At 43.9% G+C, this 119878-nt stretch overlaps 3 protein-coding genes across 5 annotated transcripts; 1 reads left to right on the top strand and 2 right to left on the bottom strand.

Moving 5' to 3' along the window:
* Positions 1–3805: 3805 nt before the first annotated feature.
* Positions 3806–5728, top strand: LOC143325165 (free fatty acid receptor 2-like). 2 transcript variants are annotated; one of them, XM_076738088.1, is made up of 2 exons: positions 3806–3859; positions 4479–5728. In XM_076738088.1, the coding sequence occupies exon 2, from the start codon at positions 4712–4714 to the stop codon at positions 5726–5728; it is 1017 nt and encodes a 338-aa protein (XP_076594203.1). In that variant the 5' UTR covers positions 3806–3859; positions 4479–4711. The 2 variants fall into 2 exon arrangements, with proteins under 2 accessions (XP_076594203.1, XP_076594205.1); XM_076738090.1 differs by having other exon boundaries at positions 3819–3859; positions 4482–5728.
* A 163-nt stretch (positions 5729–5891) lies between these two features.
* On the bottom strand, positions 5892–13266 carry LOC143325167 (tyrosine-protein phosphatase non-receptor type substrate 1-like). Of its 2 annotated transcripts, XM_076738093.1 has the most exons (5): positions 11318–13266; positions 10046–10477; positions 8329–8415; positions 8199–8240; positions 5892–8013 (listed from the first exon to the last, which is right to left on the bottom strand). In XM_076738093.1, the coding sequence occupies exons 1-4, from the start codon at positions 11646–11648 to the stop codon at positions 8209–8211; spliced, it is 882 nt and encodes a 293-aa protein (XP_076594208.1). In that variant the 5' UTR covers positions 11649–13266; the 3' UTR covers positions 5892–8013; positions 8199–8208. The 2 variants fall into 2 exon arrangements, with proteins under 2 accessions (XP_076594208.1, XP_076594207.1); XM_076738092.1 differs by having other exon boundaries at positions 5892–8240.
* A 423-nt stretch (positions 13267–13689) lies between these two features.
* On the bottom strand, positions 13690–111321 carry iglon5 (IgLON family member 5). Its single transcript, XM_076738091.1, has 8 exons — positions 110500–111321; positions 36276–36354; positions 33100–33332; positions 31228–31347; positions 25395–25526; positions 24988–25108; positions 23628–23779; positions 13690–20810 (listed from the first exon to the last, which is right to left on the bottom strand). Exons 1-8 carry the CDS (start codon positions 110558–110560, stop codon positions 20707–20709), a joined length of 1002 nt encoding a protein of 333 aa, XP_076594206.1. The 5' UTR covers positions 110561–111321; the 3' UTR covers positions 13690–20706.
* Positions 111322–119878: the final 8557 nt, after the last annotated feature.

The raw sequence follows: 119878 nt of genomic DNA, 5'->3' as shown, positions 1-119878 counted from the left end.
AGCCATGTCCTCGCTCTATTTTGTGTGCTCTTTCACAAATATCATCCTGTTGCATCAGCTGTGTCTGACTTCATTCCCTGTGTCCCAAACTCTGAAAAGCACCTCAAGGTTGTGGGTTTGTTGCTGCCATTCGAAACCTGCTTTCACACCACTCAAGCTGTCTGACGCTGCTGGGAAAATCCCCTTTTACAGACATACCTGCAACACCTGCCTGGAACCTCCATCTTTGTTTGTCTCGTTTGCGCATTCATGAGCAAACATAACACATCGGGAGGAATGAATCAGCCATGTTTGTTGCCGCAAGAGCCTCCTGCAGTGCTCTGCTGCTATTACCACTGCTACGACTTCAGGTGCAAGGAAAGATCAGACGGCTTAAAATAAATACTTGGTTTAGGTTGGGGGACCTTCATTGTCATGCTTACAATAATGACAGCTCTGTGAAAAGTTAGTAGATGATTATGGTCATCTGCGGCCTCTGGTGTTTAAGTCTGATATGTTGTTCAGGTCCCCTTACTCCTTTTCTCCTGCCGTAATTACAGCTGCTAGAGGGCTTTGTCAATTCAATATAAACAAATGTTTTTGGGCATTTGCTGATACAAATGCTGTTGTTCTTCTTGGGAGCAGAGTTATAATGAAAAACTGAAACTGAAATGAAAAGCACTGAAAAAAAAAAGTCATACACTGGAACAAAATAAAAAAAAAAAAATGCCATTTAAGATAAACTAAATCTAAGATAAAACAATATTAAATGGTTAAAAAACGAATTAAAATACTGTAAAAACAAACATTAATTAATTGCAGGGTTCTTTAAGCAATAAGGTACCAGGATTCATTTGTCACTTTGCAGCACAAGATTGCACAATGAAATGAAAGGTGGAGCCGTTCATGCCACACACACACACACACCCACACACACACACACACACACACACACACACACACACAAAGAACATGTATGCAAATATTTGAATGAGAAGCATTTAGCAATACATTTTGTATCATATGTTACGACATACTTCTGACACTTTACACCACCTGACCCCAACAAAAACTAAACCTGAAAATCTGAAAATCTGAAACTACACTGGCACACCTGAATGAAATCTAAAAGTCAAAACTAAACTAAAATAAAGTATTATAAGTATTAAAGTATTAAAACCTCTCTTAGGAGTCTCCTATGACTCTTCCACAGGGTTGTACGTATCACTGAGGACAATAAGGGGTTTTAGTTTGTCAGTGTTTACATTAGCAGAAGTTAAGCAGGCAGTATTTTCCCACCAGATTCTTTTCCTGGCTCTGACGCTGTACTTTGACCACAGACTATGTAAAACATGGACGTAGACTGCCCCCCCACAGGTTTCTGAAGAGCCATTGTGAAGCTCAGTGGCAGCTGCTCCAGCCGTCGCCGTCTTGGTGGTGTCTGAATCAACCAAACTAATTCAAAAATGGGCAAAGAGGTGGAGCTGAGGATGCTGAAAGAAGCCTGGTTGCAGAAACCTAGCGGCTAGCCGTCACTGAAAGCGGCCATGCTCCTAAAAATGCATATCTTTGAGTCTAAAAATAATTTAAAGAAGTGAGTGACATAAAAATATTCCCTTGTTGTGACAGAGTACGTTAGAACAAACCATTTGCCCCATTTTCATCATTATTGCCGTATTGCCTATAAATTTAACCAGACTTGTTTATTGTTTAGCCACAGTTCCACCTGTAATGGCAGACACATACTATCCCGGGTTTGTGTGTGTTTTGCAGTATGTTTGGTTCCAGTTAACACACAATCATTTCTGGTTCGAGTAAAACACGGACAAGAATTGTTAAGTTCAGTTACGGTTTACTGGTTCACTTGAGTGTTCCATACATTAATCATTTTCTTTTTTTTCCTGCTTACCATATGTGTTACCAGACTGTAAACATGTTTATTTCTGCTGTAAATTCGAGCATTTTAACATGGAAGTCTATGGGGACTGACTCAGTTTTGGAGCCAGCCTCAAGAGGCCATTTGAGGAAGTGCACTTTTTGGCACTTTGATTGATTAACACCTCCACATCAGGAAATAAAATGCACAGAAAATACAGCTGAACTGTAGACAACCACAGATTTGCTCTGGGTTTCATGTTGGCAGGACTTTAGTATGTAACTACGTGTTCAGTGATCCAACCTTACATCCTTAATAATACACATCCAGTTCAGCCCTATGTAAAAGATTTTACTTTGTCAGTGGAGACAACTTTAATAGACTAATGTGAAAAATAATATTCTGCCTCTGCTATCATTTTAGCAGATAAGGAAAAGTTAAATATGGAATGTGAAAGTGCAAAATGGGACCTTGTCTACATTTCTCTTTTGATTTGCTCCTCTGTGTGTTGCCAAGAGGGTGAATTGTCTCTGGCTAATTACTGAAGCGGGTTGTCCAGCAGTGATGAAATATCTCCGAGCGTTACAGTAAAGTTTGTGCTCAAACCGCCTCTTAGAAAATCCCTGCTGTCACAGTGGAACACACCAGCTTGCTTAATACAATGTGATCGTCCAAAATGTATGCGCGGAATACAAATGTGAGGATTTCAGACGCATGCTTGAAGCTCACACATTTTCTCTTTGGTCGCGTGTCTGGGATGCAGAGGCGTGGAAGAAGCTGAAAGAAGGTTTTTAAATCAGATCAATAGCAGCGGTAAGCAGTGGCTGATATGGTGAAAGGGACAAATATCGAATAAAGTTATGTCAGACGGTAACAAAACATCCAAAAGTCACACACCAGATTCAAGTGTTTAAGGACTAAGCTCAAGTGAAAGAGCCTCAGTGTGATTTACATACATTAAGCAACATCAAAAGGACTTTCTGTACACCTCTGAGTCATTATTACATCAAAAGCTTATTCCTGTCACTTTGTGAAATTAACCACGACCACCTGCACTTTCACCTGTTTCACCTGTGCATGAGAAACTCGACCGGGCTGTCGTGACACGAGGCGTTAACAACAAAGACGCCGCTGACCTCTAACGTCTCCGGGTTTTTCCTGCTGCGGTGGGCTGCAGCAGCACAGGATGATGAGGGACGTCTCATCAGTCATCTCTGAATAAAGCACATGTCATGTTTTTTATTATTGTGCACAGTATATGGCTGTCCAAACAACAGGCCTCTGTTTGGACAGCCATATAAGAGGCCCTGCTGCCCTCACATGTTATGATAGGGAGGGACTGCTTTGACAGAAGGTCATCTGTTTTGTGTCAAACGCCTTTTCTTCGCCTCCCATAATAAAGAGGCGTCCATGTAAATGCGGTGGCTATTGATAACTAAATACGGTTTAATAACCTACAATCAGGCGGGCTTGCTGCCATGCGTGTTGCAAAACAGCCAGTTGTTACCACAGAAACCACGTTTGGGGAGCGTGGGAGATAAATTGCAGCAGTATCGCCTTGCTAATAATTTCTATTATCTGCGCTGGATGTTTAGATTATCATGTAAATAGGGGGACGTGCCGGCGGCAGCAGGTAGGAGCTGAATGTGCTGTTGAAAAGAGGAGACCATAGAAAACAGTTGAGCAATCACCACATGAGGCTGTGCCAAGAAACACGCGGTGGAACAAGGTAAGCCACAACTATTCCTTTTTATTTACAGCTAGGTTCTTTTCAAAGATGTTAAAATAGGAAACTTGTGAACTGACAAAACCACCACCGCAGACATGGAGGAAGTTTTCAAGTTGCTTAAGCTGCTGGCACTTCTTTAGTTTCGTCACATTCCTCTGCAGGGTAGTAAAAAAAAAATCCAAAAAAACTTCCCCCCCGCTTTGTCGGCGCACTATAAGAGTCGCGCTTCTGTCACACTCGTTCACTTTTATGCGATGCAGCTCATTACATACGGGGTAAGGCAAAAAATGATTTCCTCTTTGTGGCTGTGCTTTTACATTCTACCAATTTCCTCCAGTCTATTTTGCATTTCCTTTATAATAAGATGCAGGAATTAGATACAGACATTGTTTTGATGACGGGAGCGTGTTGGGAAGCTGTGCCAGCTAAAGCTTTGAGACAGTCATTTCCCCTGGTGTAGTTAAGTCATTATGTTTATGAGGGTCATCAGTTTCACACATGTCCAGTATTTGTGCACGGACAGAGAACAGAGGCCTGGAGTTAATGATAAAAGCATCACTGTACTACATTTATGACACATAGAAAGCAATAACGCAGTATTAAGATATGTACACAAAACCATGTGCCAGACCAAAACAGTGGCTCCTCTTCAAGAGATAATTCAGCTCCACCATAAAGTCTGAAGTAGGAATATGGAAGGAAATTAAGAGGGAATATAGGAAAGGGGGAATAAGAGTTTATCTTTGGCTTCTTCCTGTCGTCTTTTAGCTTGTAGGCTAAAATTTAATGTATAAAAAGTAAAGCAGTGCACTCTTAAACCAAGTGTCAAATGGACGCTAGGTCGAAATACTGTGCTGCGCAGTGTGGTAATCTCTTTCCATTCTCTCTTATCAGCAGAGCTCAAAGCCCTCGAGGAAACGATGAGCGTTGGTTTATCGGTGGGGACAGGAAAACCACGCCGTCTCACCGGGTTTGTTCCAGGCTGCTGACCCAATAAGAAGCCTTCGTCTCCCGCGGCTCTGGCTGTCTGACAGTGTGCCGCAGTGTATTCATTCCCACCAGACTCAAGGACATAATGTGACACATCTCGATCCCTGACGGAGTGACTGAGTTACACCGAGGCCACCATGCAGGAGTGCCACACTGGGCTGTGTCTGTCTGTCTACATCATCACCTTTGTGCTGGGCTTCCCCGCCAACGTCCTCGCCTTCTACACTTTCTGCAAGAAAGTGAGGCAGAAACCCATGCCGATTGACATCCTGCTCCTCAACCTGACCATCTCTGACCTCCTCTTTCTCCTCTTCCTGCCCTTCAAGATGCATGAAGTGATGAACAACATGCTCTGGGACATGCCCTACCCCCTCTGCCCTCTGTCTGGCTTCATCTTCTACATGACCATCTACAACAGCACCTTCTTCCTCACTGCGGTCAGCGTAGAGCGCTACCTCGGCGTGGCCTATCCCATCCAGCACAGCCTGAAACGGCGGCCTGTGTACGCTGTCGCCGCCAGCGTCTTCTTCTGGATTTTCTCCTTCATCAATCTGAGCATTGTGTTCATTATGCCCTTCATTAACTCTGAGAACTCTCTGAATGCCACCTTAGGCCACAATGCTTCAGCCAGCTCTGCCACTGGAGACAAAAAGGAGGTGTGTTATGAGAATTTCACCCAGGCTCAGCTGAAAGTCCTCCTGCCCGTGCGTCTGGAGCTCTGTGTGGTGCTTTTCTGCATTCCTCTCCTGATTTGCAGTTTCTGCTACATCAACTTCATCAGGATTCTGTCCAAGCTGCAGCACATTGGCCGACGCCGACGCCTGCGGGCCATTGGCATGGCTTTGGGAACGCTGCTGGTGTTCGGTTTCTGCTTTGGCCCCTATAACGTCTCGCACATCGTCGGTTTCATCACATGGAAAAGTCCGGACTGGAGAGACAAGGCCCTGCTCTGCAGCACCTTTAATGCTTGTCTTGACCCTCTGATTTTCTACCTCTCCTCCTCTGCTGTGAGAGGGACTGTGGGTAGTGTGATGAAAGGGGTTAAGAGTCGCCTAAACAGGTGCATGTCCTGTCACATGTTCTGGGCCTTGTGGGGAATTAACAAGACAGCAAAAGATAAGGAACACAAACAAGGGCAGATCAATACTATCTAAGCTGACTGAACGGAAGCTGTGAGCAGCTGCTTTGACTAATTTATTTCTTCATCTCTGGAAGCAGGAAATTAATGAAATGTTTGTGTTTTTACACATGTAGGAAAATGACTTCCTTATACTGTGCTACGTGTCTCTGTTTGACTGATGGACTTCCTATTTGCAAACGAGACAAGATAGGAAAACCTCTGCACGTCTGAGCAGACCTCAGTTTTTATGCGGTGTAACGTGTGAAGACAAAGAGACGTGGTGCTCTGAACTGTCACATGCAAATTAAAAAAGGATTTCATACGATCTCCATTAATGCAGGTGCTCGTATTGTGAATAGCTGTGATGGAGAAAAAATGAATATCCAAGCGACGGCTTCAGCGGTCACCGCGAACCAATAAGATATAAAGGTTTCCCACCAGCTTTGACAGGATACGTCGTATGTTTGTAACAGCATTTGTTGTCACATATTGTGATTAAAAAACAAACTGAACTGTGATGTGTGAGATGTGAAATTATGTTCAAGTGTGTTGAAACTGAGCATACAGTTTGCTTTCATGTCAACATGTAGCTGTGTGTTTTTCACATGCTATGACCACTCTCATGCAGATTTCAGTTTGCACCATTTTTTATTCATTTCATCTCATTAAAAGCATTTACTTACACAAGCTGCACGTGCTACTAATGTAGCCTACACGTATGAATATATGTAATACATGTGGGAAAGCTGTATGACGGGGTTGTAATTATATAAGACAAAAACCAGAAACAATATTCATACACAGATCATATAAACATGTAATTTACGTAATGTGCGATGAATTGAATTGAATGATTGTTTTGTGAGGGTCAGGTAAAAGGTGATTTTGTTTGATAAGATAACAAAAGATAAGACTTTATCGATCGCATGCCGGAGAAATTCACTTCACTCACACAACAGCAAGAATGAAAATAAGAAGGAGGTAAAAAAAAAAGAACAAGCAGAATAATGAGATAATAAAAACATACTCAATAAAATCAGCTATAGAGGCTTTGCACATTATACACAGAAGAGTGTAAAAACATTGTCTTGTGAAGAATGGCTCAATTTCACAGTAGATTTTGAAGTGCACACAAGCAAAATATGAAGTCTCTGTGTGTGTGTGTGTGTGTGTGTGTGTGTGTGTGTGTCCACACATGTGTGAGCATATATGAGGAAGTAAAGAGAATGACGCTGATAAACAAATCCTATATTAATACATTTGCATCATTTATGACTAAAAGGCTGCTTTGTATGAGCAGCGTTCAGGTACAACGTGATTGCGTGTGTTTGTGTGTGTGTGTGTGTGTGAAGGCGGAGAGATAAGGACTAATTTGTTTTTGAGAGAGAGAGAGAGAGAGAGAGAGAGAGAGAGAGAGAGAGAGAGAGAGAGACAAATGTGTTACAAGGATTTGATTGTGATCACCAGATCATGTGAAATTTATACCACATTTCTGTATATATTTAATGGCATTCATAAAAATTGTTTAAAATAAAAATAAGCATTAAGTGTGAGCAATAGCAAGTTTATTGAGCAGATAAAAAGGCGTTTTTTGACATCACTAATCTGGTTATACTGTAGATTCATCATCTTGCTCTAAATTTAATGGTCATTATTACTGGCAGCACTTGGCACCCTCTGCAGTGTGGGCAGGCCTAAATTTAAAATGCACTTCCTCCAACACGTGAATCAAGATCTCAGCCCACACACTGCACACAGTGGCAGAGCTATCACACAGGCGAGCACTGGCATCAACGGTAATCCTGTTTTGTGAGGATTAGGCCTGCGCGGAGGTTGAGATGATCACTGTGTCTGTTTGACAGGTGGATCATGCATGAAGCATTCATTCTGACACACGGACCTGAGTGAATGACTAAGATGTGCGGACTACCAGCCGTCGACACAATGAGCAAATCCAAAAACACGCTAGTCAGCACGCCACAGCGATAAAGAGTTACAGAGATAAACAGCTTTGATGTGCAGAAAGAAATCGGCAATGCATCAATGTTCAGAGGATACGCGATAGGTGAAAGCCAAGCAGAATGTAGAGCAAGAGGTTTAAAAATGGCAGAAACGTAACAGCAAACATGAGAGAGGGAGGTTTACATTTACTCATAATGCAGAATCAACTGTTAAGTCAGAGTGAATTCTCATTTTTCAGCAATGACTGTCTGGATTTATGTGATGTTGTTTGTCAAAGGTTGGTCTTCTGAGCCACACCGAACACCCGGCGGTCCTTTTTTTTTTTTTTGTTTTCTCTCCTATTTCATTTTGTATTTCCTGGAAGACAATAATTGGTTGTTGCGTCAGTGTTGACTTTTTCCTAACAATGTGTGATAGGTTACAAGGATAAGGCAATAAGAAAAACAGCCCTGTGCATGTGTGTGTGTGTGTGTGTGTGTGTGTGTGTGTGTGTGTGTGTACATGATGTGTTTGTCAAAGGCAGAGGAGAATATTGTACTCACATGGCCGACATCATTTTCCCTGCAGGCAGAAATGTTTGACTGCTGCAGAGTGCAAGATCACATAAATTAAATATCCTTTTTTTTTTTTTTTCAACAGCTTCCTCTAATTCAAAGAGGTTTACTCACTCACCTTCCAATAAAAACACGACTGTCATTGCAGAGAGGAAACACATCTTCAGAATATTCAAGTGCACAATCAGCTCGTTAGGGGAGGCATCTGGAAAAAATTAGGCAAACACTGATTAGCACTGACTTATCATGTTATCGAGCACGACGGAATTAAATCAGGAAGGTTGAACTGGCTTTGGTTGATGGACGTCCGCCTCCTCCCTGGGAGGAGAGGTGTTTAAACATTGATTGGGGAAAATCATTAATTTGTTCAAGTATGCAGTATTGCAGGCAATCTGTTGCCTTGGAATGATCGATGTCTGACCCACATTAACAGTCAAGTAGGGCAAACACTGAACAAGAGGCTAGTGGTAAGCGTCCCTGGACTCGGTGACAGTACAGATGGTAATATTTGGAGAGAAGTTTCTTTTAGGCATGCAAGGAGGAACAAAGTTGTTTTAAGTGTCCGGAGTGTTCTTCATGGACAAGGTCAGGTGAATTGGAGTTGGTGCGCTTCCAAAGCTTAGAAAAGAAAATCTGCTGGTTGAATCATCAGTGCAAGAGTTGAGCCACTGCATTAGAAAATATTAGGTTGTTTGATGAGAAGTCAAAAGTACAAGCCTGTGCACATAAAAACTTGCTGCTTTTATCAATATTTTTATGGTAATAATGAGCCAAATGTGAGTATGTGTAATGCGAGCGGGCCTGCTTGTGAAGATGAACCCACACAGAATTATCAAAAACATAGCATGCAGCTGCTTTCAGCTAAAAAAACAACTACCTGTCCATACGGTATAGACTATATTTGACCAGTTTATACACCATCTACTGTGTGTCAGCCATTGTCATTAATATGCAGCGATAATCATTTGCCTTTGTGATTAAAAATTTAATTTAAATAAATTATCCATATATACATAAAGAGTCGCATACATTTCAAGAAGAGCAGCAACGTTAGTGACTACAGGTGAAGAGTCAGATATTTCCCTCGGGCATTGGTGGAGACCATAGCAGAGCTACAAGGAGAACAATTATTGGACTTCTATTTGTCAGGTGACCCAAAACACAACAACAACTCAATGCTAATGCAGCTCCATAACTGCTGGGTGTGTAAATCATGAACTGTTGCTATCAACTTGTAAGGTGGCAGTATGTCAGCGGTGTGTTTACAGCTTGTCTGCACTGCCCCAAAGTAGCCCCAAAAAAATCTGTTTTTGCAGGTTTAGAGAGAACTTCCAAGCAGAGTGAAGCGAAAGGTCACTCTTTGTAGAAACCTGATACAAACTGCATTCAGCGGTTTGAATCAGTGCACTGTCAGATTCTGGGTCAACGTTAGATGAATTCACTGACTGTGTGCAGTGTTTTTTTTTTTGTTTTTTTTTCCAACTTCTCCAAGTTGCACGTGCTGCACATTTATTACAGCAGTGATTTATACCTCTGACAGGCTCCTTCTGCAAAGCAAACAGTGGGTATCATAATATTTAGAGCCATCTGTCATACCAAACTGACTGAAGAAAAAAACATGATTTCTCAGCAGCAAAGTTAAATAATTAAAACTGTCGGGCATAGTATTAAGTCCATTTTTCATGATGAGGAACATTTAGAATATGATTAAAAGCAAACTTCGAAATGGGAATTTTAAAAAATAATTTCACAACCAGTGGCTCAAGTGCCTCCGAGACAAATTTCTATAAAATCATACTGTTTGGAAAAGGAATTGAATGCCGGTGTTTATTTACCCCAAGTGAAGGAGGCAGTCAGAGCTGTGCTCATGGCGGGGTGGTCCTGCACCCCACATGTGAAAGTGATTCCCGTTTGCAGAGACTGTTTAAGCGGGAGTGCGAACACACTGAGGAGATACACGTCCTTGCTGTGGTTGTCCATCACCTGGAAACACTTTGGCTGGCTTGGTGGAATGGAGTTCATCAACCAATCTGAGGACAGCAGGGCTCCGTCAGCTGGGTGTTCGGAGAGGTTAACGTGAGGGTTGATTGCAGGAAGGGTGCAATTGGTGACTGACAGGTGATCGATATCGGCCGCTGTGCCCTGGTAGGCCCAGGTGATGGTTAGCTCGTGGGGGTGGAATCCCCCAGTGAGACAGAGGAGAGCCCACTGACCAGTCTGTGGGTCTCGGGGAATCTGGAGGTAAATTTTGGGAGCAGAAGGTGGTGCTAGCAGTGGAAAAAGAGTCAGAAACAAAGTAAACACATAAGGTGAGACAATTCAGACTGGTAAACTGTGTCATTGCGCAGCAAATAATGATATACAACGTAGAAAATATAAGAGAAACAGTGTTCGTGGTCGTAATATGAATCACAATGAAACGTTTACGGAAGAACAAAGACAAATTAAGAGGAAATGTTAATAAAAAGCATAAGAATACACAAATCAAAGTACGTACGGTGCACAAAAAACAACAAAACTGCATAACTGAAGCATCTTTTTCGAAATTATTTGTCTGAATTATTGTGCAATCAAAAGCAGCAAATAAAAAAAACATTATTTTCAGCAAAATAATTAAAATGGTATAAAGAATCAAATGTGGGAAAAAAAAAAACAGTTAGTTAAAAACGTGTAATATCAGTTGTTATACGACGAAGGCAACTTTGCATCCTGAGAAAATCAAAAGGAAGCTTTTCTTCCGCATGACGGATTTCCACATAATAATTTGGCCATCCCTCCCTGCCTTGTTTTCTGGTGAGTTTCAATTCCCTGGGCAAGATCGATACAAGGCACTGCGCATGGTGCCGGGGTGATTATTTCTAGATCTGTCATGAAACTGTTCAGGCAAAAAGATGAACTCTGAGGGAATTTCACATGACTTGAATTTTTATAGATTGGTCCTGGCCCTTTCTTTTATAGTGATGCATGGTCCACACCGGCGCTTGTATCGAGCTGCCTCACACTAAATGCTGTGGCTCTGGTGCACAAAAGATACAAATGAGACATAATTACAAGCATGGCAGAATCACCCAAGCATGAATTTCTGAAACAAGCAATTTGTTTCTTACCCAAGACCACCAGCTCGGTGCCGTTGCCCAACTCTGGGTCTCTGTGCAGGACGTTCACCTCGCAGTAATACCACCCAGAATCCTCCTGTGCTACCTCAGTGATCACCAGGGACGAGGTTTGATTCTTCTCCTCGAAGTTCTGCCTGGATGACTTTGGGATGAGCTGCTTTTCCGACTTCATTTTGAACCACTGAACCCCATACTTCAGGGATTCAGCTTTGAAATGACAGGACAGGGTTGCCGTTTCACCCCGCATCACATAGAGAGAGGGAGGGTACTGTCTCACCCTCAGTCCCTCTGGGGTCGCTGTCAGGGCTAAAGACAGAGCCATTAATACAATGTGTCATACAAGTAACTTTTAAAAAGTGCCGAGCAGACCTGCGGATCAACTACAAATACTTTAAACGTGTGTTTAGTATGCCCGAGTGACAGCCGGGAGCAAGGTTTGTCAGACAGAGACGATCAGACAGAAAACTCAAACACCCACGAGTACAAAATTGGAAATCAATTTAGTATAATTTTACAATGCAGCAAATATGTATTGAATGGCTCCCGGTGTGATTAACTTCACCACACAACAAATGTTGTTTTTAAAAACTCTGCAAACACTAATTTAGACACACTGCAGTACAAAAGATTTCAAAAGCTTTGAAATATCTGTTTGATTGTAGTTGCTGCTTGTCTGACTAAGTGTGATGGAGTGATTATTAAGTGCGATGATGAAATACTGCAGATAAGATAAGCAAAACACTCAGTCGTGCACAATTGAGGTGCAGATGATAAAGAAGACCAGCAAACACGACAAATTATGGTCCACAAGCAGGTTGCATCTCTTTACCTTCAGCATTAAAAGAAGGAGAAGAAACGACGCTTCGGTGCTATTTAAATCATTTTTTGCATCCCGGAAAGCAAAGATTAACAATGACTTATAGTATAAATATATATAGGAAAATATATTGCTTCGTTCCAAAATGACGTATCAGGTATTTGAAATGGATACTCTCAGAAATGGAGGGGAATACAAGCTTAACAGGACTGACTTGTATTCAGACTGACCTGGTAGTCGGCCAGCAAACAAAAGAAGCAAACCGAGTTGAGGCAGTTTGGCCATGCTGCTGTTGTTCGCCACTCCAAGCTTGAGTGGTGAAATAATTTCTCAGGCACTCTTAAATCTGACGCTCGCTGTGCTTTAAAATGTGACGGTGTCAGCTTCTTTTCTTTGTTGCACTCTATGGTTAGAGGTGATAGTTCATTAATAGGTCACTCTTCAACAGAAACCCGAATCTGAGAGACTGTTGGGGTGAAGAAACTACATATGTCAGTGTCTCAGCAAACAAACAGGCCCTCCGTCTGCACGCTGACAGAAACCACAGTGCAACAGTAAGCAAGTGCTGCTGCCGTCGCTCTACAGGTCGCGCCGAGGCTCTTCAAACCAAGAGCTGATGATTTGGAAGATTTGTACTTCGATTGGAAAAAATTGCATATCACTTAAGAAATGAATCTAATCTAATTGAAAACTACGCTCTGTAAAACACTTTGGTTGCAATGACTTAAAGGGGCATTACGTAATCACTACTTTTAATTAATTAGGGAGCTTTAAAAGCAGCAGATGTGACTCAACTTTAAGTGATGAAGTCAGTTTTGTTTTTTTAACAAAGATTTGTTGCACATACGAGAGCCCAAAATGTCAGACCTTGGCGAAGTGATCATTACGTTACGACAACCTTTTGCTTCTCAGCTTCACATTGTCCCATGAAATGGCCATTCTTCTTCATTTTCTTGTCACAGTATCTGTAAAGGTCAGTGTCAATAGCAGCCTTATGTACTCAAATAAGACATTTAAAGCACCTGCACGGGCTAATGCAAAGTCTGTTGTTATTGAACCCAAAGTCTAACGTGTCTTTTAATTGTCTGATGCTGTTATTCCTCATTTCCTTATTTTGGGGTTCTTGTAGCACGGTTTATTCATATTATTTGATTTATTTATGTTATTTCGCACAAATTGATGTTGCTTTTCCGATCTAGACTTAATTATTCATCCTCCCTGGACAGATTTAAACACATAGAATAAAGTTCTGTTATCACAAAGCAAAATCCATTATCGTTTGTTTCACAGTGAACGACTAAAATTGTGAAGCTGTGTTGAAGCTGAGGATGAGGAGACGCAGATGTTTGTCATTGACAAGAGGAGGTCGACTGGAGCTTCCTGTTGTGCACAAGGACTCTAATTTCTAGTTGAGACACAGCTAAAAATGAATGAAAATGAACCCTAACAGACTAATAAAAAATGGCTAATTTTTTATAGAAAAGCTTGGTAATGACTGCAGATCATCTCTATTCTGAAGTTGTCACCGACTAATAACTCTGATATCATTTGTTGGCAAGTGATCTGATATGAGCCATTTATTCTGACAGCATCTCATCAACCAAACATTTTAATGACAAAAAAAAAAAAAAAAAAAAAACCTCTGAGACAAACCTGCAAACGCAACAAAAGCGACAATGTCTTTACTCAGCAGGAAGCAAAAAGCAAGCTGAAGCGACTCGCCTGATCTCGCCTGCTTTCCAACCACAGGGGCCAACAGAGAGCGAGACAGGCCCCCGGTCCCAGCGACAAACCACACACAGTGACTTCTGTTAAAAACAAAACTGATTTTTATTTTTTTTGTCTCCCTCCACTTGATATGATTTTTAACTCCACTTAATGGATTTTGAAAAAAAAAAAAAAAAGAAAAAGAAAAAGACACACCTCGAAGTGAAAGTCAGAGAAGACAAGTTCAGCAACAAATCAAAAAGAAGTACAATCATCGCTTCACAGCACTGAGCTTCGGTCAGGGTGGGAGACAAATGTGTCGGTCCTTTCTGTTTTTGTTTTTTTTTTCCGTCTCGTGTGTTTACATTGATCAGATCTCAAGAAATCTGAATTGCCTGTAATTCACGTCGGTGTTATGAATGACCCAAACACGCGCCTGCCCTGTGCAGCTCAGGCAACACACACAGATGCACACATACTGTTGGATGCTAGAAGTGAAGCCCCTTGAATGATCACTGTGGAGCTCAAAACATGCTTGCATGTACACACACTCGCATACACACACATGCAAACACACCATTTATATCAGCAGTGGCAGAGTGGGCAAACCTTGGGTGTTGAGGGGAGGGAGGGCAGAATTTTTTGAAGGTTTTCGCCACACAAAAAGAAATGGAGGACAGGGAGAATGACGGAAACTAGTGTGTGTGTGTGTGTGTGTGTGTGTGTGTGTGTGTGTGTGTGTAGAGAGGGGGGAGGGGGGAAGAGAAAGAGAGAAAGAAGAAGACGAGAGAGAGAGATGGGTTCCACATTCGACACTAACCTAAGCCAACTCATTCCCTCAATTATACACGGTGGGTTCTCGTCCGGTAAATTTCGTTATTAGTTTCCAAATGAGACACTTTCCATTACTCCACAGTGACGGTTCCTGCAGCCTGTTCGCTCTTATTGCCCTCTTGAGTCACACAGCACATGACCAGCCCCTATCATGCATCCTGTCATGCATCCCAGCCTCCAGCGCACCATACATGGTAATAAGACACTTGTATCCTACATCGGTGACTTCGCCCCAGCCGTCTCATAACTGCTATATAAATCAGCACAAAAACACCAGTTGGTGCTGTCACTTGTGAAAGAAATCCAAGTTTCTCCTGTCGGTTTTCAACACCACAACCAATATTTACCCCTTGGTTGATTGACAAGGAAAACGCCAGGCGTGGGCTGGTGATTCAGAGAGGCCAAGTAATGGGACTCTTTCTATGTGGAAGATGTGAGGTGGGCGACTTAATGACTAGGGGAGACGTGGTGGGCGAGATGCCTCCATTGTGTTGCCTGGTCCGTTGCTGTTGCTCAACTGGTGAAGTGCAGCACGCTGTTAATTAGCCAGACGCTCCATCTCTTAGAGAGGTGAGTGATTGACAAGACGCCATCTGTGGTCGCAGTGAGGGAGAGGGCGAGGCTGGCGACTCTGTGGCCCAGCGTCTTCGCTGCAAGCTGAGGTTTTAAATATAAACACAAAACCTGAACTGAGTGATATGCATAAGGAATCTATCTAACTACTTTCAGCTAATTGCTAACACGAAACACAGCACTATCTATCTATCTATCTATCTATCTATCTATCTATCTATCTATCTATCTATCTATCTATCTATCTACTGTATCTATCTATCTACAGTAATTCATGAACACTAGTTTGATCTAGACCTACACGTACAGTAACACCTGGCAACTGTCAGGTGACTTTTTAATTAACATTTTATGCTATTTCAAACACCTGAAGCGTGCTCGCGCTCACTGTTATGGAGACTTTCCTCGTCACAATCCTGTCCAGCATGCTATGTACTAATGCACTCATTAGCTGTGGTAATGGGAAAGTATTGGGCCTTAATAGACTTGCAACATTGACTTTGCCCAAGAGAACTGAATGAGCCTGTAGATAGTTGGTAAACAATGGATAATTAGGATAATATATGGGAATTAGGCGTGCTTTGCTGTAAAGGACGTGAGCAGGGGATTTAGAACAATGATAATCATTCATATATAATTGTCACTCTGCGTTGCATATCCTTTTGGTATACTGACTCTATGGCTGCAACATCTGCGTCTCACGCTATTACATTTTAATCTGTTACATATAATTTCATATAATATTGTATTGCACACTCGCACCTTATCTTTGTGTGTTTTACACCCAGACATAAGTCTGTAGGTACACAGTGTCGAGAGCTGCTGACGTTGGCAACTGCAAAATGATGCAGGTTTCATCTCTGTCATTACTAATGAAACATAATCATTACTAATAAAACGTTACAGCAGCCGCCAAATTGTGCATCCAGGGAGCATGTATGGTCAACACTATATTTCGCAGCTAAACAAACAACAAATACCAACCTGGACTGACTTGGAAAGAAAAACAAGTGATTAATTCTTCATTCGCTGGATCTGGGCTGTAGTTCTGAACACATACTTTACTGAGCTGACATTACAGCTTGCCCAAATAGTTTCAGAGAGGGGCTTAAAATCGATGCGCAATTAGGGGTGTCTTGTATCAGGCATGATGAATTATGCTCTCTGTTCTAAGGCTGGTCTATAGACACTTGATCAATTCAGCTTCTGGGGACCTGGTAAGGCAAGCCGGGGAGCAATTGCTCTATTCCAAAGCCATTCAGTCGAATGTATTGATTAACCATTGCATTCTGAATTGAAAGTCTGTCCGGGATCTGTTCTATGTCGGGAGGGTGCTGCAGGAAAGACTACAGCCTGAGCCTGCCACATATAGAGTGAAGAAAGCAGTACATTCAAACCTTCTCTGGGCTAACTGTACACTTGTTTTGCTCTTCTACAGTCGTTCCATTAAAGCACCATAATTATTTTACTCCATCACTGCATCATTTCAGGAGCGGCGTGCAGTATCCGTCCTTACAAACTACAGAGCTTCATTACCTGACTCCTCTCAGCAAAGGCACAGTGCTCCGAAACTGTTAAATGCATTCAACGTGTTTTACAAACCCTAATCCTAAAATCCATATCACAACACTGCACTGATATGTTAACGAGAATTTAAAAAAGTGCATTTACAAGTAAATAAATTCACCTCCTTTTCCTGCTATCACTTGTGTAAAGCCACGAATTAAATCTTACCATAAACAAGAAGAAAACCAACAAAAAGTACAGCTATTAATGTGCAATACTATGCTTTGTACTGTAAACTATGTGCTGGCTTTGTGAGCTCTAAACATGAACTTCATGGCACCTTATTAACAAAGATTCTGTAAACAGATCATCATAACCTTCAGCTGCAGGAGCCAATCAGCACTTTCTCATCAGGGTGCGCCGAATGTAATTAGGGGCCGAGCAAACGTCTTGTTTATATCACTGTAAACTCATTGAACCCCAGTTGGGGTGTTATTTATACACTTGAAGTAGGCCAGACTGTGTTTGTGATCAAGGCTATGTTAATGCTATTCATATTACATAGTGCAACCATAAATAGTGTGTGGTACACCTTCCCCTGGGAGCACCGAAGTTTGGAAATGCAATATGAGCGCCTGTCTGTCTTCTTCCCTAAATGGAGAGTTCAATGTCTGGTTAGTGTCATCCCATCTCCCTCTGGCTCTCAGCTTTTGGATTTGCATTGTCAGGGTATCCTCCCACAGGCCCGTCGGACCGGGTGCTCTCTCAACAGCATCCTCATCTACCCTCCAATTGTGCACCCGGGGGGATCTGCTGCCTCCTTGCCCACTCCCTCTCCAGTCCTCCACTCTCGCACCAGAAGTGTGACTCATTTACATCCATCATGACTCATAAAAACATGTTCTTTTTGCCGTTTGTTTGTACAAATATCCACATTTTGTCAATCACCACTCTGTGATTTCAAGTCATATTGCCTGAGTTCCCCTCCATCTGGACCCTTTTTCCCATAAACCTGAACACAACATACAATGTTTGCTTGTTTTTTTTTTTTTTTCAAAATCCACCCACACACGAACATTGACGTGCTTTTTTTCAAACCCACATCGAGAAACATGACAGTATGTTATTTTTTTGTCCACGTTTTTTCTCTTTTTTTTTTTGATGTTTTCTTCTGTTTTTTTTTTTGTTCTTTTTCTTCATCAAGGACAGATTATGTACATACAGATGTTATATGCCACTGACAAACCCAGTGGGACGCTGACATGTAACAGTGTACAGTATGAGTGAGAAACAGAAAGTAACAGCATGAAAGATGGAGATGCTGCGAGGATGAAAAAGGGATTGAGACAGAGAAAAGAAGCGCTGACCAAATGACCTGCTCTTGTGCTTGAAATGGAATCCGACATTATTTTTGGAGCAACAAGATGCATGCACAAAGAGTGTGTCTGGTCACACAGATAACCCGACTCCACTGCAGAGGGCAAGACTTTTTGAGTACAACATGTAGAGTTTTAGATTAAGGGCCATTTAAACAGAGCTTCACAATCATTTCATAGTACTGTACACAGTAAAAGTACAACAACAGACTTATTTGATATACCTTGTTAATGGAAATTTTTCAGATATTACACCACAGCTTTAACCATATCTGATACCTCTTGCACAGTAGAGTTAGGGGTTATTGCTGGTTTGAAACAAAATCAAACAAAACACATTCAGACACTTGATTCAGTACTGAGTTATTCCCCTTTAAGGTCGCAGTAGTCAGGGTTCAGCTGGAGAAAACTCATCTCTCCGTGCAGGCTCGTTATGGCAAATTTGCATATAGTCGCTGCATGTGAGTGGAGCAGTGTTTCAGCGGAGAAATGAGTGCCACCGTATTGAAATATGGGCTTACCTCCCACTGTTTGTGCTGTGCAGGGGAACTGGATGGATAATTGTGCCATGGGGGTTTTGTAGTGCCCATGCCTGCATGTCACAGGTACACATCGGAGGGAGGACTGGTGCACCAAGGCGAGGCTGTCCTTGAAGAGGATTCCTGTCAGTGGCAGGATTGAGCTTGATTTATGGGGGCCATCACTGGCTGGCAGGAGGGACAGGTGGAGCCCAGGCTCTTTCACTTAGCAAACCACAGGTAATGGCTAATTACATCTTTATCTCCCTGCGGTCTGGCTGAACAAGAACCGACTTACGGCCACGACCAGAGACTGACATGGATCCGAATCATTTATCTAGCTGGTCGGAGAGAGACACACTATGATAAGTGGACAGATATGCTGTAAATGTGTATGTGATGCGGTTAACAGCATGACAAAAAAGAGTTCAATACATAAACTGTTACAAATTATAAATTACATCATCATTCACTGCTTCTGGACTCGGATGAAATAATCCCTCAGACTGTTTCAAATGCGTTTTTAAAAAGCTTGTCATGGCAAAATAGAGCACATCACTTCGAAAACTTTACATCTTTTTTTTTGTCCGTTTTTTTTTTTCCACTGTAGTCGTTCAATGTGTGTGACTTCTCAGAATAAAGTACAAAAATTATTTTTCCCACGCATGGCTCATTACCATCAGATTTTGTTCGTTTTTTTTTTTCTCACATGGAATTACTATTCATAGTTATTCAAATACTTATTAACATCATCATCATCTGTACTATTATTAACACCAAAAAAGTAAAAGCAGGTAACCTTGCAGAGTAAAACAGACACAGTGCAGGGAGGGAGGGGAGGGAGTGAGGGGAGTATGGACTCACGACAGGAACATCTCTAACCGGTACATGCTATCAACAAGCGACAAAGAGGATGGAGCTGCAGCTTCGAAACAGAAGATAATTGTTGTCACTTGACAGTCTCTTGCTGCTTTTGGAAACTGGAGCGTCGTCGAGGCTGATGGGAGGTGTCGTTTGGCGCCAGGTGACTTGAGGTCGCCAGCGTGGCCTCTGTACTGCATATATTTACACTGGGGAGGAAGACGGAGGGAGGAGAGGGGGGTGACACGGAGCAGAGAACACTATAGCGATGCAAAGGGCGACTAGACAGAGCACGTTGAACAGAGGGGCCGGGCGGAGGGGAAGGGGCTAAAAAGGTTTGGGTAGTGAGGGTGTCTACATGCGAAACCTTGGTATAAACCCCCCAGATTACATAAAGGGGTAGTTAAGACCGACGCCATCACCACCCACCCTTTTTTTTTTTTTTATACATTTTGACATCATTCATAGCAGCTTCACTGCTACACAGTTAAAATCAAAAATCCATACGTGTGTGTGTAGGTGTGTGTGTGTGTAGGTGTGTGTGTGTGTGATCAAAGGGTGACACTTCACATGGCCACCAATGGGACAATTTTCAAAAGGTCACATGACCGCCAGTACCACATTATAACTATAATTTCCATAAATATCCACCATAATATTGTGATTTTATGTATCATTTCCATAAGGCAAACACTGTAGGTGAGTCATTAGTCTATGTAGTATATTACATAAATGATCGTCCAGTTGTTAGATTATCTATTTTCTCATTGATCACCGACACAATAATCATTGATATACACTCTCTATCAACATCAGCCGAGTGGTAATAATGAGGGGAAAACAAGGTGAGGAGGGAAGTACCAAGTCAGACGAATCTGCAATCTGGGACATAAAAAGAGAGAGAGAGACAGACTGTGTGTGTGTGAGGAGGAGATAATGACAATGATTTGACCTCCACATTGAATTGAGGGGTGCTGAGGTTTTGGAAGGGGAGTGACGTGGTTGTGTGTTTTATGCAGTGACTCAATGGCTCCTGGATAAATGCATATTCTTTTTGTTCACAGTGATGGGTTCGTAATTAAAGAATTTCATTTCCTTCTTCCTTTCCGTAGAGGGGAAGAGAGACAGGGAGGGGGAGGGCGGGGCTTTCAGGGACGTCCGGGGACAATTCCAGGTGGAGCTCCATCTTTACACCTTCAGGAGAAGAAAAGCGGAGAGGGAGACCCAGAGACATGCGCCGACGCTCATCCCTGCATGTAAAGTGGTCCCTCGCCCCTGTATGGCCCCCGGTCCTGCACAAAAACAGAATGGCCAGAAGAAGAGAGGAGGGAGGGGGGAGATATGAACAATTAAATACATGCAGAAAGCTATGAACACTGCTGGAAGTGAGGGGTCTCTGTTTGTGACAGCTCGCATACATTTCAAAACTTATTACAATTACTTAACCAAATTGATTCTGAAACCTTGGCTTAATCACTGTAAACAAGACGTTGTCTGTGTTTTACAATAGTCATGCAGTGATTTTCTAATTTTGAACTACATTTCTTATATTCCAACAGCTTTGCACTCATTGCACCATCTGAAGCCTCGTTTCCCTTTTATATGATGAAAATGACCCCATTTCAGATCACCGTGTCTTTAAAATGGACTGATATGGAAGGCTGAGACACATGTCACAGTCATTGGTATGTGTTATTTACCTTCCTATTCTGACTCATCAAACCCAGGTGAAACTAACAACATTGGCGAGGGCTCTGTTCCATTTAGATGTGCCATGAAGCCAAGCTAACAAACCCACATGCACCCTGGAACTAGAGAACTTAAATGGGTTCCAATTATTTTGACGAGTCAAAATAAAAACATGTAAGAAAAGTCTGCCGAAGTTCTTCATTCAGTAACATGTTAACATGGTTAAACTCAAAGTTACAAAGCCATGAAATGAGTTATGGACCTTCAGGGCTAAGCCGGTGAGCCTGCATGAACAATGCAAGCACCCAAGAACTGGAACACCTGAAAGTGAGTGGATTTCAATTGAGCAGGTCACTAAAACCAAAATGGCAGACAATGACAAAGGCACTGCGAGGGCACAAAACGTTTCTGTTCTGAGAAAAATGCTGCAGCTTCAGAAACGATGGCAGTTCAAAAACACATGAAAATCCAGAACAAATACAACAATGGAAGTGTTCTGCGAATGAAAAGACAGGCTGCAGAATGCCAACACAAATATATTACAAACGCTGCAAATACAGAAACAATATGAAGTGTAAAACAGACAAACTCTTTTGCTCATTTGCAGGACGTTGTTGTTTCGTTGTTGTATTTGTTTTGGATTTATTTTTTATGAGTTTTTGAATTGGCATCATGTCTGAAGCAGCAGAACATTTCTCCTGAAGGAAATGTTTTGAGCGTGTTTGCCCTCGCTGGCCACCATAGAAAAGAAATGGGACAATATCTCAAAGAAATGTTCTGCAGATTTGTCACACCTGAACTACCACCTTGTGATTTGGTCAAGTGCTGCTGAAAAATATTGTTAAAAAACTTTAGACTGTACAGAGCAGAGCTGTCAGGGTCGCTCTTATTTCTGTATAATGTGTGCGAGCTGCACAAACGACTGTTCTAGCTAACAGTGGAGGCTAAACTGAAATCAATGGAAGTCATGGGTATAGGACACAGTTATGTTATTGCTGTGTAAATGACGACCCCAGGAAGACTAACAACTACTCAGCGGAGGCTAATCGGGATCCATTAATGAAGTTAAACCTGTTTGACAAGTCAAAACGTCCAAGTCTATTAAATTATGTAATTTGGTATGTTAACTTGGTCAATCTCAAGTTTAACAAAGCTGTTAAATGCTGTAGTGATAACCAGAGAACTGTTCTCAAGAAAGCAAAAAAAAAAAAAACGATTATTCAATATACCTTCAAGAGTACTGTATTTGGGGCACAAAATTACACCATGATTTGGAGGACAATTGCAAGAAATCCTTATATGCGCTCTCTTTTCCTCTTTTGTGCTATTAGGCAGTCTAGTAGATTTCCAAAATCTAACCTGGTGCCTTATAATGTGACAGAGTGGAGTGGAAGCTAGCACAGGCTGCCAATGGTCTCAGTAATTACCCTCATTGCTTCAGGGTAATTGCGATAATGTGCCAATTTTGATGTGATAGTGGGTTGTTGATATTAAAATGCTCCATGTAGCACCTTTAAAATGGTGAACAAAGAGGTACAAAAGCAGGGAAACAAAGTCATGGGAGGCAGTGACGGTGAGGGACAGCCTATCAATGGGAATGCCACAAAAGTATCCGATTATGGTCCGATTTTCCGTGCCTGGTCCAGAACAAAAAAGGGTTTGTTGTGTTCTAATGATGGCAGGAGGAGATTAGGAGGGAAAGAGGAGGCAGAAGGACAGATGATGGAGAGATAGGCTGACAGAAGAGGCAGCGGTGTTGGAAAAAGAGAGCAGGAAGATGTATGCGTCTGACGGGGGAGTGAGTCATTGAAGGGAGACTGGCCGAGATAATGGGTAAAGGAATGAAAGAAGAAAGGGGATAGATGAAGGACTCACTTAAGATGGTAATGCCGAATGCACTAAAGGGGAGGAGGGAGGGTGGCGGGAAATGGAAGGGTAGGAAATCGCTCATTGGGGACAGTTAATGTGAATTGGGCTTGGAGTGAAATGACAACTTCTTGCGTAACGGGACGGAGCGGAGCGACAGCCTGTGTGTGTGCATGCAGGAATGTGTACGAACGAGAGATGGAGGGTGAGAGCGTGAACCAGTGAGAGGGAGAGAGAGAGGGACGGTATTATAGGCAAGCAAAGCTTTAATGGGGCGGAGAATAACGAAAATGGGGAGAAGGAGGGAGGAGAGGGCTGAGGAACTGCTGTGCTTTGCGCAGAGCAGAAAACGAGACGGGGCGGAGGGGGAAAACCAGTGTGTTGACGCATACGTGTCGTCTTGTGGAAGTGTGTCACGTCTGTTCGTATCCTTGCCCCCGATTGATAGTCACATGAGATAAACGTGAGCGTGCTTTCGTATTCGTCAAAGCTTGGGTTTGCACACCGTGTCACTGTGTGCATGCACCTGCATCTAGTTCTGTGCGATAACTTACGAAACAGCAGCATGCTGGCGTTGGAAGCCCCCAGACGGTTCGAGGCGAAGCAGGTGTAGTTTCCAAAGTGTTTCTCTGTCACATTGGTGAACAGCAACAGCGAGCGCGTCTTCTCGTTTTTGATCCTCAGGGTGTTGTCACTCTCTACCGGCCTGGGTGGTGGTGGTGGTGGTGGTGGGGGAGGAAAAGCGAAGGAAGGAAGCAGGAAGAAAAAGAGAAAAAGAGTGTGACAGAAAAGGAGAGATAACACAACATAACATCACACCTAGTGACTCATCCCAGCTAAGAGGCTTTTTTTCTCCGTCTCTCCAGAGACGAGCAACATAGTCCCCCTCCACACATCGTTTCTGTCTCACCTTGTACTAATAGTGAAATCTAACAGTCCATAAATAACAGAGACCTCCTGCTGGGGCCCATTATACTCTATTAACAGCTCTATCTGGCTGGCAAAAGCTTGTCTAAGTACTTCTGCGTCTTGCTTTGCCTGATGCCAAATCACCCTCGCTCTTCTATGCTCTCTGGGACCTTTTACAAACTTGGAAGGACAGATTATGTGTAGGTAATAGAGAGCAAATAGGTTTCCAACAAGCTAATATTTCTCCAGAGACGGCAAAAACATACATGATTATCTCAGACCAATGCTGGTGTCAGAGGTTAAGCAAATGGACAGCGGCCAAGACGTCGTCCAAAGTATGCCGGCTGAATCTGAAAGTGGTGTTTATGTGTGAAAGTGAGAAGCTTTGTGAGATCATTTTTTAAAATATATCTGTCCACACCGAAATGCCAAAACAATAATCTCTTTTTCACCCTCTTTTGGTTGGCAAACAACAAATTATCTAAGAGGAGAGGCAGATACAGCTGGTTAAAGCCGGTTAAATCTGTTCTGTTGTCTCCTCTTCTCTGGGATCACCTACTGTATACTGTGTTTTAATGTTTCTGAACTCGCAATATAACTGTTCTCATTACTCAGACAACTGATTGGCATAAAACGGTGATTTGTCTGAGGCTCATAAATGCTACATGTTAACCGGCAGCACTGTTATTCCTGTGCTGCTGCACTGAGACGCTGAACAATAAATGTCACAGTCACAAATCAAAAATGCCGGTTAATGCCGACACCTACAGTATGTGATCGTCTTTACTGGCATTTAAAGTGAGTGTGTTGACTGTGGAAGGTTGTCTTCTTCCCTTCAGCGCTACAGCCGCCAACTGTGTCTGAGCAGGCCCACGTCATTGTTTCAAAAGCTCGGCTTTCCACATCAGCGCTAAAATGCAAGGCCGGTGTTTTTGGATTATTCCTCTCTGCAGAGCATTTTTAAAACTCAGAAAAATGAGCATTGAACCCTCCGAGTGGTCTCACCTGTGGTCGTCTCTGTACCACTCAAAGGCAGCTGGTGGGACCGCCATGGCTTCACAGCGCAAGATGGCTGTCTTGCCCAAATGTGCTGGCATGTTCTTCATATCTGTGATCATGGGGGGATCTGTCGGAGAAAACCAGGGAGGGAAGCATGAACAAACAGAAGGCGGGAATTCAGCAATTAATATACGTCTGCATTCAAGTCAAGTCAGGTCAGCTCGGGGTTGCAAACAAGGTTGAAAAACCCCCGGAGAAGGCAAAATTAAGATGTATGAATTCATACATAATAATGCATCTACAGTATTTACATATACAGTATCATTAATACATCAGTGTGCTAACATGGGAGGTCCAGTGCGAGCTGAATTATCACCTCTGGGCTGTTGTGTGGCGCAGAGAGCGATACTCACAGTTGACCGTGACTTTGACCTTGCGCTGGTCGGGCGGAGCCACTCCGTTGTTGGTGATGCATTCATAGTCCTCGGCCTGCTGCCTCTTAATCTCTGTGATGTCCAGGAACTCCCCCTCACTCACCAACCCATCTATTCATATAAGGGAGAGGTCAAAGGTCACTCTATATATATCGAATGCAAAGAGCTACTGATGTGAGATTCAGCCGCAGGTGGACGCGACACAGCGATGATTTAAGAGCGATGGGGGAGACATGGATGCACATATATAACAAGATGTATATTTAGAGAGTATTCTGGGATACTTCTCAACTGCTGACATATATTTAGCTTATTCTTAATTAAAATTTGCTGCTTGGGCAACAGAAAGCAAAGACATGAAATTAATAAGAATACAAATCCACAAAAAAAGGCGATGTTGAATTATCGACAAGGTCTAATGACATATCTGTAATCACGAAAAACTGACTCTCATTACCCAAACTAAGGGCCTCAAGCTGGTTTATTCAGTAAAATAATGTTTGTATTGATGCAAAGTAAATAAACATGATTTGACAGCAGTGACACCATTACTTTTATAGTGTCAGGGGAAATTGTACGCTTTCCTTCCAAGCTGCGGATACACCAGGGGGTGACGGCTTGTTCACTACATTACGTAGTGAGAAGAATATTTGGCTGTTATTTGATGTTGACAAACTCCCAGGTGCCCCCAAAACCAAATTAGTCTAGTCTCGCGCTTTTCACTGTGTTTCCGCGGGCGACAAACAGCCACGGAATCTCTTCGGAGGGGGGAGTCGAAGGGATGGGCTACAAGTTATTGCTCCTTCATGTGAGGGAATGGATGTCGGGGTTGTTATTGGATCGACGGTGGCAGAGAGAGAAGAAGAAGAAGAATGAGAGTGAGAGTGCACCCTCCTCCTCCTCCCTGCGAGCCTTAGCAGCCAGCTGTCTCACAGCATCCAAAACCATTAGGCCCCTTTTTTTTCCTTCGCCTTTACCCCATTAAAGAAGTCAGACAGTGGAACACGACATAATATATAATCTCACCACTAACAAGGAAATCCAGCTCTTAAATTGCAGCTCACTTTTCCCTTGCAAAGTCCCCCCCCCCCTCCTCCCAAACATACCCACAACCACTATCAATCAGTGGACCTTTACTTCCCCTCGCAAACACGCAAACGGCGCCTGAGCACGTTTGTGAGCAACACCGGCACAAACACACACACACATACAAAAAAGACACTAAACGCCATGATTATTCCTGTCAGAGATTAGCGCGGCGGTTCTAATTGAAGATTATACTGGAGGATTATTAGTGCGGCTACTGAGCTGGAGACGATTATTTGCAGCTGCTGCGACAGAGGCTGAGCAGCGAGCGACAGGCGCGGTGATGGCTGCTTGTGCCACCCGAGCGAGTGTGGGCAGGCGCCGGGTGATGGGGTGGGGTGGGTGCAATACTATTCACTCATTCCATTAGTCTAATAAATATAGCTCTCGTGTGACATCTCTGTCAGGCAGGCAGAGCACCCAACTTTGCCAGAGGGGGGAAGCTGTGAAGGCACGGAGGGGAAAAGGGGGAGAAAAAGATCGACTCAGACAACTAGCGCTGGAGAAATTACACACAAGGCTGTTACAGATGACTTCCAAGAAATAAAAAGGACAAAGAAAATAAAAAATGAGAGCAACTGAGCACTAGAGAGCGCATTACAGATACAGAGAGTGGTAATTTGAGAGCAAGAGACTGAAAGAGATACACAGATATAAAGATAGAGGAAGAAGAGAGAAACAGCAACATAAAGAGGGAAATGGAGATAAGTCATGTTGGGTATTTGATGTGTGGTGGTTCTTTCATGGACTTTTCATCCCCAGGCAGCACCTATGTGTGATGTAATATGACAGTGCAAAGCGGCCTTCTCGCTCTGCCTTTCTTCCCCTCCCTCTTCATCCCTTGAGATCTCTGGACTGGCATCGCACGCCTCTCTCCACTTTGGTGGGAGATCATATCTGACTGGAACCGGCCCCTGGCACTCCTACAATGGCCTGTAAAATACAGCTCCATCAACCACTTATGGCTTTTGAAGGAGCCTGACTCCTGACCACCAGAGATAGTTGGATTGCACCTGAGAGGAGAGGGGGGTGTATGAATAAGAGGAGGAGGGGGATCAGGGGTTCTGGCCTACCCTACGGTGAAACCGCACTCTATTTTCCTGGCAGCACTTTGAGCCAGACTAGATCATCGGGGCACTTGATTTCTCAGCCCCTCTTATCCATTTCCATTACAAAAACTACCATCAAGGCAGATGGGTCTGATGTTGGGTTAAAACAGAAGAATAGACAGGCTGACAGGCTGCAAAACCTGTCATTTGGAAGAGGAAAGGGTTGAAATGTGTGTTAGTTGAGCTAAATGAAGCTACAGTAGAAAAACCAGGAAGGCCACCGTGCCCTGCCCACGCTCCAAGTAGGTTACCCCACAAGCTTTCTTCAGATATATTCCCTTTGTTTCTACAAGACCAATACTGGACTTTGTGGCTGATGTCTACATCAATATGATCAACGAATCATATGACAAAAACAATGAGTGGATCCTTCTAAAGCCTGATATTCCTCTGTGCTACAGACCTCCGTTATTGTCCAAATATTAATACAACACGCACTGGGTGGCATGTTCCTGCAGCACTATTAGTCCTGTTTGAGTAATGTTCGCTAAACACTGCAGGAAATGATTTATCTGCATATTCAGGACCAGTTTGTCAAAATTAATGTCTTCAGTTTGGACACATGGGCTGGTGGATGAGAGCCAAAGGACAGGAAAGCTGTTGGACTGTTGGTATTGTTTTTTCTTGTTTTGAAGGGAACGAAAACCTAGAATATTCTCAGCCTTAATCTTTAAGACATTTTGCTAAAGGAGCCCTTACATTTGTTTATTAAAGAACCGCATGCTGAGCAGGAAATTTCACAGCTGAGGAATAAACTTGTCAGCTCTCTCTGGCAGCACTGTTTCTCCGTCCACCTGTTGGCTGGATCCCTTCAGACTTTCCTGCCTTTTCCAATCATCTGATTTCTACACCCAACCTGCACACCTGCTATTCATTCTCTCATCCAGCCACACCTGTCCCTCATCAACCCCACTCAGTATATACACCCACACACAAGCACTCGTCCTCTGCCAGATTATCCATGCTGTTGTGGTGGTCCAGCTTCTGCGCCTTCCTGCTTAAGTTTTCTATTTTTTTTCTACCTGTCTGCTTTTTGGGTTTGTTTTCCTCTGCCGACTGCTCGCCTGTGTCCAGCCTTTGGCCTCCCTTTTCAATCCTACCTGCTCTGTTGTTGAGTCAAACTTTTGGATCCACACAACACATACCAGCAATGTCACACCTCCCAAATTATTTAACCAATCTCAGGAATCATACACTTCCACACGTATACGTGCTTCTCATCATATTGCTGGCTTCTTAGTGAAAAGCATGTTCCTGCTTCCCCTCCTCCTGAGCACCACAATCATCCATTCATTCATGCTAAGCCTGTGTATTTTAACGGATGGGATGTCAAATGATAAGGCTCTGATGCTCTGCTGTATTTCACTGAATGAGACAGAATGCCTGTATGTCTCTGAGTGGGTCAACTGATGGATGCCAGTGAGAGTGAATGGGTGCGACAGATTGTATCTTTGCTTTGGTGAAGACGAAGGAGGCGGTGTCTGCAGACAGCAGTGCAAAGCAGCATCACTATCTGTGAGTGAGGACTCTTGGAGCTATGAGGACAAGTTGCAAGGGGTCGAAGACTTTTCGCAGCTCTTTGTTTCACCTCCTAAGAGGTGCACCTCCTCCTATCCCACCACCTCCTGACGCACGCACATTTTCCACCCAACCTCCATGTGCACTGTTCTCCTCACCACCCACCCTCCTCCTTGCAGTTTCTCTATGCGGTCTCTGAGTAATGGGGACAGATGGCTGGCAGCTTCTTGCTGTTTCTTTGGGCTCGTCCACTCCCCCTTCCTCCACCGCCCCTGGTCTCCTGCAACTGATGGCTCGGTTGCAGAGACTCCCACGGAATAGCAATGCGGCCCCTATCTCTCTCTCTCTACAAGCTGAGGGGTTATGGGGGGAGAGAGCTAGAGGAGGGAGTGGGAGGCTGTGTGAGATGGTGGGGGCGGTTAGAGAGGGAGGATTACTGCTGACAGAGGAGAAATGCTGTAGGCTTGCAAGTGAGGACAACTGCATGGAGTTTGTGATCTAAGGTTGTATGTGTGTGTTTGCTGCAGGTGTGCATCCGTGCCTGCTTTCCTTCTCTCCTCTCCTGCCTGTCCCTGCCCGAGGTACTGCGCTGTGCGGGTTCACAAACACTAACTGTGCAGAGAAGGACACTGCATGCGCAGCAGGCTAACCCAGGGACATACAAAGGAGAGACAAGGAGGAACAGACCTCTGAGCAAGCCCAAAGCTGTCTGTAAGCACAGCAGCAGAGTATACTGTAGGTTGTGCATTTATTGGCCTAACAGTATAATTACATAATGTTGAGAAGCTGTTCACACTGACCTATTTATTACTGCTGTCTCTGTGCAGCATTTGATCGCTTGCTTTGCTGCTGCTGTAGTCAAGCTACAACACAGCCAGTACTATTGTGTGAAAATGCTTAAACCATGACTTTGGTGACACTGATGCGATGCCAGCCTCACAGAGAGTCTATTATTTGACTTTCAAAACAGTGAAAAGCATATCATAATAATCCTTGATCTGTTAGAAGTCTCAATGAATCTCATTTGCCATATTCAAAACATCAATCTAAGATATGTTGGAACTTTTTGGCACGCACACGCACCCTTGACACACACAACAAACACAATTCTGTGTTCATATGTCACTAAAGAGGTCACAGAGCTCCTGAGGTATGCAAGCAATTCATCCCAATCAATAAAGACAACAACAAAAAGCGGATCACAGTACAGTCCCATCATCCTCCAAAGCACCCTGTCACAGTGAAGATAATACGATAACCTGTCTCCGAAAACAAAGCGGCTTGCACGTCTATTCAGTCCAAACTCACAGGAACAACAAACCTTGTATTAGAACACTGCATAAGTCAAAATAGACAAGCATTTTTGCTTAAATGCCAACAATTACCAGAGTAAAATACACTTAGGAATACTGAGTCATAGCACTGTGGTATATTCAGAGCATAGCAATTTCCTTTATGTGCCAGACAGATTACACAGCACTACCATTACAGTTCTAATAAAACCTAAAACCATACAATCTCCAGAGGCCACGCAATGGTTATTTGCCTGACTTCGGACATTAGTGGTGACAAAAATGGGAACAGATAGGAAATAAATGCTGTGCTGATTGAATCATGTATTTCACTTCATCTATCAAGCTGTGCATCCTGACCACCCTGAACTAGTTCTGATTCCACACACCGGCGGAAGCTAAAAATAGCTGATTTAATGCCAAAAGTGGCTGTTAGCATCAGCTGGCATCGTGATGCTGGTTGACAGGGTGGATGAAGACAGATGCTGATGATTACAGGTGGCGCGCTGGGGATAATTATGTATAATGTGTGGTTATTTGGGACAAAACATTGGGACATGGGGAAAATACGGGACTATGAATTTAAGATGGGGACAGACTAAACAGCTGGGTTTAAGAACGATGACACAGGAATTGGGGATAAAGACGTGGACATGAGCTGAATGCTGATAAGCCTTTAGGATGGACGGGAAAAAAAAAAAGGCAGAACAGGGTTTGGGATGAACGTGAAGACGGCGAGATAAAGGTGAAGCTGTGAACGCGACATCTCCGGATCTGAAGACGAGCAAACAAGAGGGGGTAGCTTACATTTCTGGTCTTTCCAGGTGACGGTGGGCTCAGGTCGACCCACTGCCAGACAGTAGAGGTTTACATTCTCTCCTTCGTTCACCGACACGTTTTTGGAGATGTTGACGATTCTGGCCGGCACTGAAAAACAAGATCATGCTATTAAAATATGACCTCAAAATCCCCTTTCATTTCATAAATTATTGATAAGGTGTGGCCTTACAGACTATTATTAAGGTGTTTAACGTCGGATTCAAATCCCTGCACCTAAGACAGACAGGCAATCAGTTGATTAATGATCTGTGCCTGAGTGCTTACTCAACTGTGCAACAATATGCTTGACCGTCTACTTAAAATGCACTGAATTCTAAATGGCTGCAAATGGGCATTAAAATCTCCTTCTCCTGACATCTAATCTAATTTGATCTTTAAGAAAGGACATTTACAGAGGTGGCAGTCAGAATTTTCACTTCTTGTTTGGAAGTGAAGGACCACCCTTGAATGTCGTTTTTACCCCAAACTCACACAGTGTTAGAGGACTATGCAAGTACTTAGTTTGATAACAAGATGGCCCTTGAATTTAAATGGCCCATTATCATTGTTTTTAATGAACTTGGCCCCAAGATTGCTTTTTTTTGTGAGAACATCTACTGAGGATCCCATTTTTTTCTATCTTGCTAGAGTTGAATACTTGCAGCGATAAAGCACAGATTGGAGCGTCGGTGAGGCTGCTCCTGCTTGACGCACTGACTTGAGGGTGTAATTATTTTGTGTGATATCAAGCTACGGCTGAAATTGCAGGCAACTTGGAATTAGGTATATATGGTCATCTGTGCCAAGCTTTGGACCCTGCAGACAAGAGCGTTTGTTTGGCTGCAGTGCGATGTGAAAACTCTGTTTGTAAGCGGCTAACATTGTCTCTGCCACCTGTGAGCTGAGAGCCAGGCCTTGTGTTTTCGTTCCAGCAGAATGTACTGAATATATCCTGTTAAAAGTTTTCAGTTTCACCCTGCTGGTGGTGAATAACTGCAATCTGCACTGCACACAGTCCAAAATATGCATAAAAATTAACACATGCAGGGGGGGAAAAGGTCTGAGATCCATCCTCTGGGCAGTCCTGCGCCAATTCATCGTGTCACTCAGGATCAGTCAGGCTCTCACTCACTTAGCTACTGACTTGATGACTGAGCCCCAGTCGTGGTCCTGCACTGTCAGTTATTTAGTCAGCCAGCTCGGACAGCCCCCTTGTGTACCTCATCTCCTCCGCACGCATCCTCATCCATCTGATCTGCCTAACTTTCTGTTTATTAAGACAAGTAACCCAACTGGCCACATGGAAATGACAAATGGGCTCGGACTCAGCCTTCTTATTGCGACAGACTTTCTGGTTATCTGTCACCTGCACCTTGCTTTACAAGACACATGTACGCGTGGGCCCACTGAGCGTACAAGACATAATCAAGCAATTACATTTTGATCACCACAAACACCAACCTTAAATGATCAAACATCATAAAAAACATGAACTACTTAGCTGCCAATCAGAAACTTAAGCATCCATTTAAGAATGACTTAACAGAAAAGCAACTTTGGAAAGTAACCACAGAAAATCTTAATCGCTTCCCCTGATGTCAAACCTCAATCACACCTAATAGACAGCACTACATTCGGATGAATGACGAAATGCGTAATTATGCCATTTAGCAGATGTTTTTATCCAAAGCTGCTTAGAGTACCATGGGTGCACACATATTTCTTTTGCATCCGCAGTGGCAATCAAATCTGCAGATTCTGGGTATATTAGGGAAATGAGCCAGCACTTACACTGGATACAGTAAACACCTTAGAGTTATTTAAAGCTGATTCCTACTCTGTCTCAACCCATCTGCTTACCTTGAACAATGAGGTAGACGTGGGCGATGCGGGGCTTGTTATTGGCCTGGAAGGTGCAGGTGTAGGGCCCCTCGTCGGTTACTTGCACCTTGTCGATGTGGATGGAGAAGTCGCTGTTGTTACTGTTGGCCAGCGTCACGCGCTTGTCCAGCGACCACTTGTCTGTCCCAGTGAAAAGGATGTTAGAGCGGTTCAGCCAAGCCTTGTGGGTCACCTCCTCGTCGATCCGACATCTGTGAGAGGACAGGAAGGGATCAACAGGTGAGAGGCCTGTTAGGGTGGGTTATGGTTAGGTTGGGTTAGGTTATGTTTAGGGTGGATGCTAAATACTGCTGAGAGGTGCTTTATCACTGGTGACATATCAGTGGAAAAAACAACTTGCACAAGTATCTTGAAATTTATTTGCCATTGTGCCAAAAAATAGTCCCTTTTTTGGTCTTTTGATCCTGATGGTGAGCACTGTTTTAACACACGTCGGACCAAAGTCTCCCATACATGTTCAGCTGGGTAGAAATACAGTGACTGCAATGGTCATAGCATATGAGTCACATCATTGCAGACTAATCAAACATCTACATCTGTCTGTCTCTACACTGAGTTATTCAGGTTTTCATTTGTCACTGGTGGTGTACTGGCCATCTGGCATACTGGGACAAATCCCGGCGGGCTGCCGCATCGGTGAGCCCGCGGACCATCAAAGTTTTTACTGGCTGTCCGACCTAGCCTCTCCTTACCCCTGTGTGCCATTCATGTTGTGCACGAGAGCGTGCTGCATGTGTGACTGGGCTCACTGGCCAATCACAAACAAGCAACACCCACCCCTCCCTCCCCTTGTCTCAGTACACCGCTGTTTGTCACCTGCTTGTAACACAGTACAAATGATTATGCACCACTCCTATTACGCAGGTGCCACAAAATGGGTCAAATTCTAAAAAATCTCGTCTGAAATCAGTTGTAGAGATGTCAACAGCTTGGGAGCAAAGCATTGAGTGACAGACGGTCATTTAGGATTATTCTCTTCACAGCTTACTTTGTTTTGTGTGTAAGTAAATGAATACAGTCCAAGATGCATACAAATCTAGTCCAGAGGCACGTCAACTGGCTGCTCACCTAAAACTGGCTGTGAACTCATGATTAAAGTTGATGGCAATAAATGGAAAAATATGTGGAAATAGGAGCAGAGAGGGGAAATAAAATAATGTAAAGTTGTTTTCATTAAATCACAGTAAATCAAGATGCGGCATGCCTCAAAAGAGGAGTCATGGCCCCAAGGTGTGACTTCAGTTCTTGGCTTGGCCACTAGATGTCCTTACCCAGCTTCAACTCACCGTGAGGACATGCCTCTGTAGTCCTCATGTTTAATTGATATGGCCCAGATAAATGTCAGTGTTGAGGTAGATCTTAGATCACCTGCCAAGTCAGTGGTAGTGACACCACAATGCATAATACAGTGCAGGTAAGCTTGGAAAGCTTTAACAAATAAGCTACAAGGCACTAGACTGATGCTCAGGTTGACACATGACCTCAGAGCAGAACCAATAACAGCTTAGGACATAAATGAAAAGAAGAAGAAAGCAATTATTTTCCTCAAGATTTGGTTTGTGTCTGCTGGGTTTAAATGAAGAGACAATATAGAAATGAAATCCCACCATAAAATTCATTATCTGTGTACAAACGCTCTATTAATCTATTTTTAAAATTAATCACTTCTGCACTGATGATGTTGCTACAGGACTGCAAGCCCGGAGGAAATGAGCACCATAATAGCATCAAATGTGCCTCTTCTTAATGGCCCGCATCAAAGCTAACACAACAGACTTGTCTCAAGCATAACACAAGTATTTGTGCCACTTGGGCAAAAGTGATTTTACATGAAAAAGGAGTTTATTTATAAAGCTCTTTAGTCTTTTGTTTGTCAGCTATTGGCCGTCGTGTGCAGACTAAACTTACACACACATTTGATTACAAAATATGCCATCACGTCTCTACTGATGAAGCAATAAAGGCAGTTCTGTGCTCTGAAACCCAACCAAGCACTGCAGTTTAAACCTGGAGCCGGGGCCCCGAGGAGTTGTAGCACAAACCTGAGGGGTGGTGGGATGGTTCCGAGCAAAACAGGAAAACGTATTTCTGCCAGAAGAAGGGTTTAATTCAAATAAAGCAAACTCAGAGGGAATAATACTGGTCAAAAACGGTGATGGCACAGTTCTGCTTTAAAAGGTCAAACGTCATAAAGGTTGGAATCTGCTGCTTTAAAGAATCAGCAACATGAAAAAGTTTATGCACCGGTAAGTCATGGGAGCTGGCACCACTGTTTACCGCCAGAAACAAGAGAGACATGCATGTAATGTAACACTACTGCACAGCTTTCCTGATACCACACTGCAAAGATTCAAGGTGACATTGAAAGTGCAGGTTTTTCCCTCTTCAATTTCCAGGTTTACATGTGAAAATACACAAATAAATTCACGAAATCTGACTTGCCCACTACATCAATAGAACAGCTTCAGGCTGTCGTGATGACCTCATAGATCAACAACGTGCTGCTTTGATTTCCAACTTTGACAGAGACTTGTTGATGTTAACAAATATTGACAGAACAGTACTTGGCTTCAGAATAACATATTTGATTTCAGTTGAAGGTCCACTCTTCTTTAAAAGGAAAAAGGGACTAAAAGAGGATTTTGTTCAGAGATCTGGAGAGGTGTAGGCTTAAAGGTGATGAAAATAATGTTGACTTGGGTGTTTTTTTTTTTCTTTTTTTTTTCCCTGCTGAGCTTATACAGCCAAGCCAGACCACATCCACACAAGGGGAAAAAAGCAAGTTGGCGTTTTTTCTGCTTCGTTGGGGAAAGCTATGATTTCTACTTTTATCACTCACAGTTATTTAGTTGGACGCAGAGGAGGTCCACCCACTGAACGGACCTGTGCATCATCATTTTTACATCAAAGTTAGAGGAGAAGGTGACTGCAGAGCGATGGGATGACACAAACCAGATCTGACAGCTATTATAATTCAATGAGGTATAGGATAGCTGCAAAATATGGCACAATGTGGGAAGCGTAATTGAAGTTACGTGACAGAGAATTGGCAATTAAAGCAGCATGGCAGGTGGGGGAAAGACAAACATGTTTTTCATGTAATTAGTAGGTGCAGGTGTAGGTTCAAGAGTTACCTCAAAGTGACGCTTTCTCCTTCCAGCACTGTAATGTTGTCCGGCAGGTGTCCGAATTCTGCTCCGCGCACACTGGACCCTGCCAAGAAAAATGAGAGAAGGGACCAATGAGCGTTCAGTAATGGTACCAGACGCTCCGCTGGTGTTCATCAATCTCAGGTCAGGTGCTCGACGATCGACCACCTCACCAAATAAGGTTGGTCAGGGATGTGCTCTGCGTGCTGCATCCTTATTTCTGAAGGGAAAGTCATAAATATACTAAACAAAAGAGTCACAATGTCTACACTGACCCCCATACTTGAATAATGATTTGGTTTTACCCTGCATTCTGGTGGGGTGCACGTTCATTGAACAGCACTGATAATGAGCCAAGGGAAGAGGATTCACGCGGAGCTGCCGGAGCGTGAAATGAAGGGACAGCAACGGTAACAGAAGGGATGCTCATCCTGCCTACCAATACACACACACACACACACACACTTACGCGTGCGCACACACACACACACACATACTTGGAGAACAGAGGCACATGCTTCCAAAAGCACAAACACACAGATGTACAGACACACATCCTGAGAGCCATTAGTTGAAGAGGAAATACGAACTTGCATCTGTGAGATGTGTTTGAGACACTCAGGTGAGAAAAAAAAAACAAAACTGTTTTTGTGAACTTGCTTGGTCCACAAACAAAGATAACCAAAGACCTTATATGCTGGCAGTGATACTGCCCACTGAGGCAGACCGCTCCCCACTAAGACACCTGGCTCTGTCCATCTAAACCCTTCCAAATCATAGCATGACACCAGATACCTCAGCTTGTGTCCTCCCTCTATCTCTGACAATCTCTTTCTCCCTCTGCCTGCAAGATGACCTCAATATCTCAGCTTGAGCTGCGGTCTAGCCTTCAGGTTTAATAAATGGTGACTTTATGAAACGAAGCCGCTGCAGCGAGGAGCTAAGAAGCACCCCAAGGTTTGTTAAATCGCCGCGAAAAGTCAAAGACATGTTAAGCAAGCCGATTGGGAATCCGCTAAGAGATGAGACCCGAAATGACAGCAGTGCACCTCTTAATGGACAGGAAGTGTGCCAGGAAGTGTGGGTTTTAAATTAAAGGAGAGTCTTTGTGGAGTCATTGTTTGATTACAAAGAATAATGAGAGAGGCTTCAGAATTATAATGAACATCATGGATAGCTAATCAAAAGATTTTCAAACTGCATAGCAGAAAGTCCTGAGAACCGCCAACTACACGAAATAATAATTTATCATCCTTTAAATAAAGACTAATTATACTTTTTCTCTTTTGCGAATATAGAGTGAGGTCTCTATGTGGATATGCCATAAATATATGCTATTTTCCTGCTTATATACTCATATATTAATGTGTGTATTATTGCATTTGTGCACCACTGCATGTGTTGCTCACGGCTGCGTATATAAGCAGTTACAGTGTCTTGCTGTCTGTTGCTCATGGCTGTGAATGTGTACATTTGTTTTCTGACATACCGGTGGAGAACAAGAAAGGAGGACAAACTAATGACGCCTCAAAAGAAAACTGGCCCTGAAAATCTCCCGCTAAAAGCTGTAATCGCATTAATGGGTGTTGCTGCTGCCACTGCTGCTGCGCTATCTAGGCCGGCCAAGGATCCCAGAACTGGCTCCATCTCCCTCTCTCTGAAAGCCTTGGAGGAGGGGCGTAGCACATTAGCCATTGTGTCCAATGTTCAAAAACTGTCACAAGCTTTCGTTTATCTGCAGTTTTTACCCCAGAGTAATGTTGCATAGCATCGCTGTGCTCATGCATCCTGTCTTAGACTCAGACAGTCCTCAGCTCAAGCCCTCAGCTGTTCCCTTTCAAGTGCTCTGTACTCTACACACTAGACTTTATTTAGGTTAATTCAATTCAGTTCCAGGGCTTGGGGCTTGGAGACGGGTGTGACATGCTGTCATAAATACACACTACCCCACATACACAATTACAGGCACACAAGACGTTCCCTATCTCATAATGTAACCACAGGGACACACACGCCACGCGCACATTTTGATTGAATGAATGATGAATGCATATGCTGAACACTCCAAACAACATTGCAAAGGTTACAAACCAGCGGGGAGCTATTCCCATTTCCCTACTCAATTCCCATTTTCACAGCTCGATTGGCACCTCGCATTCTAAAACCTGTATCACCCTGCCTACACTCCCAGGTGCCGCACAACATGATAACCAGGTCAACACATTCAGCCCACACTCCCCCTCACACGCTGACTCACAGGATCAATCACAGACGCAGGTTTACGCACACATACGCAAACACAGTCATCGATGAGCCAAACCAGCAGAGATGAAGGTTTGTTAGACTTCACTGTGACGACAAACACGACAAAGACTCCCTTCAGCTTCCTCGCGGAAAACGCAGATGCGACTTCATGGAGACACACAATGTCGAAATGCACATCTCTGCTTGATTTATGCACATGAACACTGCTTTGTAACTCTTTCTGACCTCTGTTGCTCACTCTGAAGGCTCGGTATCCAGTCATGGTATTGCTTTGACCTTGGTGCGGGTTCCATCAAACCTGATGGAAATCAACAGCTTGTGCAGGACAGGACGGGAAAAGCATCTATACTTGAGACCACCTCAGTCCTGAGACAAAAGGCTTCGGTTCCCTTTATTTCACCTTGCAAGCAAAGCATGGCAAGCAGTCATACTATTTACTTGACAGCTGGACTACTTTGTTTTGGCACCGAGATAATATCAGAAAACTCACGCAGACTCGCAATGTATACAACCCAAACTCTCAGGAATGTTGACCGTCTGTATGCCTCGAACTAGCACCAAGATTTCATGGCAAGTCATGCAAGAGCTGCTGAGATATTTTAGATATTTATTGCCATCCTGGAGCTTTGCTGCTGTTTAATGAGAATCTGTTATTGTTTGACAGCATCATCTGATAATGAGCACGTCATGGATTCAAATTTGATGATGGACATATGTTCAATGACTTAATCTGATACAGCTGTTTTCATACTAGATGAGATTTGAGGCCACAGTTTGGTTTGAGTATTGATATTCTGTTGTGAAAATGGCCAAAGCAATCAAATAACATAAAATACATGCAGGTAAATGGTTAATCTATGGGCTACTACAGTTAAAGGCATATTAAGCGCACATCTGCTGCATCTCATTAATGGGAGAGTGGGAGTGTTGGGTGTAAAATGTAAACATCATCTGCCTGAATGACAGCATGTGTCTCCCACCCTTTGATGTAATCCACATTATTTATCCCTTTCAGGCAATTAATTCAAATGTCGCCAGCCAAACACAACAGACGTGATCAAACAGAACAATAATGAGTCCGGAGCGCAACCAGCAGTGTGCTGTTGCATGGCCAAAGCAGAATCTTCAGCCATCACTTTCAATTTCTGGGCTACTTTCGGTTTTATTGATCCCCATCTCAAATTCTGCTTTTTCTCTGCTCCCCTCCTGGGGCCCAGCATGCAGGCTGAAGAACTGCACCCACCAGGACGACTTGGGAGTCTTGCCCATGGACACTCTAGAAAGGAGGATGCTTGCCAGCAGGGCAGCTTAAACCACGGGCTAGCCATCAGACTCCAAATGCAGAAACACACAAGCAACGCGAATCCCTAATAGAAAGCTTTTGTCTGGCCTGCTTCAGTGCATTACTAAAATGAATTTGTTGATGAGAGAGACAAACCCTGAGTCTATATAAAACACGACTGAGCTGAGCATGAATAGAGAAATGATAAATAATCATGTTGAGCTCTGCTGGTGGTGAACACTGCAGAGGCCCCTGGTGCTGGTGTGGACACGAGCATATTGAATTACCCTGCTCGCTATTGTCTGCAGCAGATACAGTCTGTCCTGGCTACTGGTATCTGTCGACCTTGCTCTGACCTGCTGTTTTGGCATGAAAACGGAACCCCCATCTCCATACCATGCATGCATACACACCCACGCACTTGCATGCTGTCCAAATAACCCCCCCCCCTCCACAGGAGCCTTTGTCTGTGTGCAGCATTGAGCCTCAGGTCAATGACATTTTTAGGAGAATAAAAATTTATGGACATGCCTGCAGGATTACAGACAGGAAGGCACAGGGCTTGTAGACCATCAATTCAGTGAAAGTGTGGGTCTTTTCAGCTGTAATACACCGTGCGAAATCACAAATCTGTTTAGCTCATCTGTGGATAACAATTTATCTATTGCTGGCCCATAGGTAGACATTCATATAAGTCCCTCCACTCGCGGTCCAGTGCTTTTGTCTCTGTGCTCTTGTGCATTGTGTCTTTTGTCTGTAAAAGCGTTGCGAGGCTGCTTGCTCAGTACTCACGAGACATCTATTATGTGATTTGTATTCTCTTGACTTTTACATGCGCCTGTTTGTAATTGCACTTGCTACTGGCAGACACTTGTGACTAGAGCTCTATTGAGCTGTACAACTTTAGCCTGCGTATTCCTTGCAAGGCTGTCTTTGTACTGTTCATCTATTTCACATTGCCCTTGACGATCAAATAAACACAGAGAGGAGGGAAAGCTACTTCTGAAAGCGTGATTGGCGTGAGGACGGATAACAGCAGAGGCTATAATGAAAGCCATAACAATAATCCGTTTTAACGGAGGCTGCCGTGGTTTGGAAATTGAAAGGAGAAGGAGAGAGGCATAGCACAAGGTTGGAAGGGGGAGGGGAAAATAGATAGCCAGGGTTAGGTGAGGTCCCGGAGAGAAGTCATTGAGAAGGAAGAAAAGTTGTTCTGAAATACGTAATTACAGGATGTTGTGCAGGGGCAGCGGTAAAATATCAGCAGTCCTATTTGGTGATTATAACAACAGCACTGGTGTTAATAGCAGGAGTAAAAGAAGGAGCGATGGAGGAGCATCAATATGAAGAGGAGAGAATAGTGTGAGGACATAGTCGGTTATGCTGGGGCAGAGAGCAAAGCAGAGGAAAGACACACCCGCATAATTAACACCGGCGTGCTGCAGCCAATTAAATATTTACAGAGGCACTTCCCTCCGACACCTTGATGATGAAGAGAGGCAGCCGGAGGATTATCAGATGCCGGGTGCCTCAGGCAGGAGACAAGGGGTTGGGGGTGGGGGATTAAACATTAACCGGCACAGATATCCCTTTCTCTTCCTCGTCTGATCCCATTTACTCTGAACGGCCCAAATCCGACCTCGTGTCCACCTCGCTGAAGCCCCATCTTCCTGCCCTCCTCCCCCTTCCCCTCTTCTCCTTCCCTCCACTACTCATTCAGCCCTTCTACTTCCTATCGATGAAATCCCCGACTCCTCCCGACCTCCTCCCACCCTCAGCACCACCTGTCAGGGACAGAGCAACAGGAGAGCAGGGTGAGAGATTGGACAAGGAGCGAGAAACCACCTGGACGCCTCACTCGTACAGCACAACAAGATGGATACGCAGGTCGCCTGCTTCTCACAATTGCTGGTGAAGCAAAATGGATGTCAGCGGGATTCCACTTGACAGGAAATCTAAGAAATGTCACAGAAGTCACGGTGGATGAATTGTTTTGAGTCTGTCTGGTAATGTCGTTTTCCCCCTCTCTCAGACCAGAGATGTTTTTTTCCTGTTGAGGAATGTGCTGGAATCACTGAAATGAGTGTTTACATGACGGCGACTCATATCGACATTAGCTGCTCTGGTGAGCTTGTTCGGAGGCATCAAGAGGATTGGTTGGATCGGTTGTAGCTGCTCGTCATTCAAGGTCATATATTTAGCTGGTCTTACCCCTTATTCCAACTATTCTGACACACATATAACTGCTAACACGGCTTGATCTCAGAGGCACGCCAAAACCATCAACATTTACAGAAAAGCAGGGCATCACCCTCGGGTGTCTACCAGAGATGTGACATCTGCCCCCTTTTATTGTACACATGCTGCATCCACAGTTCTGCCTCTGGTCGCTCTGCCCATCCCTCCCTCCCCTCCAGCATCTCTTCCTCTCCCTCCCTCCTTCCCACCCTCCCACTCACTAATCCCTCTTCACACATCAATCAATAGAGCACTGCAGAGTGCACAGAGCCATACAGTACTCAATGCAGCAGTTGTACAACTTCAATGGGCAGCCACAGACCTTTACCATTGAATCGAGAGCGGGAGAAAAGCCGAGCGTGCTAAAACCAGGGACGAGCCCCACTCTGCTTTCTTTTACCCCCCATTTTCCTTGGACCAGCGCCTAAACCCCTTAGCACTGTTGAAATCAATACAGTAGTTAAACTGTTACTTCCTCTCCCAGTGAGTACACACACACGCCCGCCTTACACAAGGCCCTGTAGACTCCCCTAAATACACCCTGTGCACTGGTAATTTGACAGACTTGTGGGCAAGTGCTGTCACTGCTTTAAAAGTGAAGCTTTAAATACTGATTCACCCCAAGTAGCTCTATGCCCTCACAATAACACACTTCATAAGCAACAAAGAGGAAGAGAATATGTCATCTACCAGCAGTATGGTGCCTTCGCTGGCACTGAGCAAATCAGAGTTGTGAATCTACATTTTAGTATTTTATTACAGTAAAAGCTTATAGTAAAGGTACAAAAAATGGATAAGCTGAAATATTAACAAAGTATTAGTGAAAAAACAAGATCCTGAGTGCTGCTCTTACTCAGCATCACAATTTATTGATCATACTCACGCTTCGGTCCCGCTGGAGCTCCTGATGAACAAATGTTAATATGATCAATAAAGTGTGATGATGAGCCAGAGCAGTGTGCAGGGGATGTTCTTTTCTCAAGACTGAGGTGACACTTTGCAACACACCTGCACACACACCTGAGATAGCTGGATGTGCAGATATTTCCTCTGAGGAAACTGGACATTATGCTAAAAATCTGCATCATATCAAAGGCCCGCCGTAAGTTTTCTTGAAAACAAAAATGTTTACATGCAAAATGATGTTTACACGCAGTGTAATGTGTTGTGTGTATCCTTGAGGTCTAACAAACTCACTGATTTAATTTCCTTCCTCAGAGAACATTTGCAAAGACTTATTTATGTTTTGAAGTCTGAATTGTTTACGTGTGTCTGCATGCTAGCAGACTTCTCCTTCCCCGACTTCATCTCCTGCATTCCTGTGTTGCTTGCTGCCTTAGTCACTGGCTGTTGAATAGTGTGTGAATGTGCATTGGGTCCATGTGTGCATATAGAAAACCACAAGATAAACACAACAGGGACCTGCTCTTCAAAACACTTCTCCATATTGTCAGCAGTGGTGGAAAACCTCCATAGGGTACCATATCTTTGTTATCGATATATATAATAATATATGGCAAATGCAAGATCCTGCAAATAAAATGAAAAGTTACAGCATTTGTAATGGACGGATGCTGGACAACATCATTTGTCAGCACCTTTAAAAGCTGTTACAAATCACTGTTATACAAATGGAGCAGTTCTCTCATCTGACAGCTCTGCAAACAAAATCACTGGGAGCAAACAGGGAGCAACATCTCCAACAACATCACCTGACTTCCTCCTTTGCGCCTGATGGACAACAGTCATCATTTCTACGGCCACTAGAGGGCAGTGTTACTGGAACGGAAGTTTGTTTTTGGCATTTATTGAGATAATGCTGTCATTGTTCATGGGAGGACTCTCACAAAATCACACTTTAATGTTAAATACAATTAACTGTGTTCCAGTGTTTTGCATTACATCAGACTCATATGTAAAAACACTTAATGAGGATTTGCTTGGCATCATTGATTTGGACGACTCAGTTTTGTAAAATGTTATACAATATGATCATATCACTAAGAGGTCATTCAACTTGAAGTCTGTAAATCATGATATTGAATTCTTACACATCCTTATACGTTAATGTCTAAATAAGTAAGTAATACAGCTGTGTAATAAAGCCGTGAATATGTTCAGTGTTCCATATTTTTACATTTGCCTGTCAGATGCTGTGAGACTGAATATTTCCAGCCATGCGGTTAAGCTTTCAGCACAGTGGTGAAGCTTACCCTATAGTTTACACTTGAGCCTCTAAGAGGCTACAATAAAAACAGCAATTACCAGGCGATAGTGACAGGAGACAAAGGAGTGTAATAGCATGGGAGCAGTTATTTTCGATAGGACCATTGGCTGTAAAGTGGAGTCAAAAAGAATGAGGCGTCAAAAAGTCAGAGTGTTGGGCAGTATGTGTGTGAAATGGACGACCAGGCAATACGAGCTGCCAATGGTCATTTATGACACACTTGAAAAGCAGGATTAATGAGAAAAACAGAGTTTGACGAGGGCTTGAGAATTACTTGCAGCGTTGTTAATCTGAACATTAACTTATTCCGAAAGAGCTGAAATCATGCAACTTCCATTCAGCGAATTCCAAACAAAATCTCGAGTCGATGTGCAGCTGAATAAAAGATCTTATTCTCCTTTTGTTTCAATTTTTTTTTCGCATGCATAAGCCTTAACGGCACCATCACTGACTTAGCTTATTAATCCCCCCCCCCATTCATTTCATACTGATAATGACATGTTTCTGTGGAGAAATGCAAAACATGTAATATACTCAAACAGAGTAATAAGACCAGTTAATTGTGATGACTGAATGGAGGGCAATTAGCCGCTGTCTGAAGCCGCCATAGTAATGAGCAATCTAAAATAAGTCATTCTTTGTCTGTGCCTTTTGTAAACAGCAAAACAAGGGGGAACAACATTTTGGCTACAGGCGAACAGCAGCATTTTCACATCAACACACTCAATCTAAATGAATGCACAAATAAATGAGAGGACTGCTGGAATGTGTTGCTTTCAAGTGCACCTGGGTTACATCTAAGCGTGCGAGTGTCAACAAATTCACGCGTGTTTATTTCCTGGAGTGTGTGTTCGAGTGAACATTATTAAAAGAGTCTGATGGACTGGCCCACATGCATGTGTGTTTGTTTACATGCGAGCTGGTTGTTGTAAAGAAACCACTAGGCTGCTTGTCCGGGGGTCTTGCTACTCGCACCACAGGGGGTGGTAAGAGAGTAAGGATGAAAGGAGGAGATCCAGGCAGGGAGGGAAAAGAATCGCAGGCAGGAGGAGGAGGGAGAAGGTGAGGGCCAGAGCCCAGGAGTAAGGTGCTGTCAGGATAATTCACGGCACCAGTACTTGCTGCGAAGAACAAAACAGAACTACCTGAGGGAACAGAAACCAGCTAACACCTGCTTAGGAGGGAGCTCCTGAGGGATGGAATGGGAGGAGGAGGGGGAAAAAAAGGAGTGAGGCATGGTGCAGTGCACTAAGATGCTGGCAAGTACAGAAATGAAGTAAGCATCTGAGTGTGTGTGAGTGTGTGCGTGTGTGTGTGCGTGCGTGCGCGAGACAGAATGAATGTGCACATGTGTATTCGCAAGCTTGTGTAAATCCGTTTGCTACGTGCGTGTTTGTGTGTGTGTTTGTGGGTGTTAAGTGTGTTTTCGTGCACGTGTTTGCATACTTCCGTCTGTTTGTGTGCAGTTGGATTCTGCCTGGCTGTGCCCACAGCCATCCTTACAGCTGTGGATGGGGTTCATTTGCATTCTGAATCGCAGCAGCTCTTGCCATTGTTGCTCCACTGCTGTGACTCGGCATCGCTAGCTCCTGCACACATAGCCGCCGTGCCAGTTGTGTTTGGCTACAGCTGTGCCGGAGAGCTCGTGGCAGACATTCAAACCGCCACCACAAGCTCGGGCCCTGGCCTGTAAGTTGGAGAAGGTTTGGTTGACGTCACTTTCTTTTGTGAGCTACCTGCTTCTCCAGGCTAGGTTGTACTGCCCTTCAACAAATCCTGGAGCCCCGTTCTCTTTTCTCTCCGCATCCCTGTATCTCACCAGATGGAAGCCGGATGACATCCCGGGTAGTTTTGGCGCCACCGGCGTGTTGCCGCTGCTCAATTGCAATAAAGCCCCTACCAATTCCCTCGGCAGCCTGATAGTCTTGCTCACATGCTCCCTGGTTGCTCTCTTCAGTTTTTGGAGCAAAGATTAAGTTAAAAATATACCCGTCTTTGGACACGAGTCTCCATTCTTTTCCATCCTCCTGCCCCTTCTTTCAGCCTGGGTGATGACATGCTTTTGGTATTTCTTTGGAGAGGCCGGTGCATTAGAAAAGAGCAATCGATAGAGAGCCTATTTAATCTTTGCAGCTGAGCAGAGCTGAGAGGAGTCTCGTGTATGACACACTGAAAAAAATACAGAGATTCAAGAAAAGAGAGATGAGAAGAGAGGTGAAGGTGAATTAATGTGTCATAGTCTGTTTGAGGAGGAAACAAGCATGCAACCAGTTACTTGAGGCAAAGCTAAACTGTGCGTTTATGTCAGCCCTAGTGGGCTGAGCCACTGATGAATCTGCTGGCTCATGCTATAGATGAAGCTGTTTTACCAACGCTGGAGGCTATCTTAGAATATGAGGAAATCAGGGGCGTAACTAAAGCTGTGACAGAAGTAATATATAATTAAATACAATGCCACTGGCTAATTTTCCTTTCATTTATCTCTACACATCCGTTTCTTGTGTGTTTTCTTATTATGTTTTCTTGCATTTTCTTGTGTAACTCCGACTGTGGAGGTTATTAATCTTTCAGTGCACTGTTACGAACATAAACAAATTCCTAAGTCACCATAAGTTATTAGAGGGCCGTCTCCTTGGAGCTGTTTGAATTGGATTAATGCTCCTTCATGTGGAGCACTGAAAATGATCTCTGGCTCCCCTCTCCCTCATGTGTGCATGAACTGCAAAAACAATTTTACTACCGTGCCACAAGCACACACAAGCATGCGAAGACTGCAGACATCCCTTATACATATGAATACACCCACCTCTAAATAGAATAGCAGGTATAACATACACATATACACACGTATTCTCACTTGGTCTGTCACCGGTCATAACCGTGGATAAGCACAGCAAAAAAAAAAAAAAACCCTGCAGAATAATTTATTTTTCAAATTTCGTACACTGCATGCAATACACTGCGGAACAAAGGGTCATCAAAACGTAGCCTCTTTCTGAGACATTTATTGAAATATTAATAATAAAACATGCACAGGATGTACTACAAATGTCAAAGACTGAGTAAAAATGTGTGTGTGGGGCAATGAATCTTGCTCAAGTGAAAGCTTATTCCAAGCTGAAAGAAATATTTTATCCCAAAATACTACAGAACTAAAACTTTATGCAGTGGAAATAGAAGTATCCTCCTGTTAAGCTGCATGCTAATGTAGCAAAACCGTTTTTTATAGTCTCAGTTTAGCCTAAAACACACTAAAGACTATCAGACAGCTTCTTTAATTTATGTGTCAATCATTTTTACTATTCAGCAAGTGAACAAGTGAATGTGTCACAGCGAGATCGCTTTTTAACACATCCTTTCTAACCTCTTTAAAAGCTGTCTCATTATCTTTGCTCGCTCCGTACTGCATCTGCACCGACTCCATCTGCAAATGACCCGACAAAACATTATCCAGATGTTTATTCCCTACATTTGCACAACAGTCTGGAGTAAAGGATTAAAATCAACCCCCTGAGATGTAAGTTAACCTCCAGCAAGTCGTGATTGTGCCTGACTCAGTACATTCAGAGCCTGATTGAGAGAAAACTTTTCGAGCAAAGACAAAGATGATGGCGATGATTAGTTGAATAGTTTCAAGGAAAAATCCACCCTCGGATTCTTTTACACTGTTATATAACTTATCATCAATCCGTGAGGTTCAGTATGTTCCAGGAGTTATCTTGTGGCGCTGACTTCTTTTTTGGTGTACCCACTTTGCCGCAATCTGCCTCATCTGCTTTTATTAGAGCTGGCGGCTCCGAGAACTGCGCTGTTAGAGCAAGACAATGAGATGTCGGATTGAGAAAATATTACTTGTGTCCTTGAAACAGAACAGTTCTTAACCCCGCTTTGCATTTTGTTCTGTTGAGGCTACCGTCAGCTGACAAACATTGGTACCTTCGTCTAGTCAACGCTGCATTTTCGCCACAAAAAATATTGCAGTGAAACCAAAATGATTTTCGAGGCCCTGCTTACCAACTTGCGTGATGTCACATCGCCTACATTAGGCTCATTATCCGAGCGAGTGAAAAAAACAGCAAGATAAGAAAAGAAGCTGATGGGAAAACGAAATGAAAAAAGGGAGAAGAGTCAAAGCAGTGGCTTGTTCCTGACCTCACACCTCCAGTTTAATGCTTTACCTCCTGCAGCAGTTCTCCTCTGTACTTTTATCAGGCAGACTTTTTCTCAGTTTAAGCCCTTAATGCACTGAGCTGGACACATTGTCAGAAAAGAAATTAATTTGGATGTTTTTTTCTACTCTGTTTTCTCCTTATTCCCTCTATGTAGGTCTCTATAATTATTCGGTTGGTTCTTTTACTCTTTGTGTGCGTGACTGTCAATCTCTACGCTGTTTGCTATAGAGTACACAGCTCATGTTTGGAACCGCTGCCTGTAGTATTCCTGTAATATTTATCATATAATATTTCTATGATCGTTCAGTAGCGTCTGTGCTGCAAATACACCCCCAGACGCATGGGAGTCTGGGTAATCCTAACCCTCCCATTGGGCCATCCCCCTGTTAAAAATCAACAAATCTCCATGTCAGTGTTACCCAAGATAGCTTTACATTTGCCAAACGCATCAGTCCTCATACTAAAAGTCTTTTCTCCTGTTACGTTAAAAGTGAAACCACACTGTTTGGAAATATGAAGAAGTGAGTAAGCTAAGCAGCCAAAGAGGCTTTTGTCTGATTCATTTTTACTTATCCTACTTATTTTGCTCAGACTCTTTCTGCACTGTGGTACAAAAACATTGCTTTGAGCATGTTGCTTAGCCTCAGTCTTTTAGCTTGGTATCATAGATATGTTCATCAAGTGAATAGTTAAGACTTCTTTAAACAGATTTTGTATTATATCAGTTCATTGAGCTATTATATGTTTCATTTGATTGACTGGTTGATTTATAAGGACAATACACATCAATCAACATTTCTATAAATGTGCTATTGTAAGCCAGCTGGCTAATTTACAGCTGCAGTCCTCTGGCCAGATGTCTTGAAACCAGTGAGGCGAAGGGTAGAATTTACAGTTAGCCGAATTAGCTAGCTAGCTCCACCTGCGCTTGATTTCCGATTTCGACCCACAGAATCAACGACCGCTGGGTAGCAATGAAGAGCCGGCTTTTGTCTACATCTGTCTGAAATGAAGGGCCAGCTCCTTCCTCCCAAATACTTCACTGCTCATCCTCCCTTCCCCAATCTACCCTGCGTCCTTTTTTCTCTCCTTTTGCCACCTTCTTTCATCACCCTTTCCCCCTCTCCTCTCCACACCTCGCCACTTTCTTATCTTCTCACCTCCCAGCTCATCTCCTCTCCCCTGCAACGCCACAGCTGATCTTCTCCACCTTCTAATTCGGCAGCTTATCTGAGCATACAAGTTCCACAAAGCTGTATGATCCCTGTCACCTTGCAGCCCTCGTGGGAATCATGAGTCAGTGCTGCAGATAGATGACAGTGTAAGAGCTGGTTGGGGGGGATGAAGGAAGGCGGGAGGTTGAGGAGGTGACAGAGGGAGAGGTGGAGCGGGAGGAAGTGCCGTCAGGGAATGTTGAGAAAGTGAGAGAGGAGGAGAGAAGGAAATGCAATGAAGTGCAGAAAAGAGGGCAAAGATAATAGAAATCTGAGGGGTCACTAATGCAATAATGGCTGTAAGAGGGAAGCGAAAGATATCCTGTTAGATGGGCAGGATAAATCCATCTACCCATTGAGTTTTTGGGTTCAGGACCTTTGCTGCGTTTAATCTGCTCTCCTACGCTTCCTGTCACCTATCAGTGCAGATTATGTCAAATAAAGCAGAAATGCTGTGAAGTAATTTAAAACAGAAGCCAGAAACAAACCAGAGCTAGGTAATAGATATAATTTTTTTTATTTTTTTTTTAAGGATAAAGTGAGGAAAGAGAGTGAGAGACAGCTCCCCAGATAAAGACAGCGACAGACAGATTGTCGTAGAGATTTAGTACAGATGTGTCACACAAATCCTGATCTTTAGTCAGACTCTGACAGGCACAAAGAACATCTTGCTGCCACACAGAGGCCCCCCCGTTAGTCCTCCTCCTCCTCCTCTTCCTCATCATCTCCCCTCTCTCTGTGCTTGTCTCTCTGTGTAGTCACTTCCCCTCTGCCTCCTTTCTCCATTTGCTCCACTCTGTTCCTTCCCGTTTTTCTCTTTTGCTCTGCATCATCTCTCCCTTTTCTCGTTTTCTCAGCCTTCTTGACTCAATTTTCACGCTCTCGGCCCGTCTCTTTCCTGCTGCTCTTTCTCTCTGGTTACTACTCTTCTGCATGCTTTTGAGAGAGATGTTTCATTAAAAAGCTTCAAAAGTCAGCGTCTGCTGCTCAGTCTACTCCGGCCCTCTCGGTCCTCGCTCTTCCCTCCCTGACTCTTTCTCTCCCTGTGTGTCTCTCTCCTGGTGGAATCTTGCTCCTCATCTCCCTTGCCTCTCTTCCACTAATGAATTTTGGGCACTTTGCAGCCACAGATGGTGCAGCAGGCAGCCGCTGGTGGCTTAACAAAGAGAGGGAGAAAGGAAGACAGAGTGCTGCAGTGATAGACCGTCTGCCATCACCTCTTTTAAAAGGAGCGTACAGTAGAAACCCTCATCTAAACCTCACTCCCTCACATGTTGCACGGAGACACTGACACACACACACACACACACACACACACACACACACACACACACTTCAGCCATTGAACACATCTGCTTTCTTTAATGTATTTCCCCATGTTGCTCTTTTCTCCACCACTCTGTCACCACCCATTCTCTTCTTTTTCCCTTTTTTTCCCTCTGTGGCTCTGGTTAATTGCAAATGCTTGTTTCTTTCTGGCAAGCTCGAAACCTTGCCTTCAGGCAAGGAAAACAGCATCGAAGTTGTGTTTTTTCTCCCCATCTTTTCAGCCAGCACCACACCCTTATCTATTTTTCCAACTCTCACACCTTGCATGATTCAATGCTTAATTAATTCTGCCCTTGGTATCTTGGAGAGCCTCAAAAGGCATCTAAGAGTGGGTGTAGACACCACTAATGGAGGTGTGCATAAGGTGGCAGAGGAGGAAATATTTAGAACAATTGTTTATTCAGTAAAAAAATATCCAAGGTTTTGTAGAATTCATTTTTATTACTGTGGTTTTGTCTCTGGTTTAATCTCCATCATCCATGATATTATTGTGCATGTACTGTACTGCAACAACTGGGAACATGTAACTAAGTTAAAAGGGGCAGGACATGGAGGTCTAGCAGACAGGTTAGCCAGAGGCTGTCAGTGTACGGGTCGGACCACTCCAAGGGGTCACAGGATTAACCTGGGGATTTACATGATGATTTACTGGATAAAAGAGGGAACAAAACATATTTTGGATGGACAAAATTACGTAATTGTTTGTGTTTCGTGTTTAAAAACTGAATGATTTCACCTTTTCAGGGCACTAAAAATTCATACAGATACATTAAACAGACTGAGAAGGAAAAATCTTTGATGTTCACTCATGTCATGCTACCAGGGTCTGCAAGTAGACATGGCTAAAAGGGATGAGAGCTGCCAATCTTACCACATTATTTGGAGGTAAAAGTATGTTATTATTTCTGATAGGAAAAAGGGCCAAAGCTGCAAGAGTGATTACTAATAAACCAAAACAATGCTAAATGACACAGTCCCCGCTGCCTGCTGCTGTTCTGAGCTCAGGTGAAATCACCAGGTGAGCATGTTTGGTTACCTTTGCACAGCCGTCAGCTCTAACATCATACTGTCAACACAGACGATACTGTAAATACAGGGACATCAGAGAGAGGACTCCGCATACTCGAGTGTAACTTGTGTGGTCGCCCATATATGGTTAGCACATCCTGAGGTAACACTGAATGATTTATGAATTCTGGGAGATTTAACAAGCTCAAATGGTACTGCTCTACATTATTCTATGCTAACCTCTATAGGGAGCTATGCATAGTACCATTGGGCGTATGGGCAAATTGTGCTAACTCAAGGGCGCCCCAGCCGTGGTGCCTTTGAGAGATGTACCATTATACATTTAAGGCCAAGCAATCCCAAACCGCCCCAAACCTTTCCTCTCCCCGTTTCCCCCCCCCTTTCTCATGTCTGTATCCCCTCTGCAAACAAACTGCCTCGTCATCATCATCATCATCTCCCTTGACAATGGCTGCTTTCAGTGCCCCAGGTGAAAGCTGTTCTCCCATGCAGAGGTCAGGAGTTCAAGTCCTCTGTCTACTCCCAAACTTTTTGGGAACGTGGGCAACATCACCTTGCTGTGTTTTTGTACTCTTGACATTTTAGACAAAGTACCTGTGATGAAAAAGGGAGGGGGAAAATGCTGGGCTCAGGGGTTTTCTGGATGTTCAGAGAAACAACACAGACTATTGATGTTGACTTGAAGTTATATCTGTTCTCTCTGGTGTTACACGATTTTCTGTGTGGCTGTTGCACTCCATTTAAAATCACACCTTTTCTGGAGGTGTAATGGCTGGGTTTCATGCTGAAACATGAACACAAAACCGTATATAATAATGGATTTAATTTATTTTATTACCAACAGTCTGGCATGTTTTTGCACACCTTTCAGGAAAACAGAGCATTTATTGTGCTGCTCCTTTTAATCACCATTTCAAAGAAAGCAAGCAGTGGGCGACATGGACACAATCTTCTATCAAATTATATGTCATTTCATATCATGATGGTGATACATCATGTGAAAGGAGAAGGAGATGAAGGAGATAAGAGACAGAAGACAATAAAATAAGAGCAAGGAGTGTATAACCAACAAAATCAAAGCATGAAAGAGTAGCTCAAAGAAAACAAATGGGCTTTAAAATGGTTTTAGTAGTGCACTGATTTGACTTCTGAGATTTACAAGACAAATGTGTCTTTTTGACTAATCTTGTCAATTAAATGACAAAGGAATAATTTCTAATTTAACTTAATTCTAATCTAACAAGACTATTTTCATTATTGATCAATCTGTCACTTTCAATCAAAAGAATAATAATTTAGTCTGTAAAATGTCAGAAAATAGATGAAACTCACAATTTTCTAAGCCCAAGGTCTTCAAGATGCTTGTTTTGTCCAACCAACATTCACTTTAAAGTAATTTTCAGACAAAGAAGAGCAGCAAATCCTCCCATTGGAAAAGTTGAAAGCAGAGATTTTCCTGATAAATGAGCTCAACGATTAATCAATTATCCAAGTTGCAACTGCACCAAAGGCAGTGGTGCTCACTCATTTGCAACATTGCTCCAAATGGAGAACAAACACTGACATTAAAGATATAACTACCTCTATTAAAAAATGGTTTCTAACCAGTTGACCAGCCTCTATCACCCCAGGATATCTATGTTCAACCCTTAACTAAAGTCTTCTTTATCCAATCATGAAAGCAGATATTTTTTCTTTTGTTCTCGTGCTCATATTAAAGCATCATACTCCTCACTCGCTCATACAGTCCTTGTCCTTTCGTCAATCCCTCTCCCAGAGGAATAAACAAACCACAAGACAAGTTTTCTCCAACTTTTTTTTTTTTTCAATTCATCTCATTGCTCTTCCCTTCTCTGTCTCTCCCTCTGTCGTTTTCTCATTCTCCATCATTCCCTGAGGTAGGCGGCGGTGCGGGGGAAACTGACAGCCATCATTGCATCGTTTGTCGGCACGGCTGCTAATCTGCATGGCGTTAATAATTGATTGAAGCCTGCAACTACAGATCTATGATGGACTCTCTCCCCTCCGTCTCTCTCTCTCTCATTCGTTCCATCTTTTCTCCTCCATCTCTAAATATACTCCCACCTCGCTTCCCCCATGCTATCAAAATGCATTTTTCTAGCATTTTTCTTCATTCTCTCTCTTGATGAATCTACTGAACCATCCTAATTCCTTTCTCACACTCTCAGTCTCTCTCATACATACGCAAACACACTCTGTGCCCTCTTCTCCCTCACTGTGAAACCTTTACATCTCTGTTTCAGCTTTTCATCCACCTGTTCAGTTTTTCGGATGAGCCTTTTCAGGTTGCTCAGCTGTCTCTGCCGTGTGAGGTGGCTTTACGTATCCCTTCTCCAACAAACAACGACTGAACAATGCTGTGTCAATGCCTCGCCACCTGTCCGACCGTAGGCGGCACCACATTAGACACATACGGGGACGCACACACGTGCACACACATGCACACACACCCACACGTGCACACACATGCACACCCACGCACACACTCATTTTTTACTTGACAACATAATCCTGCCATGCTGCTGTCTGTGATTTATGAGACCCAGTTAAAAGGATGTGAGGGTTCTCTCTTCCCTTCACCTCTCTCTCTCTTTTTCGCTTTCTTTATATCTGCAAGAGGTGTGTGTGTGTGTGTGTGTGTGTGTGTGTGTGTGTATGTGTTGTGAAGGAGGGGGTGCATCTATATGAGGTACGGGGCAAATCAAGTCATTTCGGTCCTCCTGTGATTTCTAACCACAAGCTCTTGCACCAGAGCACTGCAGTGCTCATCACTCACCTGCCCAGTATGCGTATGTGCAGACATACACAAAAGCATGTAGTCAGAAAAAACATGCACTTGCACCTACACACAGAGAGATGTAATAATACACACACACACACACACACACACACACACACACACACACACACACACTTACACACACACACACTCACACTCACACAAAAACACGCTATCACTCCAGGCTGGCCTGCCCGTTCTTCTATACAAAGGTTGCCACTTACAGATGTAAGTCTGGATTACCAGCCAGGCAAAGTGGCCAACTGGCCTGGAGTCTAGAAGACCTCAACGGCCCTGAAGACCTCCAGTTCACTGTGAGGCAGTTATTTTGTGTATAACCTGCGTTTAAATTTAATTGTGAATATGCACAATTGAAGTAAAACGGCCATAAGGGAGCTCCTACATTTTAGTCCTTTATTATTTTTAAGTCCACTAAATTAATTTTAAAACTTTAATTACTATGTAGTTTGCAGATTCAGATCTATAATACAATGTATAATCAACAAATAAATTATGATGCATTATTAAAGGTTAAGATAAGATATTGATCCCCAGGGAAATCTGCAAATTGTCCAGCAGTATATAAAAGAATTAAATGACCTCAAAGTGTAGCAGTGTAGCAACTCAGTAGTTAGAAGAATAGGAAACAATGCATCAATCTGAAATGGGCCATCCTGAATAATTAGAGTTTCTACTTTTATTTGAAGTACAAGATCTGAGTAGTTCTTCCGCCACTGCTTGTAAACACGAATAAATTTGTATGTTTTTGTACTACACTCAGGTACTTAAAGGCAATGGGATGCATATTAAATGGGAGGACATATTGGGGGCTCAATAGCACATGTGTCCCCCGGGGCCCCTTGCAGGTTAATGTAACCCTGGTTTAGCTTTTTGCGATGCCATACACATACATGTTCATTCCTGTTGCAGTATTTCAGAACTGCACAATCAATCTCATCTTTCCGTATAGATGCAGTCAACACACACAGGTTTGCTGCACTCACACACATCTCTACCCTGCAGACACATAAATTCATAACGTCTTAAGGCAGCCATCCATAGCAACGTAAACACATTTAGAGGAATCCATAAGCAGCACAAGACACAGCAATGTGTGTGTGTGAGTGTATCTGTGTCTGTGTGTGTGTGCTGGGAGTGTTATGTGGATGGGGGCTTGGCTGGGGCCGTGGTTTTGGCAAAAGCCAATCTGCCCAGACTGTTAGTCACGACGCTGTGACACCCCCGGCTCCCAGGCACTGCACGGGTCATTAAGGAGCAGCAGCACAGCCGGAGGATGACCACACACACACGCAGACACACACACACACCCACACACACACACACAGGCACACAAAGGCACACTGACACATAAGCACAAAAACACAAAATGTCGTGTTTGTGTGGCAACAGGGTGGTTAAAGGGGACTGAAAGATAGATGTAGCTCACAGGACACACATACATGCAAACACAAACATGCTAATACCACTACCTTCCACGGGGGGAGCTAGCGTGGCATGAGCCAGCCGAGTGGGAATCATCTATTCAATTACTTAATTAAATCCAGAGCCCCCAAGGGCCCGGCAGACTCAGGAGGAGGCTAATTGAGAGGATGGGATCCTTGCCGCAACCCCAGTTCTGCTCTGTATCCTGACCCTTGTCACTGCATGTTACTGAGGCCAAGCATGTGGAGAGAGCCCAAGATATGATCTCCAGGCAGGACAGAGTCAGAGAGAGGGGTCAGAGCTGGATGAATCAATGAGATAAGTGGATTAGAGTTGATTCTGCTTCCATGGACTTTACTTTGATCCTGAGGTGGGTTAGCAACAAGATAGATAATCGTAAATAGTTGGTGTGGCAATAGATCTCCATTTAGACCCCCAGAGAGGGGTTGTTTACCATTGCGAGGGGAAAAAACATTTTTATGATCCCCCTTTTAGACGTTAATTGTACTGATCTATAGGTGTAATAAAAGAAGCTGAGAAATAATCGGTGTCCCAGGGAGTGTTGAGTGGTTTCTCGGCCACCAAAGTGAGATGCTCCCCACCCGGAGGGAAAAGTTGTTTCTGTTAAGAGCAATGAAGGAGGAGGGAAAAAAGTTAAATGGCTTTTAATTAAATTTTAATCAAGAGATAATTTTCGCTTCAGTTAGGAGCCAGTTAGGAGGAAGGGATAGAGCTGAGTAGAAGGTGAAAGGAGGAGCGCCATGGCCATGATGGATTGGCTGTTTAAACCCTGCGGAGAGCCCATCACTGGCATCTTGTTAAAATTTAATCGATCAGTGGAGTCTCAATGAAGCTGCCAGATCTTAAAAAAGATGAAGCCGCTATAAAGGTGAAATTCTTCAACTGGGCCTGTCCCTGCTCATCTCAGCGTGGTGTCTAAGAAGAAGAAAGTCTCAAGGGGGAAACCTGCTGTCAATATTGTTGCTTTAACATCAGGTCAAAGTGAGCCAGATCTTTGTATATCTTCTTGGACTCCGAAAATGAATACAATTAGTGTTGTAGTCCCCTGTAACACAGACGTTATTGTTGGTAATGCTACCAGCCTCTTTACAGCCAACACCTATGCTTGGCCACCAAAGATGACCCGACCTTTAAGCAAAGCCTGGTGCTCAATACAACTTTATTACATTATTGACTGGACTGGCTTCGCAGAGCTGGTGCTGCACAGTAGACATTTCATTCTGAATGTCAGACTGCTGATGTCATAGTTACCCAGGAAGCTGGACCCATCTTCACAAAACCATAGACCCATGTAATCATCTAAACCCCTCAACTCCCCCTCGCTTTGCTCCACTCTCTGCTCTTTATGAGATGCTTGGTGGGATGGGCAGCCTGCATTCTGGCCCCAAGCCTGACCACAACATTGCATTCTCCTCAGTGATGCACTGCAATATATGAAAACACCACCAGTAATCACATTATGATATTCACGCCGCATCTGTGTGACTTATAGAGGAGCGGTGACTAGCTGCGAGCTGGATGTTGCATTGGATTACATTTCAGCTGAGTGTTTCTGGCCATTACAGCTGGCTATTACTATTATCACTTTCCTTGCTAGGCAGGTCGGAGCACAGCGGCACATGAAGTGAAAATGTCATGGGGGTTTTACTGGGTAGAGGTTTGGAAGGGGAATGTGGTAAGAGGCTCTGGTGCAGAGGGCAGAGTGTGTTTCTGACATGGTGTGTGACGAGGGGCATCGCGCCGACCCCTGCTCATGAATAAGACATGGGCTGAGAGGGCTGCCGGGGCGCCCGCTGTCCATTTGCCATTTGCACGCTTGGCCAAAGCCATGGAGGATGACTGGTGAGGGAGTGCTGTATGGAGTCGCTTTAGGAATACAGCATGGAGATACAGGGTACACAGAGGAGAATGCTGCATGCAGCTGTGCCATTTGTGGATTGAGGTTTTGAGGTCTACTACACTACCATAATTAATGACTGGCTTGCCTGATTACATGGGCATGAACAGCATGTCAATTTGATTGTGTTTTTAAGGGAAAGCATGTGGGATTTTGATTTGTACAACTCTGGGTCTCCACATCACTCTTCTCCTGTATTGGCATCTTATAGGAAAACAATGGAAACGCTTCCTATTTCTGCTCAGTGTGTGTCAAGCATATGACACCAGTCTCAGAGAGACAATAAAAGTAGAGAAATAGCTGCAGGGGAAGATTTAGTAATGCAGTGCAGTACATCTTCAGTGCTTACTTTGGATACAGATATTTGCCTTTATCATTTCCGAAGTTGGCCTTGAGCTCACAAATTGATGTCCTTTAACGATTTCCAATAACAACCACATCCATCTCATGGTCACAGCATTTGCAAGTTTAATATAAGGGAAGACTGCTGAAAATTGCAGGGAAAATCTGAATGTTGAGGTAGCTTTCCGAATTAAATAGAAACCAAATCATTATCGTTATTTTGTTCCTTTAACTCAAGCTGGAAAACAAGAAATGGTTAACGACTTTCATCCGAAATGCATCCGACCCATCCCCCCATGGGAGGTCAAGCTAACATCGATCCACCACCATCCTCCCTGTCTTTCTTCTTTCTCGCTTTTTCTTCTCCTTTTCCACCCGACCAAGGCAGATGGGAATCAATAGAAAATCAAGGAAACCGCTGGAAAATAAGTTGGTCGTGAAATGTTCCAGACTGAACTTTTACTTCAAAAGCAACTTCTGAAACAGGGGGAGAGACAGAGACACCAGTTGCAAGAACTTTGAAGCCTGGGCCTTGTGGATGTGAAGCAGCAAATTGAGGTGAAGAGTCAGAGGGAGGATGCTGGCTGCTCAGATAGAGGATAAGAGGTCAAAAACACCAGAGATGAATGGGACAAATAAGTGTTCTGCTGTTAACACAAGCTGACACCTGTACAGAGAGGCTAAGCCTTGTTCAACATGGCTGCTTTTGACTACACTCCGGACAAAGGCTTGTCAAATGGGTCTGAAGCTTGTCAGCTGGCTGTTTGGACAGGAGTATAATAACTCCAAACACAGCACTTGTTATGCTTCTTCTATCTTTTTCTTGGAGCTCTGATTGGAGTTGGTGCAATCCTCCTGTAGAACAGCGTGAAACCTGCCTGCTCTCCTCAAGGCTTGCTCAAATGTAAACAACTCTAACTGGCTGACACAGCCTTTAACCTCCAAGCCCATGGGTCTCCTCAAGCTTTTAATATACCTTTCAATTGAAAAATGTGTATTTCAGGAGGCAGCAGGATAGTGCACAGGAGCTGTTAACCACTGACCTTGTGGCTCACAGTGCCTGTTAGCAGAGTGGCATGTCTAAACCAACTACACTAGGCCAAACAAATTAGGCAATAAACAAGGCAAAGGACTGGAGGCACCCAGCTGAACGCTCCAGCCACAACAGCTTCAGTTGGGCATTCAATTTTCCATTGCTACCACGCCCACACCGTGGTGGAGATGCTCGAAAAACAGCTGGGTCCCCATACTAAAATATCTCTTATGTAATGAAGTGCTGAAATGGAGGGGAAGACTATTTGTAGGAAAGCTCAGGATTGATTGGGTCTGTCTAGACAAACCTGTGGAAAAGAGCTACCACAGTCTACAAATCAAACAGCCCGCAGTTCACCAAACCTCCCAGCTTTTTAACCCATACGTACAAAGAAGAAAAATAAGTTCGGCTCAGTCTGCAAACAGCTGAGCTGAAAAAATGCAACTTAAGTCTTATCACGAATGTGGGAAATATTGCTCTTGTGTAGTACAACATTAAGAAGACATGACTAAATGACAGAGATACCCATTAGCAAGCGGTAGGCATTCATTATGTAACACGTATTTAATGAGATCACACTACATGGCTGATGCACACTCAGGGAAGAGGATTCAGAGTAGTAGAAAATGGGTGTTCATATCAGAGAGCCTTTAATTAGAGCTGAGTGTAAAACATCTATAGGACGAGGAACCTTGCTCATCAGGGACTTGGGTTAGACAGGCTCGGGAATGGAGGAAAGAAATGAAAAACATCAGCAAACAACTTGGCGGGAAACAGAAACTCAGGTGATTATTGCCAACAAGTTGGAGAAGGGTAAACAGTTGTTGGAGGATTGATGGAGTAGGTGTAGGTGTAAGACAATAAAGGGTACTAGCCCTGTAGGGGGGAGAACTTTGGTACAATGGGTAATTACAGGTGATAAAAGCATACTTGTCGTCCCATTTGTGTGGAATGTAATGGAAGAAGGACGTGGACGTGAATAGATTGAGGCGCTGAGGCACTCAGGTGGGGTGTCGGGACAGGTGGCAGGGTTGGTTGGTAATTGGTTGGCAGGCAGCGACGCTGAGCCGATTTCTGCGCTCTGTGGCAGTTTGGCGCATGTGCGAGTGTGTCGGTGTGCTGCAAAGGAGAGAGAGAATTGATCATCAGATTTGTTCATTCCTGTGGAAAGGCTGGAGGCAGGACAGGGTACCAGGGGTCAGAAGAATTGGGCTTGTCTAAGTCCAATCAAGGGAGAACAAAGGTAAACAAGGGAGACATGGAGCTGGAGAGAGAGAAAAAGTGTAAGAGGGAGTGTGAGGATGAAACATAGGGAGGGAAACAAGCCAAAGGAACATAGAGGGAAAGCAAAACACTGACTCATGGGAGGATTAGGAGCCGAATGCAGTGGAGGAAAAATAAGAAAAACTCATTTACACAAGCCGGTCAGAGGCATCTTCAAAGTTTTGGAGTCGATCACAGAATTTCAAGTTAGTCAGCCAGATTCCAGCTAACTCACTCCAAATACTGGTCCACCGAGAGCAAGACATCTCTTTCCATTCAGAGGGCTCAGACAACGGGGGCGCCTGACGCTGTTGCAAAAATTGTATGTCCAAGTACAATTCAGTCCAATCTTTCCTGTCCGAATGATAACTCTAAATAGTGCAGGACTGCTTTGATATTTTTTCACGGGAAAGGCAGGAAGGTTGTCGAGATTTCCTTCCCTCTCCCAGAAGGGCTGAGGAATTGTAGTGCTGTAGCAGAGCTTACTGTGTGATGAAGATTGAAGTGTAAGTTCATGATGAAAAAGCATTCCTCCCTCCTAACCCTGGCCACATGTCTCAGCAGTCCTTGCTCAATCTGCAATGCTTACATAAACTGTCTGTGAGAAGCACTATCAAGTATCCCGAATGCCTACCTTTGTTGCAAGCACAATGTTTGAGTTCAACCTTCATAAAAATCGTCACTTCACGCCTACACACTCTCCACTTCCCCTTGCGAGCTGAATGATAAGTGTGCAAGCCTGTAAGCCCATCGGGATCAAGTGGGAGGGAAATTCTGTGAATGAAAAGTCTTTTAACATATGTGTGTGTCTTGCTTTAATACAAAAACTGCATTTTTGAAAGTCATGTGTCTGCTATGGGATTGCACTTGGATACGTCAATCACAGCCATCTTGACGTGTGGGCTGAAAGAGAGCCGGAGAAAGAACGACACCACAATAGAAGTAAGGGTAAGATGACAATGGGCGGGAAAAGGAACAAAAAGACAGGAAGGTGAAAGAAAAAGACACTGTGAACGTAAGGCAAAGCAACCAAGAGCAATGAAATCATAGACATGGAAAAGCTTAGATGTTTGTCGCAGTCACATTGCAAATCTCCTCAGAGAGGAAGTGAGGTGAAGGGAGAGGAGTGGATGGGGATGAAGAGAGGCATTAATATTGCACTAAGTCAAGCAAGACTTAGGTGTGAGAATGGCCTCCAGTTTGTTCGCCAGTACTACTGCCAAGCTATCAGCCTGTCCCCTTCGGGCATATTCTCCACAACACAAACAGACACTCATATTCAGGGGAAGAAAAAAAAAACTTTTCTTGCGGCAGATAATCAAGCTGCAGTTGCATGGTGCTGCATTTGTAATATGTTTTTCCATGCTTAGGGTTATAATTCCAGACTGAAGGATTCTCAAGCACTTACACAGCCTTGGTCACTCCACTGTCAAGATTATAGGTGAGACATCAATAAATCTTCCATGAGACCAGCTCAAAAGCGGGCAGAATAATTCTATAAACCCAGAGGCAAGAGGGAAAAGGACTTGTTGAGGAATTTCAATGGGACCAAAGGACAGAAAACAGACACACTGGAAGAAACGAGCAACAAGCCGTCTGTATCCAAGCACCCTTGACCTACATGTCAGGCCTTGAGGCTGAGCCACAAAGCCTTCACCCCATTTGCATGGCAATAAATTTTGGCAGCAGATGCTCTGATGTCAATCAGGCCCCCTTGATGAATTTAAACAAACTGGTTAAGCTGAATGAGGGGCGCCAGCCAGCAATCCAGCTAAGCAGACAGCACAAGAGAGATGGAATTTAAGGCTTGAAGGAAAGGAAGAGAGAATAATTGGCCACTGTTGAGGCTGTACATTGAACTCACAGGCATCTCCATTCCCAGAACTTCCCCCTCAAGAGGGTGGCTGCAGGCTACACCCCTCCCCCCATCCATGACCACCAAGCCAGCCTTACAACCATCCCCCTGCCCGCCCCCCAGAGGCCGCTCATACTTCCTGTAAGTTTCCACTTTTCAGTGCCAGAAACTGGAGCCTGTTGCCATAGAAACAGCCTTGTATAGGAGGGGGGGGGGGGGGGATCTCTGCCGCATTGCTCGACTTGGATGAGTGTTTTGTATGTGTGCGTGAGTGTGTCCATGTGTGTGTTTGTCTGACAGAGACCTTATGAATGAGTGAGTAATCAGGCACTTGCTGAGAAAGGATGCTGTATGTTCTTGTTTGTGTGTGTGTGAGAGAGACAGCTCTCAGAAGGGAAGAGAAACAGTTTGCGCTTTTTAATTATGTTTCAATGTACACTCTAAAGTCAAACCTTGACTGTCCATCATCCTTCTTTGCATGCGCTGTATGTCTGCATGGTCATGCGCATTTATGGACATGCAAATGTGTGCCACTGGTACAATTTCCGGCCCATTAATGTATATCATTAATGTAAACGAGACAGGATGTTTGATTGGTGACATCACTTACATTTGCTGCATGCATGGCAGTCACATTATGCAGTCCGTTTAAAGCCTCTCAGCCAATCCCAAAATTGCTGTGGTGGAACTGAATCTGTTCAATTTTCTTCTGGATTACAAAGACCTTAACAGCCTTTACTGTTGGCAAGCCCCTTCCCCCCACTTCTCTGGCTCAGCCCCTCTGGTGACTGAGGTGACATATTGTATTAGACCATCAGAGGAAGGTTATGGAGTCTTGGTCTGCGCCCCCCATTCTCATTCAGGCCCAGCCTCGGCCTCCCTCGCCTCTCTAGCCGCTCAGGAGCCTGGCAGCCCCCGTCCTCTATTGATCCCACAATCTCATCAAGCACGTTTCCTTGAAGATGCAATTTCCATCACATCAACACACAGGGCTGGAGCACTTTGTTCTAGCCGCGCCCGCCGTGTCATTGATCTAGTTCATCGCTTGCTCGCCGGCTCCCCGTCCCCTCCTCCCCGTTCCGCCATCATTGCACTGCTGCCAGCGTCACCTCCAGCTGCCAGCCGCCACCCCACATACAAACAGACACTCTCCACCCTGAGATGCCCCCCGACACACACCTCTTCACCCTCCCTCCACCTTAGCGAACGTCCACACGCTGTTCACTTTCCATCGCTGCCCATGCTTTTGACTGAATGGGGCTCAGAGGAGCGGTGAACCATAGAGCACCCGCAGGCACGCACACACAATGCTTATAAATACACACAAAATGCACATGCAAACACACACAGAGGTGCACACACAAGCGCAGGCATATGCCCCCCATCAAAGCTGTGGCAGCAAAGGCCATGAGGGACTCAATGGAGAGGTTGATGGGTATCCTCATTCTGGAAAAAAAAAGCACACTCAATCAAACCTTTGCACACAGAAACACACACATACACACACACACACACACACACACACACACACACACACACACACACACACACATACAGCGACTCTTGCCTACTGTGTACTTATACCGTACATTAGACAGAACCACCAGCATAAGCATTCTATGTATATTTGCCTTATACTTCACCCTTATTCACTCTTTGTTTCATCCACACACTCTTTACTACACCCACACAAATCTGTGCACAAAAATATCCGCACATATACACAAACACACACCTCATCTGCTGGGCTTCAGCGGTGAGGTCACGGCGGCCTAAATCTACACCTCGGGGCCTCCGAGACCTCATCCAATTCCTGCCTCCTCCTACTTCTCCCATTTCTCCTCCTCCCCCCTCTCGCTTCTCTGTAATCCGCTTCTATTTTTCTTTATGTAATCTTGTCGCAAAAGCGTTTCAGATATGACTAACACATCCTCCCGTCCATTCCCCTTTCCCTTTCTTCCACTCCTTTCTCGCCTTCTTTCTTTAATTACCGAGGCAATCATATTTACCAATTCCCTCCACTTGTTTATCCCTCCCCGCAACTGTTTGAATATTGAAATTGCAATATTTATTTGTCTTCTCTACTTACATTCTTGGAGAAAAGGGAAAATGTAAGACTGAATCGTGGGGGATTTTAATTGAGTGGGTCAATGGCTTTGGGATGAATTATTAAATAAGCACCAACATCACTGACATGCAGGCGGTGGCACTAGCAAAACTGTGATTAAAAACACCACATGCTTGTTCTGCCTCCTCACTCTGCTCCTCGCCTTCACTCCCACCCACTTCTTCTCACCTCATCCCCCATATTGGATGTCAAAACTGTCTGTCACGCTTCTTTTTAGCAGGCAGACAAGACACAGACTTTGCTGCAAGTGGCCTTTGCGGCACTAATGTCAGTGTTTATTTTCCGGTGCCCACAATTATACTCCTTGACATTTGATGACAGTGTCACCTTGAGTGATGCCGTGAAATCAGGGTGGGACAAACATGAAAGCAGGTGAGAACTCAAATGCTGAATATTTTTAGGTACGCAGAAGACATTTGGCCACATTGCATGTCTTCCTGATTTACCTGCTGGCATTGGATGCCTCCTAACTGATGGCGCAAAACTCTGAACTAGACAACAGTGATCTAGCTTTTCTAACGCTCACATATCTGCAGCTCTTATCGGCTCTGACAGTGTTTTTCCTGCAGAAAAAAGTACAACGGGATCAATTATCACATCTCTGTTTATACACAGAAGGAATGGCAGTACAGTGAGAAATACCTGCTGTGGTTTGGAAGACTGTGTGCGGCGGTGACAGAATTAACAGGAAGATGGTCCATTTAAAGGGTAAATAAGATGACTGTTGCTTTGATGAACTGGAGTCACGGAGCAACAAGCTGTGTGAGAATCATCTGCCATGACGCATGTGGACCCAGACCATCTTCAAAGACTGTCACTGTTGACACATTCAGCAATCAGCACAGATCCCCTCTGGAAGCCGGCCGTCATTACCCCCCGTAGGGCGTAATGACATTTCTGAGCGTAATTAATCGCGTGTCAACCACCACTTTCCTTGTCGGACGTGAATCATGTGAAACATACCTAAAAAAGACCATTTCAAAAAAGACACCTTGTGACTGCTTTTCCCAGCTTGTGTCCCATTTACATCCAATTACCTGGTGGTGAAAATGACACACACAAGTGGGCTTTGTTTCCAGGAATTCATTGACCTTGTTTCTCCTTGCTTATGGAACAGAAATTAGAAAGCCTCCACTGTCTGACCAATCCCTCCAAGTGTCTGGTTGCTGTGCTCCTCTTGGTTTTAATCAGTAAAAGGATGGGACTTGCTGGCCTGTCTGAGGTAATCAACATCAGGGGCCATAAAGCGATGCTAATTGAATGGTCTCCTCATTGTAATGCACAGGGGGTATCTCTCCTCACTCCTTTCTCTCCCAATCCTCCTCTTTCGAATCCGACTATCCCATCCCTTTTTCCTCTTGTATGCCTCTCATACAAGTCCCTTGGAGACCATCTATTGGCGCTGGCTTTTCCCACCGACAGCTCTAAGAAAACAGGCCTTGTTTGAAGTGGATGGAGGCGCTGCTGAGAGAGTTTAGCCCCGGTTTGGTTCCAAATTTAAGGGGGCGGGGGGCTCAGGAGAGGGGAGGAATAGGAGGAAATGGTTTAAACATTCTGAGGAGATCAACACAGAAAGTGAGGTGAACACGCACGTCAGTCGGTGTGTCAGATGTACAGTGTGTGTGTGTGTTTGTTTTCCATGTGGTGGACGAAAGAGACACAGCTTACACCAGAGTTTGTATTGAATTTCACTTTTATTTGAAAGATTTATGAGAATGTCGATTGCAGAAGTTGGTCATGTGAGAAATTCCACTTTGGCTTTGCTGGAACTACTAAAACTATTGACTATTTTAAGTGTTCTTCCTGTGCAACGGCCCCTCACTCAGACCCACACTGTGAATTCCCATAGAAACAAGCCAGGACCGTGACCAAGCACATTGGCTAGAACAAAAGGCCACTGATTTTATATCCAGCTTTGCAGATGAAAGGAATTAGGGTTACATCACGTACCAGGGTATGATGGCACATCAGTGACTCACATCGAAGCAAATGTTGTGGGAGGATATGTTTTTTGTTCCAGACATCCTTCGACAAATTCATGTGGTTGCATAACAAGTCCGCTTAACCTGAACAAATGGCGTTGCTCACACTTAGATCACTGCCTCATCCCCATATGGAGGCAATCCCCCATTGAGGCTCCTTTCTCCAGGCTGCCATGGCAGAGGGATGTCACATGGGAAGGCATGCATGCCACTTCCAGAACCAGAGGCGGTGTTCTCCAGCGACGACTCCACAAAGCTGAACCATCGACACAGCACCTCCGGCGACAGAGCGGAAACCACACAGCAGAGACTGCCTGTGTGTGTGTGTATGTCGCAGAGCGGCTCAGCAGGCGGACCATAGCATGCTGCCGACAATTGATTTTCTTTAGTGTGTGCCCATTTTCACCTGGAAATGCAAGAGAACTGTAATCATCCCCACGCTCCCCATCTTCCTCCTCGACAACCCCTCCCTCATCTTCCCCCACTCATCACCACCCACCCTCCCACCCCCCAGGCAGCTGCTGCTCAGGCTGCCATCTGGAGAGAGGCTGACCACCGCTTATCAGCCCCTGGCTCATCACACAGCTGGCACAGTGGCACAGAGAGAGAGAGAGAGAGAGAGTGGGTACAGAGACAGAGCTGAAAGAGAGGAGGAGTTAATGAAAGAGGGAACGATGGTGACAGAGATGTGGAGAGACAAAGGATGGAGAGAGGAAGATAAAGAGCAACAGATGAAGACAACAAAAAACATAAAAACAGCACTAGAAGACAGAGGAGTGGTTAGACAACATGACTGCCAAATCAGTAGATAAGCAAAGAGAGTGCAAGCCAAATGATAATGAGGGGAAATTGGAGGTGAAAGTGTGGGAAAGGGTAAAAAATAGAATAAAAGAGAATCAGACAGAGGAATCTCATGGGTTTGGGGTGGGCACTTGGAGCTGAACCAATGTGCCTGTCCTTTATGCCTCATAAATTGTCTTTCAGGGCATCATTGTAGGGGCTATTGATCTGAAAAAGACAAACACACCCCCTCAGGTCTGGAGAGACTGCCGCTTGTTGCCTCCATTGATGATGTTGCTGTTCACTCACTCTTTCATTGTGATCCATTCGCCTCTCGACCAGAGAAGAGCGATCTTTGCACACAACCTCCTCTGTTGGCCCCTTAGCATCCTGGCCTACGCCCCCAGAAGTGCAAGAAGGGTGGGAGGCTCCAGGAGAAGCCTCATGGGTCTTCTCTCCTCCCCTACCTGTAATGAGACTTTGTGTTGCTGTGAGTCACTATGTCAGTCAGCTCAACCGGTTGAGGCAGCGTGTCTGTCAGACAGCTACTGTGAATCAGGGAGTGTGTCATGTGGGTTAAATGGTACACAGTCCACTGTATATCTCCCCATCAGCTGTCACAAAGTGCCTGACATTGACGAAGATTAAATCAAAGCCCCCTGCTTTCCTTTTCCGCCTAAATACCCCGGCCTTGTTTATGAATCTGAGGGCCTCTCTCTGTCGGAGGGTGGACGATGCTTGGAGCTGTGATTTCCCCGGAGGCTGAAAAACCTGCCTCCTGTTTGGCTCTGTTGTGTTCCTCCTCCTTGTTACCCAACACGTATTTACATCAAGGCACTGTTGGAATGCTTGCATAGCACATTGAGACCCAGTTTCTCTCCTGCAGGATTTCATGATGAGATCAGTGAGTAGGACTGGCTAGAAATTATGTGTTTCATATGCTCAGCCAGTCTTATTTCCATGATTCAATCGTCCAACTTGGCTCTAAATTGGTCCTCTAGTGCCGGGATCTCCTACTGGGCCTGCAGCTGCGGGAGCATGTTGAGGCTCCGTGGGCTACAGCATCTCATAGGAGAAGGTTAGCCAGCACCAGGTGTGGTCCGACTGCCTCCTGAGAGTGAAACTGGCTTGCTTATTTCCTCTCCACTCTCGGCCTTAATTACCAAATTCAACTGGTCATTTGGATAATAACTCACACTGGCTGTTACATTCAGTTTTTAAGAACTGAAGACGTGTCCTAATGAGCCGATAATTAAACAGTACCTGAACTTGCATGCTCCCCAGAGAAGTGACATTATCTCTTCTCTTCGTTACACAAGATCAGTGAGATGCTGGTTGTCGCTGTCGGAGCTCCCTCCTGTCTTGGAGACAGGGATAAAACCCACTTGGTGAGAGACAGGCATAGCAACCTGATTAAATCAGCAGATTTATTTTTCTGTGCTGGTCCCTGTTGTCTCTTTGTTCCAGTTTGCTTCCTTTCCAGAATGCTTCTGATGGAGAAGGGGGGAAACAAAAGGAGCAGCAGCAGTAGCTTTCTTCTTCTTCTCTCTAAAGAGATTATAAGTGCTTGTGAAATGACTTCAAGGAAAATCACATGGAATTGTCTTTTTTCATTTCATATCAGCCTGCAACCACGAGCTTGAGACGGCTTCCGGGGAGACGAAATGGCTTCAGACTTTTTGCCACACACAGAGTTGCAGCAGACAATGGACCAGCCTTGTTTTAAGCCTGTTCCCCCAGCCACCGTAACCATCTGGATGGTCTAATAGCTTGTTAGCCTGAATCTAGAGGACCAGTCAGCGGGCTGGTGTAGTGAGTAGAGTTGGCTGGCAAAGGCTAAAGGTCAGAATGTTGGATGGGGCTGATCCGCCAGGCATCCACAGAGATGATTTATAGTGATCCCTTTAATTAGTCCATTCAAGCGTGTTACCAAAGCCATGCAGGGCAGAGCTGACTTATCACACATGCACTGGACAGGCAACACCAATGAACTGCAGGCTCGGATTTAGATATGTAAGCGTGCTGGTGTGTTTCATTGTGATTCCTTTCTTTAACGCTTTTTGTACCCTTGTTTTCTCCTTGCAGTTAAATATGGTTGGGGACAGGCGATGCCCTGTTGCCAGAAGTTAGCATTAGCCTGGGTCTAAGGCTCATCCATCAAAGCTGGTGTTTGGTGATGCTCCCTGCCTCTGAGGCTACCTGTTTCCCGGCCGATCAGTCCACTAAACCCCCACCACCATCCAAACGCTCTCCCCTTGTGAATTGCTTCTCCAATCCAAAGTGACTGATCCAATTCCAGATGTGATAAAAATTCTGGTTCTGTATCGATGTGTGGGCTCTACTTGCTCAAATCTTTGAAAGTCAATTGTATCGCTTACTCCCCATTCCCTTTGTCCCGCGACACTCATTTCTGCTCGGTGGAAGTTCTAATGAGTTTTTGGCACAGCCTGGGCTGATGCGGGAGGCGCTGATATTGGAGGAGACTTTGATGCCAGGTGGTGAATTGCTCTGCGGAAAAAAATACTTGGATATAGTTGTCCTCAGTAGAATCCTATCCAGCTGTATCAACAAATGAAATTTAATGACTTACTGTCTATTTTAGAGTTTTAATTAATTTAGCCTGCAAAATGGCTCAGATATAAGGATGTGTACAAAATGTAACGAATAACATTTGAGTCGTATCCAGGTGATTCCTTCCTGATGTAATGACAAGTATTTTTTGGTTCGACTTGGGAATTGTATCAAAATAATTCATAACCTCATTTTAGCTGGATTCTAAAAAGTTTACAAATTAATCAACGAATTAGCAACAACACATTTTTGAGGACGCGCCTTGTGAAAAATCGTTTCATTGGATTAATTTTTTACAGTAAAAGAGCCGAGTGTAGACATGCGTTTCATTAAGTCACTGAACATGAATCAAAATTATTGATACTATGATATTGGTGACTATTGCAGTGGATAATTACCACTTGTGTGTAATTATTAGCCAATTTGTAAGAAAATGAACAACACAGTGTTGCTCTGATAAGCTCCGCCATAGTTGTATGGATAATGGGGATTTCCTGTGCTGCAAAGAAATACATTAGCTTGGACATAAATCTTTCCACAACAATCCTTTTTGTGTAAAGATGAACTCTTGTCAGAATGAGGAAAAAGGGGATATTGCTAATTATAGTTATTAAATGCATGCCTGTCAGTATCAGATTGCTATGAGGCGACTGTGATGGGCTTAGTGACTTATATAGAGAAACCACTTGATTTGCTAATTATCTGAACAGCCAGGGCCACTTATACCGCTTCCTGAAAACATGAGTGCCGAGGTTGTGTTCGTCACTGTCGAAAGAGGTCCTGAGCTGGCTTTTAGTGCCAGGTCAAGTCACACTTGTAAACTTTTTAATGTCATTCAGATGGGTATATCAACTCTCATTTCCATTTGATTGAGGCATAAAAATGCATGGTGGCCTGCCGCTCAGTGTGAGGATATAAAAAAAAAAAAACTGTCAACATGAGCGACAGCCGGCAAGCCTGAGCCGACGCATGATTGCACTCCACAAACCACCTTCTGGGGAAAGGGTCAAATGAGACTGAAATCCTGACAGGATTCTTGAAGTCGGCGGGCTCATAACTCATAACTAAGTATAATTTAAGGAAGACAACAAGGGCTGCAGCTGAAAATAGCAGCTAATGAAACAGGCCCTGGAGTTGTGTTGCAGAGGGAGTGACAAAGTGATGTTAACGTGATGGGACATTTGATGGGATGAGAGTTAAAACAGAAAGCAAGTAGGAGGAAAATGCCACTCACTTTCCGTGTCTTTTCTCTCTCTATCTTACTGTCTTCCTCACACACACACACACATACAAACACACTGGCACACACACCACAAAGCACATATTGTCCAAGTCAAGTAAAGCAGTCCCAGTGTTGCCCCGGGTGCCGCCCATCAGGGACAATTAAACCCAGTGATCTGTGACCTCCTTGCCACTCCACGTCACTGGTTGCCTTTTCAGAGATAGACAGAGACTCTTGGGTTCCCCGACTTTCACTGGGGGCTACAGTCAAGTCAAGTGAAGAAATCATAAATATCTGCAGTGGCTCATACGGTGTGTTCTTTTCCTCTAGCTTCCCCACTCATTGTCTCTTCACCTTCCCCTCATAGTCTTGCAAATGAATTTCAATGTCACAAGTGTTCACCTCTTTTAGTGCAAGAACATAATTTAAAATGCAGCAGGATAAAAAAAAAAAAGAGAGAGAAGCCCATTTTTATGAGCATGTACCTCTGTAATTGGAAGTCTGGGCAGAAATGAGCGTGAGAGCTGCTGAGCAGAACGTGGGGAAGAGGAGCAGACGCACCCCGCAATGATCCTGGGTGACGGTGAGGAAGAAATGCTGTTGCCATTAGATCATCTCACAGTAGTGGATGTTTTTCTGTTGTTCTTTTTCTGCTGTCCATCATTCCACCGTCACCCTAAATGCAGCACCCTGACATGCATGCGAATTGGCTAATTTGTTGCCGGTTCTTTTTTCCCCCCAGACTCATTTGTAAGGCCTGGCGTCTGCCGAACATGAGCTGGATGCACACCAGCAGGTTCACAGTCAATTAAACAAAACACAATGCTACGGTGATGAATAGAAAGCAAATGGATTTGACGATAATTTGTGCCCTTGTAACACCATTTGTGAAACTTTGCTTCTGAAGAGACCTACTATGATGCTGTTATCACCACGGAGAGAGAGAGAAGCAGAAAGAGAAAGAAAAGGACAGATCCCATGGTGCTGCTAGCATCAGCATTCAACTTGTATAACAGCCAGCTAGTTATGAAAAGCCTGGGCGTGTGTGGGTGTTCTGCTTTTAGTCAAGTGCAAACATTTTAGCCTTAAGAGGGAGTCCACTGCCAATATGAATGCACCATCAACACCCACGCCATTTCCACTAAGTCAAGTACACACCTCACGCATATGAACACGCATACCAAACAAGCCATCCACATACATTTACTCGTGTGTAAAGTCTTCTACGCTGTCATGTTCATTCCAACATGCCTCAGCACTGTATGAACATGCAAACATGCGAATACACTCATCAGGGTAATTAGTCTATTACATCACAGCTCGCAGTGCAGAGCCTAGAAGAAAAGATAAATGATGGAATAATGGATAAATAAATCATTTTTACCACTGAGGCCCATTACATCATCAAAAAGCAGACAAACCTTGCATCAGGCTGTGTTGTTTGAGAATCAGTGGTCGATTTTGGAATAAAACTTTTCAGTGAGTTCCTCCCTCATGTTTGACATATGCTCATACCCACAACAAAATACGTTGAATTAAAAAACCTCATGACATTTTCCAAAAACTTCTCGCGCCGTACGAGAATTCTGTGACGTGCCAGCCACGTTATTGAGCTGCAGTTATGTGTCACCCCAAGTGGGATTATTAAAGTGTTAACTCTAACCACTGCACTGCTGGGTTAAGGTTAGGAGAAGACATGTAGCCATTTTAATAAACGACCAGTTGTTTTTCTGACGAGGACACTCTCGACACCCCGACAGGTCTGCTGAGCCAAACATGCCTGCCGGTCCTTTGGCCTTCATCATTTTTAAGTCAGCTTCTTTGGATTATAAAAAAAAAAAAAAAAAGAATGTTGGGCTTAACCCGAAATATAACCTCTAAGATTTTTTAATAAACTCTCCTGCTCTGAGAGTCTTCTTGAGTCCTTCCCAGTCACCGCTCCAGGAGTCTCCGTCAATCAACATAAATCTCCTTCAATCAGAAATGTTTGCAGCTCTCCGCCGGGCCAGTTATATGAGCAAGTGCAGCAACAAGGAAAATATTCCGCAGCTTGCACCGATTAAAATTATGTTTTCTTTCTCAGACAGGCAAGAGTATGTGAATTTTTCGGGGGGGGTGGGGGGGTACACTGTGATAAATGTAATTCACAAATTTCATGAATCTATTTAAACACAGGGGATGCAATGGAAATGTTCTTCCATGCTCCAAACTGTGTAGTTGACAACACCGTCATGCACAGGTCACTTGCAATATGTAGGACAACGAAAGAAATTTCTAGCATATTGCTGGGTAATGAGGGTGATGGTGATTCTGGGCTGTCATGTGTACACTCTGCGGGTCCCCATCTGTAGCAGTGAAGGTCACTGCGACACGGCGACAGAAGCAGCAAAACCTCTCACCCCGTCTCGGTGATGAGGGGCCAATGCTGCTGGTTCCCATTACAGATCACCTCCTCACTGATTAATTAGGCTCATTCTGCTAATTGAAAGTCACCCCTCACCCACTGTTCTGCTGCGAGATTGAGGGCAGGCTGAGAGATTGCGATTGTCCCACTCTGGAATGGCGAGCCACTGAACTGCCACACTTTATTAAATCAACCAGCGATCGCCATATTTTTCTCACGGCGCTTCTGCCTGTTCCCTCCCCTCCGTGTCTGTCATTGGTCCGGACAACTCCCCCTCTTTTAATGTTTGTAGAGGCCTCCGATGAATGACAGCCAACCCACACCGGCTGCCCTGGGAGCAATGGGCGTAATAAGCCAATTAACTAATTAAGACCTCGTTTGGAGGCCTAACGAGGAACACGGACAGTCATTTGTGTAAATAAACAGGGAATTTTTTTTTTTACTTCATTTAGAGAGCTCAAATGCATGTGTTCTCATGCAGAGGTCAGTAAATGAAAAACAAAATAACAGACAGTGTACACAGGTTTCTGCCAATAGACGCCTCCTCTTGTATGCATGAAGCGAAGAAGCAGAGACAGTGCAATATGGTGATTCATTTATTCTAATGATACTGCTGACATCAGCCAAGCAAAGGAGCGGATCAGATCTGTCTTATCACAGTAGGGAGAAGGGAAGCTCTTAGCCTTCTGACTGTCAACTCATTGGCAGCCGCTGCATCGTAATAGCGTGGCTGCATACCAAACTGTAAACAGACGCGAGCTGAATTGTTACTGATTCTCCTGTCGTCCAGTATCAATCTACATCAGAAGACATGACACCCATTAATCTTGCAGCTTGGCACAGGCTTTGATGAAAAGGCTCTATAAATTAGGACTTCATGATGGAAAACTGAATGTATAATGTGCTCCCGCCTTGTTTAGTGGACAGTGAATATGCAGTAGATCAAATCAAAGGGCCTCTATATTAATGCTCAAAAACAGGCAAGGGCAGCCATCATCAGGGTCATTGAGAATGCTGTTACAAAATCCAATACAATTACTGATTCCGGAAAAATGAAGTATATTGACTAAGCAATGAGCGAAATTAGTAAATCCTTTCAGAAATGCATATACCACACCTTTCCTCTAGCAGAGAGATAAAATGTTAGCTATGCAAGGGCACATGTGCACATAGTGTGCACAGCAGTAGGTTGGCTCCCTCTGTGTCTTTCATGAAAAGGAAATTTTGCGCTTTCCCTTTGAAATCCTTGATCGGTTAATATTTCAAGAGTCCTATTCCAAAGTGTTATCCATTTTGAATGAGCAAATAATTATCTGAAACCTATTATTAAATATCTCCTAAATATAAAGGCCACAATGTGTTAAGGTGTTTCGTCTTCAAAAAGTCCTTGATTTGTTTTAACAAACATTTGAGGGGCGGTCTTTTTTTCCTAATGACAGATGTCTCTTTTGTAGTGAGCATATTAACTGATTTTAAGAACTTGAGTATTTTTGTAACTTGGGCCTACTGACTTGAATGATGTGACACCTGGAGGGCACCGGGTAATGAAAGAAGATGGGATCAGGTAATTGGCACATGACGAGACTTATTCAGGTTGAAATATTTCATTGGTGATGCAGAAATGGCGTGTGATGTGCAGGCCTCTCATTGCAGGAAAAAAAAGGACAGACTCATCTGAAGACAAGCACACAATGAGCAGTCCAGCCTGCCCCCTAAAGATGAAATACAGACATCAGGCTCAAGACCCCAACATGTGTGTTATTAAGTGTCTGGTGTAAATCTTAATGCCACAGATTCAACCTTGGCAACCACAGAGACTCTGATCAAGTCTGTGGCTAATCCCCTATGACTGAGCCTCCAATATGGGCTGCAAACAACGGGTGTGTGTGTGTGTGTGTGTGTGTGTGTGTGTGTGAGTGTCTGTGTGTGTACGCAGAGCAATAGACGTGCAGAGGGAAGCAGAAAGGAGCAGATGCAAAGAGGAGAGGGTGAAAGATAGATGGGGTGGGAGGTAGAAATATGAGAGATGGGGAGGGGAATTGGAAAATTGGATCCTGGGATAAATAAAAAAAAAAATGCTGAACAGGGGAGCAAACACAGGCGAAAGTCACATCTGATATAAGGGAAGTGTCGTCCGGAGAGAAAAGGGTGAGCTGGAAAACAACAGGTATGATGGCGAGGAAGGAAGAGGGACCAAAGAGTGAAGGGGTGACCTGGATTGTTGATGGCTGTGATCACAGAGGGGTGGAGTGGGACCAAAAGAGCTGAGGGTTGACTTTTTTTTTTTTTGTCTCCCGTTATTTTCTGCCGGGAGTCAGCAGGTTTGGGTGTAGACTGCGGGCGAGCGGATCGATGTGAGTTTCTATAGCCAGAATACTCTCCTCCATCTCTGACAACTGCCATGATGGCGTGATAGACCAATGGGATGGAGGAGGAGGAGGATGGGAGAGCAAAAGAGTGATGAAGTGGTACATCATAAAACCAGGATGAATAGACACACTATAATATTCATTTGATGATGTTTAAAAGGCCAGCTAACATCTGTTTTTGATTCCATGCCCTGCCCCTTATAGATTTATCTCACCTGGGCTGCTTACTCCACACACACAGCTCCATAATTCAAGCATAACTATTATGCAGTCGTGAACACTAAAGCAAGGTCTGGTCTTGGACTGCCATCCTATAAGTTAACAAGCTGCATAAAGGAGTAAGGGGAGGGTCTCTGTACAAGGTTGAACGTGCTCATCAGGGCTGAACACACTCATAAACACACACAAATAAAGGCACCTCACAATTCATTATCTCCATCCTGCCAGCTACTGTATATGTGGTGTTAATGTTAAGCCGCAACTCTGTCATTTACTAGATAGCATTATGCTCTGGCTTAGGTAGCCACTGAGAGATTTATGTTTGTTTTTATTTCCAGTGCCACCTCACTCTGGGCCTTTCCTCTCATGCAGTGTGATATACTGTCCGGTCAATAAAGGAGGAAAAAAAAGACATGAAAACAAAAGGCAGTATTTTGGAAGAGAATCAGGCCATTCAAGCCTGCAAATGGGTTTTGAGCCACCTATTGAGGATCCCCGGCATGAAGTAGTCCTTGCATCCACTCCACGCTCGGGGGGAGGGGGTTAGGAGAAACTAAAACAAAGTGTATAAGACAGCGGATAAGTCCAGAGATGAGGGAGTGTGTAACAGTGACAATGCCCTTCAGGAAGGTCCTTAACCTGACCCACTCAGGCAGTACTAACTCGCTAATGTGCACTGTATGAAAAATGTAAGTGGCTTAAATTGCATTAGATTAAGGCAGCCATGAAGCGGATAAGTGACAGAATAAAACAATAAGTCTCAATGGGAGTAGCACCAGCAGGGAAAAAAAAAAAGCATGTGGCATGTTGCTTTAGTCCCCTGGCCTGCTGCTGTCGGCTACACGCTGCCGACAGCCAGTTGGACACGCGCCACAGCCAGGTGTAGGGGATTTTATGCTTGTTACCTTGTCCTCTGTGTGAATATTGAGTTAAATTACTCTCCTATAACCTCAAATGTGGTCTAGCAACTTTGTTTTTTATTTATTTACTGTACCTCTACGGCAATTTATATCACAGGAGCGCCATGTGGCCGCGACACACCTGAAAATGGATCAAAGTGCTGCATTGCATTTTTCTTCCCACCGCTTTTAGTTTTCTGCAGTGCCAGGTAGAACTGTGCTTGGTATGTATATAACACAGCAAATCAAAGCCAACTCAGTTTTCTTTGTCCCCAGCTGTGTCCCTTAATCCCAAACTGCTATGCACCAAGTCTTACAGCAAAGAACCTTGAGGGTAAGCGCAGGATTTGATTCCCAGCACAGTTGAGCTTTTTCATACGGCCCTCATCGCCCCTGTAGCCCTCACCTCAGGGTTACAGCAACAGCAAGTACTTCTATCAGATTAATAATTAGAAATAATATCATTTTTTACGCACTCTTTCAAAGCTGGGCTGGAGTTTGTCTCAGTGACACTGATGTAAGGACACATCATTCAATAATATTGCTCATGTGTGTCAGTGATTCATCTCCTCACCAGCTCTTTGTCTCTCTGTGTGTTCTACAGAACAAGGCCATGAACAGTGGCAGGGGAAACTACAGGACAAACTCCACTATGCATAAATACGTGACATTGTCTCAGCTGCAGATGGCATACATCGAGACTTCATTAGTGCGATGTAGCATGAGAAAGTTTTAAGTAAGATCAAAGAAATAAACAGAGGATTTGTGTGTATCACGCTGTTACGTAATGTGTGCACCCATTTTCGCTAATGAAAGACAACTCATTCAACTCAACAACAATATCTACAAATGCATGTTTCATATATATATATATATATATATATATATATATTCTGTTTAATATGTCTGGAAATGTAACTGATCTCTGAGTTGTAAAATATAAATAAATACGTTTCTGTCACAGCATTCGGTGGCCTATAACTGACAAAAAGTAATAAAGCTGATTCTCAAAATAGAGACTAGCGTGTTAGCTAATTAGAGCAGAGACCCAAAAGTATAATTTACCCAACAGATGATAGATCACTGATCTCCATCTCGTTTGTTTGGCTCAAGAGTTAAGCTTTTGCTGCCATAGTCTAACGTGTTTTACAGCCACTCATTTATTCATAGGACAATGAAATTTGGCAATATTTCAGTGTTTGTTGTCAATTAATTATGAGACTGAAGAGCTACGCACAGGGTAATTTGTGCTGCATTACATTAAAGCATGTTACCACATCTTTAAAACACCAGAAACATTCAGACATAATGATGTAAAGAATACATTGGAATAAATTCTGATGATATGCTGTGAAGGGAAGAGAAATGTTGGCAAGAGCAGCAGAGAACAAGGAAAGTTCAGCTAAGTAGGTCAAGTGCGGATGCTCCCACTCACCTTGGGGCTCTGTGTGTTCGGTGGAAGCTCGTAAAACTGTGCATTGGAGGCCCCAGGCCTGCCAAAGATCCCCTATCTTCAAAAACAGAAACACAGTTCTGCAGTCTTGATGCTTATGCAACATGTAAATAGCAAGGTAGAGGGATAATGAGTGATAGCCTGCAAATATACAGTATGTATACTATGCAAAGATGCAGACAGACATTTTGAATTCTGAACAAACTATTGAATAATGTAGCTAAAAGTGAACAATGCCATTACCATAATCAAATTCCCATTGGAAAGCTGCTGCAGAGGTTGTTATTATCCTGCTTTATCTCAATATTTACTTTACTGATAACATTCTCTAAATATCTTATTACAGACTGAAAATTATTGAATCTAATAAGTCAATATTAAGACAAAAAGTCGCACACCATCCCATTCATCTAAGGTCCTGCCTCTGGAATACGACAACGCAATCAGCAAATCAGACAGAACACAATGAAACAGAATCGAGTATTATCGTTAATTTGTTTCCGAGTGGAGCGGCTTTGGCTTGGTTCATTGGCCGGTTCCCCTTGATGATTTGATACTCTGAAATGATCCTTTCCAAATGATCCCCTCATAATGATCTGAAAGGCAAAACTAGTTAGATATTGTGTTCTGTAGTCTGTGTTGTCACTAGCTCGACGCTGAACTCTTGCATTTCAAAAAAGTTTTGACTAATACCGACTTCCCAGGAGAGGAAATTCACATGCTCTATTGTCATGAGGACAAGATGTCTGTTGGCTGAATCCAAATGTCCTGTCTCAACTGCACTCGCAGTCCACAAATGCTGAGGGCTGTCCAAATCCACAATTCTTTAAGTCCATAAGAGGCCTGAAGTGGACTTTCTGTGGACCGCTTGGGTTGCAGAGTACCCAACTTCGCCCAGAAAGTTACCCATAAGGCACAGAAATATGTGCAAATGTAGAAAAAATAAAAATGATCATAATAATATGTAGACATACCATTTTATTTTTAGAAACATCTTTTTTCTTTTATTATGTTGTAAGTTCACTGATGAGAGGTTTGATGATGCACACAAAGAATATGCAGACGCTGAATAATTTGGGTTTGTTTGTTGTATCCTAATCAGAAAAATTAGACATGCAAAGTTTGGTTTTCATCCATCTGTGGTGCGAAGATCCTCAGTTTAATGTGAATATATTATTAGCAGACTTTAGCAAAGGGAGCATTTCACTGTGCATTCTGAGCATATCTGTCATAGCTACTGTATGCAGCAGGAGACCCTGCAAATGCATAAGTTGTGGAGAAAGATGCTTTGAAATGAGTCACAGGGTTAGGAATTTCAATTCATCATGAGGTCTTGCATCCCGTCTCATGGCACATTTTATCCCCCTGTGGTTCAGCACCCTCACAGACTTGATGTGATGACGGTGAATCTGTCACGGTATGTGTGACCAAAGCCTGCGAGGGCTCAGTCCGGAGGGTGGACATTTGGATTCAGCCTGTCTCTCTGTCCCTCCCTTAAGCCTCGGACCTCCACACTTCTTCCAGGCCCCTTTATTAATAGAACTTTTCAGTTCCCGCTAGCTGCAACGGTTTGTGTATTTGTGCGAAACCGTCACGGTATGGGGGTCACTGTCTGGTGCACACAGCTGCACACAGACAACACAGTATGTAGATAGATGCATGTAATGTGGAACCAAAGTTCACAAGCACGAGTTATACATTTAACTGTACGCTGTTAGCAACATGTGCTGAGGTTAGCACAACAAGCTGATTGCCGTGTCAGTCAGTCACAGTATGGTGAGCACATAGGAAAGGCCGGATCTGGGTTGTTAGGGAATAATTAGAGACCAATTCAGGTTCCTGGTGAGGTACGGGGGAAGTCGTGGATATGCAACACATCCTGTCAATGTTTGGATGCTTCTAATGCTCGAATGTAGTGAAGGTGGAACTGAATGAAACACTCATATTCATTTCGTATTTTCAATTTAATAGCATGAGTTGCTTTTCAGTTTTACAGCCTATTGTGACCGTTTCATATAAGGGAAAGTGCTCAGTGTTCACACAGCTGCAGCTTAAAGACTGAAAGGGGCCGATCGTTCGCTGTCAGGGCTCCTCGGTTGTAGATCGACCTGCCGGAGGAGCTCCAGCTTTCGACATCAGTATCTTCTTTTGAATTACTCGGAAGACGGATTTCTATTTAATCTTCTGAGTTACACTGTACTCTATTCTTACCTTGCACTTAAGTCCTACTTCTCTATTTTAATGCCATCTTTTTACATTTTATCCTTGGTGTTTTATTCATGGTTTACGTTTTATTCCTCCTGTTGCTGGCCTGTTCGTCCATACGTTACTGTATATTTTATTGCTGTGTTTATGTGGTCTTGTAAAGCACTCTGTAACACTGGTTTTGATTACTGCTGTAAAGATAGAACTTTATTATTATCATTATTAATAATAGCAATGATTCAAATGTTCCCTTTTTTTAAATTATGTCTTTGGTACTACAGCCCTGATCCATTTGTTCCTCACTGTACTGAATGGGACTCCTAAACTGGGATATGAACCAAACCATGACTTCTGTGTACCTCCCTGGTCCCTGCTATTCCCCACCTGTCCACCATACACTCTCAGCCTCTCCCAGCCACGTGATCTCCACTCCCACTTGCACACCTGCCTCTCATTGCATCGTCAAAGAGCCACACCTGTCTCTCATCAACCTCACTCTGGGTATATACCTGTCCACAAACACCAGTCCTCTACTGGTTTTCCTGTTATGCCACAGTTGCCTTTGCTGATTTTGCTTGTTTGCATGAATCTCTTTGAACCTCGCTGACTGTCGGCCTGTTGCTGACCTGTTTTCTGAACATTGACCGAGCATACCTCATTCTTACCTCTACCTGCTTTGTTCCTGAGCTTTGCTTGTGATTTAGCTCTGCTCCTACCAGAACTCTTACCCTCTACAAAAAGACTGTGGGTGTCTAGGGCTCTGTATCAAAGCTCAGAGATTTCAGAGATTTCAGAGATTTGAAAACTATCAGCTATTGAAAGTTAGGATCAATTCTTAGCCTTCCTTACTTATTTCTTTGATCAAATGAAAGCTGATATATCAACAACTCTGTCAAAAAAAAGTTCTTCTGTGGTCACCTGTGTCAATGATGATGTCAAACACCGATGCTTTGTAAAGGTTGCCATATACTGTTCAACAAAAGGACTTTGTAGTAAAACCTCAGTTTAAGGCATTGAAAGTGTTGTTTTAGTGTTGGCACCAAAACTCAGGTATTGTTGGCACTGACATAGAAAAATTTCAAACATTAAGCCAGCCCTACCTGAGCCCATTTTTCAGGCAAAACAGCTCTGGCAACAAGCATCAAAGTGTAAAAACCAGACCAAAAATACACCAAAATAGAAGTAAAATATTTCCTCTCAAAGTATTCCAGTGAGATCAGAACACCTGTGCTGAGTCAACTCAGCTACAGTGTTACCTATCAGTTGCCCTGTGTATTACAACCTTTAAACCGTGTCTAAAAACACTCCACTCTCTTCACACTTTCACAAGCTGAGAGAACATCTCTCAGCACTCATCTAATTATGGGGGTCAGTCAGCACTGCAGAAGGAAGAGGAAAACTTGACAGATTTGCATTCATGTCATGAGTGGAGTTCAGATCATTTGCAAAGCCATCAACTGGATGTCCTTTCATATCCTAAGTCTCTGCTGTCCTATCACTCCTACACACTGGGGATCTTAATGATGGCTCTCTTATTTGCAGTTATTTCAGGAAATTCAATGACTTACTTGCCAGGGTCATGAGCAAAATGAACAAGACAAGCATCTTTGAAGATTATGATAATGGAAACGGAGGGCAAAATTGGAATTGTTTTAAAATTCACCCGCACGTTCCACATCTTATTATCCCTCCACTTGGCAGCCACCCATTTTCAAAGGCGTGATAAAAATACACATTAGATACGTTCACTGCCACTGCTATGTAGCAGAGAATTTTATGGCCTGTAAAGTTTGGCATTTTAGGATGAGAAAAATAAACACTCTTCACAGCAATGACTGAAAGAGACGAATCAGAGATCTACAGGGAAGACAGATGTTAGTCCATCCACAAAGTAGTCATTAGCATTTATTCAGCACAGCAGATGATATACAGTCCTACATCATGTAATTTACTCTGGTTTTTTGACACTCAATGCTACAGACGCCCAAAGTGAGAAGAAAATTGAAACCTTCCTTTCTTGGTGGGAGAATGACTATTCAGTGCTCGATACAGCACTGAACTAAGGACCAGATGGTGCAGACTAAAACATACTTTAAGAGGGAGGATGTTGTTTCAAAAGGCAAACTCATGCAAATCAGGTCCACAGTGAAGCTGTTGACTCATGCAATTTCACAGTGTTTACCAATAACAAATTGGAATGGAACATTAAAAGTGCTGTCTGAGAAAAACCCGGATAAGGCTAAATGTTCAGAGAAATGTGTTATTACAGCTGACCTCAGAACCAAAGCGCTACATTAGCAAATTATGAAAGGTTTAGTGGGTGCCCTGCATGAAATAACTGGCGAGAAGAGGACAACCTGACCTCAGAAAATACACACACATTAAGAAAATTCTGGTTATGGCCTTTGATCTTTGGGAGCTAAACAAGTAGTGACTAAAGCATATGCAATTACATCAGCTGGGCAGCCTCTGAGGCCACATGTTCAATAGTGTCACAGACAGTCTGCCTCACCGCAAAATTATTCAGCTCATTCTCAACCTGCTGCTTCTGTTGTTCATTCTTCGAGCCACTAATCACAATTACACAGGATGCCGATTTTGCATACTTTTGACGTTGTTTTATTAGGAAACAGACTTTCTTGTATGTTGAAATAATTTTAATGAGGCACAAGGGGGCTGTCGTGTTGAATCTGATCAAGTCTTGCAGCATGCGCCTCTGTGACTAGACGATAGTTAAAGTTTTTTTTTCAAAAACCACGCCCCTCCTCTGTCCTGTTTGCCTTGGTGGACATCTGGGGTGCAGCAGCAGCTAAAGGAGTTTGGAAGGACACAGCAGACTGCAGGGAAAGACAGGTAGGTGTACAGTATGCGGGGGCGTGAGGCACCCAGGTGCTGTGAAGTGTGAGGCTCTGCCCTCCCAGCTGATGATCAAAGACAGGCGTAACCACCACTGATGACCATGGCTGCTGGCCAGACCAAATGCACAATGTGGACTACGATGTCTGCAGAGATGGGCAAGGCAACTCCAGCTAGAAAAATGTTAATGTTGCTGGCACCACGAGAGCACACTGGATCCATGCAGAAACAAAAACCGAATAATGTGTCATCAATTATCTATGAAATCCTTTGTCTGCCTTTACTAACCTTGAGTTCCCTCATTTAGTCGGTAATGACCGCTCTTTGGTTGCACATTTTAAAGAGGGTTTCGTGACTGGGGATTACTCAGGATGTTGCGAAGGAATTAGAGAGAGACTATGTCCCTCCAGCCAGTTAGCCAAGATAATGTTAATGATGTCTTGTGGGATCCTCCAATAGAAGGGCTCTTGATCTAGATCCAGGGGGATCCACTGCGACTTCTGGCACCGCTCTGGAGCTGACGATAACTCATACTATTAATTCCCCTTTAATAGAATTAAACTCTTGATAAAAAACCTTTCCATAGGACGATTATCTATCATGTCAAGTTATGTGAGCATAGGTCCTCTTGGTGATACAGAGGGGGAACTTTTCCCATTTGGCAGTTACTAAGAGACCTTTGTCAGAGGGATCTTATAGAGGAAGAATAAAACAGTTTGACTGAATGGGAGATAGCTGCCATGGTGTTCCCGCGCTCTGTTGTGAGAAAGCAGCCCTGTGGACCACATAAGAAAAGACCATTCATCGAATCAGGGGCTTGGGCATGATCCATCTTCACATAAAGGAACAAATCACATCATGTCACGACACAAAACCAGAACTGCCTTGTAAGGATAGGCCGAATTATATCAAATGCAATACATACAGTACAGCACATGGCTCACTGGGGCTCCAGAATGCAACAGCACATTTAAGCGTTATTAAATGAGTACTCTGACATACCTCCATATTTTAGAGCAAGCTGTAGTTGCCAGATCTGTTTTATAGCCAAATGACACATCCTGCTGTACACATGGCCCACACGTGCTGCTCAAGCGGTAACCTCCAGAGCTGCAAAATGAAGCCAAGTGCCAAAAACTGCGGTCCCTTGAATGACCACTTGACGCTGCCTTCAAAAGTGAGTCAATCCCCACAGACTCCCATATTAAAATGCCCAACTTTACCACAGAAATGAACATTGTGAGGGTCTGTCTGACCGTGGTGTCAGTAGATTCTAAAAAACTCAATGTTTTTGTGTGAAGGACTCTAATAATAACTAATAATAGACTAATATATACATATGATAATAAAGTGAGACAAAAAAAATATGTTTTAACAGCATTTAAATACAATTTAAACTTCTTTATCAATTGATGTTTTTATGACGCAACTTGTACCTGCTATCAAAAAGTCATAGATATTGACTTTCTCTTAAAGTAGTTTGCTTTGTGACTTTTCCCTTTAAAATGGAACAGCACGTTGTTATTTCTGTAAATCTATTACCAAAGCATTTATCAGTAATACAGTTAAGATGAAAAAAGAAAAAAAAATTGAATGTGTTGCATTGCATGTTGATTTAAGTGGTGCTCCGTTCAATAGGGTGCACCAGTGCTAATCATGGAAAAAGTCAGTCTGAAGCTCTTGTGCTGAAACACAACATGAAGCAAATGCTGTATATGAAATTCAAATGATGGAAACAAATTAATTAAAACAATGAAAACAGATAAATTAAGAGAAAGCCGTTCGGGATGTATGATGGATATTGGTCTGCTTAAGAGTGCTTAATTCAAACAGGGGCAGAGGAGAACATTAATTGTCTGAACCTTGTCGGAAGTATTACATAGTGAAGCCAGTGAAAAGGATGCATTTTACTCCAAAACCATAGAAATGTAAAGCAAAATATCATCCTAAAAACCCAGCAAAGAGACCTGGGAAGAGCTGTGATGCATTCAGGAGGGTAAAAGAGTACTGTGCATTATCTTTGATCATTAAATTCCATTCGTAAAGTCAGCATTTCAGCCAGTATTCATTTGATGTGAAGATGTATTGACAGCAATGCCGTAGCCTATATTCAATGCGCAGCCTCCACTTTTGTATGTGGCTACAATGCACCATGTCTTATGGCCATGCCTGGGTGTATTCCATTGTCACGGTTGACATTCCCTATAGTAAAAGCACGGAGAGATCAATGCATGCAGGGGCAGCACCTGTGCTGCCTGGAGCCCCACTAAAAGCCTCTGCGTCTCGTCTGAAGATGGAGCTGGCATCCCCAGGGACTCGCCTTACAGCAGAAAGAGGGAAGCCCGCCCTCCCACCCCCACCCACCATCATAGCTGTGGAAGCTCCATCGTACAGTCACCCACTGCTGGGAAATCAACGCGACTGAAAGTATCTACCCTGTCTTTTCTCTCTCTCTTTTTTTTTTTTTCACTTGTGTGGTTCGAGCAGGCCTAATTAACTTTCTGTAACAAAGGGCTCCACCGCCGTTGCTCCACAGCCTTATTGGGTGAGCTTGCGGCATGATAGTGCGAGCTGAATGTCACGCTCTCCTTGGGCCGATCAATCCAGGCGATCAGATATCAGACACCTGAGGGATGGCTCTAGCCACAGATCACTCACGCGCAGACTCATGCAGGCGCGCGCACAAACACAAGTGATCATCGGGCACGTTGCCGGCACGCACACAATCACAGGGAATCCACACAAGCATGCACTGAACCGCGGCTGGGGCCAAGGGCGAGAGCTCGTCCGCAGACAGACGTGCTGAGCCGAAAGCTTTCCTTCCCAAACATTTTGTCTTTCTCCCATTTCAGCCATATTATTATCTGCATGTCAGCTTGATGAGATGACTCCCGCGTTGATAAGGCTCTCTGTTCAACGCAATTGCTGCACTTGTCACATGCTCACTGACTGAAAATTGCGTACCTTGCTCAAGGTCACAGACAGTGGTTTCCCCCGGGGGGAGAGGGAGCCAGACGTGCAACTCCCTCTGTTGGCATGTCTACGTCTACACTTGATTTCTAATTGCCTCTGTGAGAGGTTGTAGCCTGTGGGCGGAAAGTGGTACTGACAACAACAACCATTTTGTATTTGCCTGTATTAGTCATTCAAAAAACAATCAGCGATGGTAAACATGCAGTTTGCCTTCCCTGGGAGCGTTGATGACAATCATTCTGTTAGTAGATCATCTGAATCTAACCTAGAGGGATGACAACGACTCCCTTATGTAAACCTATGAAGGGGCGTCATTTACAAAGTTAGGATTAACTATATACGCTGCTCCGAACGCTCACTCGGCTCTCGGATGCTGTTCGCAGAGGAGAATGAACGCTTCATTCGTCTGTATAACACTGCTGTCATCCTCCCATCCATCAGTACTTGGTTTCAAGACAGTCAGTAGTTCTCTTTTTTCTGCCTCCCCAGCTCAATCAATATGGTCAGCAATAATACATGAGCCGAGCCTGCTTCTGTATCTGTATCTCACCTTTTCTCCGTCTCCCGCTCTGATTTGTTCTCATCCTCACTGTACGGCGTGAGGCTGTCTTTTCAACCCTGACCACATCATTATCCCCCGATCCTTTTCTCCCCCCCAACTCTCATTTGCACGACTCTCCACCAAGGCTAACAATACTCTTCAGTGTTTCCATCATCAGCAAAGAGTTTTCCCTTGACACTGCCGTGACTTCTCGTCTCCATTGCAACAAACGCTCCTATTATTCTCCCTCTGTCTTTCTTTCTTTCGTTCTTCCCATTCTCCATTCTCTTTATTTTTTTCTCCCACTAAGTTTTGTTCATAATAAAATGTTGGGGAGTCGACATGCCCGGCCATTCTCTGTGTCATGTCCACGACCCCTCTTAGCAGCAAAGGAACAGTGGACAGGCTTCGGTCTGCCACTGAGCTGCAGCGCTAATCCGCCTGGGGGATCACATCAAATAGATCTGCCCTTATGTGTCATTTGTATGAAGAAAAAAACCAGAAGCATGACTAACAGCCCTTGCAGATGTACTTCCAGTAAGAGATTCTCCATCATTAAATGTTGTACCCAACTGCAGCTACAATTTCTCAACACATTTGTTGGACAGTGCTGCACAAACACTCAGTCGAGCTCTTAATTTGCTTGGGTTTTCAGGATAATTTGGCGGCCAGGGAAACACTGGTGAGCAACCAGCGCTCCAGTGACGCGGGCTGCCAAATCAATCCCGGTCTGAGCATGCCCACTTACTCTGTTCTCACTGCCAAAACATTGTGCAGGCATCTTCCTGCATACTGGAGTAATCCAATCAAAATGCATCATGGGGATACCATTATCTGCTCATTTGTACAGCAGCAAAGCTTTCGCTTCAAGGAAATATGCAGAAATCAATAACTCAAAAACCCTGCCCTCTCTCAGCTCGTCCTTTTTGAAAAGAAAATTAGGTTTACAGACGAAATCAAGTGAAAGTTTTGTTTTTACTCTCACAGCTGAAAAAAAGACTCCTGCTTATCTTAAGTGAATAAGAAGGTCATATCATTCAATCTCAGTTTGGGATTTTGTTACACAGTTAGACTGGGAGGAGAATGAAAAGGCAGAAGATAGTCTTGGAGCGCCGGGGAGATGCATCATTTTTGCCTTCTCTTATTCCCTTTCTGAAGGGAAATGGGCTTAGGAATTCAATCAGCTTTGGAGAGCCAAAGCTGTATGTGATCCAGCTCTGCCTTGGTGTCTGTGTCCTGTGTACAGGAGTGAAAAGAAAACCAACAAACAAACAAAAAAAAAGAAGATCAAAAGAGGAAAAAAAAAAGGAGATATTCAACCAAACGGCAGCAGAGCGTAGACATAATGCAGCGTCATTTCAAAAAAGCCAAGGATGTCCTGGCTGTGTGCTCCTAAATTACTCTTTCAGGAAATGGAAACAAAATTAAACCCACAAAACTTTTTTTTTTTTTTTCCAAGAGCACGTCTTCTTGCCATCTGGCTCAAGCGTTTCAATCTCTGTTACACCTTTACGCTGTTGGCTGAACACAAGCGAGTGCTGTGGTATTGATCCAGTCGTACACCCCTTTTATTATCTCTTCTCCCATCCAAAGGCAGCTTTCCGCTTTGATAGCACCACTGTTGTAGAAAAGCATAAATTCTCAAGCCCATTTGCTGTGAGGGGGCGGATAAATGGATGTGAAATCAAGCCATGAAAAGCCAACATGGCATGGTGGGGAATTTTATCCTGAGCTCATTAGCAAAAGCATGTTTCCTTATTTGTGCACCGTAATGGTGCACAATATGCTGATAGAATATTTTTCTCTCTCTGGCTCCTACATTTTCATGAACGCTTTTTAATTGTGAATGTTTGTTTGGGCTTTTGTTCCGTAGATATTCTTTGGCACACTAGCCGTGGGAGAAATCAAGCCTGGCTTCAGCTTGTCAAACTAACAGTGGGCCATAGAGGAGGTGAGGAAGAGAGTCCTGAGGCCTCTCCGTGCTTTGTGACAATAGGGCAGCTGTGTGTCAGTGAGACCGGAGTAAATAGGGCTGTGTGGAGTCACAAAGCTGCCCTGATCAAAGGCGTCTAGCTCAGTTTGTTGTCGCAGTTTCTAACGTCCTCTCTGCTGCTTCTCCGCCCAGCCTGCCTGCCTGGCTGACTGACTGGCAGAGTTACTGGACTAATGTGAACAGAGGATAGCCCCAAAGGAAAAATCTGAAGACACTGCCTGCAACACACTATTATATGCAATCAGTGTGTGTGTGTGAATCTGGAGGTGCAGCTGGCTGGAATCCACATCCCCGCTACCCCGTGTTGCCTTTTAGATCCACTGTTGACTTTTAAGTTCAGAGAAAAAGCTGCACAACTAAGAGATGGTCCAGCGGGGGAACAGCACCTGTTGTTTTCTTTCAATGTACCTCCGCACATGCTCACCCACCTCTATCTCCTTCCTCCTCTATGTCTGAGAAAACTGCACACGTGAAAAAAGGCCCTGGGGTGCGCTGTTCCAACAGGTATGCTAATAAGATTCACTGGAAGGAGGAATTTCTCTCTTAGCTTTCTTTCCTCATGGATGTGCCACACCGCAGGGGACTGCTATGCATATATTACATTACTGCTCATGGATTAGCATGGGTTTGTGGAAGGATATGCATGTGTATGTGCTTTTGCATCTGTATGTTTGTGCAGAAGCTCTGTGTTGCATCCCCTCAGAGAAACATATGCATGCAGAAGATGCTCTGAGGTCTTGATCTACCTGCCCATGTTTTTATCTCCTTGCTTCTTCTCTGTGTACTGTATATTTTACCAGGGCTGCAGGCCATCTCCAATTAGGAGAGCTACAGTGCTCCACCAGTGCAGCTTGGGCCCAGTGTGCACATCTTGCCCTCTTTTCCACATTGTGCGATCACAGTGACGCGATGCGTGACTGCTCATGATTGAGCCCTCTTTAGCTAACAGGTGCTATCATCTCTGCAAACCTTTGCCGGTGCCCCACACTCATAGTCCCCACAAAAGGTTTAAAAGAAGAACAAATGTATAAATTATCTGATCACAAAGAGAGGCACAGCATGAAATTCCAGACTGAATGATAATTGAAAGTGGACTTTTGGACTTTCGGATAAGAGCAAAAGCAAAAGTGCTGAATTTCAGAGGCGGAGGTGGTTCCCTGGATTTGTGTAGGCAAACCCTGGTGATTTCCAGCTCTGTTGGCCTGGACTGAATCAGTTTGAAGACGTGAAATTGACACTGCATTTTGATGAATGAAGTAGTCCAGCTTGTAAAAGCAGCTGTCCGTGAATTTGGACGGGTAGTGGGAGTGTTTGCTCCGGACAGGGTCCTTAAAAAGCCCAGAGGTATCCCAGAACACTCTTCATTTACCAGGATGACATGTCTCTATTGGCTTGTAATTTTTTGGGGGGTGGGGTGGGGGGGGGGGTTAGATAAATCTTACAAGGTAGCTCTTGATTGAGAGTCTGGCTCTGTCACCTGGACAAGGTTTAAGAGCTTCCTCTCTCCATGTCCTCCTTATCGCTCTTTCCACTTTGCTACAACATCCTCTTCCAGGTTTTGCCTCCACTCCCCTCCCTCCAAATCACAGTCTTTGCACCTGTAACCCCTGGGTGAGAGATGATTACACCTTCTGAAGCAGAAATTGAACTGAAAGCTTGGCCCCGACCCACTCGCACACCACCACCTCCACCCACCTTGACTAACAACCTGCAGAAATGCCTAAACAGCAACCATTAAACGTTACACCTAGGATTTGCTGCATGAAGTACATATACATGAAGTATCGTGTCGATGCATCTAAACACACATGTGCCTGCTGTTTGTTCATTGAGGAGAACATGTGCTGCATGTTCCACCTCCATCCTGCCCCCCAACCTCCACCACCCGAAGCTGTTTGGAGCTAGCAGGACAGTGGACCAAAGGCTGTACTTTCTAATTCACTAAGCCCGGAGGCTAAATGACGGTAGTCAATGTCCTGTTTCTCTGCATGCTACATCTCCCACGGAGTCAGTAACAAACTCATTTTCCTCACTAGAAAGAATCACAAAGACTTTGTTGGCAAACTGAGAGAGCAGAGACGGAGAAAGAGAGAAGTAGGTATAAACAGCGAGGGGAGATTGAGGTTGAGGGCGAGAAGAAAAAATGGGGGAGAGATGCGATGGAATGAAAAGAAGGGGAAGGGCGGTTTGAAGTGAGATGAGATAGCGTCAAGGTGGGGGGAGGAAGGAGGAGAGAGAAGGAGGGGAAGGAGGGACGGGGGACACTGAGAAAGCGACACACTTTCCGGGCTTATTTACACGTAGCTGCCAGTATGACAGGTAATTTGGGCAAATTCTCCACAGAGCCTGCAGCAGACGGTGGGGGGATAAAGACGAAAGGAGAGAGCAATAAGAGAGAAAAAAGGGAAGGGAGGCGAGGAGGGGAGGACGAGGGGAGAAGCACCAAAGGGGACGTGCGCAGACTACCTGACACGGCCTGAGTTGGGTCTGAGAGCAAGACAGCAAATGGGTTTCCAGATTCCAATCAGAGGAGAGGGGTGGGAAAGGGGGAGGGGGCGACGAGATGGAAGGAGGAGGGTGAAACAGGGGCGGAAGTCATCCTGTTGACAGAGTCTGATCATTTTATTTATCTGCAGCAAGGAAGAGATATCAAAAGCACTTTTTAATTCAATTTCTCTTTTCCTTTTGAGGCTGGAAGATCAAGCAGAAGGAAGAAATGGATGAGGCAAAAGAAAAGGGGGGAAAAAAAAATACATATCCAGATCTCCGGATTCATTCAGGCTCTGATTTATTCACTTGTTTGTCTAACTTGTGCTTTGTGTGTGTGTGCATGTGTGTGAAGACAGGTGTGTGTTCCTCTCAGTACACTTCACGTTGGGGCGAAGCAAGCCTGTTAGACTGTATTTATAGAAAGCTCTTGTTCTTGTTCAGCTGTCTGTCAGTGCTCAGAGCCAATTAGAAAACACTTGTTAATGGAGCAAGCGCTCCCCTTCCCGCTACCGTGAGTGTGTGTGTGTGTGTGTGTGTGTGTGTGTGTGTGTGTGATGACTTTATTCTCCCTTGCAGTGACAGCAACGGAGGTGTGGACAACAGTAACAGAGATAACGATGAAGGAGATAACGAGGTGTTTGTCCCCGTGGGTGGAGGTCCCCTCAGGGGGTGTGGGGTGCACACAGAACTGGACCCTCCGCTGGCTTCCACTTCCTGTGGTGACTCATGCTTTAAAGGGGGAGCAGCGCTTACCCTATGCTGACCTTTTAACCCTGCCTCCTTCTGCGCTCAAAGCCTCCAGCATCACAGACGGGATCCGCACTTCTCTTGACACAAAAACACACACACACACACACACACACACACGTGCCGGTGCAGCTACGAATGCATGCTGCACACACATATATGAATGCACAGCCACAGCTCTCCTGATATCAGTCCTTCTTGAAGCATTCTGGATTCACTTAGACTCACAGAATAGACCTGGTTAACAAAACGTGCGCATCTACACATGTGCATGGCGGCTGTATACACGCACATACGAACGTGTGCAATCACGTGCATGCGCATACAAACCCTATCCCCTCCGGCGTGAGTGCTCGTACCGTTGTCACACACCCCAAACAGCTCCATGCAGAGCGCTACGCCTGGTGCTACACAGCAATCTCACAGTTTATGACACAGCGAGTGGGGAAGAGCAACAGAGGTCCAGCACATGACAATGAAAAGATGGTGCAAACTGAATGAAAAAGAAATGGGGAGCAGATGGGTTGAGAGAGGGACACCTAAAGGCAGAGAGAAAGAGACTTCACAGGAGAAATTGAGAAACGAGCAAAAAGGGGTCGGGACAGATGTCCACATTTGGAGGTGGCTGCATATTTCAGAGGAGGGTGGGTGGGTGGAGGGTAGATGCCAGGTTGGGCTGGCGGGTGGTGGGTTGAAGAATGAGTGGAATGAAATATAATCAAAGACAGTGAGAGAAAGGATTACCTCCTTTGCTTCAGTGGAGTATGTAATTGTCGTTAAAAAAACACACACACACACACACACACACACACACACACACACACACACAGTGACTCGCTGTGACAACAAAACACAATTGTGCCACAGAGAGCCGAGTGCGATGCTGGGAATTAGCAGCACTGATAAAGATGGAGATAACAGTGAGAAGATGGGGAGGAAAGATTCCGCTGATTATCAGTGTTGATGATAACAGTGTTGGTGGTTATCATAATGAAGGTGGTGAGGATCAAACGTGGCATAATGTCTTGATGATATGACAAAAAAAAAGATGACTTGATTAAAATTGCTACTGATGCCAGTGATGATAGTGGTATTTTGTTGGCACAATTTTAATCACAGAGATTCCAGATATTCTGCCGTCATTCAGTAAAGCAGGAAGGCTGTTTTGCATCACATCACCCCTTTGGTTTTTTTTGCATTTTTGAACACAATCCCCCATATGACTTCATGAATATTCAACCACCAATACTGCCCTGGGGTATCAACACTGGTGTCACTCACTTGCTTTTATTTTAAATCTAGTATGACTGCTAGCCCTAAAAATTAAATCAGAGCTACATGGCCATTTTATACCTACAGAAGCGAATTATCTTTAATTTAATTAACTTCAAGCTTTTAAGCTTGTCCACCCTCTTTCCCCTCAGTCGGTAAGGGTCCCACCTCAACTCTTGTCATCCATACTGATGAGCTGTCCACCATCTAGCCGGAGGCTGAGGCAACCGGCATCCACAAAGGCCGGCGCACGTGTGAAAGAACAGGAAAATGGAAATCAATAGAGATAAATAATTTCACGTTTATTAAACAGTTCTATCTGCATGCTGAGCACAAGAAGGAAAAAAAAGGAAATTTTAACTTAATGCCATCTAGTGGTTGGATCCAGGTGGGTTATTATTAAATCGTGTTGTCTCCACTGAGGATATCAAGTGTTGTGAGTCGGGTGGAACTCGTGTCTGTTAACATTTGAGTCATTCTGAATGATTATTGATCCACATACATGTGTGAAATCAAATTATGCTGTATGTACAGCCTGGTTTCATTCCCAGGGCGTCAAATGCAGACACGCAAGGAATCCTTCAGCGTCTGTGTGAGACACACCAGGCTTTCAACTAAGTCAACTAACTAAATATTAATGCTCAGAGCGAGGTGACGTAGTATAAAGAGCAAGAAAGTCCGCAAATGGAGGAAGGTGGGGTTGATGGATGGGTACAACAAACACAACTTGCTCCCTTTGTAGTTGTAGTTTTGCTGCTACACCTTACCATCCAAGCATTTCACGGCATTAACCTTCAGCTAGCAAGGCAGGAAGGCTCTGTCCATCTGCTGGGATGACAGAGCAGCGATATCTGACGCTCTGGGAACGAACACGGGTCGGTATATAAACCAAAGCTGAGGGAGGACTGATACAGACAGCTCTGAAAGTGGTGTTGTATTAAGATAAGGTTTGTTTGGATAGAAACACATTTCAGAAGTGAACTTGTGAAATAATTAAGTTTTGAAATACGACCTGCAGGTAATCATGTGACAGCTCAGGGTGCCGAAACAAAACAGGCAAAACAACAGGACGTGAAGAAATGAAGCTCCAGTGAGGAAGACTATTCTGTTGCATGCTTCGTGTCGCATTCACTCCTCATAATTTCCTTGCTGTCGTTGTCCATTGTCAGCTGTTCTCATCAGCTGGTCACTTCTACCCAATAGCACGCCTTCATTGTCTTTTTAAATATGATTCTCTCTCTCTTTGCTTTAGTACATTCATGCTACTCTTATGCACGCCCCTCCACCTCCCCATCACCGCCCAGCCTTCGCATATTCATCAGCTTCATCAATTCATCAGCCACCACCACCATCGCCGGTGTCGGGGCTCCACGGGAGGTGTTATCTGGCTGCTGCTCAGGGCAGACACCTCCCACCACCCCATTACGAGAAAAAAAAATGCCTGTAGCTCCAAAGATTTCTGATTAATTTCACATTTCACCTGTTTAATAAACAATTATCTTTACTACACGATATACTGACTTCAAAATGGCAAGTAATAAACCATCGGAGCGCCCACATGCGCACTTCGCCCACAACTTTTATCAAGAATTGTTTGTTATAGTTTACCTCACCCGCAGTCTCAATTTTAAACATCTATCTTCTCTGCTTTGTTTTTTCATGCACTTACTTTTCAAATCTGTACTTTTTCTCTTTTTGTTTTAACCGTGCTGCATGAAAAAGTTGTATTACTGTTATTAATTATTAACCACCACATCTGCAATGTTTTCAACAGCACAAAATTGAAAAGGTACACATGGATAAACCGGATCAGAAACAGACTGATGAGGTCTGAAAATTCATTTGTGTTATTTAATGTCAAAATTTGCATAGTGTAGGATACACATGTACGAATCTGATTATGTTGTCTTGCTGCTTCTAACTGGAAGCTTGGTATAGTGAGCTCCGCACTTACGTAAACAAAGCTTTGATTAACTGGTCTTTACTCTGACCCCAATCTTAGAAAAACCCAGATATGCTCTAACTATGCGTTGCTTTACACAGGTAATGTATGGCAAGGTCATCCGTCAACCCTGTGTAATTAACTGTGTGGCCTGTAAATGCGCCTTTAGGATACCATTAACCCGTGCTAGCCTAACAAGGCTGAGCAAACACAGGCTAAATACACCAGCAAACACACATCTGTGGCTGGAGTGAGTGGGAGAGCAGAGAGGAAAATCCATTTCATGAATATTGGATTTCATTATGAGGGTGAAAAACAGCTTTACTGTGGATCATTCTTTAATGACCCAAAGTCCACACGCATGAATCTTTTAGTAGTGGCTGTCTGTTTGATATGGGAGAAGGAGTAAGAGGAAAAAGGAGAGGGGAGAGCCGTTTCCCTGGTGGGTTTTGACGGACCATGAGACGAGACTGGGGTTGAGCACCTGGATCATGGACTCAGACAATCTTTTGGACAGGTAGGTCATCCTGTTCCAGACACAGAAAGAAGCCAAGTGGGGATTCAGTTCTCAGACACACTTGTTGTAGTTTTCCTTATTTATGGGAACCTGCAATGGAGAAACAACAGAGTTTGGATCCAGATTTAATGTTTGTCTCAAATCTTACGGCATGACTTATTTTATGGATGCTTGCCGTCGGGTTTATTTCTTTGTTCAGGGTTTGTTTTCAATAGGAGAGAAGAAGCTTGCAGCCGAGAGCCTCCTCTCGCCTCCAAACTGAAATCTCACTGATTGGCCGAGAGGTCAGACTCCTCGCTTTACTCCACGACTACATCGAGCCACTAGACTCCATGCCACCCTTCAGGTTGGTTTTTTGTCGCCAGCAGTTAATAAACAAGTCACCTTTCTGGCCAGGGAGTTTGCATTGACCCAGTTTTCTGAGAATGTGTTACACCAGATGTGTGAGTCTGATTTGTATTCAGCTCCAATTCAACACCTGGATGTTTTCTTTGTTTTATCTTGGAAATGGAGCGCTGTCATACTCAATATATTTAGTGCTAAAATATTTTTATCTTCACTCTCACAAATTCTCCTTCGATCCATCAGTGACTCAGAGGTGATAGACATTACGATGAGTAACTGCAAAGAACACTGGTGAGTAATGGCAATAAAGCTAACATGCCAGGGAACATGATGTAATATTAGTCAGTGCAGCACTGCTGAGCTGATTTGTCATGTTTGGTTATGTTGTGACATCCTCTGCTGCTCAAATCACGATTTTATGGTTATATCAAAGTGCATCTGTATTCGATGATACGACGCAGGATATCTAAAAGGGAATATATCAGAGATCAAAAGGCAAGTGGGCGCACAAGATCAAAAGTTTAACGCTAGTGCGGAAAAATGTAACATATCATTAATCACATGTTATTACAATGCACACCACATTGCTATTGCGTTATTTATTTTTTTTCTGCAGCTTGGAGGGAAGCGAGTGTCCCCCGATTATGGAGCTACTTAAAATCAGCAGCTTCAACCGAAGATGCAGGTGGAGTAACACAGGCATGAAATGAATGTGGCAACCAACCTGGCAGAGCTAATAAATAAAACAACCAACCACAGCGAGACACAGCCCTCCATATGGTGTGCTTCTGTCTCAACCAACTCTATCTGGCTCATCCATCCTTTGTGCAGGGCACGGCCCATCCCAGGAGTGGCCTTACCCTTTCCAGGCCAGCCAATTAACTCCTGAAATGCAGCATTCTCCTCACCTACCACTTCCTTACATGCAGGAGCCATTACTGCGCTGCCTCCTCTTGACCTTCTTTCAAAGAGGATTCATCGGTTCACCAGGATCCACTCAGTGTCACCCTGACGTCAGCGGTTTGTAATGCACGGTGCAGGGTTACTGTCGTCTGACAAAATATTCTACACTGGTTTACTAATGTGAAATGACAGATATTATTGACTCAGTTTTTGTAATGCAATCTGTCCTTTTTCTATCGTCCTTCCCACTGCTAACCTTTTCTTTGGTCCTGCAGAAGGTGCAGACGATACATCTCCTCCGAAACACATTCAACTTTATTGTATCACATGCATTTTCCTTATTAAGACACATATAGATATTGGAAATATATATATGCATATTTAACATGATTGTGATATTAACAGCCACATTTCTCTGCCCTACAGTGATCATCATGGAGAGCATATTCGCCTGCATCTGCTGTGATATACCATTTCAATAGACTACTGGATACTGTCATCCCTGCAGAAGTATGGCACAAAGCAAGTTATTAACATCTCCACACTTTCCCATTAAACTTGCTGCAAAGGGAGTATGTTACGGGGGCACCACAGCAGGGGAGGCACAGTTTTTATTACAAGTTGTGGAGTTCCCCACTTAATCAGGGCAGGCACAGAAGGTTGACAACTCTGATGCTACTTTTTTATCACATTATATCCATAACCCTGTAGGCACCAAGTTGCCCCAGAAAAAGCAGACAGATGGCCTTAGGTTGTGCGCTTGTGTCTTTAAGTGTGAGCTGAAAGCAGGAAGTGGCAACGGGTGAGTGGGCACAGTCAGAAGGCCAGGGGTCCCCGGGGCTGAGCACCAAAGCATAACTTATGGAACACAAACTGGCTGCGTTTTACATTATAATAATGCAGCGCTACTGTAATGCAATTCCATCCACTTCCATTTTTGACTGTGTAATTGCTGTCCCCTGAATTGAAATGTTGCCATTTCAAAGACACAGTATTTCAAAGCCATTCAGTCTATATGGCTTGACAAGTTGTGTTGTGCCATCTTTCCTTTCAGCCTGTGCAGCACACTTGTATAAAAGAAGATCTCTGCTCATTTAGAAGTGCCTGCTTTAAGGAAAAAAATCAGTGCGCTACATCAAACTGCACTGTCAAAATGCTGACAACGGACATCTATATACTTGAGAATAAAAGCCTCGCTGTGATGAAGGGAGCAGAAATGAGGCATTAAATGGCAAGCTTTGGCTGAAGAGTTTCTTATTCAGTGCATGATATCAAACATATTTGCTCAAATGCGTCACACTCAGCTCCTCATTCCAATTTTTGGATACAAAACATGTTTTAATCAAGTGCAATCCATTACACATATGACATCATTGCTGTAACTGTCTGAACCTTAAGGGAGGTCTTCTCCAGCCATCAAAACTCCTCACATCAATTCACCACGCAAAACTAGTCTGGTAAAAAAAAATCTAATTAAAGGAAAATCAATAGCACCAGCAGAATTCCTTCCATCATTTGGATTCATAAATGCTCTGTAGGGCTGAACTGAAATGCTTTTTTTTTTTTTTTTTTTTTTTTGCTGCAACTTTCTGCACTGTAGTCGACCAGCTGCTATCTTTCTCTTCTCTCTCCCGTCTCCCCGAAAAACGAAAAAAATCTTAATAGAAGCCCAATGTCAATAAGGCTTGATCATGATGGATTCAAGAGAGGATCAATCACGTCGGTCTGATTGAGAAAACACCTGCACTGTCTGCCCCACATTTGTCATGTCTGATTTAGCTGCCTCCCTGCAGTATACAGATCAATTCTGATTACAGCTGTCAAACCCGAAATAACAGACAAAGGTAACTGCAGGTTTGATAAAGCAGATATTTATGATAAATAGGCCAACATGAAGCTTAATAACAAGTGTTGAATGGGGTTGTTTTTCTTCTGTGGTTCAGATATGATCTGATTTAAATCTTGGATATTGTGGGTCCTGCTCTGGCATCACCCTGATACGGATTCTGCTTTGCTGTTTTGCAGAACTCCAACATTTTTATCTTGAACCTTCCCCCATTTCATTTTGTCTTGGTGGCCTCTCATCACATCATCGCTCAGTCTGTGACTCGATTTTTCATTTTATAGTGCTGTTTAAAGGCAGATTTTTATTTATTTTTTTTTGCATATAGCCGAAATGCATAAAGGGGGGGAGGTGAAACAGGCTGAGCGGAACCTAAATCAACACATCCATTTCTATAATGTCAACCGTTCTAATAACTCTTCCCCTGTCTCCTAGCACAACAGTCATTGTCAGGTACAGATATTGACTTGTCAGCAAAAATATGTTGTATTAGAGTACTGTTGCCCAACATTAAGCAGCTAATTGCCCTTTTCTGACACCTTCATTATTTCTTAATGGAACTGGAGGTCTGCTGGCCAGAGAAAGGTCACATCGATACAGTCGGTACTCCCGTGATGGGGAGAGAGTGTGATGTTTGCCGCTGTGACAAAATGATCTCACAGAGCCATTTCTACAAAGGAGATTTGCTCAAATGTTTGTGTTTTTATGTGCTAAACCTCTCTGACGCTTCCAGCACTATATGAAGAGTTCATTTGCAAAAAAACCCCCGAAATCTCTGTTTTGATTCATTCCCCTAAAAATCATGTTTTGGTTTTTTTTGTGCACTCAAGGGAATATCAGTCAGAGTGGTTTCGGTTTATTCGTTTTAAGAATGGCTTTTATCTGCTTTTGCAAATGAACTCTTCATATTTGATCAGTATATCAAACATAGCATTAATGCAGAACGCCCATGGATTATTGGGCTCTGGCAATCATTTTTATTGATACATTTGCTTTAGTAGTGCACAACTGCTGCATCTGGGAGTAAACAGCAGCTCAACGAGGACAGAATGAAGAGAAATTTTAATTGGAAATTTGACTTGTATCTCAGGAATGACATGCATTTTAATGAGTACAATTTGGCCATATTCCTTCATGTTCAGCGCCGCTCTAACACACGGGGAAAGAAAAAATTAATTGACATGTGTCTTTAAAGCCTTGAAATGTGTACAAAATATATATATATATATATTTGATCAGTATTTGAAAATCACTCTGGCACCCCAGGAATGACATTACACAACAAATTAGATATTCACCCACATCCCTCAGTGAAGAACAGACTGAAACGTGGTTGAAGCACAATGTAAGCCCTTTCCCTGGAAATGTCTTAAATAATGTCTGAGTCGTATACTGTGCGCACAGCCACCCCCATGCAGGTCCAAGCACTAATGGAATTTCACTCACGGCTTTACAATACTGGGAAGAGCAGCACAGGCTTTTAGCGTTATCCAACCACACATCTAATTAGTGAAATATCATAATACAATAACACGGCAGCGTCTTCTCCCAAACCCAATTAATGGTCTATTGCGGTACAAATCTTTGATGAAATCTCACCTAACATCCCAATTACCACAAGAGCACCGCAAATATGATATTTTGTTCAAAAAATATTCCTGTGATCTTATGCCTCAAAATGTGCGAGGCAGTTTTTAATTGTCCAACACCCAGAGCACGTGCACAATCCAAATCTTTCAAGACACTGGAGTCCATCTACGGGCTGTCACAGACAAATCCTGAGTGAAATTCTCCTTAACTGAGTCTTACTGTCAAGATGTCGCGCTAATATGGACACTTTATTACAAGAAAATCCTGCCGGTACCTTCACAGCTGGAGCTGGAGCCACGTGGCAGCCTGAAACCACAGGAGAGTTGCAGCGTATCTCTAAATCACAGCATAAGCTCTGAGTGCAGGGCAGCGACGACGTCAAGCGCTGACTACCGCCAGGCATTGGCGTGGTTTGTTTTCCTAATTATACAGCCTTTCAAACAGCAACCGAAACATGTAATGTTAGTATCTGATTGCTCTTTATCCTGGCAATTTAAAAGAGTGTCGAAGTATAATATTTTATGTGACCTGTTGATTCTTGACAAGCTCCAAACCACTTATTATGATGTGGGCACACTGCATGAGCGTCTTATTAGAGGTGTGCTGCCTCACTGGAATAACTCCCTAACCAGTGGCAGATCACATTAGCACCAGCTCCTTAATGCTGCAGTATCAGAAAACAAGTGACCCTGAAACAATTTTACTACTCCCACTCATAGCAATATCACCCAAACACAGTTTTCATTGGCAGGATAAACCTGCCATGTTTTTTATTCCACCTAATCATCTGCCTGCGAAATCAATCCATCTCGATCACTGCCTGTTGCGGGTCTTTGAATCCCTCCTCCCCTTCTTCCCTCGTACCATCTGTCTCTCTTCCCTTGCTTCCTCCCAGCAGCACTCCTTCAATCATTTTTTCATAACTCCTCCATCTCTCCAGCCTGTCCACCCTCACAGGCTCCCCTCCGTCTCCCCCCACGCCGCTTCTCACTCTCTGCTTTAAATATACATGCTCCCGCACCACACACGCTGCATGTAGGGTGTTTTTTGTGTGTGCAAATGTCATGCCGACGTGCGAACGCTCCCGCTAATGACTGGAGAGGGGTGGCATGGACACTGGCCGGACTTGATTCACGGCAACACGTTAGCCGTCTCAGCTGCTGACCGGCTCATTATCATTTCGAACTGCTCTCTGCACAAACTACACACCCACACGGTCTGTCTCTAACTCCTGACAGGAATTAGAATTATGTGAAAGTCAGGACGAGAGAGATTCTTACAGTTGCTATTATGTAGTGCCAAAGTCCGGGGACCCAGCCTCTCGTATGCCTTTTTTTGTTCCCGCAGGAGACAATGTTGGTATGTGGTGCTCATTAGCACACCCTGTGTCGCTTCTCCACCCCTCGCTCACGCCTTCTCTCTCTCTGTCTATTAAAGTCTGGGACACAATTATCCCCATTCTCTGTCTCTCTCTTTCACCCTCCATCTCTCTCGCTCACTGTGAATGAGAGTCTGGAACACAATTACCCCTGTTCTCTCTCTCTTTCTTGCACTTTATCCATCCCTCCCTCTCTCCAGCTCTCTCTCCACCTCTTATGGCTTCAGGAGAAGTCTGTGAAGGGAGCAGCTGCTGAAATATTTATTGATCTGTTTTCCTCAGTTTTATTTATTTCCCTCTCTTCCCTCTTGCCCTCCCTTCCCCTCTGCACAGACCCAGAAACACCTCCAGCACCTTGAGATGTCAGAGGCGGCAGAGGGGCTGAAAATCCACAACATGAAACCATTATTTAGCATTTGTTGCACCTGGTAGTTTTACCTGTGTAAACAAAACAAAAGCGTGAGTGTGGGATGAAGGCAAATGTGAGAACAACAACGGCATCAGCTCCAGCAAGGACAGACGCGGCACAGATTGAGCCGTGAGACAGGTGGATTGTTCGGCATATTTTGATGGCAGCATCCGCTGCAGGGGGTTGTTGACAGGAGACACCAAGGTGCTGTTCTTTTTCTTTTTTTTTTTTTTGTCAGAGTAAAGGAAGTTGTACACAACTGCAGGCTATTGAAGTAGTAGTAGTCATGGCAACAATGCCCCGAGCAATTATAATTACAATGGTAACAGTGTTAGCGTTGGACAAAATGGATTCACTGATGAATCTGACGTTATCTCCGCATAATTAAAAGGCTTCCACGCTATCGTATGTCCCCGTGGTAAATATCAGCACAGTTAACCGGGAGTTTTGAGGTTACTCCAACGGCGAGCCATTCAGCAGTCGTTTGAAACTAATGTTTTTCTCCAGCATTCTGTTGTAGCACGAATGATTAAACTTACACACACACACACACACACACACAAGGGAAGGATCAAACGCGTAAACACATGAACACACTGAGACACAAAAAATCACACACACAAAGCTAAGTCCCATCACCAGGCATGGCCTGCATTAGTGCCTAAGCCTTTTCCATTGATTTGCCGGCGAGCTCCTTGTCTTTTGGTAATGAGGACAGGGAGAGAAGCGGGACCCTCGTCCCTCCCGGCTCCCCTAGGACAATCCGCCTGCACTAATCTGAATTGTGTTTCCAATGATGCTAACTCCCTGGCACAAAAAAAGACTAGAAGGAAGAGGAATAGAGAGAAGAAAATCACACAGTGCTCTCCCTCCCCCTCTAACAGTATTCATTCCTCTTAAATGTGTAACATCTGCACATCACCAAACAAGAAAACATCTCTTTTTCTCGCTCCCTCTTTCTCCCTGCAGACAGCTCAATCTGCAGCATGGACTGAAGCCTTGAAAACCAAAGAGAAGAAATGTGCACTGTGCTGAGACATTCGATTTTCTCGATATGAACGCTACTGAACAGAGATCAATGAGAGTTATTAATACCCATGCTGATGTATATGCATGTATCTATATCTATACGCACACGCGCACATATTAGGTTTTCATCACTTGCGGAGACATTACATAGACTTCCATTAATTTCTTGGAGACTTAATCTAACCATAAGCATAACCACCACTTGCCTATCCCTAACCTTAGCCCCAGTCTGTGTAATGTAATGATTTACATTACGGGAACTTGTGGTTTTTCTCCGCAAGTACGAGGAGATTTATGTCCCCACAACATGAGTAATACATGACCACAAACACACACACACACACACACACACACACACACACACATATATATATACATACAAAATATAAGATGTCCCCTGCCCTGGTCTCCCTAATGGGCTGGGCTCCATTGGCTTTCTATTGATTTACCGTTCACACCTTTAGCAGGGGAATTGTTGAAATTCATCTTCCCAGTGGCCCAAGCAAAGGAGCTATTCCACAGTGTATGCATGCATACGTTTATTTCTGTGTGAGAGTGTGTGTGTGTGCGCGTGTGTGCGTGGGCAGTGGTTGATGTGCGTACACGAGCCACCACTTATTCCTGCTTCTACAGCCACTCTGCTCCCTCTTGAATGATCCTTCCACTGCACTAAATAAAACATAGCCCTCTTTCATTTGTTACAGTGAGAACCCACAGCTAATATTCATATTCACACCCGGACCGACGCAGGTCTTTAAGCTGGGACTGGGACACGGGGAGGACGAGGGGAGGTTGTAACGAAGCGAATTACTACAGTAATTAAACACAGTATAACTACCTGTCCCGAGCTGAAAGCGGTCCTGGTTCCTTTCCATTACACTGAACTCCATATATTATAACTGTAATTATAATTGCAAACAAGCCTCGCTGTAATCATTATTTATGACACTGACACTATGTGTAATTGCCAACCCCCCGAACCAATATGTGAGGCCCAGTGAAGTGTTTATCAAAACCGACAGGAGAAATCTCAAGGGCAGCGAGGTGGTGCCGTATCCGCCGATCGTCCACGGCAACACTGTGACTAACCATCCTCACTGGGATTGAACCAGTGACCTCTCAGTCACCGCTCTGGCCAGATTGCTGCCAACACTATGAGATGCAGAGTTCGGCTTCAGCCTTTCAGGTCGCGGGGTCACCAGCTCGGGGGTTATTCATCTCTGTCTAACCTGTAATTGGAAATGCCGCAAAACCTGATAATGACTTCAACTCAACATTCCTCTCTGTTCTGGTCACTGATACCTGCCACCCCTGAAATACAGCATTTGAGTTGCCTTCTTCAGGACGGAGGTAAAGACTCCCCAGAGCCATGTGCTATAGATTCGAACATTTCTTTTTAGTGTGTGCAATAAGATCGCTTAATTCACAAGCATTACAGCTGCCAAAGAGAGTCGTTGTTTTATTGTCCTACTGTCTTCTTGTTTTTTTTTTTTTTGTTTTTTTTTTAATTTCTTCTGCTCTTGCTTGTTCTCATTTATGTTTACAATTCTATTTTGACTGACTGTTTTCTTACAGTTTTTATGGGTATTGTGTGTTCATCCCTAAAAATCATATTATACTGATGAATGAGTCTGCTTTGGTGTGTGTGCTTTTGCCATTCTGCAAGCCAGATTTCCCATGTGAGACAATAAAATTGGACTGAACCGGATGTATTTTTCAGTCCTTGATGTGGATCCTTAACACCTTGAAATCCAATAAAAATGCTGTCAGTGGTTGCTGGGTAAGATATAATTCTTTGCAGTGTAAACAGAGGGATAAAGTCGTGGTACAAAAGCTGTTTCATTACAAACGTTATTATCCTAAATCATTAGTGGGAGCTATTTGACTTTTTCAGTATCTTCTGGTATATTTTCAAAATGCTTCTGTTGCTTTAAGATTAAAAATGATAATTCTCACTTTCTGATGCCTTTACCGTAACAGCACCTCCTAACGTACATCAACAGTGGAGTATATCAAAATCAATTAGAAATAGTTCAGGCCCTTTGACGCTCAACAGCAGGAAGCAGCTCACTGGGCCACAATTAAAGCCGCGAGCAACGAGCAGCTTTCAGGCTCACGAAGGTGAGCAAAGTCACTTCAGCTACTTTCATTTTGTTTAAACACGGAGTGGGACCAACATGACACACTTGTTTCATCATCACAAAGCCTGCAGCCGTTCAATAAGTGCACACTCAGAGTTCCGCCATTTGTCCCCCCTTCATCGGATTTGAACAAAGCTCAGCGGGAATGTTCAGGAGATAGCGTGGGACGTCTCCGGTGAGCTTAATCAGGATTGCTCAAAAGCACCTTGAGTTATGAGCAAATATGTGATAGTCCACGCCCAGTTACAGTCATCAGTGTGACTTCAGATTTTGACTGACACTGACCCGAGAGCATGTCCAATTAAACTGGTGAAATTCTGTCCCCTGGGTGTTGAGGTACACATTTTTGTTTCGTGTGGTGCCCCCTGTGGGTCGGGCTCTAAATGTTTCAGTAGGCCCATTTCCAGTCTCAGCCTGTAGATATGTATCAAAACTTATGATGACTGGGTTCATTTTCCTGATAAGCGCCGCTCCTCGCAAACTTTTTTGTTTGATGTCGTTCAGCCAATCTTGCTCATTTATAGTAGAAAAAAGCCTATCTCGACCCCCTGATGCTGTATACACAATTTAATGTTGATACAGCAACAAGTTCTACTCATATCAGTGACAAAAAAAAAAAAAAAATCAACATGGTGGACTTTTATGGTCCTAGAGGGTTTTTTTGTGGAGCACAGTGAGCTGAACTGACGTGTGTCCAGTTTCAAGTCAGCTGGGCTGAGGGGAGTGGTCTTTCCAAAACTGAATTTTTGGGACTTAATTACTCCATCTGGCTGATTGGGTCAAATATCTTTGGAGGCACTTGGACATCATTTCCATTTATTTATTTGGTTTCATGTTTCTGGGTCATTCCAGCTCACAACAATTTGAACTGCTATGGAATATATTATTATTATTATTATTATTATTATTATTATTATTATTATTATTATTATTATTAGCAGTAGAAGTAGTAGAATCAACCAGTAAAAACACAGTAGGGTTGAGCACCTCCTGGGCTTGAACTCTGATTAAAGCACATCTCACAAACATTCTCCCGTACACTGTACTTTATTCTCCAAACTTTTCTGACTTTATCAGACTTGGAACATCTTTTAATGTTGATATATCAGCTCTTAACCATTAAGACAAATCAAGTTTCTATACAACATCAAACTCACCTATTTGTTTTCCATCACAGTGCCTGTCACTGCCAGTCCTAGGTCAAAACACAGCTGGAGACAAGATAGTTCTTAAAGCACTTTCTTGACTGCACCAGGTGTGAGGAATAGATTCAGCGGAAGATGCTGGATTCACAGCATCACAGGCCACCACAGAGCAGTGAGAGAAATAGTGAAGTGAAACCTAAGGGGAAAACATTCAGACCTCAGACCCACTCCAGGCTGGTTAAACCTCCAACCCATGTCCCTGAGGCTCTTGAGACCAAATCCAGGCCCTCTCACTCCAACACTTGCAGATAAATAAAACCTGCCAAAATGGCAGAGCATTTCTAAGCCAAACATGGAGAACAACAGCACACAGACACCATGGATTTCAAAGGGAGGGAGAAAAAGCAGAGGCCCCTCCAGAATAGGAGCGCAAGGCATCTGTTGATGCTGGCATCTCCCTTCTCTTCATGTCCAAGCCAAGACTGGCGATCCAGTCAAGCGTGTGTGTGCACGTGCATGTGTGTGTGTGCGTGTGTGTGTGTGAGGGGGCAGGGACGAAGGTGGCTACGTGCTAACATGTGCAATGTGCATTGACCCCACTTGGCCCCCATATGTTGCTGAGACAAGAAGGATGGTGGGCTACAAAGCAACCCTGCCTGTTTTCACCTGTGTTTCTGCCCCGCACACTTCCTCTTACCAGAACCTCCATCACAGCAGTGCATATCGGTGGGAAGACCCATCTGTTGGACTCTTTGAGCATTCGTGACATATATGTAAGGTATACAATACAGTGTGCACCCTGGGAAAGTGAGATTTCCTGCAATAATTGCATTAATGAATACCCACAAGGCTGAGATCTGTTTTTTTAAACTTCTGAATATAATATTAAAATAATATCCTTTGATATATAACCTTAAATGTCCTCTGCTGTGACCTAATGTACCACCGTAAGCAGAGGCAATTTCTCTTGTCATCTTCACTTTTCACTGAATCAATGACGACATTATTCTCATTATCAGATCTTGCAGGTTTCTGTCATAACAGAAATCCTTTGAGCGGAGGGTAAATTGTTTAATTTCGTGTGGAGGTGTGTGTGTGTGTGTGTGTGTGTGTGTGTGTGTGTGTGGATACATTCGCAGGCTTAATGTTTCATCATCGGGAAATCAGCAAAGCCTCACAGTGTCTGGTCTCATAGATGAAACAGGTTTTGATTAATTGCAGACTGCTTGTGTGCCAGAAATATGCTGATATTTTACTGTATGTATGAGTGGGCGCTTGGCCATCCACCTTTCTAGAGTTATGGTTCTCAGACATTTTAAGTGAGGAAAAGGAAGAATAATTGAGGTAAGGAATGGCATGATGGCATGCCAGGAGCTGGCCATCACACCCATGGAGTGGCTTGTGCATGCACATGCCAAGCCAGTAGGAAAGCTTTGAATCGCCTAATTGTGTTTTGCAGCATAGAAAAAGCCCTTTTCAACCTGGTTGGCAGACCATTGTACAGGTCTGAAACACATTTTACTGTCTGTTTCTGAGGGTAGGAAAGATAAAATAGCACTCTCTCTTAATAAATATTTGTCGTGCATAATGTGAGCTGGCTAAATGAGTGATAATTTCTGTCAGGAGCAAGAAATATCTTCAGATGAATAAAATTATGTACAGTCATTCAGGAATTTGTCTTATACATCATTAACCTAGCAATAATAACTCACACACAATCTGCTTTACAGTGGTGGTGGAGCATTTAAGCATCCACACTGGCCCGACTCTAAGGGGCACAGATAAAAAGGATTATTCCACTGCTGCATGATTTATCAAGGAGCGGACAGTGCCTCTTTAACAGTCATGTTCTTCCTTTATAATGCATGCTTTCTACCCTAAAAGACGGACGTGTTGTGGACCTACAGCAACTCAGAACAGCAGGCGGGATCCCTCTCCGAGATGAGTCTGCTTCACATGTGCTGCAATGTGCACAACTCACATCAATATCCAATCATTCCTCTGACATGATTGGCCACACCTTCACATCCCCAAAAACCCCACAGGTCACAAATTCACAGGGCTGAAAGGTGAAATGAGACTCAGTGTGCTTGTAGGGTTGGTTTGTGTGGTGCTGAGCCCATTGTGTTTGTGTGCTGTGTGCGTCCTGCAGGGCTGTCCGTCTGCTCTCTGCCTGGTGTGGAGAAGGGGCTTGCTGTGGCAAGCCAACCATGACCAGCTGGGCTCTCCTGCCCACAAGGAGCTCAGGAGCAGGAGGCTATAGCCCGTCTGCATCTGCAGGTTGTTAACCTCACATCTTATTGCACTGACACATCAATTATTGTTATTAAGGGCCGGAGTAATTTATTTATATACTGATTTCCCACAGGATGAAGGCAGGACTAATTGAGCCAGGTGTGTGTATTTGTGTGTGTGTGTGTTCATGTTAGACGGGCAGGGGGAAATTAGAGTACATGGTGAAAATGCCTTGCACAACTAATATATGATGGGACATCCCATAGCATGGGGAGAATATTAACAGATGTTGAAAAATGAAAAGGGATTTTAAGAATCCCCTGGTTAGCGTTCCCCGTGGACAGCAACAACATACCAGCACTGTTTGTGTTATTCCTAATGAAGCAGGGTAATGTGGCACCTGAATCCTCTGGTAGTGTGTTATCTAAGCCCTGTAGAAGATTTTAACTGCAGGAATTGAAGAGCGGATGAATGAAGTGCGCTGGTCTGTTGAGCCGTGGAGAAGATGTTTCAAGCCTGTGATAAAAGAAAAAATATATGCTCGACTACCCACTGCATGTTTGACCCCCTCAGCTGCCCCGATTGTCCATCCTTCACCATTTATTTCTCTTTGTCTCTCTCGACCTTGGGTTTGAAGACAGAGAACAAAACACTGTCTTTCTCTCCGGAGTCTCTCTGCATTGCTTTACCACTTATGTTACACCCCCCCCCCCCACCACCACCACCACCACCACCACCAGCACAGCCACCCCCTCCCCCCGCACTGGTGGTGCGTCATGTGCGTGGGATACCAGGCCATTCATGTCACGTAAAGGAATGTTCACAGAAAACTGGGATGGGTGTTTGCTTTTTTCATAGTAAGCATCTTAACATGCATCACTCGTTGCTTACACTGAACCACGAGGTTGGCTTGGAGATGAACCTGGCGCTGCGCTCGCACGCACGCGCCCATGCACGTAGACGCGCGCGCACACACGCACGCACACACACACACAGCATGTCTCTCTACATTTAAATAAATCTCTGCGCGAGCAAATGGAAAAGCTGGAGCGCAGTGGCACAGCAGACACGCGTGATTCGCAGGCAGGTAGACCCCCCCCCCCCCGTCATTAGTATTCACCTCCACAGCCGTTTTCAGAAAATGAAAGGCGAAGAAACGTAGAGGCGCAGCAGCACGGAACCGTCAGCACACCGCCAAAGTAGCTCGTAAGAACTTACCTTTCGACAGCAGAACCAGGATCAAACCAGCGAACGCGTTCCACAAGAGAGGGCAGCCCATGATGGAGTTCTGATTGATTTCTGCTTGTTTTTGTAGCCAAAATGCCTCCGTATTCCTCCTGTAAGGTACCGTTGCGGGGAACCTGTGTGTATAAAAAACGGCCCAGAGAATGAATATCAGCAGAAATAGTCCGACGCTTCTACATGTGAGTGGACGAAAACATCAGTCTTGTCCACTTGACTTTTCCTTTTGATGTCGGAGAGAGAGACGGAAAGGGCTGTTTGTCTTCTCCCGTGTAAAATAATCTATCAACCCGAAAAATATCAGAGCAGAGGAAGAAAAAAAAAAAACAAATATCCCAGACACTTAGTTTGGCTCTCAGTGCCTTCAAGGAAAGAGAAGATGTTTTAGGAAATGCATGAGAAGAAAAGGCAAAATTCAAACTGTCCAGTGACTTGACATGAATGTTTTTCTGCCAGAGAACAGGATGGAGTCTGTGCGTCCTGACCAGTTGCAAGTCGCCACTTGAGCCTTAATTAGCCTGGTCCCGTATGTCTCTGTTGGTATGCAGCGCGTCTCTTCGCTCCGCACTCAGCGCGTCGCAGGGAGCAGCACTGAATGCGAGGCGCACAAGAAAGAGCATGATTGACAGTTCAAGGAGAGCCCCTTTCCCAATCACCGGCCCCAAGGAAGGAGGCGGGATTTACAATTGCACCGATGTCCCGCTCGGAGAGGCCGGCCAAGGAGCCTCACCGGCCAATCGCAGGCGCGCACTGGGCGGGCAGAGCGCTAGGCGAAGCGCGGCGCGGCGATAATGCAATGTGATTTATAGCCAGGACGGTGTTGCTGCAGTACTCAGAGAAAACAGTCCACGGGGGGACAGGCAGGCATGATAACTACAGGGACAGAGGTGGGAGGGGGTGAGTGACGGGCAGGTGGAGCCATATGGACTCCGGCGCGCGGGGTTTTTGGAGTAAAGAGAACATTGTGTTGCTGATGAGCAGATGTTACTCAATTGCTGAAAACGAGTGTTGTCAGGCCAGAGGAGAAGAATGCATGCATACATGCATGTAAGTTGGGTGAGGGTGGTCTGGGTGGACTGGGTGCAGATTGTAACAGCACTGCAGGAAACACACCATCTGACTCACTCACACTGCTGACATAATGGCAGGTGACATAAGACACTTAATATTTATGCAGAAGTACTAATGAGCCATTTATAAGCATGTTAGTCTCTGTGCAGCGCTTGGTGCTAAAAGTGCGAGAGGAAGTTGCCTTAGTGGAGATCTCATCTTCTTTAAAAGGCCATTCACACGGTGAGCTAATCATCTGGCATGAGAGCTAAGTGTTGGAGATGCCGGCTACAAGACAGGAAGCTGTGAAACTCCCCGAAAACCAAACTTTATGCATGCTTCCTGAACATTTGACAGTTCATTACACTCATATTGCATCATATCAGCGGACCTCCTTGGTCAGAAACAACATACAGCTCATGCAGTGCCCATTGGCTGTGTATTTTATATTTATTTTTCACACTGTTTACTGTAGGCCAGAGATTATTATTTCCATATTAGCTGACGTATTGTTCCATTTTTGACTGATACACTCATTTCTTTATTCCCTGAATAACCAATTAATGCTTTATTACTGCTGAGTGCATAAGTAACAAAGTGCTGCATGCTGATTTATGGTATTCGGACTGAATTACAATAAATACAGTTGGGGATTAACTGACTGCATGTCTGTCTCAGATGAAAGATGGAGAAAGATGAATGGGCAAGCGCTAAGAAAACCCAGAACTGATTTATGAGTCAGCTAATCAAAGCCCAGCATTAGTTACTTACAGTGTGTGATTTGTTTGTAAATACTTATTATTCACCATTAATTAAATTTGACACAGTGGAATGAATCAGGAGCCAGTCATGTTTATAATGTTAACCACAGGCTCATTAGGCTGTTATTTGTGAATGCTACTTTCTGATTTTTAGCTAACTGATGCAAAATTAATGATTTATGATTTATGGATACTGCAGATGATGTGACAGAGATAGATAGATCAGCGAAGTTGCCTGCACAAACAGCAAGAATGACAATATACAATTAATTGAATATAGCTCTAGTCTTTGGCCTGAGGGAAATCCCAATTCAACATGGCTTATACACCCTTAACTATATGCTGTTGTTTGTACAAAACAATTAAGCCTTGCACAGTATGGTACGCTGTTCCTCTAATCAGCATGTCCTCCTCCTCCTCTTCGTTTGGACATACAGTAGTTGCACTGAAATGCTGCAGGATTGTTATTGTACAGCCTCGGCATTAGCATAGAAACATTTCCTCTGCGTGACATAAAAACTCTGATCCAAACAAGGCATACTGTATATGCAGCTTCATTAATGTTTTCATGATTGCAATCAGTAGTTCAGCTGGATTTCTGTGCACACATGGATATTATTTATAGACCTGTCACAATTTGCAGTTTGTTTGAACTCTCTTGTTCCAAGTTATTCAATATAAGTAGAAACACCTGCCAAAATGGTGACACAAATTTACATTTGACTCATTCTTCTTGAATCATTCTTCATTTTGGAACAAGACTGGCATGCATCAGCAAAAGGAAATGGCGCTGCGTTTTGCATTGTGATCGAAGGCAAAAACCTCATTTAGAGGCGCAACACTAACTGCAGACACACGACATGCTCACGTGTACACACACACTGTTATCTCCACCAGGCGTAAACCTGGAGAGGATCATGCATTTGGTCGTGTGTGTGTGTCCCTTTATGCGCGTGTGTATATCTGTCTACATCTAATCTCACATACTGCTGGTCGAACATTTCTGATTTTCTATTTATTGACTGCTCTCTTTTATTCTGCCATTGACTGCTGACCCCTCGCTACTCTTAACCGGCCAGCAGTGGCCATAAGTGATCAACAACCGCTTCACCCACGTATCACCACACATCTGGTGGAGATCTGCACTCAACTGAATGCACTCTTCTAGTTACTTTGAGTGTCTGCTGAAAACATTTTCTTTTCTGTGCTTAAACCGTGCTGATGGGTGGATAGTAAACGCAAGGTTTATGAAGATAACAGGTCACCACTTTCTCATTTGTCAAAGTGAAGCCAAATAAGCAGGCATGGACCAGAGCCAGTTATTATCTCTTCATATCGTCTGACGGCTCAGCGTAGAGTCATCTTGGCTGTTAAGTCCGGTGCAATGTTTTCAAATTTTCATTGATTTCATGCATTAATTACGTTTTTTTGATCTAAAAGCATTATTGTCTCAGTGTCTGATTTCGTCCCTGAGGGCAGTGCTGCCAAGAAGAACATGAATGATCATATTAGTCCTGCATCAATGTGCAGCATTAATATGAGCGATGAGCTGGACTTGAGAGCTCCCGGAGCGTTGGAGGGCCCACAGAGACTCTCTAAAAGACGACTTACGGAGACTGATAGTGGACCCTCATTTCAGGCAGGAGGAAGAGTGGAATGGGCAAACAGAGAAAGGGGGGGAAAAGCACTTAAAAAGAAGAAAAAAAGGCAAAGATAGGAAGTAAAGGTGAATCCGCAGGAAAGAACACGTTTAAGGTTAGAAATTAGTGTGTGTATGCTTGTTCAGTAATTTCAAATGTTAGCTGAAGGCAAAGTAATGCCAACGCGGCTTTGTGCAGCGGGAAATGTTGAAAGAGGATGTTATGCAATGGACAGGACAGCTTTTTAAGTCTCTTTAAAGAAAATGGTACAATAATATATTGCATGATGAGCCAGAGAAAACTTAGCTCAGAGCTTTTTTACAGCTTCTCCCAGGCCTTATACTCACAGAAGAGCAGGAGCCGTTTTTTGTGAAGAGGAAGGACCTCATCTTCTTCGGAGGCAACACTAATTAGAGTAGTCATCTCAGAGCTCTGACCTTTTTGTAGATTTTCAGTTTTTACCCTTCAGTCTTTAATTTCTTCCTAAAGGAAAGTTCTTGCCAATGCAGCAACCAGTTATTGGAATGTCTGACTTATAATTCAACAATTTCTACGAAAACGTTAAACTCTCATTATCTGTTTTATTCATGACTTCGGTGAGTGACCATTGTCTCGCAGCCCTTCTTGCACTGAGCTAACAGGCCTTTACGACATTGTCATGGTGAAGTTATAGCAAAACAGAATGATTATTTAATCCCTTTGGCTTCCCTGAGGTGAAATCGTAGAGCCACAGTGATCAGGGTTGTCTGATGTATGATGGGGTAGTGATGCATGCTAGAGTGTGATTGACTGACCGCAGCACCACCGGGTGCATCGTCACTCATCAGAGAGGTTAGTGTGATGGATTGTACATTAACTACACTTTAAAGCAAGTTATTTAAAACTCCAGATGCATTGTAGCATATGTATGCATACGTTTGTCTGTGAAGGCTTATGCTTAATGTGCAGTGGGGGGTATACGCCTGAGCCTATGTACCTATCACCTGCAGTCAGAGACACCTTGAGTGCCTGTGCTGAAATGACAGTAATTTCACACCCAATTAATAGAGTATAAAGCACACCCGTACTATAATGTCAGATGCTGGCACCTTGACTGTAAGGACAAACATAGAAGGACACCTCGCCGAGCTTGTTTGAAGAGCGGGGCCGTTTATGCAAACATGTCTGACTTGGAGTGCGTCTGGCTGGGGGAACCTGTCCCTGAAGTGTCTGCTGTAAAGCTACCAGTTGGACTGAGACACCCCACCAGCCTGTTTAGTATGGTAATGTATGGAGATGCGGGCACGGGCACTTTTTCCCTCTTTCCCCTTGCTCTGTTTTTAAGCCCCCCACATTAATTGGCATGGCAGAGGCGGCAGTCGCTCAGTTGTAATCACTGTCCCTCGGAGAACCCCACAGAGAAGGATTGAAGGGGAGAGGGACGGAGGGAGCCTTTGGTCTCAAAGGCAATGTCCTCAGAGTTACGGTATCCCAAGAGGTACAAGGAAGTAGAAAAGCAAGGAAACGCAAGAGAGGAAGAGATGGAACAAGGAGGGAAATAAAAGGAGAAGCTGGAGAGGAAACTGTGACATGAGCTCCCCTGCTCCCAGAGAAATGGAGCTACAGATGGGAGGAGAGGAGAATTGGATGGGAGATTTATGTAGGGGGATTATGGATGGAGATTGAGAGTTGGATCAGTGGGAAAAAGGGGTAGGGGGATGGGGGTTAGGATGTTTGATTGACATGAAGAAGATGAGAAGGAAAAAGAAAGGAGTGGTAGGTCAGAAGAAAACGAAAGGGGCCAATTGACATTAAAGCTCCACTTGTTGTAATTTAATTGGTTTTCATCCTCGGTAAACTTTGCAAACTGAGAGAATAAAAGTCGGAAAGGAACAGGCCTCACATTTCTAATTCAGGAAAATTGATTTATTAACCATAACCTATTAATTTGGCTCATTTCCACCGCTGATACCGCTCTTGCTGTTATCGCCTCACAAGTTGATGTTGTTACATCCACTTTAAGCACACAATTGTTTTCACCGCTGATTGCTGCTGCCGCAACACGCCACGCTTGTAAAGTACCTTGAAATTGAGGAACTGCATCTGAATCTGAAGAGGAGATGACAAAGAGAGCCTGCCAAGAGATGGGAGAAATGAAGAGAAGTCGAAGAAAAGGGAAAGAAGAGAAGAGAAGAAAAAGTGAATATATAAAAACAAAGATGAAGGTCTTTCCCTTTGAGGGTCAAAGTGTAGACGTTGTACTCCATCTTGGTCAAGGCTGCTAATTGCTTTAACCAAAGGATGAGTGCGTGGGTAAGTGCAGGTGGGAGTACACGGGCATATATGCAAGGATGTGTTTCCCCATAGGTGGAGAATGATGGATCGTAAATGAATGATGAAACACAGCACAGGGAGAGTCACCTTTTAAGAAGCGAATGGAGCCTGAGCGCGTCAGAGAGTGCGGCCTTGAAGCCAGATCAAAGCCACGAGCCGAGCTGTAAAAGATGATGGAATTTAATCATGTCTGCTGCCTAACTCTCTCTCTCTCCCCGTCTCTCTCTGTTTTATGGCTTTCAAAATGCATGCAACTACCATTTTCTGTCCATTTTAATTCGCCACTCCATCAAATGTTTCCATCACTGCAGCACTCTGACTCTCTGGATGCAAGTCACTGACATGGGCGAGTGAAGTACAATGACGCACGCAGGAAAAAACATCAGTATAATTATTTTATTAGCGCAGACCGATGTCGGATCGGCCGGCCTTGTTTCTTGTCACATCAGTGCCGTAGTTAGCGTCCGCTGGTTGCCTTCTGGCCATGAGGAGGCCTTTGCTGCTGAGCTCTGGCATTTTCCCTCAGTCCGGGAATAAGTGCTGCGTCTCACTCCGCGAACCATCCCCTACTAATTAAAAAATTCTTAATGATAGTACTTCAAGAGCATTCCTTATGCCATTAATCATCCACATATCCCACAGATCTTGCAACAAATGGGCAGCAAAAAAAAACTTTTCAGTGGTAGAAAGAAAAAAAAATGGTGAGCTTCATTATCATCAAGAGTACTTTTGCATCCATTTGTATCCATAACTGTTGCACTTTAAGCAGCAACTCATTAATCAATGATACATTTGTAAGGATTATTGAACTCAGCCATAAGGCAGCACCAGCAGAGGGGTCCACAAAAGCAGTTTCATTGGGATTAGTCCAGTCAGAATCCTTAGAAAAGATGGGATAGGCCGTGAAACGCAGCCTGAATTGGTAGTCTCACAGCCAACGGAAATGTGGCATTGATGAATAACTGGTATCTGAAGGTAGATATCTATCACGGATAACCATGCCAAGTGCCATAGTTTGAAGCTCTGAGCGTGTCTGCTTATGACTGGCTCACACATCATCTTAGCCACTCCCGATGTTCCCTAATGGATTCTCTGCCCATGTCGTCTGTCTCTTTTGTCCTTTTTTCATTTAACCACACTAAAGTGAACCACTCCTTTTCTCTGCCTTCCTTTGATTTTTTTTTGTTTCCATTTGCCGCCTCCCTCCTCTTTTTATTTCCCTCTCTGTCACCCATTACGACGGTCTTCCCTCCACAGCCGCCCGTTCCTCTATCCCCATCTTACTCTCTCTGCTTCCCGGCTTCAATTTCCGTCTCCCCAGCTTGATTCAGCAGTAATGAGTGCAGCTTAAGGTGGGGCTGGCCTGAGGTGAGCTGGAGAGAGGCAGGGAGGTTAATGAGGATAGCAACCTCGCTTTTTGCCTGAGGTGTAAAAAGAGAGCAAATAGATGAGTGAAGGAGAGAGAGAGCAAGGGCCAGGGAGGCAGACGGACAAACTGACACACAGTACCAGCGTTTGCAATAATGAAATTAGCTGATGCACAATTGCACTCATGCCTGAGAGTGCGACGATCAACTGAGATCAAAAAGTGTGGCGGTGGGTTTGTGTCAAAAATAAGGCCCTTAAATATAAATCAGGACTTGTTTTACAGAAATATATGTGCATACCTTTTTAATATTCAGAATATTTAAGAAGTCAACAGTTATTATATTCGATTATAATGTATTATTAATACGTATATTTCTTTATGATAAACTACTTAGCCATCTGGGATCTTCTGAGTGATTCTATTAATTGCCTAGCCAAGGTTCCTACAGTTGGGGAAATTAAAAATCAAACAAGGACCCACAATGTCAAAGAATACAAAAATGAAGCAGCCCACACAGTCCAGCAGCTGTGCCAAGAGGAGGCGAGTGGATGCTGAGGCTGCTTCTTCTGTGGACTTTCTCATTCATCCGAACAACCACTGGGGACAGATAATCTTACTATGAGTTGGTAAGTAAGAAAGGAAATGGACAGATGAGTGGAAAAACACTCATAAATAATTAAACAATGATTTAATAAGTGATGGCAGTGCTTCTGATTTCAAAATAGGAGCTCGACTAAAGCAGATAAAATCAACTTCAGCTAAACTAAAATGGGAAAAAAAAATCATAAGAGGAAGGAAAAATAAACTTTGGATAAAGCTTTAGTGCAATATCCCCGACTGACACATTAAATGGCTGCACATACAGCGCAGCTTTAGTGCTCTCTTACAAATCTGACAGTCTGTCACTTCCAGTCACCTATAAGTGATATCTCTGTCATCTTTCCGTTTTTCCCTCCTTCCCATTCCCTCCTTCCTCCTATACCTGCCCTTGTCACAATTTTCTTTGTTTCACTCCCAAATCAATCTTTCTCATTTCGTCCAGAATTGATTTCGCCATCTCTTATCGTTGACACAATCCTGAAATCCTCTCTCGCCACCTCATCCAGTCCTATCTTGCTCTTTTTCTCCTCTATCTCCGTCTCTATCTATCCCGCTCTGCATCCCACTGTGACTCATTACAAATGGGCCTCCTTTGCTCTGTCCTCTCACTCGGTAACCTCCGCAGAGGTGTGGAACAATGTCTTGATTGGATGTGGCTGGCATTGCTAAGCATCCTGTGCTGCAGAATCGGTGCCATGCATAAGATATTATGTTGGCAGCAAGCAGCGTATTATCACCTCAGCGCTGATGTACAGTACTGTGCAGATTACCAATCAATCAGAATGGCTGTGTCAAGATATGCTGATCACTCCAGTATTTCAATTTCTTACCTACAGATTGTTCAGAATTCACATCGATCATAAGAGTAAATATTTGAATACTTTGTACTTTAACACCGGCAGTGCAGTAATTACATCTCTAAACCACATGTGTTTGTAGAAGGTAGCAACAATGTTTATTAGCTCTCACAGCTTCATGAACATGTGTACAGAAGGCCCTCATATACTGCAGATTGTAATTTCAGCTATACAAACACTCCCAGAGACAGAGCTGCTCTGGCAGCAGAATATTCCCATTTGTCGAGGGGGTTGAGCCAAAGAAGTGTAGCCCCGGGGGCAGAGCTGAACTGTGGTCATTTCAGCAGAGTGGGCGAATTCGCAAGGTGCGCATGCAAGTCATGTGATGCACGGAGGCCCAAAGACATTTCATCCCATAAAACGGTTACAAACAAAAGAAACAGCTGTGAAGCTATGATGACTATATCCTCGACCACTTGTTCCAAAACAACCTTTTTCTAAGCCACCTAGAGCAACATGTTTTTTTGTTTTGTTTTTGAGAAACATCCAAATATCCTGACTTTTATTAAAGAACATGACATGTCGTATAATTGATTATTTCGTGACACTGGTTTCCTCTGTATAACTTCCACGCTGGAAATGAATTATTCTGGATATAATTGAGCTTGCATTTGCAGCAATAACGGCAGAACATCACAGAGCCAGCAAATGTTTCACATTCAATTTTCTACAGCTAGAGTGAAATAGTGGCTGAAACAACACTTCAGCAACCTGCATGCGCATTTCTAACCAGTGTCCAGTCTGCCCCTGTGTTACATGTGGCTG

This window comes from Chaetodon auriga, chromosome 8 (genome assembly GCF_051107435.1).
Source record: "Chaetodon auriga isolate fChaAug3 chromosome 8, fChaAug3.hap1, whole genome shotgun sequence".
Taxonomy (NCBI): Eukaryota; Metazoa; Chordata; class Actinopteri; order Chaetodontiformes; family Chaetodontidae; genus Chaetodon; species Chaetodon auriga.
Note: the sequence above shows the minus strand (reverse complement) of the source record. Positions and strands in the feature narration are given on the sequence as shown.

Bases quoted from the DNA above. Each gene is read 5' to 3' on its own strand.
- LOC143325165 (XM_076738088.1), top strand. From the start codon at position 4,712: ATGCAGGAGTGCCACACTGGGCTGTGTCTGTCTGTCTACATCATCACC.
- LOC143325167 (XM_076738092.1), bottom strand. From the start codon at position 11,648: ATGGCTCTGTCTTTAGCCCTGACAGCGACCCCAGAGGGACTGAGGGTG. The intron at 10,478-11,317 runs GTAAGAAACAAA...TTCCACTGCTAG, and splicing joins CACCGAGCTGGTGGTCTTGG to CACCACCTTCTGCTCCCAAA. The intron at 8,241-8,328 runs GTGAGTGAGTAA...TGCACTCTGCAG, and splicing joins AGTCGTGTTTTTATTGGAAG to CAGTCAAACATTTCTGCCTG.
- iglon5 (XM_076738091.1), bottom strand. From the start codon at position 110,560: ATGGGCTGCCCTCTCTTGTGGAACGCGTTCGCTGGTTTGATCCTGGTT. The intron at 33,333-36,275 runs GTAACTCTTGAA...GTCCTCTCACAG, and splicing joins GGAGAAAGCGTCACTTTGAG to ATGTCGGATCGACGAGGAGG. The intron at 25,109-25,394 runs GTGAGTATCGCT...TTTCTCCGACAG, and splicing joins GGTCAAAGTCACGGTCAACT to ATCCCCCCATGATCACAGAT.